The sequence below is a fragment of the Aquarana catesbeiana genome, linkage group LG02 (genome assembly GCF_042186555.1).
Source record: "Aquarana catesbeiana isolate 2022-GZ linkage group LG02, ASM4218655v1, whole genome shotgun sequence".
Classification (NCBI taxonomy): Eukaryota; Metazoa; Chordata; class Amphibia; order Anura; family Ranidae; genus Aquarana; species Aquarana catesbeiana.
The window spans coordinates 533,252,379-533,396,557 of NC_133325.1; the positions used below are offsets into that span (position 1 = coordinate 533,252,379).

Consider the following 144,179-nt stretch of genomic DNA (forward strand, 5'->3'; position numbering starts at 1 on the left):
TGCTATGTAAATTTATAAACAATATTCCATCCATAATCCCCATGTAAAAAAATAATTATATGCATATTGTTAACAGAAATGGGTTAAATAGGTTACAATGTATATTGATAAACAATATTCCACCCATAATCCATATGTAGAAAAATAATGATATGCGTATTTTTGTAAGCAATGGCATAAATAGGTTCCTATATATATTTATAAACAATATTCTAACTATAATCCCAATGTAGAAAAATAATTATATGCATATTCTTAATAGAAAATTGGTTAAATAGGTCCTATGTATATTTATAAACAATATTGAACCCATAATCCCCATGTAGAAAAATAATGATATGCATATTCTTATCAGAAATGGGCTAAATAGGTCCCTATGTATATTTATAAACAATATTTCACCCATCATCCCTACGTAGAAAAATACTTATATGCATATTCTTATCAGAAATTGGTTAAATATATTCCTATGTATGTTTAACTACAATATTCCATTCATAATCCCTATGTAAAAAAATAGTTATATGCATATTCTTATGAGAAATGGGTTTAATAGGTTACTATGTATATTTAAAAACAGTATTCCACCAATAATCCCTATGTAGAAAAATAATTATATGCATATTTGTATCAGAAATGGGTTAAATAGCGTCCTATGTATATTTATAAACAATATTCCATCCATAATCCCCATGTAGAAAAATATAATTATATGCACATTCATATCAGAAATAGGTTTAATATGTTGCTATGTAAATTTATAAACAATATTCCATCCATAATCCCCATGTAGAAAAATAATTATATGCATATTCTTATCAGAAATGGCTTAAATACGTTCCTATGTATGTTTATAAACAATATTCAACCCATAATCCCCATATACCAATATAATTATATGCACATTCATATCAGAAATAGGTTTAATATGTTGCTATGTAAATTTATAAACAATATTCCACCCATAATCCCCATGTAGAAAAATAATTTTATGCATATTCATATCAGAAATAGGTTTAATATGTTCCTATGTAAATTAATAAACACTATTTCACCCATAATCCCTAGAAAAATACTTATATACATATTCTTATCAGAAATTGGGTTAACTATGTGCCTATTTATATTTATAAACAATATTCCACCCATAATCCTCATGTAGAAAAATAATTATATTCGTATTCTTATCAGAAATGGGTTAAATATATTCCTTTGTATGTTTAACTAGAATGAATATTCCATTCATAATCCCCAGGTTTAACTAGAATGAATATTCCATTCATAATCCCTATGTAGAAGAATAATTATATGCATATTCTTATCAGAAATGGGTTAAATAGGTTCCTATGTATATTTTTTAAACAATTTCCCACTATAATCCCCATGCAGAAAAAATATTATATGCATATTCTTATCAGAAATGCTTTAATTAGGTTCCTATGTATATTTATAAACAATATTTCACCCATAATCCCTGTGTAGAAAAATACTTATATGCATATTCTTATCAGAAATTGCTTAAATAGGGTCCTATGTATGTATATAAACAATATTCCACCAATAATCCCCATGTAGAAAAAAAATTATATGCATACTCTTATCAGAAATGCTTTAATTAGGTTCCTATGTATATTTATAAACAATATTCCACCCATTACCCCATATAGAAAAAAAAATGATATGCATAATCTTATCAGAAATTGCTTAAATACGTTCCTATGTATATTTATAAACAATATTCCACCCATAATCCATATGTAGAAAAATAATTATATGCGTATTTTTATAAGAAATTGGATAAATATATTCCTATGTATGTTTAAAAATAATATTCCATCCATAATCCCCATGTAGAAAAATAATTATATGCATATTCTTATGAGAAATGGGTTAAATAGGTTACTGTGTATATTTACAAACATTATTCCACCCATAATCCCCATGTAGAGAAATAATTGTGTGCATATTCTTATCAGAAATGGGTTAATTAGGTTACTATGTATATTTATAAACAATATTCCACCCATAATCCCCATGTAGAAAAATAATGTTATGCATATTCATATCAGAAATAGGTTTAATATGTTCCTATGTAAATGTATAAACAATATTCCACCCATAATCCCCATGTAGAAAAATAATTATATGCATATTCTTATCAGAAATGGCTTAAATACGTTCCTATGTATATTTATAAACAATATTCCACCCATAATCCATATGTAGCAAAATAATTATATGTGTATTTTTATAAGAAATTGGATAAATATATTCCTATGTATGTTTAAGAAACAATATTCCATCCATAATCCCATGTAGAAAAATAATTATATGTATATTCTTGTGAGAAATGGGTTAAAAAGTTACCATGTATATTTAAAAACAGTATTCCGCCATTAATCCCTATGTAGAAAATAATTATATGCATGTTCTTACCAGAAATGGGTTAAATCAGTTCCTATGTATATTTATAAACAATATTCCACCTATAATCCCCATACTGAAAAATAATTATATGCATATACTTATCAGAAATGGGTTAAATAGGTTACTATGTATATTTATAAACAATATTCCACCCATAATCCCCATGTAGAAAAATAATGTTATGCATATTCATATCAGAAATAGGTTTAATATGTTCCTATGTAAATGTATAAACAATATTCCACCCATAATCCCCATGTAGAAATATAATTATATGCATATTCTTATCAGAAATGGCTTAAATACGTTCCTATGTATATTTATAAACAATATTCCACAAACAATCCACATGTAGAAAAATAATTATATTCATATTCTTATCAGAAATGGGTTTAATATATTCCTAATTAGGTTCCTATGTATATTTATAAACAATATTTCACCCATAATCCCTATGTAGAAAAATACTTATATGCATATTCTTATCAGAAATTGCTTAAACAGGGTCCTATGTATGTATATAAACAATATTCCACCAATAATCCCCATGTAGAAAAAAATTATATGCATATTCTTATCAAAAATGCTTTAATTAGGTTCCTATGTATATATTCATAAACAATATTCCACCCATAACCCCATATAGAAAAAAAATTATATGCATAATCTTATCAGAAATGGCTTAAATACGTTCCTATGTATATTTATAAACAATATTCCACCCACAATCCACATGTAGAAAAATAATTATATTCATATTCTTATCAGAAATGGGTTTTATATATTCCTAATTAGGTTCCTATGTATATTTATAAACAATATTTCACCCATAATCCCTATGTAGAAAAATACTTATATGCATATTCTTATCACAAATTGGTTAAATAGGGTCCTATGTATGTATATAAACAATATTCCACCAATAATCCCCATGTAGAAATAAATTATATGCATATTCTTATCAGAAATTCTTTAATTAGGTTCCTATGTATATTTATAAACAATATTCCACCCATAATCCAAATGTAGAAAAATAATTATATGTGTATTTTTATAAGAAATGAGATAAATGGCATAAATATATTCCTATGTATGTTTAACTACAATATTCCATTCATAATCCCTATGTAAAAAAATAGTTATATGCATATTCTTATGAGAAATGGGTTTAATAGGTTACTATGTATATTTAAAAACAGTATTCCACCAATAATCCATATGTAGAAAAATAATTATATGCGTATTTTTATAAGAAATTGGATAAATATATTCCTATGTATGTTTAAAAACAATATTCCATCCATAATCCCCATGTAGAAAAATAATTATATGCATATTCTTATGAGAAATGGGTTAAATAGGTTACTATGTATATTTACAAACATTATTCCACCCATAATCCCCATGTAGAGAAATAATTATGTGCATATTCTTATCAGGTTAAATCAGTTCCTATGTACATTTATAAACAATATTCCACCTATAATCCCCATACTGAATAATAATGACATGCATATACTTATCAGAAATGGGTTAAATAGGTTACTATGTATATTTATAAACAATATTCCACCCATAATCCCCATGTAGAAAAATAATGTTATGCATATTCATATCAGAAATAGGTTTAATATGTTCCTATGTAAATGTATAAACAATATTCCACCCATAATCCCCATGTAGAAAAATAATTTTATGCATAATCATATCAGAAATAGGTTTAATATGTTCCTATGTAAATTAATAAACACTATTTCACCCATAATCCCTAGAAAAATACTTATATACATATTCTTATCAGAAATTGGGTTAACTATGTGCCTATTTATATTTATAAACAATATTCCACCCATCATCCTCATGTAGAAAAATAATGATATTCGTATTCTTATCAGAAATGGGTTAAATATATTCCTTTGTATGTTTAACTAGAATGAATATTCCATTCATAATCCCTATGTTTAACTAGAATGAATATTCCATTCATAATCCCTATGTAGAAGAATAATTATATGCATATTCTTATCAGAAATGGGTTAAATAGGTTCATATGTATATTTTTTAAACAATTTCCCACTATAATCCCCATGCAGAAAAAATATTATATGCATATTCTTATCAGAAATGCTTTAATTAGGTTCCTATGTATATTTATAAACAATATTTCACCCATAATCCCTGTGTAGAAAAATACTTATATGCATATTCTTATCAGAAATTGCTTAAATAGGGTCCTATGTATGTATATAAACAATATTCCACCAATAATCCCCATGTAGAAAAAAAATATATGCATATTCTTATCAGAAAGGCTTTAATTAGGTTCCTATGTATATTTATAAACAATATTCCACCCATAACCCCATATAGAAAAAAAATTATATGCATAATCTTATCAGAAATGGCTTAAATACGTTCCTATGTATATTTATAAACAATATTCCACCCATAATCCATATGTAGAAAAATAATTATATGCGTATTTTTATAAGAAATTGGATAAATATATTCCTATGTATGTTTAAAAACAATATTCCATCCATAATCCCCATGTAGAAAAATAATTATATGCATATTTTTATGAGAAATGGGTTAAATAGGTTACTATGTATATTTACAAACATTATTCCACCCATAATCCCCATGTAGAGAAATAATTATGTGAATATTCTTATCAGGTTAAATCAGTTCCTATGTATATTTATAAACAATATTCCACCTATAATCCCCATACTGAATAATAATGACATGCATATACTTATCAGAAATGGGTTAAATAGGTTACTATGTATATTTATAAACAATATTCCACCCATAATCCCCATGTAGAAAAATAATGTTATGCATATTCTTATCAGAAATGGCTTAAATACGTTCCTATTTATATTTATAAACAATATTCAACCCATAATCCCCATATACCAATATAATTATATGCACATTCATATTAGAAATTGGTTTAATATGTTGCTATGTAAATTTATTAACAATATTCCATCCATAATCCCCATGTAAAAAAATAATTATAAGCATATTGTTAACAGAAATGGGTTAAATAGGTTACAATGTATATTGATAAACAATATTCCACCCATAATCAATATGTAGAAAAATAATGATATGCGTATTTTTGTAAGCAATGGCATAAATAGGTTCCTATATATATTTATAAACAATATTCTAACTATAATCCCCATGTAGAAAAATAATTATATGCATATTCTTAAAAAAAATTGGTTAAATAGGTCCTATGTATATTTATAAACAATATAGAACCCATAATCCCCATGTAGAAAAATAATGATATGCATATTCTTATCAGAAATGGGCTAAATAGGTCCCTATGTATATTTATAAACAATATTTCAACCATCATCCCTACGTAGAAAAATACTTATATGCATATTCTTAACAGAAATTGGTTAAATATATTCCTATGTATGTTTAACTACAATATTCCATTCATAATCCCCATGTAAAAAAATAGTTATATGCATATTCTTATGAGAAATGGGTTAAATAGGTTACTATGTATATTTAAAAACAGTATTCCACCAATAATCCCTATGTAGAAAAATAATTATATGCATATTCGTATCAGAAATGGGTTAAATAGCGTCCTATGTATATTTATAAACAATATTCCACCCATAATCCCCATGTAGAAAAATAATTTTATGCATATTCATATCAGAAATATGTTTAATATGTTCCTATGTAAATTAATAAACACTATTTCACCCATAATCCCTAGAAAAAATACTTATATACATATTGTTATCAGAAATTGGGTTAACTATGTGCCTATGTATATTTATAAACAATATTCCACCCACAATCCCCATGTAGAAAAATAATTATATTCGTATTCTTATCAGAAATGGGTTAAATATATTCCTTTGTATGTTTAACTAGAATGAATATTCCATTCATAATCCCTATGTTTAACTAGAATGAATATTCCATTCATAATCCCTACGTGGAAAAATAATTATATGCATATTCTTATCAGAAATGGGTTAAATAGGTTCCTATGTATATTTTTTAAACAATTTCCCACTATAATCCCCATGCAGAAAAAATATTATATGCATATTCTTATCAGAAATGCTTTAATTAGGTTCCTATGTATATTTATAAACAATATTTCACCCATAATCCCTGTGTAGAAAAATACTTATATGCATATTCTTATCAGAAATAGGTTTAATATGTTCCTATGTAAATGTATAAACAATACTCCATCCATAATCCCCATGTAGAAAAATAATTATATGCATATTCTTATCAGAAATGGCTTAAATACGTTCCTATGTATATTTATAAACAATATTCAACCCATAATCCCCATATACCAATATAATTATATGCACATTCATATCAGAAATAGGTTTAATATGTTGCTATGTAAATTTATAAACAATATTCCACCCATAATCCCCATGTAGAAAAATAATTTTATGCATATTCATATCAGAAATAGGTTTAATATGTTCCTATGTAAATTAATAAACACTATTTCACCCATAATCCCTAGAAAAATACTTATATACATATTCTTATCAGAAATTGGGTTAACTATGTGCCTATTTATATTTATAAACAATATTCCACCCATCATCCTCATGTAGAAAAATAATGATATTCGTATTCTTATCAGAAATGGGTTAAATATATTCCTTTGTATGTTTAACTAGAATGAATATTCCATTCATAATCCCTATGTTTAACTAGAATGAATATTCCATTCATAATCCCTATGTAGAAGAATAATTATATGCATATTCTTATCAGAAATGGGTTAAATAGGTTCCTATGTATATTTTTTAAACAATTTCCCACTATAATCCCCATGCAGAAAAAATATTATATGCATATTCTTATCAGAAATGCTTTAATTAGGTTCCTATGTATATTTATAAACAATATTTCACCCATAATCCCTGTGTAGAAAAATACTTGTATGCATATTCTTATCAGAAATTGCTTAAATAGGGTCCTATGTATGTATATAAACAATATTCCACCAATAATCCCCATGTAGAAAAAAAATTATATGCATATTCTTATCAGAAATGATTTAATTAGGTTCCTATGTATATTTATAAACAATATTCCACCCATAACCCCATATAGAAAAAAAATTATATGCATAATCTTATCAGAAATGGCTTAAATACGTTCCTATGTATATTTATAAACAATATTCCACCCATAATCCATATGTAGAAAAATAATTATATGCGTATTTTTATAAGAAATTGGATAAATATATTCCTATGTATGTTTAAAAACAATATTCCATCCATAATCCCCATGTAGAAAAATAATTATATGCATATTCTTATGAGAAATGGGTTAAATAGGTTACTATGTATATTTACAAACATTATTCCACCCATAATCCCCATGTAGAGAAATAATTATGTGCATATTCTTATCAGGTTAAATCAGTTCCTATGTATATGTATAAACAATATTCCACCTATAATCCCCATACTGAATAATAATGACATGCATATACTTATCAGAACTGGGTTAAATAGGTTACTATTTATATTTATAAACAATATTCCACCCATAATCCCCATGTAGAAAAATAATGTTATGCATATTCATATCAGAAATAGGTTTAATATGTTCCTATGTAAATGTATAAACAATATTCAACCCATAATCCCCATGTAGAAAATAATTATATGCATATTCTTATCAGAAATGGCTTAAATACGTTCCTATGGATATTTATAAACAATATTCAACCCATAATCCCCAATATATACCAATATAATTATATGCACATTCATATCAGAAATAGGTTTAATATGTTGCTATGTAAATTTATTAACAATATTCCATCCATAATCCCCATGTAAAAAAATAATTATATGCATATTGTTAACAGAAATGGGTTAAATAGGTTACAATGTATATTGATAAACAATATTCCACCCATAATCAATATGTAGAAAAATAATGATATGCGTATTTTTGTAAGCAATGGCATAAATAGGTTCCTATATATATTTATAAACAATATTCTAACTATAATCCCCATGTAGAAAAATAATTATATGCATATTCTTAAAAGAAAATTGGTTAAATAGGTCCTATGTATATTTATAAACAATATTGAACCCATAATCCCCATGTAGAAAAATAATGATATGCATATTCTTATCAGAAATGGGTTAAATAGGTCCCTATGTATATTTATAAACAATATTTCACCCATCATCCCTACGTAGAAAAATACTTATATGCATATTCTTATCAGAAATTGGTTAAATATATTCCTATGTATGTTTAACTACAATATTCCATTCATAATCCCCATGTAAAAAAATAGTTATATGCATATTCTTATGAGAAATGGGTTAAATAGGTTACTATGTATATTTAAAAACAGTATTCCACCAATAATCCCTATGTAGAAAAATAATTATATGCATATTCGTATCAGAAATGGGTTAAATAGCGTCCTATGTAAATTTATAAACAATATTCCACCCATAATCCCCATGTAGAAAAATAATTTTATTCATATTCATATCAGAAATATGTTTAATATGTTCCTATGTAAATTAATACACACTATTTCACCCATAATTCCTAGAAAAATACTTATATACATATTCTTATCAGAAATTGGGTTAACTATGTGCTTATGTATATTTATAAACAATATTCCACCCATAATCCCCATGTAGAAAAATAATTATATTCGTATTCTTATCAGAAATGGGTTAAATACATTCCTTTGTATGTTTAACTAGAATGAATATTCCATTCATAATCCCCATGTTTAACTAGAATGAATATTCCATTCATAATCCCTATGTAGAAAAATAATTATATGCATATTCTTATCAGAAATGGGTTAAATAGGTTCCTATGTATATTTTTTAAACAATTTCCCACTATAATCCCCATGCAGAAAAAATATTATATGCATATTCTTATCAGAAATGCTTTAATTAGGTTCCTATGTATATTTATAAACAATATTTCACCCATAATCCCTGTGTAGAAAAATACTTATATGCATATTCTTATCAGAAATTGCTTAAATAGGGTCCTATGTATGTATATAAACAATATTCCACCAATAATCCTCATGTAGAAAAAAAATTATATGCATATTCTTATCAGAAAGGCTTTAATTAGGTTCCTATGTATATTTATAAACAATATTCCACCCATAACCCCATATAGAAAAAAAATTATATGCATAATCTTATCAGAAATGGCTTAAGTACGTTCCTATGTATATTTATAAACAATATTCCACCCATAATACATATGTAGAAAAATAATTATATGCGTATTTTTATAAGAAATTGGATAAATATATTCCTATGTATGTTTAAAAACAATATTCCATCCATAATCCCCATGTAGAAAAATAATTATATGCATATTCTTATGAGAAATGGGTTAAATAGGTTACTATGTATATTTACAAACATTATTCCACCCATAATCCCCATGTAGAGAAATAATTGTGTGCATATTCTTATCAGAAATGGGTTAAATAGGTTACTATGTATATTTATAAACAATATTCCACCCATAATCCCCATGTAGAAAAATAATGTTATGCATATTCATATCAGAAATAGGTTTAATATGTTCCTATGTAAATGTATACACAATATTCCACCCATAATCCCCATGTAGAAAAATAATTATATGCATATTCTTATCAGAAATGGCTTAAATACGTTCCTATATATATTTATAAACAATATTCCACCCATAATCCATATGTAGCAAAATAGTTATATGTGTATTTTTATAAGAAAATGGATAAATATATTCCTATGTATGTTTAAGAAACAATATTCCATCCATAATCCCCATGTAGAAAAAGAATTATATGTATATTCTTATGAGAAATAGGTTAAAAAGTTACTATGTATATTTAAAAACAGTATTCCGCCATTAATCCCTATGTAGAAAATAATTATATGCATGTTCTTACCAGAAATGGGTTAAATCAGTTCCTATGTATATTTATAAACAATATTCCACCTATAATCCCCATACTGAAAAATAATTATATGCATATACTTATCAGAAATGGGTTAAATAGGTTACTATGTATATTTATAAACAATATTCCACCCATAATCCCCATGTAGAAAAATAATGTTATGCACATTCATATCAGAAATAGGTTTAATATGTTCCTATGTAAATGTATAAACAATATTCCACCCATAATCCCCATGTAGAAATATATAATTATATGCATATTCTTATCAGAAATGGCTTAAATACGTTCCTATGTATATTTATAAACAATATTCCACAAACAATCCACATGTAGAAAAATAATTATATTCATATTCTTATCAGAAATGGGTTTAATATATTCCTAATTAGGTTCCTATGTATATTTATAAACAATATTTCACCCATAATCCCTATGTAGAAAAATACTTATATGCATATTCTTATCACAAATTGGTTAAATAGGGTCCTATGTATGTATATAAACAATATTCCACCAATAATCCCCATGTAGAAATAAATTATATGCATATTCTTATCAGAAATTCTTTAATTAGGTTCCTATGTATATTTATAAACAATATTCCATCCATAATCCCCATGTAAAAAAATAATTATATGCACATTGTTAACAGAAATGGGTTAAATAGGTTACAATGTATATTGATAAACAATATTCCACCCATAATCCATATGTAGAAAAATAATGATATGCGTATTTTTGTAAGCAATGGCATAAATAGGTTCCTATATATATTTATAAACAATATTCTAACTATAATCCCCATGTAGAAAAATAATTATATGCATATTCTTAATAGAAAATTGGTTAAATAGGTCCTATGTATATTTATAAACAATATTGAACCCATAATCCCCATGTAGAAAAATAATGATATGCATATTCTTATCAGAAATGGGCTAAATAGGTCCCTATGTATATTTATAAACAATATTTCACCCATCATCCCTACGTAGAAAAATACTTATATGCATATTCTTATCAGAAATTGGTTAAATATATTCCTATGTATGTTTAACTACAATATTCCATTCATAATCCCCATGTAAAAAAAATAGTTATATGCATATTCTTATGAGAAATGGGTTTAATAGGTTACTATGTATATTTAAAAACAGTATTCCACCAATAATCCCTATGTAGAAAAATAATTATATGCATATTTGTATCAGAAATGGGTTAAATAGCGTCCTATGTATATTTATAAACAATATTCCACCCATAATCCCCATGTAGAAAAATAATTTTATGCATATTCATAACAGAAATATGTTTAATATGTTCCTATGTAAATTAATAAACACTATTTCACCCATAATCCCTAGAAAAATACTTATATACATATTCTTATCAGAAATTGGGTTAACTATGTGCCTATGTATATTTATAAACAATATTCCACCCATAATCCCCATGTAGAAAAATAATTATATTCGTATTCTTATCAGAAATGGGTTAAATATATTCCTTTGTATGTTTAACTAGAATGAATATTCCATTCATAATCCCTATGTTTAACTAGAATGAATATTCCATTCATAATCCCTATGTAGAAAAATAATTATATGCATATTCTTATCAGAAATGGGTTAAATAGGTTCCTATGTATATTTTTTAAACAATTTCCCACTATAATCCCCATGCAGAAAAAATATTATATGCATATTCTTATCAGAAATGCTTTAATTAGGTTCCTATGTATATTTATAAACAATATTTCACCCATAATCCCTGTGTAGAAAAATACTTATATGCATATTCTTATCAGAAATTGGTTAAATAGGGTCCTATGTATGTATATAAACAATATTCCACCAATAATCCCCATGTAGAAAAAAATTATATGCATATTCTTATCAGAAATGCTTTAATTAGGTTCCTATGTATATTTATAAACAATATTCCACCCATAACCCCATATAGAAAAAAAATTATATGCATAATCTTATCAGAAATGGCTTAAATACGTTCCTATGTATATTTATAAACAATATTCCACCCTTAATCCATATGTAGAAAAATAATTATATGCGTATTTTTATAAGAAATTGGATAAATATATTATTCCTATGTATGTTTAAAAACAATATTCCATCCATAATCCCCATGTAGAAAAATAATTATATGCATATTCTTATGAGAAATGGGTTAAATAGGTTACTATGTATATTTACAAACATTATTCCACCCATAATCCCCATGTAGAGAAATAATTATGTCCATATTCTTATCAGGTTAAATCAGTTCCTATGTATATTTATAAACAATATTCCACCTATAATCCCCATACTGAATAATAATGACATGCATATACTTATCAGAAATGGGTTAAATAGGTTACTATGTATATTTATAAACAATATTCCACCCATAATCCCCATGTAGAAAAATAATGTTATGCATATTCATATCAGAAATAGGTTTAATATGTTCCTATGTAAATGTATAAACAATATTCCACCCATAATCCCCATGTAGAAAAATAATTATATGCATATTCTTATCAGAAATGGCTTAAATACGTTCCTATGTATATTTATGAACAATATTCAACCCATAATCCCCATATACCGATATAATTATATGCACATTCATATCAGAAATAGGTTTAATATGTTGCTATGTAAATTTATAAACAATATTCCACCCATAATCCCAATGTAGAAAAATAATTTTATGCATATTCATATCAGAAATATGTTTAATATGTTCCTATGTAAATTAATAAACACTATTTCACCCATAATCCATAGAAAAATACTTATATACATATTCTTATCAGAAATTGGGTTAACTATGTGCCTATGTATATTTATAAACAATATTCCACCCATAATCCCCATGTAGAAAAATAATTATATTCGTATTCTTATCAGAAATGGGTTAAAAATATTCCTTTGTATGTTTAACTAGAATGAATATTCCATTCATAATCCCTATGTTTAACTAGAATGAATATTCCATTCATAAACCCTATGTAGAAAAAGAATTATATGCATATTCTTATCAGAAATGGGTTAAATAGGTTCCTATGTATATTTTTTAAACAATTTCCCACTATAATCCCCATGCAGAAAAAATATTATATGCATATTTTATCAGAAATGCTTTAATTAGGTTCCTATGTATATTTATAAACAATATTTCACCCATAATCCCTGTGTAGAAAAATACTTATATGCATATTCTTATCAGAAATTGCTTAAATAGGGTCCTATGTATGTATATAAACAATATTCCACCAATAATCCCCATGTAGAAAAAAAATTATATGCATATTCTTATCAGAAATGCTTTAATTAGGTTCCTATGTATGTTTATAAACAATATTCCACCCATAACCCCATATAGAAAAAAAATTATATGAATAATCTTATCAGAAATGGCTTAAATACGTTCCTATGTATATTTATAAACAATATTCCACCCATAATCCATATGTAGAAAAATAATTATATGCGTATTTTTATAAGAAATTGGATAAATATATTCCTATGTATGTTTAAAAACAATATTCCATCCATAATCCCCATGTAGAAAAATAATTATATGCATATTCTTATGAGAAATGGGTTAAATAGGTTACTATGTATATTTACAAACATTATTCCACCCATAATCCCCATGTAGAGAAATAATTATGTGCATATACTTATCAGGTTAAATCAGTTCCTATGTATATTTATGAACAATATTCCACCTATAATCCCCATACTGAATAATAATGACATGCATATACTTATCAGAAATGGGTTAAATAGGTTACTATGTATATTTATAAACAATATTCCACCCATAATCCCCATGTAGAAAAATAATGTTATGCATATTCATATCAGAAATAGGTTTAATATGTTCCTATGTAAATGTATAAACAATATTCAACCCATAATCCCCATGTAGAAAAATAATTATATGCATATTCTTATCAGAAATGGCTTAAATACGTTCCTATTTATATTTATAAACAATATTCAACCCATAATCCCCATATACCAATATAATTATATGCACATTCATATCAGAAATAGGTTTAATATGTTGCTATGTAAATTTATTAACAATATGCCATCCATAATCAAAATGTAAAAAAATAATTATAAGCATATTGTTAACAGAAATGGGTTAAATAGGTTACAATGTATATTGATAAACAATATTCCACCCATAATCAATATGTAGAAAAATAATGATATGCGTATTTTTGTAAGCAATGGCATAAATAGGTTCCTATATATATTTATAAACAATATTCTAACTATAATCCCCATGTAGAAAAATAATTATATGCATATTCTTAAAAAAAAATTGGTTAAATAGGTCCTATGTATATTTATAAACAATATAGAACCCATAATCCCCATGTAGAAAAATAATGATATGCATATTCTTATCAGAAATGGGCTAAATAGGTCCCTATGTATATTTATAAACAATATTTCACCCATCATCCCTACGTAGAAAAATACTTATATGCATATTCTTATCAGAAATTGGTTAAATATATTCCTATGTATGTTTAACTACAATATTCCATTCATAATCCCCATGTAAAAAAATAGTTATATGCATATTCTTATGAGAAATGGGTTAAATAGGTTACTATGTATATTTAAAAACAGTATTCCACCAATAATCCCTATGTAGAAAAATAATTATATGCATATTCGTATCAGAAATGGGTTAAATAGCGTCCTATGTAAATTTATAAACAATATTCCACCAATAATCCCCATGTAGAAAAATAATTTTATGCATATTCATATCAGAAATATGTTTAATATGTTCCTATGTAAATTAATACACACTATTTCACCCATAATCCCTAGAAAAATACTTATATACATATTCTTATCAGAAATTGGGTTAACTATGTGCCTATATATATTTATAAACAATATTCCACCCATAATCCCCATGTAAAAAAATAATTATATTCGTATTCTTATCAGAAATGGGTTAAATATATTCCTTTGTATGTTTAACTAGAATGAATATTCCATTCATAATCCCCATGTTTAACTAGAATGAATATTCCATTCATAATCCCTATGTAGAAAAATAATTATATGCATATTCTTATCAGAAATGGGTTAAATAGGTTCCTATGTATATTTTTTAAACAATTTCCCACTATAATCCCCATGCAGAAAAAATATTATATGCATATTCTTAACAGAAATGCTTTAATTAGGTTCCTATGTATATTTATAAACAATATTTCACCCATAATCCCTATGTAGAAAAATACTTATATGCATATTCTTATCAGAAATTGGTTAAATAGGGTCCTATGTATGTATATAAACAATATTCCACCAATAATCCCCATGTAGAAAAAAATTATATGCATATTCTTATCAGAAATGGCTTAAATAAGTTCCTATGTATATTTATAAACAATATTCCACCCATAATCCATATGTAGAAAAATAATTATATGCGTATTTTTATAAGAAATTGGATAAATATATTCCTATGCATGTTTAAAAACAATATTCCATCCATAATCCCCATGTAGAAAAATAATTATATGCATATTCTTATGAGAAATGGGTTAAATAGGTTACTATGTATATTTACAAACATTATTCCACCCATAATTCCCATGTAGAGAAATAATTATGTGCATATTCTTATCAGGTTAAATCAGTTCCTATGTATATTTATAAACAATATTCCACCTATAATCCCCATACTGAATAATAATGACATGCATATACTTATCTGAAATGGGTTAAATAGGCTACTATGTATATTTATAAACAATATTCCACCCATAATCCCCATGTAGAAAAATAATGTTATGCATATTCATATCAGAAATAGGTTTAATATGTTCCTATGTAAATGTATAAACAATATTCTGCCCATAATCCCAATGTAGAAAAATAATTATATGCATATTCTTATCAGAAATGGCTTAAATACGTTCCTATGTATATTTATAAACAATATTCCACAAACAATCCACATGTAGAAAAATAATTATATTCATATTCTTATCAGAAATGGGTTTAATATATTCCTAATTAGGTTCCTATGTATATTTATAAACAATATTTCACCCATAATCCCTATGTAGAAAAATACTTATATGCATATTCTTATCACAAATTGGTTAAATAGGGTCCTATGTATGTATATAAACAATATTCCACCAATAATCCCCATGTAGAAATAAATTATATGCATATTCTTATCAGAAATTCTTTAATTAGGTTCCTATGTATATTTATAAACAATATTCCACCCATAATCCAAATGTAGAAAAATAATTATATGTGTATTTTTATAAGAAATGGGATAAATGGGATAAATATATTCCTATCTATGTTTAACAACAATATTCCATCCATAATCCCCATGTAGAAAAATAATTATATGCATATTCTTATGAGAAATGGGTTTAATATGTTCCTAAGTAAATGTATTAAAAATATTCCACCCATAATCCCCATGTAGAAAAATAATTATATGCATATTCTTATCAGAAATGGCTTAAACGCGTTCCTATGTATATTTATAAACAATATTCAACCCATAATCCACATATAGCAATATGATTAGATGCACATTCATATCAGAAATAGGTTTAATATGTTACTATGTATATTTATAAACAATATTCCACCCATAATCCCCATGTAGAAAAATAATGTTATGCATATTCATATCAGAAATAGGTTTAATATGTTCCTAAGTAAATGTATTAAAAATATTCCACCCATAATCCCCATGTAGAAAAATAATTATATGCATATTCTTATCAGAAATGGCTTAAACGCGTTCCTATGTATATTTATAAACAATATTCAACCCATAATCCACATATAGCAATATGATTAGATGCACACTCATATCAGAAATAGGTTTAATATGTTGCTATGTAAATTTATAAACAATATTCCATCCATAATCCCCATGTAAAAAAATAATTATATGCACATTGTTAACAGAAATGGGTTAAATAGGTTACAATGTATATTGATAAACAATATTCCACCCATAATCCATATGTAGAAAAATAATGATATGCGTATTTTTGTAAGCAATGGCATAAATAGGTTCCTATATATATTTATAAACAATATTCTAACTATAATCCCCATGTAGAAAAATAATTATATGCATATTCTTAATAGAAAATTGGTTAAATAAGTCCTATGTATATTTATAAACAATATTGAACCCATAATCCCCATGTAGAAAAATAATGATATGCATATTCTTATCAGAAATGGGCTAAATAGGTCCCTATGTATATTTATAAACAATATTTCACCCATCATCTCAACGTAGAAAAATACTTATATGCATATTCTTATCAGAAATTGGTTAAATATATTCCTATGTATGTTTAACTACAATATTCCATTCATAATCCCCATGTAAAAAAATAGTTATATGCATATTCTTATGAGAAATGGGTTTAATAGGTTACTATGTATATTAAAAAAAAGTATTCCACCAATAATCCTTATGTAGAAAAATAATTATATGCATATTCGTATCAGAAATGGGTTAAATAGCGTCCTATGTAAATTTATAAACAATATTCCACCCATAAACCCCATGTAGAAAAATAATTTTATGCATATTCATATCAGAAATATGTTTAACATGTTCCTATGTAAATTAATAAACACTATTTCACCCATAATCCCTAGAAAAATACTTATATACATATTCTTATCAGAAATTGGGTTAACTATGTGCCTATGTATATTTATAAACAATATTCCACCCATAATCCCCATGTAGAAAAATAATTATATTCGTATTCTTATCAGAAATGGGTTAAATATATTCCTTTGTATGTTTAACTAGAATGAATATTCCATTCATAATCCCTATGTTTAACTAGAATGAATATTCCATTCATAATCCCTATGTAGAAAAATAATTATATGCATATTCTTATAAGAAATGGGTTAAATAGGTTCCTATGTATATTTTTTGAACAATTTCCCACTATAATCCCCATGCAGAAAAAATATTATATGCATATTCTTATCAGAAATGCTTTAATTAGGTTCCTATGTATATTTATAAACAATATTTCACCCATAATCCCTGTGTACAAAAATACTTATATGCATATTCTTATCAGAAATTGGTTAAATAGGGTCCTATGTATGTATATAAACAATATTCCACCAATAATCCCCATGTAGAAAAAAAATTATATGCATATTCTTATCAGAAATGCTTTAATTAGGTTCCTATGTATATTTATAAACAATATTCCACCCATAACCCCATATAGAAAAAAAATTATATGCATAATCTTATCAGAAATGGCTTAAATACGTTCCTATGTATATTTATAAACAATATTCCACCCATAATCCATATGTAGAAAAATAATTATATGCGTATTTTTATAAGAAAGTGGATAAATATATTCCTATGTATGTTTAAAAACAATATTCCATCCATAATCCCCATGTAGAAAAATAATTATATGCATATTCTTATGAGAAATGGGTTAAATAGGTTACTATGTATATTTACAAACATTATTCCACCCATAATCCCCATGTAGAGAAATAATTGTGTGCATATTCTTATCAGGTTAAATCAGTTCCTATGTATATGTATAAACAATATTCCACCTATAATCCCCATACTGAATAATAATGACATGCATATACTTATCAGAACTGGGTTAAATAGGTTACTATGTATATTTATAAACAATATTCCACCCATAATCCCCATGTAGAAAAATAATGTTATGCATATTCATATCAGAAATAGGTTTAATATGTTCCTATGTAAATGTATAAACAATATTCAACCCATAATCCCCATGTAGAAAATAATTATATGCATATTCTTATCAGAAATGGCTTAAATACGTTCCTATGGATATTTATAAACAATATTCAACCCATAATCCCCAAATATATATTAATATAATTATATGCACATTCATATCAGAAATAGGTTTAATATGTTGCTATGTAAATTTATTAACAATATTCCATCCATAATCCCCATGTAAAAAAATAATTATATGCATATTGTTAACAGAAATGGGTTAAATAGGTTACAATGTATATTGATAAACAATATTCCACCCATAATCAATATGTAGAAAAATAATGATATGCGTATTTTTGTAAGCAATGGCATAAATAGGTTCCTATATATATTTATAAACAATATTCTAACTATAATCCCCATGTAGAAAAATAATTATATGCATATTCTTAAAAGAAAATTGGTTAAATAGGTCCTATGTATATTTATAAACAATATAGAACCCATAATCCCCATGTAGAAAAATAATGATATGCATATTCTTATCAGAAATGGGTTAAATAGGTCCCTATGTATATTTATAAACAATATTTCACCCATCATCCCTACGTAGAAAAATACTTATATGCATATTCTTATCAGAAATTGGTTAAATATATTCCTATGTATGTTTAACTACAATATTCCATTCATAATCCCCATGTAAAAAAATAGTTATATGCATATGCTTATGAGAAATGGGTTAAATAGGTTACTATGTATATTTAAAAACAGTATTCCACCAATAATCCCTATGTAGAAAAATAATTATATGCATATTCGTATCAGAAATGGGTTAAATAGCATCCTATGTAAATTTATAAACAATATTCCACCCATAATCCCCATGTAGAAAAATAATTTTATTCATATTCATATCAGAAATATGTTTAATATGTTCCTATGTAAATTAATACACACTATTTCACCCATAATTCCTAGAAAAATACTTATATACATATTCTTATCAGAAATTGGGTTAACTATGTGCCTATGTATATTTATAAACAATATTCCACCCATAATCCCCATGTAGAAAAATAATTATATTCGTATTCTTATCAGAAATGGGTTAAATACATTCCTTTGTATGTTTAACTAGAATGAATATTCCATTCATAATCCCCATGTTTAACTAGAATGAATATTCCATTCATAATCCCTATGTAGAAAAATAATTATATGCATATTCTTATCAGAAATGGGTTAAATAGGTTCCTATGTATATTTTTTAAACAATTTCCCACTATAATCCCCATGCAGAAAAAATATTATATGCATATTCTTATCAGAAATGCTTTAATTAGGTTCCTATGTATATTTATAAACAATATTTCACCCATAATCCCTGTGTAGAAAAATACTTATATGCATATTCTTATCAGAAATTGCTTAAATAGGGTCCTATGTATGTATATAAACAATATTCCACCAATAATCCTCATGTAGAAAAAAAATTATATGCATATTCTTATCAGAAAGGCTTTAAATAGGTTCCTATGTATATTTATAAACAATATTCCACCCATAACCCCATATAGAAAAAAAATTATATGCATAATCTTATCAGAAATGGCTTAAATACGTTCCTATGTATATTTATAAACAATATTCCACCCATAATACATATGTAGAAAAATAATTATATGCGTATTTTTATAAGAAATTGGATAAATATATTCCTATGTATGTTTAAAAACAATATTCCATCCATAATCCCCATGTAGAAAAATAATTATATGCATATTCTTATGAGAAATGGGTTAAATAGGTTACTATGTATATTTACAAACATTATTCCACCCATAATCCCCATGTAGAGAAATAATTGTGTGCATATTCTTATCAGAAATGGGTTAAATAGGTTACTATGTATATTTATAAACAATATTCCACCCATAATCCCCATGTAGAAAAATAATGTTATGCATATTCATATCAGAAATAGGTTTAATATGTTCCTATGTAAATGTATACACAATATTCCACCCATAATCCCCATGTAGAAAAATAATTATATGCATATTCTTATCAGAAATGGCTTAAATACGTTCCTATATATATTTATAAACAATATTCCACCCATAATCCATATGTAGCAAAATAATTATATGTGTATTTTTATAAGAAATTGGATAAATATATTCCTATGTATGTTTAAGAAACAATATTCCATCCATAATCCCCATGTAGAAAAAGAATTATATGTATATTCTTATGAGAAATGGGTTAAAAAGTTACTATGTATATTTAAAAACAGTATTCCGCCATTAATCCCTATGTAGAAAATAATTATATGCATGTTCTTACCAGAAATGGGTTAAATCAGTTCCTATATATATTTATAAACAATATTCCACCTATAATCCCCATACTGAAAAATAATTATATGCATATACTTATCAGAAATGGGTTAAATAGGTTACTATGTATATTTATAAACAATATTCCACCCATAATCCCCATGTAGAAAAATAATGTTATGCTTCTACTGCTCCACCAGATACTAAAGAAACGCACGATGCATCTCCACACTGCAATTCTGAAGACAAAGCTGAAAACCGCGACATCTCTGCTGAAGAAACGAAGAATGACAAGGAGCCTCCTGCCCCAGAAATCCTGGAGAAATATGGTGTCAGAAATGGTTTACCCATCAAAGAAATAGGTTTAATATGTTCCTATGTAAATGTATAAACAATATTCCACCCATAATCCCCATGTAGAAATATAATTATATGCATATTCTTATCAGAAATGGCTTAAATACGTTCCTATGTATATTTTTAAACAATATTCCACCCACAATCCACATGTAGAAAAATAATTATATTCATATTCTTATCAGAAATGGTTTAAATATATTCCTTTGTATGTTTAACTAGAATGTTCCATTCATAATCCCTATGTAGAAAAATAATTATATGCATATTCTTATCAGAAATGCTTTAATTAGGTTCCTATGTATATTTATAAACAATATTCCACCCATAACCCCATATAGGAAAAAAATTATATGCTTATGAGAAATGGGTTAAATAGGTTACTATGTATATTTACAAACATTATTCCACCCATAATCCCCATGTAGAGAAATAATTATGTGCATATTCTTATCAGAAATGCTTTAATTAGGTTCCTATGTATATTTATAAACAATATTTCACCCATAATCCCTGTGTAGAAAAATACTTATATGCATATTCTTATCAGAAATTGGTTAAATAGGGTCCTATGTATGTATATAAACAATATTCCACCAATAATCCCCATGTAGAAAAAAAATTATATGCATATTCTTATCAGAAATGCTTTAATTAGGTTCCTATGTATATTTATAAACAATATTCCACCCATAACCCCATATAGAAAAAAAATTATATGCATAATCTTATCAGAAATGGCTTAAATACGTTCCTATGTATATTTATAAACAATATTCCACCCATAATCCATATGTAGAAAAATAATTATATGCGTATTTTTATAAGAAATTGGATAAATATATTCCTATGTATGTTTAAAAACAATATTCCATCCATAATCCCCATGTAGAAAAATAATTATATGCATATTCTTATGAGAAATGGGTTAAATAGGTTACTATGTATATTTACAAACATTATTCCACCCATAATCCCCATGTAGAGAACTAATTATGTGCATATTCTTATCAGAAATGGGTTAAATAGGTTACTATGTATATTTATAAACTATATTCCACCCATAATCCCCATGTAGAACAATAATGTTATGCATATTCATATCAGAAATAGGTTTAATATGTTCCTATGTAAATGTATAAACAATATTCCACCCATAATCCCCATGTAGAAAAATAATTATATGCATATTCTTATCAGAAATGGCTTAAATACGTTCCTATGTATATTTATAAACAATATTCCACCCATAATCCATATGTAGCAAAATAATTATATGTGTATTTTTATAAGAAATTGGATAAATATATTCTTATGTATGTTTAAGAAACAATATTCCATCCATAATCCCCATGTAGAAAAATGATTATATGTATATTCTTATGAGAAATGGGTTAAAAAGTTACTATGTATATTTAAAAACAGTATTCCGCCATTAATCCCTATGTAGAAAATAATTATATGCATGTTCTTACCAGAAATGGGTTAAATCAGTTCCTATGTATATTTATAAACAATATTCCACCTATAATCCCCATACTGAAAAATAATTATATGCATATACTTATCAGAAATGGGTTAAATAGGTTACTATGTATATTTATAAACAATATTCCACCCATAATCCCCATGTAGAAAAATAATGTTATGCATATTCATATCAGAAATAGGTTTAATATGTTCCTATGTAAATGTATAAACAATATTCCACCCATAATCCCCATGTAGAAATATATAATTATATGCATATTCTTATCAGAAATGGCTTAAATACGTTCCTATGTATATTTATAAACAATATTCCACAAACAATCCACATGTAGAAAAATAATTATATTCATATTCTTATCAGAAATGGGTTTAATATATTCCTAATTAGGTTCCTATGTATATTTATAAACAATATTTCACCCATAATCCCTATGTAGAAAAATACTTATATGCATATTCTTATCACAAATTGGTTAAATAGGGTCCTATGTATGTATATAAACAATATTCCACCAATAATCCCCATGTAGAAATAAATTATATGCATATTCTTATCAGAAATTCTTTAATTAGGTTCCTATGTATATTTATAAACAATATTCCATCCATAATCCCCATGTAAAAAAATAATTATATGCACATTGTTAACAGAAATGGGTTAAATAGGTTACAATGTATATTGATAAACAATATTCCACCCATAATCCATATGTAGAAAAATAATGATATGCGTATTTTTGTAAGCAATGGCATAAATAGGTTCCTATATATATTTATAAACAATATTCTAACTCTAATCCCCATGTAGAAAAATAATTATATGCATATTCTTAATAGAAAATTGGTTAAATAGGTCCTATGTATATTTATAAACAATATTGAACCCATAATCCCCATGTAGAAAAATAATGATATGCATATTCTTATCAGAAATGGGCTAAATAGGTCCCTATGTATATTTATAAACAATATTTCACCCATCATCCCTACGTAGAAAAATACTTATATGCATATTCTTATCAGAAATTGGTTAAATATATTCCTATGTATGTTTAACTACAATATTCCATTCATAATCCCCATGTTTAACTAGAATGAATATTCCATTCATAATCCCCATGTAGAAAAAAAATATATGCATATTCTTATCAGAAATGGGTTAAATAGGTTCCTATGTATATTTTTTAAACAATTTCCCACTATAATCCCCATGCAGAAAAAATATTATATGCATATTCTTATCAGAAATGCTTTAATTAGGTTCCTATGTATATTTATAAACAATATTTCACCCATAATCCCTGTGTAGAAAAATACTTATATGCATATTCTTATCAGAAATTGCTTAAATAGGGTCCTATGTATGTATATAAACAATATTCCACCAATAATCCCCATGTAGAAAAAAAATTATATGCATATTCTTATCAGAAAGGCTTTAATTAGGTTCCTATGTATATTTATAAACAATATTCCACCCATAACCCCATATAGAAAAAAAATTATATGCATAATCTTATCAGAAATGGCTTAAATACGTTCCTATGTATATTTATAAACAATATTCCACCCATAATCCATATGTAGAAAAATAATTATATGCGTATTTTTATAAGAAATTGGATAAATATATTCCTATGTATGTTTAAAAACAATATTCCATCCATAATCCCCATGTAGAAAAATAATTATATGCATATTCTTATGAGAAATGGGTTAAATAGGTTACTATGTATATTTACAAACATTATTCCACCCATAATCCCCATATACCAATATAATTATATGCACATTCATATCAGAAATAGGTTTAATATGTTGCTATGTAAATTTATAAACAATATTCCACCCATAATCCCCATGTAGAAAAATAATGTTATGCATATTCATATCAGAAATAGGTTTAATATGTTCCTATGTAAATGTATACACAATATTCCACCCATAATCCCCATGTAGAAAAATAATTATATGCATATTCTTATCAGAAATGGCTTAAATACGTTCCTATGTATATTTATAAACAATATTCCACCCATAATCCATATGTAGCAAAATAATTATATGTGTATTTTTATAAGAAATTGGATAAATATATTCCTATGTATGTTTAAGAAACAATATTCCATCCATGATCCCCATGTAGAAAAAGAATTATATGTATATTCTTATGAGAAATGGGTTAAAAAGTTACTATGTATATTTAAAAACAGTATTCCGCCATTAATCCCTATGTAGAAAATAATTATATGCATGTTCTTACCAGAAATGGGTTAAATCAGTTCCTATGTATATTTATAAACAATATTCCACCTATAATCCCCATACTGAAAAATAATTATATGCATATACTTATCAGAAATGGGTTAAATAGGTTACTATGTATATTTATAAACAATATTCCACCCATAATCCCCATGTAGAAAAATAATGTTATGCATATTCATATCAGAAATAGGTTTAATATGTTCCTATGTAAATGTATAAACAATATTCCACCCATAATCCCCATGTAGAAATATAATTATATGCATATTCTTATCAGAAATGGCTTAAATACGTTCCTATGTATATTTATAAACAATATTCCACAAACAATCCACATGTAGAAAAATAATTATATTCATATTCTTATCAGAAATGGGTTTAATATATTCCTAATTAGGTTCCTATGTATATTTATAAACAATATTTCACCCATAATCCCTATGTAGAAAAATACTTATATGCATATTCTTATCACAAATTGGTTAAATAGGGTCCTATGTATGTATATAAACAATATTCCACCAATAATCCCCATGTAGAAATAAATTATATGCATATTCTTATCAGAAATTCTTTAATTAGATTCCTATGTATATTTATAAACAATATTAAACCCATAATCCAAATGTAGAAAAATAATTATATGTGTATTTTTATAAGAAATGGGATAAATGGGATAAATATATTCCTATCTATGTTTAACAACAATATTCCACCCATAATCCATATGTAGAAAAATAATGATATGCGTATTTTTGTAAGCAATGGCATAAATAGGTTCCTATATATATTTATAAACAATATTCTAACTATAATCCCCATGTAGAAAAATAATTATATGCATATTCTTAATAGAAAATTGGTTAAATAGGTCCTATGTATATTTATAAACAATATTGAACCCATAATCCCCATGTAGAAAAATAATGATATGCATAGTCTTATCAGAAATGGGCTAAATAGGTCCCTATGTATATTTATAAACAATATTTCACCCATCATCCCTACGTAGAAAAATACTTATATGCATATTCTTATCAGAAATTGGTTAAATATATTCCTATGTATGTTTAACTACAATATTCCATTCATAATCCCCATGTAAAAAATTAGTTATATGCATATTCTTATGAGAAATGGGTTTAATAGGTTACTATGTATATTTAAAAACAGTATTCCACCAATAATCCCTATGTAGAAAAATAATTATATGCATATTTGTATCAAAAATGGGTTAAATAGCGTCCTATGTATATTTATAAACAATATTCCACCCATAATCCCCATGTAGAAAAATAATTTTATGCATATTCATAACAGAAATATGTTTAATATGTTCCTATGTAAATTAATAAACACTATTTCACCCATAATCCCTAGAAAAATACTTATATACATATTCTTATCAGAAATTGGGTTAACTATGTGCCTATGTATATTTATAAACAATATTCCACCCATAATCCCCATGTAGAAAAATAATTATATTCGTATTCTTATCAGAAATGGGTTAAATATATTCCTTTGTATGTTTAACTAGAATGAATATTCCATTCATAATCCCTATGTTTAACTAGAATGAATATTCCATTCATAATCCCTATGTAGAAAAATAATTATATGCATATTCTTATCAGAAATGGGTTAAATAGGTTCCTATGTATATTTTTTGAACAATTTCCCACTATAATCCCCATGCAGAAAAAATATTATATGCATATTCTTATTAGAAATGCTTTAATTAGGTTCCTATGTATATTTATAAACAATATTTCACCCATAATCCCTGTGTAGAAAAATACTTATATGCATATTCTTATCAGAAATTGGTTAAATAGGGTCCTATGTATGTATATAAACAATATTCCACCAATAATCCCCATGTAGAAAAAAATTATATGCATATTCTTATCAGAAATGCTTTAATTAGGTTCCTATGTATATTTATAAACAATATTCCACCCATAACCCCATATAGAAAAAAAATGATATGCATAATCTAATCAGAAATGGCTTAAATACGTTAATATGTATATTTATAAACAATATTCCACCCATAATCCATATGTAGAAAAATAATTATATGCGTATTTTTTATAAGAAATTGGATAAATATATTCCTATGTATGTTTAAAAACAATATTCCATCCATAATCCCCATGTAGAAAAATAATTATATGCATATTCTTATGAGAAATGGGTTAAATAGGTTACTATGTATATTTACAAACATTATTCCACCCATAATCCCCATGTAGAGAAATAACTATGTGCATATTCTTATCAGGTTAAATCAGTTCCTATGTATATTTATAAACAATATTCCACCTATAATCCCCATACTGAATAATAATGACATGCATATACTTATCAGAAATGGGTTAAATAGGTTACTATGTATATTTATAAACAATATTCCACCCATAATCCCCATGTAGAAAAATAATGTTATGCATATTCATATCAGAAATAGGTTTAATATGTTCCTATGTAAATGTATAAACAATACTCCATCCATAATCCCCATGTAGAAAAATAATTATATGCATATTCTTATCAGAAATGGCTTAAATACGTTCCTATGTATATTTATAAACAATATTCAACCCATAATCCCCATATACCAATATAATTATATGCACATTCATATCAGAAATAGGTTTAATATGTTGCTATGTAAATTTATAAACAATATTCCACCCATAATCCCCATGTAGAAAAATAATTTTATGCATATTCATATCAGAAATGGGTTTAATATGTTCCTATGTAAATTAATAAACACTATTTCACCCATAATCCCTAGAAAAATACTTATATACATATTCTTATCAGAAATTGGGTTAACTATGTGCCTATTTATATTTATAAACAATATTCCACCCATCATCCTCATGTAGAAAAATAATGATATTCGTATTCTTATCAGAAATGGGTTAAATATATTCCTTTGTATGTTTAACTAGAATGAATATTCCATTCATAATCCCTATGTTTAACTAGAATGAATATTCCATTCATAATCCCTATGTAGAAGAATAATTATATGCATATTCTTATCAGAAATGGGTTAAATAGGTTCCTATGTATATTTTTTAAACAATTTCCCACTATAATCCCCATGCAGAAAAAATATTATATGCATATTCTTATCAGAAATGCTTTAATTAGGTTCCTATGTATATTTATAAACAATATTTCACCCATAATCCCTGTGTAGAAAAATACTTATATGCATATTCTTATCAGAAATTGCTTAAATAGGGTCCTATGTATGTATATAAACAATATTCCACCAATAATCCCCATGTAGAAAAAAAATTATATGCATATTCTTATCAGAAAGGCTTTAATTAGGTTCCTATGTATATTTATAAACAATATTCCACCCATAACCCCATATAGAAAAAAAATTATATGCATAATCTTATCAGAAATGGCTTAAATACGTTCCTATGTATATTTATAAACAATATTCCACCCATAATCCATATGTAGAAAAATAATTATATGCGTATTTTTATAAGAAATTGGATAAATATATTCCTATGTATGTTTAAAAACAATATTCCATCCATAATCCCCATGTAGAAAAATAATTATATGCATATTCTTATGAGAAATGGGTTAAATAGGTTACTATGTATATTTACAAACATTATTCCACCCATAATCCCCATGTAGAGAAATAATTATGTGCATATTCTTATCAGGTTAAATCAGTTCCTATGTATATTTATAAACAATATTCCACCTATAATCCCCATACTGAATAATAATGACATGCATATACTTATCAGAAATGGGTTAAATAGGTTACTATGTATATTTATAAACAATATTCCACCCATAATCCCCATGTAGAAAAATAATGTTATGCATATTCTTATCAGAAATGGCTTAAATACGTTCCTATTTATATTTATAAACAATATTCAACCCATAATCCCCATATACCAATATAATTATATGCACATTCATATCAGAAATAGGTTTAATATGTTGCTATGTAAATTTATTAACAATATTCCATCCATAATCCCCATGTAAAAAAATAATTATAAGCATATTGTTAACAGAAATGGGTTAAATAGGTTACAATGTATATTGATAAACAATATTCCACCCATAATCAATATGTAGAAAAATAATGATATGCGTATTTTTGTAAGCAATGGCATAAATAGGTTCCTATATATATTTATAAACAATATTCTAACTATAATCCCCATGTAGAAAAATAATTATATACATATTCTTAAAATAAAATTGGTTAAATAGGTCCTATGTATATTTATAAACAATATAGAACCCATAATCCCCATGTAGAAAAATAATGATATGCATATTCTTATCAGAAATGGGCTAAATAGGTCCCTATGTATATTTATAAACAATATTTCAACCATCATCCCTACGTAGAAAAATACTTATATGCATATTCTTATCAGAAATTGGTTAAATATATTCCTATGTATGTTTAACTACAATATTCCATTCATAATCCCCATGTAAAAAAATAGTTATATGCATATTCTTATGAGAAATGGGTTAAATAGGTTACTATGTATATTTAAAAACAGTATTCCACCAATAATCCCTATGTAGAAAAATAATTATATGCATATTCGTATCAGAAATGGGTTAAATAGCGTCCTATGTATATTTATAAACAATATTCCACCCATAATCCCCATGTAGAAAAATAATTTTATGCATATTCACATCAGAAATATGTTTAATATGTTCCTATGTAAATTAATAAACACTATTTCACCCATAATCCCTAGAAAAAATACTTATATACATATTCTTATCAGAAATTGGGTTAACTATGTGCCTATGTATATTTATAAACAATATTCCACCCATAATCCCCATGTAGAAAAATAATTATATTCGTATTCTTATCAGAAATGGGTTAAATATATTCCTTTGTATGTTTAACTAGAATGAATATTCCATTCATAATCCCTATGTTTAACTAGAATGAATATTCTATTCATAATCCCTACGTGGAAAAATAATTATATGCATATTCTTATCAGAAATGGGTTAAATAGGTTCCTATGTATATTTTTTAAACAATTTCCCACTATAATCCCCATGCAGAAAAAATATTATATGCATATTCTTATCAGAAATGCTTTAATTAGGTTCCTATGTATATTTATAAACAATATTTCACCCATAATCCCTGTGTAGAAAAATACTTATATGCATATTCTTATCAGAAATAGGTTTAATATGTTCCTATGTAAATGTATAAACAATACTCCATCCATAATCCCCATGTAGAAAAATAATTATATGCATATTCTTATCAGAAATGGCTTAAATACGTTCCTATGTATATTTATAAACAATATTCAACCCATAATCCCCATATACCAATATAATTATATGCACATTCATATCAGAAATAGGTTTAATATGTTGCTATGTAAATTTATAAACAATATTCCACCCATAATCCCCATGTAGAAAAATAATTTTATGCATATTCATATCAGAAATAGGTTTAATATGTTCCTATGTAAATTAATAAACACTATTTCACCCATAATCCCTAGAAAAATACTTATATACATATTCTTATCAGAAATTGGGTTAACTATGTGCCTATTTATATTTATAAACAATATTCCACCCATCATCCTCATGTAGAAAAATAATGATATTCGTATTCTTATCAGAAATGGGTTAAATATATTCCTTTGTATGTTTAACTAGAATGAATATTCCATTCATAATCCCTATGTTTAACTAGAATGAATATTCCATTCATAATCCCTATGTAGAAGAATAATTATATGCATATTCTTATCAGAAATGGGTTAAATAGGTTCCTATGTATATTTTTTAAACAATTTCCCACTATAATCCCCATGCAGAAAAAATATTATATGCATATTCTTATCAGAAATGCTTTAATTAGGTTCCTATGTATATTTATAAACAATATTTCACCCATAATCCCTGTGTAGAAAAATACTTATATGCATATTCTTATCAGAAATTGCTTAAATAGGGTCCTATGTATGTATATAAACAATATTCCACCAATAATCCCCATGTAGAAAAAAAATTATATGCATATTCTTATCAGAAAGGCTTTAATTAGGTTCCTATGTATATTTATAAACAATATTCCACCCATAACCCCATATAGAAAAAAAATTATATGCATAATCTTATCAGAAATGGCTTAAATACGTTCCTATGTATATTTATAAACAATATTCCACCCATAATCCATATGTAGAAAAATAATTATATGCGTATTTTTATAAGAAATTGGATAAATATATTCCTATGTATGTTTAAAAACAATATTCCATCCATAATCCCCATGTAGAAAAATAATTATATGCATATTCTTATGAGAAATGGGTTAAATAGGTTACTATGTATATTTACAAACATTATTCCACCCATAATCCCCATGTAGAGAAATAATTATGTGCATATTCTTATCAGGTTAAATCAGTTCCTATGTATATTTATAAACAATATTCCACCTATAATCCCCATACTGAATAATAATGACATGCATATACTTATCAGAAATGGGTTAAATAGGTTACTATGTATATTTATAAACAATATTCCACCCATAATCCCCATGTAGAAAAATAATGTTATGCATATTCTTATCAGAAATGGCTTAAATACGTTCCTATTTATATTTATAAACAATATTCAACCCATAATCCCCATATACCAATATAATTATATGCACATTCATATCAGAAATAGGTTTAATATGTTGCTATGTAAATTTATTAACAATATTCCATCCATAATCCCCATGTAAAAAAATAATTATAAGCATATTGTTAACAGAAATGGGTTAAATAGGTTACAATGTATATTGATAAACAATATTCCACCCATAATCAATATGTAGAAAAATAATGATATGCGTATTTTTGTAAGCAATGGCATAAATAGGTTCCTATATATATTTATAAACAATATTCTAACTATAATCCCCATGTAGAAAAATAATTATATACATATTCTTAAAAAAAAATTGGTTAAATAGGTCCTATGTATATTTATAAACAATATAGAACCCATAATCCCCATGTAGAAAAATAATGATATGCATATTCTTATCAGAAATGGGCTAAATAGGTCCCTATGTATATTTATAAACAATATTTCAACCATCATCCCTACGTAGAAAAATACTTATATGCATATTCTTATCAGAAATTGGTTAAATATATTCCTATGTATGTTTAACTACAATATTCCATTCATAATCCCCATGTAAAAAAATAGTTATATGCATATTCTTATGAGAAATGGGTTAAATAGGTTACTATGTATATTTAAAAACAGTATTCCACCAATAATCCCTATGTAGAAAAATAATTATATGCATACTTGTATCAAAAATGGGTTAAATAGCGTCCTATGTACATTTATAAACAATATTCCACCCATAATCCCCATGTAGAAAAATAATTTTATGCATATTCATAACAGAAATATGTTTAATATGTTCCTATGTAAATTAATAAACACTATTTCACCCATAATCCCTAGAAAAAATACTTATATACATATTGTTATCAGAAATTGGGTTAACTATGTGCCTATGTATATTTATAAACAATATTCCACCCATAATCCCCATGTAGAAAAATAATTATATTCGTATTCTTATCAGAAATGGGTTAAATATATTCCTTTGTATGTTTAACTAGAATGAATATTCCATTCATAATCCCTATGTTTAACTAGAATGAATATTCCATTCATAATCCCTACGTGGAAAAATAATTATATGCATATTCTTATCAGAAATGGGTTAAATAGGTTCCTATGTATATTTTTTAAACAATTTCCCACTATAATCCCCATGCAGAAAAAATATTATATGCATATTCTTATCAGAAATGCTTTAATTAGGTTCCTATGTATATTTATAAACAATATTTCACCCATAATCCCTGTGTAGAAAAATACTTATATGCATATTCTTATCAGAAATTGCTTAAATAGGGTCCTATGTATGTATATAAACAATATTCCACCAATAATCTCCATGTAGAAAAAAAATTATATGCATATTCTTATCAGAAAGGCTTTAATTAGGTTCCTATGTATATTTATAAACAATATTCCACCCATAACCACATATAGAAAAAAAATTATATGCATAATCTTATCAGAAATGGCTTAAATACGTTCCTATGTATATTTATAAACAATATTCCACCCATAATCCATATGTAGAAAAATAATTATATGCGTATTTTTATAAGAAATTGGATAAATATATTCCTATGTATGTTTAAAAACAATATTCCATCCATAATCCCAATGTAGAAAAATAATTATATGCATATTCTTATGAGAAATGGGTTAAATAGGTTACTATGTATATTTACAAACATTATTCCACCCATAATCCCCACGTAGAGAAATAATTGTGTGCATATTCTTATCAGAAATGGGTTACATAGGTTACTATGTATATTTATAAACAATATTCCACCCATAATCCCCATGTAGAAAAATAATGTTATGCATATTCATATCAGAAATAGGTTTAATATGTTCCTATGTAAATGTATACACAATATTCCACCCATAATCCCCATGTAGAAAAATAATTATATGCATATTCTTATCAGAAATGGCTTAAATACGTTCCTATGTATATTTATAAACAATATTCCACCCATAATCCATATGTAGCAAAATAATTATATGTGTATTTTTATAAGAAATTGGATAAATATATTCCTATGTATGTTTAAGAAACAATATTCCATCCATGATCCCCATGTAGAAAATGAATTATATGTATATTCTTATGAGAAATGGGTTAAAAAGTTACTATGTATATTTAAAAACAGTATTCCGCCATTAATCCCTATGTAGAAAATAATTATATGCATGTTCTTACCAGAAATGGGTTAAATCAGTTCCTATGTATATTTATAAACAATATTCCACCTATAATCCCCATACTGAAAAATAATTATATGCATATACTTATCAGAAATGGGTTAAATAGGTTCCTATGTATATTTTTTAAACAATTTCCCACTATAATCCCCATGCAGAAAAAATATTATATGCATATTCTTATCAGAAATGCTTTAATTAGGTTCCTATGTATATTTATAAACAATATTTCACCCATAATCCCTGTGTAGGAAAATACTTATATGCATATTCTTATCAGAAATTGCTTAAATAGGGTCCTATGTATGTATATAAACAATATTCCACCAATAATCCCCATGTAGAAAAAAAATTATATGCATATTCTTATCAGAAAGGCTTTAATTAGGTTCCTATGTATATTTATAAACAATATTCCACCCATAACCCATGTAGAAAAAGAATTATATGTATATTCTTATGAGAAATGGGTTAAAAAGTTACTATGTATATTTAAAAACAGTATTCCGCCATTAATCCCTATGTAGAAAATAATTATATGCATGTTCTTACCAGAAATGGGTTAAATCAGTTCCTATGTATATTTATAAACAATATTCCACCTATAATCCCCATACTGAAAAATAATTATATGCATATACTTATCAGAAATGGGTTAAATAGGTTACTATGTATATTTATAAACAATATTCCACCCATAATCCCCATGTAGAAAAATAATGTTATGCATATTCATATCAGAAATAGGTTTAATATGTTCCTATGTAAATGTATAAACAATATTCCACCCATAATCCCCATGTAGAAATATAATCATATGCATATTCTTATCAGAAATGGCTTAAATACGTTCCTATGTATATTTATAAACAATATTCCACAAACAATCCACATGTAGAAAAATAATTATATTCATATTCTTATCAGAAATGGGTTTAATATATTCCTAATTAGGTTCCTATGTATATTTATAAACAATATTTCACCCATAATCCCTATGTAGAAAAATACTTATATGCATATTCTTATCACAAATTGGTTACATAGGGTCCTATGTATGTATATAAACAATATTCCACCAATAATCCCCATGTAGAAATAAATTATATGCATATTCTTATCAGAAATTCTTTAATTAGGTTCCTATGTATATTTATAAACAATATTAAACCCATAATCCAAATGTAGAAAAATAATTATATGTGTATTTTTATAAGAAATGGGATAAATGGGATAAATATATTCCTATCTATGTTTAACAACAATATTCCACCCATAATCCATATGTAGAAAAATAATGATATGCGTATTTTTGTAAGCAATGGCATAAATAGGTTCCTATATATATTTATAAACAATATTCTAACTATAATCCCCATGTAGAAAAATAATTATATGCATATTCTTAATAGAAAATTGGTTAAATAGGTCCTATGTATATTTATAAACAATATTGAACCCATAATCCCCATGTAGAAAAATAATGATATGCATAGTCTTATCAGAAATGGGCTAAATAGGTCCCTATGTATATTTATAAACAATATTTCACCCATCATCCCTACGTAGAAAAATACTTATATGCATATTCTTATCAGAAATTGGTTAGATATATTCCTATGTATGTTTAACTACAATATTCCATTCATAATCCCCATGTAAAAAAATAGTTATATGCATATTCTTATGAGAAATGGGTTTAATAGGTTACTATGTATATTTAAAAACAGTATTCCACCAATAATCCCTATGTAGAAAAATAATTATATGCATATTCTTATCAGAAATGGCTTAAATACGTTCCTATGTATATTTATAAACAATATTCAACCCATAATCCCCATATACCAATATAATTATATGCACATTCATATCAGAAATAGGTTTAATATGTTGCTATGTAAATTTATAAACAATATTCCACCCATAATCCCCATGTAGAAAAATAATTTTATGCATATTCATATCAGAAATAGGTTTAATATGTTCCTATGTAAATTAATAAACACTATTTCACCCATAATCCCTAGAAAAATACTTATATACATATTCTTATCAGAAATTGGGTTAACTATGTGCCTATTTATATTTATAAACAATATTCCACCCATCATCCTCATGTAGAAAAATAATGATATTCGTATTCTTATCAGAAATGGGTTAAATATATTCCTTTGTATGTTTAACTAGAATGAATATTCCATTCATAATCCCTATGTTTAACTAGAATGAATATTCCATTCATAATCCCTATGTAGAAGAATAATTATATGCATATTCTTATCAGAAATGGGTTAAATAGGTTCCTATGTATATTTTTTAAACAATTTCCCACTATAATCCCCATGCAGAAAAAATATTATATGCATATTCTTATCAGAAATGCTTTAATTAGGTTCCTATGTATATTTATAAACAATATTTCACCCATAATCCCTGTGTAGAAAAATACTTATATGCATATTCTTATCAGAAATTGCTTAAATAGGGTCCTATGTATGTATATAAACAATATTCCACCAATAATCCCCATGTAGAAAAAAAAATTATATGCATATTCTTATCAGAAAGGCTTTAATTAGGTTCCTATGTATATTTATAAACAATATTCCACCCATAACCCCATATAGAAAAAAATTATATGCATAATCTTATCAGAAATGGCTTAAATACGTTCCTATGTATATTTATAAACAATATTCCACCCATAATCCATATGTAGAAAAATAATTATATGCGTATTTTTATAAGAAATTGGATAAATATATTCCTATGTATGTTTAAAAACAATATTCTATCCATAATCCCCATGTAGAAAAATAATTATATGCATATTCTTATGAGAAATGGGTTAAATAGGTTACTATGTATATTTACAAACATTATTCCACCCATAATCCCCATGTAGAGAAATAATTATGTGCATATTCTTATCAGGTTAAATCAGTTCCTATGTATATTTATAAACAATATTCCACCTATAATCCCCATACTGAATAATAATGACATGCATATACTTATCAGAAATGGGTTAAATAGGTTACTATATATATTTATAAACAATATTCCACCCATAATCCCCATGTAGAAAAATAATGTTATGCATATTCATATCAGAAATAGGTTTAATATGTTCCTATGTAAATGTATAAACAATATTCCGCCCATAATCCCAATGTAGAAAAATAATTATATGCATATTCTTATCAGAAATGGCTTAAATACGTTCCTATGTATATTTATAAACAATATTCAACCCATAATCCCCATATACCAATATAATTATATGGACATTCATATCAGAAATAGGTTTAATATGTTGCTATGTAAATTTATTAACAATATTCCATCCATAATCCCCATGTAAAAAAATAATTATATGCATTTTGTTAACAGAAATGGGTTAAATAGGTTACAATTTATATTGATAAACAATATTCCACCCATAATCCATATGTAGAAAAATAATGATATGCGTATTTTTGTAAGCAATGGCATAAATAGGTTCCTATATATATTTATAAACAATATTCTAACTATAATCACCATGTAGAAAAATAATTATATGCATATTCTTAATAGAAAATTGGTTAAATAGGTCCTATGTATATTTATAAATAATATTGAACCCATAATCCCCATGTAGAAAAATAATGATATGCATATTCTTATCAGAAATGGGCTAAATAGGTCCCTATGTATATTTATAAACAATATTTCACCCATCATCCCTACGTAGAAAAATACTTATATGCATATTCTTATCAGAAATTGGTTAAATATATTCCTATGTATGTTTAACTACAATATTCCATTCATAATCCACATGTAAAAAAATAGTTATATGCATATTCTTATGAGAAATGGGTTAAATAGCGTCCTATGTAAATTTATAAACAATATTCCACCCATAATCCCCATGTAGAAAAATAATTTTATGCATATTCATATCAGAAATATGTTTAATATGTTCCTATGTAAATTAATACACACTATTTCACCCATAATCCCTAGAAAAAATACTTATATACATATTCTTATCAGAAATTGGGTTAACTATGTGCCTATGTATATTTATAAACAATATTCCACCCATAATCCCCATGTAGAAAAATAATTTTATGCATATTCATATCAGAAATATGTTTAATATGTTCCTATGTAAATTAATACACAATATTTCACCCATAATCCCTAGAAAAAATACTTATATACATATTCTTATCAGAAATTGGGTTAACTATGTGCCTATGTATATTTATAAAGAATATTCCACCCATAATCCCCATGTAGAAAAATAATTATATTCGTATTCTTATCAGAAATGGGTTAAATATATTCCTTTGTATGTTTAACTAGAATGAATATTCCATTCATAATCCCTATGTTTAACTAGAATGAATATTCCATTCATAATCCCTATGTAGAAAAATAATTATATGCATATTCTTATCAGAAATGGGTTAAATAGGTTCCTATGTATATTTTTTAAACAATTTCCCACTATAATCCCCATGCAGAAAAAATATTATATGCATATTCTTAACAGAAATGCTTTAATTAGGTTCCTATGTATATTTATAAACAATATTTCACCCATAATCCCTATGTAGAAAAATACTTATATGCATATTCTTATCAGAAATTGGTTAAATAGGGTCCTATGTATGTATATAAACAATATTCCACCAATAATCCCCATGTAGAAAAAAAATTATATGCATATGCGTATCAGAAATGCTTTAATTAGGTTCCTATGTATATTTATAAACAATATTCCACCCATAACTCCATATAGAAAAAAAATTATATGCATAATCTTATCAGAAATGGCTTAAATACGTTCCTATGTATATTTATAAACAATATTCCACCCATAATCCATATGTAGAAAATAATTATATGCGTATTTTTATAAGAAATTGGATAAATATATTCCTATGTATGTTTAAAAACATTATTCCACCCATAATCCCTATGTAGAGAAATAATTATGTGCATATTCTTATCAGGTTAAATCAGTTCCTATGTATATTTATAAACAATATTCCACCTATAATCCCCATACTGAATAACAATGACATGCATATACTTATCAGAAATGGGTTAAATAGGCTACTATGTATATTTATAAACAATATTCCATCCATAATCCCCATGTAGAAAAATAATGTTATGCATATTCATATCAGAAATAGGTTTAATATGTTCCTATGTAAATGTATAAACAATATTCCGCCCATAATCCCAATGTAGAAAAATAATTATATGCATATTCTTATCAGAAATGGCTTAAATACGTTCCTATGTATATTTATAAACAATATTCAACCCATAATCCCCATATACCAATATAATTATATGCACATTCATATCAGAAATAGGTTTAATATGTTGCTATGTAAATTTATTAACAATATTCCATCCATAATCCCCATGTAAAAAAATAATTATATGCATTTTGTTAACAGAAATGGGTTAAATAGGTTACAATGTATATTGATAAACAATATTCCACCCATAATCCATATGTAGAAAAATAATGATATGCATATTTTTGTAAGCAATGGCATAAATAGGTTCCTATATATATTTATAAACAATATTCTAACTATAATCCCCATGTAGAAAAATAATTATATGCATATTCTTAATAGAAAATTGGTTAAATAGGTCCTATGTATATTTATAAATAATATTGAACCCATAATCCCCATGTAGAAAAATAATGATATGCATATTCTTATCAGAAATGGGCTAAATAGGTCCCTATGTATATTTATAAACAATATTTCACCCATCATCCCTACGTAGAAAAATACTTATATGCATATTCTTATCAGAAATTGGTTAAATATATTCCTATGTATGTTTAACTACAATATTCCATTCATAATCCCCATGTAAAAAAATAGTTATATGCATATTCTTATGAGAAATGGGTTTAATAGGTTACTATGTATATTTAAAAACAGTATTCCACCAATAATCCTTATGTAGAAAAATAATTATATGCATATTCGTATCAGAAATGGGTTAAATAGCATCCTATGTAAATTTATAAACAATATTCCACCCATAAACCCCATGCAGAAAAATAATTTTATGCATATTCATATCAGAAATATGTTTAACATGTTCCTATGTAAATTAATAAACACTATTTCACCCATAATCCCTAGAAAAATACTTATATACATATTCTTATCAGAAATTGGGTTAACTATGTGCCTATGTATATTTATAAACAATATTCCACCCATAATCCCCATGTAGAAAAATAATTATATTCGTATTCTTATCAGAAATGGGTTAAATATATTCCTTTGTATGTTTAACTAGAATGAATATTCCATTCATAATCCCTATGTTTAACTAGAATGAATATTCCATTCATAATCCCTATGTAGAAGAATAATTATATGCATATTCTTATCAGAAATGGGTTAAATAGGTTCCTATGTATATTTTTTAAACAATTTCCCACTATAATCCCCATGCAGAAAAAATATTATATGCATATTCTTATCAGAAATGCTTTAATTAGGTTCCTATGTATATTTATAAACAATATTTCACCCATAATCCCTGTGTAGAAAAATAGTTATATGCATATTCTTATCAGAAATTGCTTAAATAGGGTCCTATGTATGTATATAAACAATATTCCTCCAATAATCCCCATGTAGAAAAAAAATTATATGCATACTCTTATCAGAAATGCTTTAATTAGGTTCCTATGTATATTTATAAACAATATTCCACCCATTACCCCATATAGAAAAAAAATGATATGCATAATCTTATCAGAAATAGCTTAAATACGTTCCTATGTATATTTATAAACAATATTCCACCCATAATCCATATGTAGAAAAATAATTATATGCGTATTTTTATAAGAAATTGGATAAATATATTCCTATGTATGTTTAAAAAAAATATTCCATCCATAATCCCCATGTAGAAAAATAATTATATGCATATTCTTATGAGAAATGGGTTAAATAGGTTACTGTGTATATTTACAAACATTATTCCACCCCTAATCCCCATGTAGAGAAATAATTGTGTGCATATTCTTATCAGAAATGGGTTAATTAGGTTACTATGTATATTTATAAACAATATTCCACCCATAATCCCCATGTAGAAAAATAATGTTATGCATATTCATATCAGAAATAGGTTTAATATGTTCCTATGTAAATGTATAAACAATATTCCACCCATAATCCCCATGTAGAAAAATAATTATATGCATATTCTTATCAGAAATGGCTTAAATACGTTCCTACGTATATTTATTAACAATATTCAACCCATAATCCCCATATACCAATATAATTATATGCACATTCATATCAGAAATAGGTTTAATATGTTGCTATGTAAATTTATAAACAATATTCCACCCATAATCCCCATGTAGAAAAATAATTTTATGCATATTCATATCAGAAATATGTTTAATATGTTCCTATGTAAATTAATAAACACTATTTCACCCATAATCCCTAGAAAAATACTTATATACATATTCTTATCAGAAATTGGGTTAACTATGTGCCTATGTATATTTATAAATAATATTCCACCCATAATCCCCATGTAGAAAAATAATTATATTCGTATTCTTATCAGAAATGGGTTAAAAATATTCCTTTGTATGTTTAACTAGAATGAATATTCCATTCATAATCCCTATGTTTAACTAGAATGAATATTCCATTCATAATCCCTATGTAGAAAAATAATTATATGCATATTCTTATCAGAAATGGGTTAAATAGGTTCCTATGTATATTTTTTAAACAATTTCCCACTATAATCCCCATGCAGAAAAAATATTATATGCATATTCTTATCAGAAATGCTTTAATTAGGTTCCTATGTATATTTATAACCAATATTTCACCCATAATCCCTGTGTAGAAAAATACTTATATGCATATTCTTATCAGAAATTGCTTAAATAGGGTCCTATGTATGTATATAAACAATATCCCACCAATAATCCCCATGTAGAAAAAAAATGATATGCATATTCTTATCAGAAATGCTTTAATTAGGTTCCTATGTATATTTATAAACAATATTCCACCCATAACCCCATATAGAAAAAAAATTATATGCATAATCTTATCAGAAATGGCTTAAATACGTTCCTATGTATATTTATAAACAATATTCCACCCATAATCCATATGTAGAAAAATAATTATATGCGTATTTTTATAAGAAATTGGATAAATATATTCCTATGTATGTTTAAAAACAATATTCCATCCATAATCCCCATGTAGAAAAATAATTATATGCATATTCTTATGAGAAATGGGTTAAATAGGTTACTATGTATATTTACAAACATTATTCCACCCATAATCCCCATGTAGAGAAATAATTGTGTGCATATTCTTATCAGAAATGGGTTAATTAGGTTACTATGTATATTTATAAACAATATTCCACCCATAATCCCCATGTAGAAAAATAATGTTATGCATATTCATATCAGAAATAGGTTTAATATGTTCCTATGTAAATGTATAAACAATATTCCACCCATAATCCCCATGTAGAAAAATAATTATATGCATATTCTTATCAGAAATGGCTTAAATACGTTCCTATGTATATTTATAAACAATATTCCACCCATAATCCATATGTAGCAAAATAATTATATGTGTATTTTTATAAGAAATTGGATAAATATATTCCTATGTATGTTTAAGAAACAATATTCCATCCATAATCCCCATGTAGAAAAATAATTATATGTATATTCTTATGAGTACAGGGGGTCCCCGGGTTACAAACAAGATAGGGACTTTAGGTTTGTTCTTAAGTTGAATCTGTTTGTAAGTCGGAACAGGTAAATTTTTTAGGTGTAGCTCCAGCCAAAAAATCTATTTTTAAGTTTTTTAGATAGCCTAGGGAAGGGTTATCACCCCTATAACATGTGTTTTGCTGTCTGTGCCCCTGTTCAGAAGATTTCACATCACTTTCTGTCCCAATGACAGTTGGATTTTAAAAATTTGGGGTTATTAGGGAAACAAGGATTGGTGATAAAGCATCAGTGGAGACACCTTTTTGCCATATTAACTCTTACAGGAGTGAATTTCCCTTCCTAGGGGTAGATTTCCTCTCACTTCCTGTTGCCTCCCTCCGTTTGTAAGTAGGAGTTGTTTGTAAGTCGGATGTTTGTAAGTAGGGGACCCCCTGTAATGGGTTAAAAAGTTACTATGTATATTTAAAAACAGTATTCCGCCATTAATCCCTATGTAGAAAATAATTATATGCATATTCTTACCAGAAATGGGTTAAATCAGTTCCTATGTATATTTATAAACAATATTCCACCTATAATCCCCATACTGAAAAATAATTATATGCATATACTTATCAGAAATAGGTTTAATATGTTCCTATGTAAATGTATAAACAATATTCCACCCATAATCCCCATGTAGAAATATAATTATATGCATATTCTTATCAGAAATGGCTTAAATACGTTCCTATGTATATTTATAAACAATATTCCACAAACAATCCACATGTAGAAAAATAATTATATTCATATTCTTATCAGAAATGGGTTTAATATATTCCTAATTAGGTTCCTATGTATATTTATAAACAATATTTCACCCATAATCCCTATGTAGAAAAATACTTATATGCATATTCTTATCACAAATTGGTTAAATAGGGTCCTATGTATGTATATAAACAATATTCCACCAATAATCCCCATGTAGAAATAAATTATATGCATATTCTTATCAGAAATTCTTTAATTAGGTTCCTATGTATATTTATAAACAATATTCCACCCATAATCCAAATGTAGAAAAATAATTATATGTGTATTTTTATAAGAAATGGGATAAATGGGATAAATATATTCCTATGTATGTTTAACAACAATATTCCATCCATAATCCCCATGTAGAAAAATAATTATATGCATATTCTTATGAGAAATGGGTTAAATAGGTTACTATGTATATTTATAAACAATATTCCACCCATAATCCCCATGTAGAAAAATAATGTTATGCATATTCATATCAGAAATAGGTTTAATATGTTCCTATGTAAATGTATCAAAAATATTCCACCCATAATCCCCATGTAGAAAAATAATTATATGCATATTCTTATCAGAAATGGCTTAAACGCGTTACTATGTATATTCATAAACAATATTCAACCCATAATCCACATATAGCAATATGATTAGATGCACATTCATATCAGAAATAGGTTTAAAATGTTGCTATGTAAATTTATAAACAATATTCCATCCATAATCCCCATGTAAAAAAATAATTATATGCATATTGTTAACAGAAATGGGTTAAATAGGTTACAATGTATATTGATAAACAATATTCCACCCATAATCCATATGTAGAAAAATAATGATATGCGTATTTTTGTAAGCAATGGCATAAATAGGTTCCTATATATATTTATAAACAATATTCTAACTATAATCCCAATGTAGAAAAATAATTATATGCATATTCTTAATAGAAAATTGGTTAAATAGGTCCTATGTATATTTATAAACAATATTGAACCCATAATCCCCATGTAGAAAAATAATGATATGCATATTCTTATCAGAAATGGGCTAAATAGGTCCCTATGTATATTTATAAACAATATTTCACCCATCATCCCTACGTAGAAAAATACTTATATGCATATTCTTATCAGAAATTGGTTAAATATATTCCTATGTATGTTTAACTACAATATTCCATTCATAATCCCTATGTAAAAAAATAGTTATATGCATATTCTTATGAGAAATGGGTTTAATAGGTTACTATGTATATTTAAAAACAGTATTCCACCAATAATCCCTATGTAGAAAAATAATTATATGCATATTTGTATCAGAAATGGGTTAAATAGCGTCCTATGTATATTTATAAACAATATTCCATCCATAATCCCCATGTAGAAAAATATAATTATATGCACATTCATATCAGAAATAGGTTTAATATGTTGCTATGTAAATTTATAAACAATATTCCATCCATAATCCCCATGTAGAAAAATAATTATATGCATATTCTTATCAGAAATGGCTTAAATACGTTCCTATGTATGTTTATAAACAATATTCAACCCATAATCCCCATATACCAATATAATTATATGCACATTCATATCAGAAATAGGTTTAATATGTTGCTATGTAAATTTATAAACAATATTCCACCCATAATCCCCATGTAGAAAAATAATTTTATGCATATTCATATCAGAAATAGGTTTAATATGTTCCTATGTAAATTAATAAACACTATTTCACCCATAATCCCTAGAAAAATACTTATATACATATTCTTATCAGAAATTGGGTTAACTATGTGCCTATTTATATTTATAAACAATATTCCACCCATAATCCTCATGTAGAAAAATAATTATATTCGTATTCTTATCAGAAATGGGTTAAATATATTCCTTTGTATGTTTAACTAGAATGAATATTCCATTCATAATCCCTAGGTTTAACTAGAATGAATATTCCATTCATAATCCCTATGTAGAAGAATAATTATATGCATATTCTTATCAGAAATGGGTTAAATAGGTTCCTATGTATATTTTTTAAACAATTTCCCACTATAATCCCCATGCAGAAAAAATATTATATGCATATTCTTATCAGAAATGCTTTAATTAGGTTCCTATGTATATTTATAAACAATATTTCACCCATAATCCCTGTGTAGAAAAATACTTATATGCATATTCTTATCAGAAATTGCTTAAATAGGGTCCTATGTATGTATATAAACAATATTCCACCAATAATCCCCATGTAGAAAAAAAATTATATGCATACTCTTATCAGAAATGCTTTAATTAGGTTCCTATGTATATTTATAAACAATATTCCACCCATTACCCCATATAGAAAAAAAAATGATATGCATAATCTTATCAGAAATGGCTTAAATACGTTCCTATGTATATTTATAAACAATATTCCACCCATAATCCATATGTAGAAAAATAATTATATGCGTATTTTTATAAGAAATTGGATAAATATATTCCTATGTATGTTTAAAAATAATATTCCATCCATAATCCCCATGTAGAAAAATAATTATATGCATATTCTTATGAGAAATGGGTTAAATAGGTTACTGTGTATATTTACAAACATTATTCCACCCATAATCCCCATGTAGAGAAATAATTGTGTGCATATTCTTATCAGAAATGGGTTAATTAGGTTACTATGTATATTTATAAACAATATTCCACCCATAATCCCCATGTAGAAAAATAATGTTATGCATATTCATATCAGAAATAGGTTTAATATGTTCCTATGTAAATGTATAAACAATATTCCACCCATAATCCCCATGTAGAAAAATAATTATATGCATATTCTTATCAGAAATGGCTTAAATACGTTCCTATGTATATTTATAAACAATATTCCACCCATAATCCATATGTAGCAAAATAATTATATGTGTATTTTTATAAGAAATTGGATAAATATATTCCTATGTATGTTTAAGAAACAATATTCCATCCATAATCCCATGTAGAAAAATAATTATATGTATATTCTTGTGAGAAATGGGTTAAAAAGTTACCATGTATATTTAAAAACAGTATTCCGCCATTAATCCCTATGTAGAAAATAATTATATGCATGTTCTTACCAGAAATGGGTTAAATCAGTTCCTATGTATATTTATAAACAATATTCCACCTATAATCCCCATACTGAAAAATAATTATATGCATATACTTATCAGAAATGGGTTAAATAGGTTACTATGTATATTTATAAACAATATTCCACCCATAATCCCCATGTAGAAAAATAATGTTATGCATATTCATATCAGAAATAGGTTTAATATGTTCCTATGTAAATGTATAAACAATATTCCACCCATAATCCCCATGTAGAAATATAATTATATGCATATTCTTATCAGAAATGGCTTAAATACGTTCCTATGTATATTTATAAACAATATTCCACAAACAATCCACATGTAGAAAAATAATTATATTCATATTCTTATCAGAAATGGGTTTAATATATTCCTAATTAGGTTCCTATGTATATTTATAAACAATATTTCACCCATAATCCCTATGTAGAAAAATACTTATATGCATATTCTTATCAGAAATTGCTTAAACAGGGTCCTATGTATGTATATAAACAATATTCCACCAATAATCCCCATGTAGAAAAAAATTATATGCATATTCTTATCAAAAATGCTTTAATTAGGTTCCTATGTATATATTCATAAACAATATTCCACCCATAACCCCATATAGAAAAAAAATTATATGCATAATCTTATCAGAAATGGCTTAAATACGTTCCTATGTATATTTATAAACAATATTCCACCCACAATCCACATGTAGAAAAATAATTATATTCATATTCTTATCAGAAATGGGTTTTATATATTCCTAATTAGGTTCCTATGTATATTTATAAACAATATTTCACCCATAATCCCTATGTAGAAAAATACTTATATGCATATTCTTATCACAAATTGGTTAAATAGGGTCCTATGTATGTATATAAACAATATTCCACCAATAATCCCCATGTAGAAATAAATTATATGCATATTCTTATCAGAAATTCTTTAATTAGGTTCCTATGTATATTTATAAACAATATTCCACCCATAATCCAAATGTAGAAAAATAATTATATGTGTATTTTTATAAGAAATGAGATAAATGGCATAAATATATTCCTATGTATGTTTAACTACAATATTCCATTCATAATCCCTATGTAAAAAAATAGTTATATGCATATTCTTATGAGAAATGGGTTTAATAGGTTACTATGTATATTTAAAAACAGTATTCCACCAATAATCCATATGTAGAAAAATAATTATATGCGTATTTTTATAAGAAATTGGATAAATATATTCCTATGTATGTTTAAAAACAATATTCCATCCATAATCCCCATGTAGAAAAATAATTATATGCATATTCTTATGAGAAATGGGTTAAATAGGTTACTATGTATATTTACAAACATTATTCCACCCATAATCCCCATGTAGAGAAATAATTATGTGCATATTCTTATCAGGTTAAATCAGTTCCTATGTACATTTATAAACAATATTCCACCTATAATCCCCATACTGAATAATAATGACATGCATATACTTATCAGAAATGGGTTAAATAGGTTACTATGTATATTTATAAACAATATTCCACCCATAATCCCCATGTAGAAAAATAATGTTATGCATATTCATATCAGAAATAGGTTTAATATGTTCCTATGTAAATGTATAAACAATATTCCACCCATAATCCCCATGTAGAAAAATAATTTTATGCATAATCATATCAGAAATAGGTTTAATATGTTCCTATGTAAATTAATAAACACTATTTCACCCATAATCCCTAGAAAAATACTTATATACATATTCTTATCAGAAATTGGGTTAACTATGTGCCTATTTATATTTATAAACAATATTCCACCCATCATCCTCATGTAGAAAAATAATGATATTCATATTCTTATCAGAAATGGGTTAAATATATTCCTTTGTATGTTTAACTAGAATGAATATTCCATTCATAATCCCTATGTTTAACTAGAATGAATATTCCATTCATAATCCCTATGTAGAAGAATAATTATATGCATATTCTTATCAGAAATGGGTTAAATAGGTTCATATGTATATTTTTTAAACAATTTCCCACTATAATCCCCATGCAGAAAAAATATTATATGCATATTCTTATCAGAAATGCTTTAATTAGGTTCCTATGTATATTTATAAACAATATTTCACCCATAATCCCTGTGTAGAAAAATACTTATATGCATATTCTTATCAGAAATTGCTTAAATAGGGTCCTATGTATGTATATAAACAATATTCCACCAATAATCCCCATGTAGAAAAAAAATATATGCATATTCTTATCAGAAAGGCTTTAATTAGGTTCCTATGTATATTTATAAACAATATTCCACCCATAACCCCATATAGAAAAAAAATTATATGCATAATCTTATCAGAAATGGCTTAAATACGTTCCTATGTATATTTATAAACAATATTCCACCCATAATCCATATGTAGAAAAATAATTATATGCGTATTTTTATAAGAAATTGGATAAATATATTCCTATGTATGTTTAAAAACAATATTCCATCCATAATCCCCATGTAGAAAAATAATTATATGCATATTTTTATGAGAAATGGGTTAAATAGGTTACTATGTATATTTACAAACATTATTCCACCCATAATCCCCATGTAGAGAAATAATTATGTGAATATTCTTATCAGGTTAAATCAGTTCCTATGTATATTTATAAACAATATTCCACCTATAATCCCCATACTGAATAATAATGACATGCATATACTTATCAGAAATGGGTTAAATAGGTTACTATGTATATTTATAAACAATATTCCACCCATAATCCCCATGTAGAAAAATAATGTTATGCATATTCTTATCAGAAATGGCTTAAATACGTTCCTATTTATATTTATAAACAATATTCAACCCATAATCCCCATATACCAATATAATTATATGCACATTCATATTAGAAATTGGTTTAATATGTTGCTATGTAAATTTATTAACAATATTCCATCCATAATCCCCATGTAAAAAAATAATTATAAGCATATTGTTAACAGAAATGGGTTAAATAGGTTACAATGTATATTGATAAACAATATTCCACCCATAATCAATATGTAGAAAAATAATGATATGCGTATTTTTGTAAGCAATGGCATAAATAGGTTCCTATATATATTTATAAACAATATTCTAACTATAATCCCCATGTAGAAAAATAATTATATGCATATTCTTAAAAAAAATTGGTTAAATAGGTCCTATGTATATTTATAAACAATATAGAACCCATAATCCCCATGTAGAAAAATAATGATATGCATATTCTTATCAGAAATGGGCTAAATAGGTCCCTATGTATATTTATAAACAATATTTCAACCATCATCCCTACGTAGAAAAATACTTATATGCATATTCTTAACAGAAATTGGTTAAATATATTCCTATGTATGTTTAACTACAATATTCCATTCATAATCCCCATGTAAAAAAATAGTTATATGCATATTCTTATGAGAAATGGGTTAAATAGGTTACTATGTATATTTAAAAACAGTATTCCACCAATAATCCCTATGTAGAAAAATAATTATATGCATATTCGTATCAGAAATGGGTTAAATAGCGTCCTATGTATATTTATAAACAATATTCCACCCATAATCCCCATGTAGAAAAATAATTTTATGCATATTCATATCAGAAATATGTTTAATATGTTCCTATGTAAATTAATAAACACTATTTCACCCATAATCCCTAGAAAAAATACTTATATACATATTGTTATCAGAAATTGGGTTAACTATGTGCCTATGTATATTTATAAACAATATTCCACCCACAATCCCCATGTAGAAAAATAATTATATTCGTATTCTTATCAGAAATGGGTTAAATATATTCCTTTGTATGTTTAACTAGAATGAATATTCCATTCATAATCCCTATGTTTAACTAGAATGAATATTCCATTCATAATCCCTACGTGGAAAAATAATTATATGCATATTCTTATCAGAAATGGGTTAAATAGGTTCCTATGTATATTTTTTAAACAATTTCCCACTATAATCCCCATGCAGAAAAAATATTATATGCATATTCTTATCAGAAATGCTTTAATTAGGTTCCTATGTATATTTATAAACAATATTTCACCCATAATCCCTGTGTAGAAAAATACTTATATGCATATTCTTATCAGAAATAGGTTTAATATGTTCCTATGTAAATGTATAAACAATACTCCATCCATAATCCCCATGTAGAAAAATAATTATATGCATATTCTTATCAGAAATGGCTTAAATACGTTCCTATGTATATTTATAAACAATATTCAACCCATAATCCCCATATACCAATATAATTATATGCACATTCATATCAGAAATAGGTTTAATATGTTGCTATGTAAATTTATAAACAATATTCCACCCATAATCCCCATGTAGAAAAATAATTTTATGCATATTCATATCAGAAATAGGTTTAATATGTTCCTATGTAAATTAATAAACACTATTTCACCCATAATCCCTAGAAAAATACTTATATACATATTCTTATCAGAAATTGGGTTAACTATGTGCCTATTTATATTTATAAACAATATTCCACCCATCATCCTCATGTAGAAAAATAATGATATTCGTATTCTTATCAGAAATGGGTTAAATATATTCCTTTGTATGTTTAACTAGAATGAATATTCCATTCATAATCCCTATGTTTAACTAGAATGAATATTCCATTCATAATCCCTATGTAGAAGAATAATTATATGCATATTCTTATCAGAAATGGGTTAAATAGGTTCCTATGTATATTTTTTAAACAATTTCCCACTATAATCCCCATGCAGAAAAAATATTATATGCATATTCTTATCAGAAATGCTTTAATTAGGTTCCTATGTATATTTATAAACAATATTTCACCCATAATCCCTGTGTAGAAAAATACTTGTATGCATATTCTTATCAGAAATTGCTTAAATAGGGTCCTATGTATGTATATAAACAATATTCCACCAATAATCCCCATGTAGAAAAAAAATTATATGCATATTCTTATCAGAAATGATTTAATTAGGTTCCTATGTATATTTATAAACAATATTCCACCCATAACCCCATATAGAAAAAAAATTATATGCATAATCTTATCAGAAATGGCTTAAATACGTTCCTATGTATATTTATAAACAATATTCCACCCATAATCCATATGTAGAAAAATAATTATATGCGTATTTTTATAAGAAATTGGATAAATATATTCCTATGTATGTTTAAAAACAATATTCCATCCATAATCCCCATGTAGAAAAATAATTATATGCATATTCTTATGAGAAATGGGTTAAATAGGTTACTATGTATATTTACAAACATTATTCCACCCATAATCCCCATGTAGAGAAATAATTATGTGCATATTCTTATCAGGTTAAATCAGTTCCTATGTATATGTATAAACAATATTCCACCTATAATCCCCATACTGAATAATAATGACATGCATATACTTATCAGAACTGGGTTAAATAGGTTACTATTTATATTTATAAACAATATTCCACCCATAATCCCCATGTAGAAAAATAATGTTATGCATATTCATATCAGAAATAGGTTTAATATGTTCCTATGTAAATGTATAAACAATATTCAACCCATAATCCCCATGTAGAAAATAATTATATGCATATTCTTATCAGAAATGGCTTAAATACGTTCCTATGGATATTTATAAACAATATTCAACCCATAATCCCCAATATATACCAATATAATTATATGCACATTCATATCAGAAATAGGTTTAATATGTTGCTATGTAAATTTATTAACAATATTCCATCCATAATCCCCATGTAAAAAAATAATTATATGCATATTGTTAACAGAAATGGGTTAAATAGGTTACAATGTATATTGATAAACAATATTCCACCCATAATCAATATGTAGAAAAATAATGATATGCGTATTTTTGTAAGCAATGGCATAAATAGGTTCCTATATATATTTATAAACAATATTCTAACTATAATCCCCATGTAGAAAAATAATTATATGCATATTCTTAAAAGAAAATTGGTTAAATAGGTCCTATGTATATTTATAAACAATATTGAACCCATAATCCCCATGTAGAAAAATAATGATATGCATATTCTTATCAGAAATGGGTTAAATAGGTCCCTATGTATATTTATAAACAATATTTCACCCATCATCCCTACGTAGAAAAATACTTATATGCATATTCTTATCAGAAATTGGTTAAATATATTCCTATGTATGTTTAACTACAATATTCCATTCATAATCCCCATGTAAAAAAATAGTTATATGCATATTCTTATGAGAAATGGGTTAAATAGGTTACTATGTATATTTAAAAACAGTATTCCACCAATAATCCCTATGTAGAAAAATAATTATATGCATATTCGTATCAGAAATGGGTTAAATAGCGTCCTATGTAAATTTATAAACAATATTCCACCCATAATCCCCATGTAGAAAAATAATTTTATTCATATTCATATCAGAAATATGTTTAATATGTTCCTATGTAAATTAATACACACTATTTCACCCATAATTCCTAGAAAAATACTTATATACATATTCTTATCAGAAATTGGGTTAACTATGTGCTTATGTATATTTATAAACAATATTCCACCCATAATCCCCATGTAGAAAAATAATTATATTCGTATTCTTATCAGAAATGGGTTAAATACATTCCTTTGTATGTTTAACTAGAATGAATATTCCATTCATAATCCCCATGTTTAACTAGAATGAATATTCCATTCATAATCCCTATGTAGAAAAATAATTATATGCATATTCTTATCAGAAATGGGTTAAATAGGTTCCTATGTATATTTTTTAAACAATTTCCCACTATAATCCCCATGCAGAAAAAATATTATATGCATATTCTTATCAGAAATGCTTTAATTAGGTTCCTATGTATATTTATAAACAATATTTCACCCATAATCCCTGTGTAGAAAAATACTTATATGCATATTCTTATCAGAAATTGCTTAAATAGGGTCCTATGTATGTATATAAACAATATTCCACCAATAATCCTCATGTAGAAAAAAAATTATATGCATATTCTTATCAGAAAGGCTTTAATTAGGTTCCTATGTATATTTATAAACAATATTCCACCCATAACCCCATATAGAAAAAAAATTATAAGCATAATCTTATCAGAAATGGCTTAAGTACGTTCCTATGTATATTTATAAACAATATTCCACCCATAATACATATGTAGAAAAATAATTATATGCGTATTTTTATAAGAAATTGGATAAATATATTCCTATGTATGTTTAAAAACAATATTCCATCCATAATCCCCATGTAGAAAAATAATTATATGCATATTCTTATGAGAAATGGGTTAAATAGGTTACTATGTATATTTACAAACATTATTCCACCCATAATCCCCATGTAGAGAAATAATTGTGTGCATATTCTTATCAGAAATGGGTTAAATAGGTTACTATGTATATTTATAAACAATATTCCACCCATAATCCCCATGTAGAAAAATAATGTTATGCATATTCATATCAGAAATAGGTTTAATATGTTCCTATGTAAATGTATACACAATATTCCACCCATAATCCCCATGTAGAAAAATAATTATATGCATATTCTTATCAGAAATGGCTTAAATACGTTCCTATATATATTTATAAACAATATTCCACCCATAATCCATATGTAGCAAAATAATTATATGTGTATTTTTATAAGAAAATGGATAAATATATTCCTATGTATGTTTAAGAAACAATATTCCATCCATAATCCCCATGTAGAAAAAGAATTATATGTATATTCTTATGAGAAATAGGTTAAAAAGTTACTATGTATATTTAAAAACAGTATTCCGCCATTAATCCCTATGTAGAAAATAATTATATGCATGTTCTTACCAGAAATGGGTTAAATCAGTTCCTATGTATATTTATAAACAATATTCCACCTATAATCCCCATACTGAAAAATAATTATATGCATATACTTATCAGAAATGGGTTAAATAGGTTACTATGTATATTTATAAACAATATTCCACCCATAATCCCCATGTAGAAAAATAATGTTATGCACATTCATATCAGAAATAGGTTTAATATGTTCCTATGTAAATGTATAAACAATATTCCACCCATAATCCCCATGTAGAAATATATAATTATATGCATATTCTTATCAGAAATGGCTTAAATACGTTCCTATGTATATTTATAAACAATATTCCACAAACAATCCACATGTAGAAAAATAATTATATTCATATTCTTATCAGAAATGGGTTTAATATATTCCTAATTAGGTTCCTATGTATATTTATAAACAATATTTCACCCATAATCCCTATGTAGAAAAATACTTATATGCATATTCTTATCACAAATTGGTTAAATAGGGTCCTATGTATGTATATAAACAATATTCCACCAATAATCCCCATGTAGAAATAAATTATATGCATATTCTTATCAGAAATTCTTTAATTAGGTTCCTATGTATATTTATAAACAATATTCCATCCATAATCCCCATGTAAAAAAATAATTATATGCACATTGTTAACAGAAATGGGTTAAATAGGTTACAATGTATATTGATAAACAATATTCCACCCATAATCCATATGTAGAAAAATAATGATATGCGTATTTTTGTAAGCAATGGCATAAATAGGTTCCTATATATATTTATAAACAATATTCTAACTATAATCCCCATGTAGAAAAATAATTATATGCATATTCTTAATAGAAAATTGGTTAAATAGGTCCTATGTATATTTATAAACAATATTGAACCCATAATCCCCATGTAGAAAAATAATGATATGCATATTCTTATCAGAAATGGGCTAAATAGGTCCCTATGTATATTTATAAACAATATTTCACCCATCATCCCTACGTAGAAAAATACTTATATGCATATTCTTATCAGAAATTGGTTAAATATATTCCTATGTATGTTTAACTACAATATTCCATTCATAATCCCCATGTAAAAAAAATAGTTATATGCATATTCTTATGAGAAATGGGTTTAATAGGTTACTATGTATATTTAAAAACAGTATTCCACCAATAATCCCTATGTAGAAAAATAATTATATGCATATTTGTATCAGAAATGGGTTAAATAGCGTCCTATGTATATTTATAAACAATATTCCACCCATAATCCCCATGTAGAAAAATAATTTTATGCATATTCATAACAGAAATATGTTTAATATGTTCCTATGTAAATTAATAAACACTATTTCACCCATAATCCCTAGAAAAATACTTATATACATATTCTTATCAGAAATTGGGTTAACTATGTGCCTATGTATATTTATAAACAATATTCCACCCATAATCCCCATGTAGAAAAATAATTATATTCGTATTCTTATCAGAAATGGGTTAAATATATTCCTTTGTATGTTTAACTAGAATGAATATTCCATTCATAATCCCTATGTTTAACTAGAATGAATATTCCATTCATAATCCCTATGTAGAAAAATAATTATATGCATATTCTTATCAGAAATGGGTTAAATAGGTTCCTATGTATATTTTTTAAACAATTTCCCACTATAATCCCCATGCAGAAAAAATATTATATGCATATTCTTATCAGAAATGCTTTAATTAGGTTCCTATGTATATTTATAAACAATATTTCACCCATAATCCCTGTGTAGAAAAATACTTATATGCATATTCTTATCAGAAATTGGTTAAATAGGGTCCTATGTATGTATATAAACAATATTCCACCAATAATCCCCATGTAGAAAAAAATTATATGCATATTCTTATCAGAAATGCTTTAATTAGGTTCCTATGTATATTTATAAACAATATTCCACCCATAACCCCATATAGAAAAAAAATTATATGCATAATCTTATCAGAAATGGCTTAAATACGTTCCTATGTATATTTATAAAACAATATTCCACCCTTAATCCATATGTAGAAAAATAATTATATGCGTATTTTTATAAGAAATTGGATAAATATATTATTCCTATGTATGTTTAAAAACAATATTCCATCCATAATCCCCATGTAGAAAAATAATTATATGCATATTCTTATGAGAAATGGGTTAAATAGGTTACTATGTATATTTACAAACATTATTCCACCCATAATCCCCATGTAGAGAAATAATTATGTCCATATTCTTATCAGGTTAAATCAGTTCCTATGTATATTTATAAACAATATTCCACCTATAATCCCCATACTGAATAATAATGACATGCATATACTTATCAGAAATGGGTTAAATAGGTTACTATGTATATTTATAAACAATATTCCACCCATAATCCCCATGTAGAAAAATAATGTTATGCATATTCATATCAGAAATAGGTTTAATATGTTCCTATGTAAATGTATAAACAATATTCCACCCATAATCCCCATGTAGAAAAATAATTATATGCATATTCTTATCAGAAATGGCTTAAATACGTTCCTATGTATATTTATGAACAATATTCAACCCATAATCCCCATATACCGATATAATTATATGCACATTCATATCAGAAATAGGTTTAATATGTTGCTATGTAAATTTATAAACAATATTCCACCCATAATCCCAATGTAGAAAAATAATTTTATGCATATTCATATCAGAAATATGTTTAATATGTTCCTATGTAAATTAATAAACACTATTTCACCCATAATCCATAGAAAAATACTTATATACATATTCTTATCAGAAATTGGGTTAACTATGTGCCTATGTATATTTATAAACAATATTCCACCCATAATCCCCATGTAGAAAAATAATTATATTCGTATTCTTATCAGAAATGGGTTAAAAATATTCCTTTGTATGTTTAACTAGAATGAATATTCCATTCATAATCCCTATGTTTAACTAGAATGAATATTCCATTCATAATCCCTATGTAGAAAAAGAATTATATGCATATTCTTATCAGAAATGGGTTAAATAGGTTCCTATGTATATTTTTTAAACAATTTCCCACTATAATCCCCATGCAGAAAAAATATTATATGCATATTTTATCAGAAATGCTTTAATTAGGTTCCTATGTATATTTATAAACAATATTTCACCCATAATCCCTGTGTAGAAAAATACTTATATGCATATTCTTATCAGAAATTGCTTAAATAGGGTCCTATGTATGTATATAAACAATATTCCACCAATAATCCCCATGTAGAAAAAAAATTATATGCATATTCTTATCAGAAATGCTTTAATTAGGTTCCTATGTATGTTTATAAACAATATTCCACCCATAACCCCATATAGAAAAAAAATTATATGAATAATCTTATCAGAAATGGCTTAAATACGTTCCTATGTATATTTATAAACAATATTCCACCCATAATCCATATGTAGAAAAATAATTATATGCGTATTTTTATAAGAAATTGGATAAATATATTCCTATGTATGTTTAAAAACAATATTCCATCCATAATCCCCATGTAGAAAAATAATTATATGCATATTCTTATGAGAAATGGGTTAAATAGGTTACTATGTATATTTACAAACATTATTCCACCCATAATCCCCATGTAGAGAAATAATTATGTGCATATACTTATCAGGTTAAATCAGTTCCTATGTATATTTATGAACAATATTCCACCTATAATCCCCATACTGAATAATAATGACATGCATATACTTATCAGAAATGGGTTAAATAGGTTACTATGTATATTTATAAACAATATTCCACCCATAATCCCCATGTAGAAAAATAATGTTATGCATATTCATATCAGAAATAGGTTTAATATGTTCCTATGTAAATGTATAAACAATATTCAACCCATAATCCCCATGTAGAAAAATAATTATATGCATATTCTTATCAGAAATGGCTTAAATACGTTCCTATTTATATTTATAAACAATATTCAACCCATAATCCCCATATACCAATATAATTATATGCACATTCATATCAGAAATAGGTTTAATATGTTGCTATGTAAATTTATTAACAATATGCCATCCATAATCAAAATGTAAAAAAATAATTATAAGCATATTGTTAACAGAAATGGGTTAAATAGGTTACAATGTATATTGATAAACAATATTCCACCCATAATCAATATGTAGAAAAATAATGATATGCGTATTTTTGTAAGCAATGGCATAAATAGGTTCCTATATATATTTATAAACAATATTCTAACTATAATCCCCATGTAGAAAAATAATTATATGCATATTCTTAAAAAAAAATTGGTTAAATAGGTCCTATGTATATTTATAAACAATATAGAACCCATAATCCCCATGTAGAAAAATAATGATATGCATATTCTTATCAGAAATGGGCTAAATAGGTCCCTATGTATATTTATAAACAATATTTCACCCATCATCCCTACGTAGAAAAATACTTATATGCATATTCTTATCAGAAATTGGTTAAATATATTCCTATGTATGTTTAACTACAATATTCCATTCATAATCCCCATGTAAAAAAATAGTTATATGCATATTCTTATGAGAAATGGGTTAAATAGGTTACTATGTATATTTAAAAACAGTATTCCACCAATAATCCCTATGTAGAAAAATAATTATATGCATATTCGTATCAGAAATGGGTTAAATAGCGTCCTATGTAAATTTATAAACAATATTCCACCAATAATCCCCATGTAGAAAAATAATTTTATGCATATTCATATCAGAAATATGTTTAATATGTTCCTATGTAAATTAATACACACTATTTCACCCATAATCCCTAGAAAAATACTTATATACATATTCTTATCAGAAATTGGGTTAACTATGTGCCTATATATATTTATAAACAATATTCCACCCATAATCCCCATGTAAAAAAATAATTATATTCGTATTCTTATCAGAAATGGGTTAAATATATTCCTTTGTATGTTTAACTAGAATGAATATTAAATTCATAATCCCCATGTTTAACTAGAATGAATATTCCATTCATAATCCCTATGTAGAAAAATAATTATATGCATATTCTTATCAGAAATGGGTTAAATAGGTTCCTATGTATATTTTTTAAACAATTTCCCACTATAATCCCCATGCAGAAAAAATATTATATGCATATTCTTAACAGAAATGCTTTAATTAGGTTCCTATGTATATTTATAAACAATATTTCACCCATAATCCCTATGTAGAAAAATACTTATATGCATATTCTTATCAGAAATTGGTTAAATAGGGTCCTATGTATGTATATAAACAATATTCCACCAATAATCCCCATGTAGAAAAAAATTATATGCATATTCTTATCAGAAATGGCTTAAATAAGTTCCTATGTATATTTATAAACAATATTCCACCCATAATCCATATGTAGAAAAATAATTATATGCGTATTTTTATAAGAAATTGGATAAATATATTCCTATGCATGTTTAAAAACAATATTCCATCCATAATCCCCATGTAGAAAAATAATTATATGCATATTCTTATGAGAAATGGGTTAAATAGGTTACTATGTATATTTACAAACATTATTCCACCCATAATCCCCATGTAGAGAAATAATTATGTGCATATTCTTATCAGGTTAAATCAGTTCCTATGTATATTTATAAACAATATTCCACCTATAATCCCCATACTGAATAATAATGACATGCATATACTTATCTGAAATGGGTTAAATAGGCTACTATGTATATTTATAAACAATATTCCACCCATAATCCCCATGTAGAAAAATAATGTTATGCATATTCATATCAGAAATAGGTTTAATATGTTCCTATGTAAATGTATAAACAATATTCTGCCCATAATCCCAATGTAGAAAAATAATTATATGCATATTCTTATCAGAAATGGCTTAAATACGTTCCTATGTATATTTATAAACAATATTCCACAAACAATCCACATGTAGAAAAATAATTATATTCATATTCTTATCAGAAATGGGTTTAATATATTCCTAATTAGGTTCCTATGTATATTTATAAACAATATTTCACCCATAATCCCTATGTAGAAAAATACTTATATGCATATTCTTATCACAAATTGGTTAAATAGGGTCCTATGTATGTATATAAACAATATTCCACCAATAATCCCCATGTAGAAATAAATTATATGCATATTCTTATCAGAAATTCTTTAATTAGGTTCCTATGTATATTTATAAACAATATTCCACCCATAATCCAAATGTAGAAAAATAATTATATGTGTATTTTTATAAGAAATGGGATAAATGGGATAAATATATTCCTATCTATGTTTAACAACAATATTCCATCCATAATCCCCATGTAGAAAAATAATTATATGCATATTCTTATGAGAAATGGGTTTAATATGTTCCTAAGTAAATGTATTAAAAATATTCCACCCATAATCCCCATGTAGAAAAATAATTATATGCATATTCTTATCAGAAATGGCTTAAACGCGTTCCTATGTATATTTATAAACAATATTCAACCCATAATCCACATATAGCAATATGATTAGATGCACATTCATATCAGAAATAGGTTTAATATGTTACTATGTATATTTATAAACAATATTCCACCCATAATCCCCATGTAGAAAAATAATGTTATGCATATTCATATCAGAAATAGGTTTAATATGTTCCTAAGTAAATGTATTAAAAATATTCCACCCATAATCCCCATGTAGAAAAATAATTATATGCATATTCTTATCAGAAATGGCTTAAACGCGTTCCTATGTATATTTATAAACAATATTCAACCCATAATCCACATATAGCAATATGATTAGATGCACACTCATATCAGAAATAGGTTTAATATGTTGCTATGTAAATTTATAAACAATATTCCATCCATAATCCCCATGTAAAAAAATAATTATATGCACATTGTTAACAGAAATGGGTTAAATAGGTTACAATGTATATTGATAAACAATATTCCACCCATAATCCATATGTAGAAAAATAATGATATGCGTATTTTTGTAAGCAATGGCATAAATAGGTTCCTATATATATTTATAAACAATATTCTAACTATAATCCCCATGTAGAAAAATAATTATATGCATATTCTTAATAGAAAATTGGTTAAATAAGTCCTATGTATATTTATAAACAATATTGAACCCATAATCCCCATGTAGAAAAATAATGATATGCATATTCTTATCAGAAATGGGCTAAATAGGTCCCTATGTATATTTATAAACAATATTTCACCCATCATCTCAACGTAGAAAAATACTTATATGCATATTCTTATCAGAAATTGGTTAAATATATTCCTATGTATGTTTAACTACAATATTCCATTCATAATCCCCATGTAAAAAAATAGTTATATGCATATTCTTATGAGAAATGGGTTTAATAGGTTACTATGTATATTTAAAAACAGTATTCCACCAATAATCCTTATGTAGAAAAATAATTATATGCATATTCATATCAGAAATGGGTTAAATAGCGTCCTATGTAAATTTATAAACAATATTCCACCCATAAACCCCATGTAGAAAAATAATTTTATGCATATTCATATCAGAAATATGTTTAACATGTTCCTATGTAAATTAATAAACACTATTTCACCCATAATCCCTAGAAAAATACTTATATACATATTCTTATCAGAAATTGGGTTAACTATGTGCCTATGTATATTTATAAACAATATTCCACCCATAATCCCCATGTAGAAAAATAATTATATTCGTATTCTTATCAGAAATGGGTTAAATATATTCCTTTGTATGTTTAACTAGAATGAATATTCCATTCATAATCCCTATGTTTAACTAGAATGAATATTCCATTCATAATCCCTATGTAGAAAAATAATTATATGCATATTCTTATAAGAAATGGGTTAAATAGGTTCCTATGTATATTTTTTGAACAATTTCCCACTATAATCCCCATGCAGAAAAAATATTATATGCATATTCTTATCAGAAATGCTTTAATTAGGTTCCTATGTATATTTATAAACAATATTTCACCCATAATCCCTGTGTACAAAAATACTTATATGCATATTCTTATCAGAAATTGGTTAAATAGGGTCCTATGTATGTATATAAACAATATTCCACCAATAATCCCCATGTAGAAAAAAAATTATATGCATATTCTTATCAGAAATGCTTTAATTAGGTTCCTATGTATATTTATAAACAATATTCCACCCATAACCCCATATAGAAAAAAAATTATATGCATAATCTTATCAGAAATGGCTTAAATACGTTCCTATGTATATTTATAAACAATATTCCACCCATAATCCATATGTAGAAAAATAATTATATGCGTATTTTTATAAGAAAGTGGATAAATATATTCCTATGTATGTTTAAAAACAATATTCCATCCATAATCCCCATGTAGAAAAATAATTATATGCATATTCTTATGAGAAATGGGTTAAATAGGTTACTATGTATATTTACAAACATTATTCCACCCATAATCCCCATGTAGAGAAATAATTGTGTGCATATTCTTATCAGGTTAAATCAGTTCCTATGTATATGTATAAACAATATTCCACCTATAATCCCCATACTGAATAATAATGACATGCATATACTTATCAGAACTGGGTTAAATAGGTTACTATGTATATTTATAAACAATATTCCACCCATAATCCCCATGTAGAAAAATAATGTTATGCATATTCATATCAGAAATAGGTTTAATATGTTCCTATGTAAATGTATAAACAATATTCAACCCATAATCCCCATGTAGAAAATAATTATATGCATATTCTTATCAGAAATGGCTTAAATACGTTCCTATGGATATTTATAAACAATATTCAACCCATAATCCCCAAATATATATTAATATAATTATATGCACATTCATATCAGAAATAGGTTTAATATGTTGCTATGTAAATTTATTAACAATATTCCATCCATAATCCCCATGTAAAAAAATAATTATATGCATATTGTTAACAGAAATGGGTTAAATAGGTTACAATGTATATTGATAAACAATATTCCACCCATAATCAATATGTAGAAAAATAATGATATGCGTATTTTTGTAAGCAATGGCATAAATAGGTTCCTATATATATTTATAAACAATATTCTAACTATAATCCCCATGTAGAAAAATAATTATATGCATATTCTTAAAAGAAAATTGGTTAAATAGGTCCTATGTATATTTATAAACAATATTGAACCCATAATCCCCATGTAGAAAAATAATGATATGCATATTCTTATCAGAAATGGGTTAAATAGGTCCCTATGTATATTTATAAACAATATTTCACCCATCATCCCTACGTAGAAAAATACTTATATGCATATTCTTATCAGAAATTGGTTAAATATATTCCTATGTATGTTTAACTACAATATTCCATTCATAATCCCCATGTAAAAAAATAGTTATATGCATATGCTTATGAGAAATGGGTTAAATAGGTTACTATGTATATTTAAAAACAGTATTCCACCAATAATCCCTATGTAGAAAAATAATTATATGCATATTCATATCAGAAATGGGTTAAATAGCGTCCTATGTAAATTTATAAACAATATTCCACCCATAATCCCCATGTAGAAAAATAATTTTATTCATATTCATATCAGAAATATGTTTAATATGTTCCTATGTAAATTAATACACACTATTTCACCCATAATTCCTAGAAAAATACTTATATACATATTCTTATCAGAAATTGGGTTAACTATGTGCCTATGTATATTTATAAACAATATTCCACCCATAATCCCCATGTAGAAAAATAATTATATTCGTATTCTTATCAGAAATGGGTTAAATACATTCCTTTGTATGTTTAACTAGAATGAATATTCCATTCATAATCCCCATGTTTAACTAGAATGAATATTCCATTCATAATCCCTATGTAGAAAAATAATTATATGCATATTCTTATCAGAAATGGGTTAAATAGGTTCCTATGTATATTTTTTAAACAATTTCCCACTATAATCCCCATGCAGAAAAAATATTATATGCATATTCTTATCAGAAATGCTTTAATTAGGTTCCTATGTATATTTATAAACAATATTTCACCCATAATCCCTGTGTAGAAAAATACTTATATGCATATTCTTATCAGAAATTGCTTAAATAGGGTCCTATGTATGTATATAAACAATATTCCACCAATAATCCTCATGTAGAAAAAAAATTATATGCATATTCTTATCAGAAAGGCTTTAATTAGGTTCCTATGTATATTTATAAACAATATTCCACCCATAACCCCATATAGAAAAAAAATTATATGCATAATCTTATCAGAAATGGCTTAAATACGTTCCTATGTATATTTATAAACAATATTCCACCCATAATACATATGTAGAAAAATAATTATATGCGTATTTTTATAAGAAATTGGATAAATATATTCCTATGTATGTTTAAAAACAATATTCCATCCATAATCCCCATGTAGAAAAATAATTATATGCATATTCTTATGAGAAATGGGTTAAATAGGTTACTATGTATATTTACAAACATTATTCCACCCATAATCCCCATGTAGAGAAATAATTGTGTGCATATTCTTATCAGAAATGGGTTAAATAGGTTACTATGTATATTTATAAACAATATTCCACCCATAATCCCCATGTAGAAAAATAATGTTATGCATATTCATATCAGAAATAGGTTTAATATGTTCCTATGTAAATGTATACACAATATTCCACCCATAATCCCCATGTAGAAAAATAATTATATGCATATTCTTATCAGAAATGGCTTAAATACGTTCCTATATATATTTATAAACAATATTCCACCCATAATCCATATGTAGCAAAATAATTATATGTGTATTTTTATAAGAAATTGGATAAATATATTCCTATGTATGTTTAAGAAACAATATTCCATCCATAATCCCCATGTAGAAAAAGAATTATGTGTATATTCTTATGAGAAATGGGTTAAAAAGTTACTATGTATATTTAAAAACAGTATTCCGCCATTAATCCCTATGTAGAAAATAATTATATGCATGTTCTTACCAGAAATGGGTTAAATCAGTTCCTATATATATTTATAAACAATATTCCACCTATAATCCCCATACTGAAAAATAATTATATGCATATACTTATCAGAAATGGGTTAAATAGGTTACTATGTATATTTATAAACAATATTCCACCCATAATCCCCATGTAGAAAAATAATGTTATGCTTCTACTGCTCCACCAGATACTAAAGAAACGCACGATGCATCTCCACACTGCAATTCTGAAGACAAAGCTGAAAACCGCGACATCTCTGCTGAAGAAACGAAGAATGACAAGGAGCCTCCTGCCCCAGAAATCCTGCAGAAATATGGTGTCAGAAATGGTTTACCCATCAAAGAAATAGGTTTAATATGTTCCTATGTAAATGTATAAACAATATTCCACCCATAATCCCCATGTAGAAATATAATTATATGCATATTCTTATCAGAAATGGCTTAAATACGTTCCTATGTATATTTTTAAACAATATTCCACCCACAATCCACATGTAGAAAAATAATTATATTCATATTCTTATCAGAAATGGTTTAAATATATTCCTTTGTATGTTTAACTAGAATGTTCCATTCATAATCCCTATGTAGAAAAATAATTATATGCATATTCTTATCAGAAATGCTTTAATTAGGTTCCTATGTATATTTATAAACAATATTCCACCCATAACCCCATATAGGAAAAAAATTATATGCTCATGAGAAATGGGTTAAATAGGTTACTATGTATATTTACAAACATTATTCCACCCATAATCCCCATGTAGAGAAATAATTATGTGCATATTCTTATCAGAAATGCTTTAATTAGGTTCCTATGTATATTTATAAACAATATTTCACCCATAATCCCTGTGTAGAAAAATACTTATATGCATATTCTTATCAGAAATTGGTTAAATAGGGTCCTATGTATGTATATAAACAATATTCCACCAATAATCCCCATGTAGAAAAAAAATTATATGCATATTCTTATCAGAAATGCTTTAATTAGGTTCCTATGTATATTTATAAACAATATTCCACCCATAACCCCATATAGAAAAAAAATTATATGCATAATCTTATCAGAAATGGCTTAAATACGTTCCTATGTATATTTATAAACAATATTCCACCCATAATCCATATGTAGAAAAATAATTATATGCGTATTTTTATAAGAAATTGGATAAATATATTCCTATGTATGTTTAAAAACAATATTCCATCCATAATCCCCATGTAGAAAAATAATTATATGCATATTCTTATGAGAAATGGGTTAAATAGGTTACTATGTATATTTACAAACATTATTCCACCCATAATCCCCATGTAGAGAACTAATTATGTGCATATTCTTATCAGAAATGGGTTAAATAGGTTACTATGTATATTTATAAACTATATTCCACCCATAATCCCCATGTAGAACAATAATGTTATGCATATTCATATCAGAAATAGGTTTAATATGTTCCTATGTAAATGTATAAACAATATTCCACCCATAATCCCCATGTAGAAAAATAATTATATGCATATTCTTATCAGAAATGGCTTAAATACGTTCCTATGTATATTTATAAACAATATTCCACCCATAATCCATATGTAGCAAAATAATTATATGTGTATTTTTATAAGAAATTGGATAAATATATTCTTATGTATGTTTAAGAAACAATATTCCATCCATAATCCCCATGTAGAAAAATGATTATATGTATATTCTTATGAGAAATGGGTTAAAAAGTTACTATGTATATTTAAAAACAGTATTCCGCCATTAATCCCTATGTAGAAAATAATTATATGCATGTTCTTACCAGAAATGGGTTAAATCAGTTCCTATGTATATTTATAAACAATATTCCACCTATAATCCCCATACTGAAAAATAATTATATGCATATACTTATTAGAAATGGGTTAAATAGGTTACTATGTATATTTATAAACAATATTCCACCCATAATCCCCATGTAGAAAAATAATGTTATGCATATTCATATCAGAAATAGGTTTAATATGTTCCTATGTAAATGTATAAACAATATTCCACCCATAATCCCCATGTAGAAATATATAATTATATGCATATTCTTATCAGAAATGGCTTAAATACGTTCCTATGTATATTTATAAACAATATTCCACAAACAATCCACATGTAGAAAAATAATTATATTCATATTCTTATCAGAAATGGGTTTAATATATTCCTAATTAGGTTCCTATGTATATTTATAAACAATATTTCACCCATAATCCCTATGTAGAAAAATACTTATATGCATATTCTTATCACAAATTGGTTAAATAGGGTCCTATGTATGTATATAAACAATATTCCACCAATAATCCCCATGTAGAAATAAATTATATGCATATTCTTATCAGAAATTCTTTAATTAGGTTCCTATGTATATTTATAAACAATATTCCATCCATAATCCCCATGTAAAAAAATAATTATATGCACATTGTTAACAGAAATGGGTTAAATAGGTTACAATGTATATTGATAAACAATATTCCACCCATAATCCATATGTAGAAAAATAATGATATGCGTATTTTTGTAAGCAATGGCATAAATAGGTTCCTATATATATTTATAAACAATATTCTAACTATAATCCCCATGTAGAAAAATAATTATATGCATATTCTTAATAGAAAATTGGTTAAATAGGTCCTATGTATATTTATAAACAATATTGAACCCATAATCCCCATGTAGAAAAATAATGATATGCATATTCTTATCAGAAATGGGCTAAATAGGTCCCTATGTATATTTATAAACAATATTTCACCCATCATCCCTACGTAGAAAAATACTTATATGCATATTCTTATCAGAAATTGGTTAAATATATTCCTATGTATGTTTAACTACAATATTCCATTCATAATCCCCATGTAAAAAAAATAGTTATATGCATATTCTTATGAGAAATGGGTTTAATAGGTTACTATGTATATTTAAAAACAGTATTCCACCAATAATCCCTATGTAGAAAAATAAATATATGCATATTTGTATCAGAAATGGGTTAAATAGCGTCCTATGTATATTTATAAACAATATTCCACTCATAATCCCCATGTAGAAAAATAATTTTATGCATATTCATAACAGAAATATGTTTAATATGTTCCTATGTAAATTAATAAACACTATTTCACCCATAATCCCTAGAAAAATACTTATATACATATTCTTATCAGAAATTGGGTTAACTATGTGCCTATGTATATTTATAAACAATATTCCACCCATAATCCCCATGTAGAAAAATAATTATATTCGTATTCTTATCAGAAATGGGTTAAATATATTCCTTTGTATGTTTAACTAGAATGAATATTCCATTCATAATCCCTATGTTTAACTAGAATGAATATTCCATTCATAATCCCTATGTAGAAAAATAATTATATGCAGATTCTTATCAGAAATGGGTTAAATAGGTTCCTATGTATATTTTTTAAACAATTTCCCACTATAATCCCCATGCAGAAAAAATATTATATGCATATTCTTATCAGAAATGCTTTAATTAGGTTCCTATGTATATTTATAAACAATATTTCACCCATAATCCCTGTGTAGAAAAATACTTATATGCATATTCTTATCAGAAATTGGTTAAATAGGGTCCTATGTATGTATATAAACAATATTCCACCAATAATCCCCATGTAGAAAAATAATTATATGCATATTCTTATCAGAAATGCTTTAATTAGGTTCCTATGTATATTTATAAACAATATTCCACCCATAACCCCATATAGAAAAAAAATTATATGCATAATCTTATCAGAAATGGCTTAAATACGTTCCTATGTATATTTATAAACAATATTCCACCCTTAATCCATATGTAGAAAAATAATTATATGCATATTTTTATAAGAAATTGGATAAATATATTATTCCTATGTATGTTTAAAAACAATATTCCATCCATAATCCCCATGTAGAAAAATAATTATATGGATATTCTTATGAGAAATGGGTTAAATAGGTTACTATGTATATTTACAAACATTATTCCACCCATAATCCCCATGTAGAGAAATAATTATGTGCATATTCTTATCAGGTTAAATCAGTTCCTATGTATATTCATAAACAATATTCCACCTATAATCCCCATACTGAATAATAATGACATGCATATACTTATCAGAAATGGGTTAAATAGGTTACTATGTATATTTATAAACAATATTCCACCCATAATCCCCATGTAGAAAAATAATGTTATGCATATTCATATCAGAAATAGGTTTAATATGTTCCTATGTAAATGTATAAACAATATTCCACCCATAATCCCCATGTAGAAAAATAATTATATGCATATTCTTATCAGAAATGGCTTAAATACGTTCCTATGTATATTTATAAACAATATTCAACCCATAATCCCCATATACCGATATAATTATATGCACATTCATATCAGAAATAGGTTTAATATGTTGCTATGTAAATTTATAAACAATATTCCACCCATAATCCCAATGTAGAAAAATAATTTTATGCATATTCATATCAGAAATATGTTTAATATGTTCCTATGTAAATTAATAAACACTATTTCACCCATAATCCATAGAAAAATACTTATATACATATTCTTATCAGAAATTGGGTTAACTATGTGCCTATGTATATTTATAAACAATATTCCACCCATAATCCCCATGTAGAAAAATAATTATATTCGTATTCTTATCAGAAATGGGTTAAAAATATTCCTTTGTATGTTTAACTAGAATGAATATTCCATTCATAATCCCTATGTTTAACTAGAATGAATATTCCATTCATAATCCCTATGTAGAAAAATAATTATATGCATATTCTTATCAGAAATGGGTTAAATAGGTTCCTATGTATATTTTTTAAACAATTTCCCACTATAATCCCCATGCAGAAAAAATATTATATGCATATTTTATCAGAAATGCTTTAATTAGGTTCCTATGTATATTTATAAACAATATTTCACCCATAATCCCTGTGTAGAAAAATACTTATATGCATATTCTTATCAGAAATTGCTTAAATAGGGTCCTATGTATGTATATAAACAATATTCCACCAATAATCCCCATGTAGAAAAAAAATTATATGCATATTCTTATCAGAAATGCTTTAATTAGGTTCCTATGTATGTTTATAAACAATATTCCACCCATAACCCCATATAGAAAAAAAATTATATGCATAATCTTATCAGAAATGGCTTAAATACGTTCCTATGTATATTTATAAACAATATTCCACCCATAATCCATATGTAGAAAAATAATTATATGCGTATTTTTATAAGAAATTGGATAAATATATTCCTATGTATGTTTAAAAACAATATTCCATCCATAATCCCCATGTAGAAAAATAATTATATGCATATTCTTATGAGAAATGGGTTAAATAGGTTACTATGTATATTTACAAACATTATTCCACCCATAATCCCCATGTAGAGAAATAATTATGTGCATATACTTATCAGGTTAAATCAGTTCCTATGTATATTTATGAACAATATTCCACCTATAATCCCCATACTGAATAATAATGACATGCATATACTTATCAGAAATGGGTTAAATAGGTTACTATGTATATTTATAAACAATATTCCACCCATAATCCCCATGTAGAAAAATAATGTTATGCATATTCATATCAGAAATAGGTTTAATATGTTCCTATGTAAATGTATAAACAATATTCAACCCATATTATTATTATAGGATTATTATAGGATTATTCCCCATGTAGAAAAATAATTATATGCATATTCTTATCAGAAATGGCTTAAATACGTTCCTATTTATATTTATAAACAATATTCAACCCATAATCCCCATATACCAATATAATTATATGCACATTCATATCAGAAATAGGTTTAATATGTTGCTATGTAAATTTATTAACAATATGCCATCCATAATCCCCATATAAAAAAATAATTATAAGCATATTGTTAACAGAAATGGGTTAAATAGGTTACAATGTATATTGATAAACAATATTCCACCCATAATCAATATGTAGAAAAATAATGATATGCGTATTTTTGTAAGCAATGGCATAAATAGGTTCCTATATATATTTATAAACAATATTCTAACTATAATCCCCATGTAGAAAAATAATTATATGCATATTCTTAAAAAAAAATTGGTTAAATAGGTCCTATGTATATTTATAAACAATATAGAACCCATAATCCCCATGTAGAAAAATAATGATATGCATATTCTTATCAGAAATGGGCTAAATAGGTCCCTATGTATATTTATAAACAATATTTCACCCATCATCCCTACGTAGAAAAATACTTATATGCATATTCTTATCAGAAATTGGTTAAATATATTCCTATGTATGTTTAACTACAATATTCCATTCATAATCCCCATGTAGAAAAATAATTATATGCATATTCTTATGAGAAATGGGTTAAATAGGTTACTATGTATATTTATAAACAATATTCCACCCATAATCCCCATGTAGAAAAATAATGTTATGCATATTCATATCAGAAATAGGTTTAATATGTTCCTATGTAAATTTATAAACAATATTCCATCCATAATCCCCATGTAAAAAAATAATTATATGCATATTGTTAACAGAAATGGGTTAAATAGGTTACAATGTATATTGATAAACAATATTCCACCCATAATCCACATGTAGAAAAATAATGATATGCGTATTTTTGTAAGCAATGGCATAAATAGGTTCCTATATATATTTATAAACAATATTCTAACTATAATCCCCATGTAGAAAAATAATTATATGCATATTCTTAATAGAAAATTGGTTAAATAGGTCCTATGTATATTTATAAACAATATTGAACCCATAATCCCCATGTAGAAAAATAATGATATGCATATTCTTATCAGAAATGGGCTAAATAGGTCCCTATGTATATTTATAAACAATATTTCACCCATCATCCCTATGTAGAAAAATACTTATATGCATATTCTTATCAGAAATTGGTTAAATATATTCCTATGTATGTTTAACTACAATATTCCATTCATAATCCCCATGTAAAAAAATAGTTATATGCATATTCTTATGAGAAATGGGTTTAATAGGTTACTATGTATATTTAAAAACAGTATTCCACCAATAATCCCTATGTAGAAAAATAATTATATGCATATTTGTATCAGAAATGGGTTAAATAGCGTCCTATGTATATTTATAAACAATATTCCACCCATAATCCCCATGTAGAAAAATAATTTTATGCATATTCATAACAGAAATATGTTTAATATGTTCCTATGTAAATTAATAAACACTATTCCACCCATAATCCCTAGAAAAATACTTATATACATATTCTTATCAGAAATTGGGTTAACTATGTGCCTATGTATATTTATAAACAATATTCCACCCATAATCCCCATGTAGAAAAATAATTATATTCGTATTCTTATCAGAAATGGTTAAATATATTCCTTTGTATGTTTAACTAGAATTAATATTCCATTCATAATCCCTATGTTTAACTAGAATGAATATTCCATTCATAATCCCTATGTAGAAAAATAATTATATGCATATTCTTATCAGAAATGGGTTAAATAGGATCCTATGTATATTTTTTAAACAATTTCCCACTATAATCCCCATGCAGAAAAAATATTATATGCATATTCTTATCAGAAATGCTTTAATTAGGTTCCTATGTATATTTATAAACAATATTTCACCCATAATCCCTGTGTAGAAAAATACTTATATGCATATTCTTATCAGAAATTGATTAAATAGGGTCCTATGTATGTATATAAACAATATTCCACCAATAATCCCCATGTAGAAAAAAAATTATATGCATATTCTTATCAGAAATGCTTTAATTAGGTTCCTATGTATATTTATAAACAATATTCCACCCATAACCCCATATAGAAAAAAAATTATATGCATAATCTTATCAGAAATGGCTTAAATACGTTCCTATGTATATTTATAAACAATATTCCACCCATAATCCATATGTAGAAAAATAATTATATGCGTATTTTTATAAGAAATTGGATAAATATATTCCTATGTATGTTTAAAAACAATATTCCATCCATAATCCCCATGTAGAAAAATAATTATATGCATATTCTTATGAGAAATGGGTTAAATAGGTTACTATGTATATTTACAAACATTATTCCACCCATAATCCCCATGTAGAGAAATAATTATGTCCATATTCTTATCAGGTTAAATCAGTTCCTATGTATATTTATAAACAATATTCCACCTATAATCCCCATACTGAATAATAATGACATGCATATACTTATCAGAAATGGGTTAAATAGGTTACTATGTATATTTATAAACAATATTCCACCCATAATCCCCATGTAGAAAAATAATGTTATGCATATTCATATCAGAAATAGGTTTAATATGTTCCTATGTAAATGTATAAACAATATTCCACCCATAATCCCCATGTAGAAAAATAATTATATGCATATTCTTATCAGAAATGGCTTAAATACGTTCCTATGTATATTTATGAACAATATTCAACCCATAATCCCCATATACCGATTTAATTATATGCACATTCATATCAGAAATAGGTTTAATATGTTGCTATGTAAATTTATAAACAATATTCCACCCATAATCCCAATGTAGAAAAATAATTTTATGCATATTCATATCAGAAATATGTTTAATATGTTCCTATGTAAATTAATAAACACTATTTCACCCATAATCCATAGAAAAATACTTATATACATATTCTTATCAGAAATTGGGTTAACTATGTGCCTATGTATATTTATAAACAATATTCCACCCATAATCCCCATGTAGAAAAATAATTATATTCGTATTCTTATCAGAAATGGGTTAAAAATATTCCTTTGTATGTTTAACTAGAATGAATATTCCATTCATAATCCCTATGTTTAACTAGAATGAATATTCCATTCATAATCCCTATGTAGAAAAATAATTATATGCATATTCTTATCAGAAATGGGTTAAATAGGTTCCTATGTATATTTTTTAAACAATTTCCCACTATAATCCCCATGCAGAAAAAATATTATATGCATATTTTATCAGAAATGCTTTAATTAGGTTCCTATGTATATTTATAAACAATATTTCACCCATAATCCCTGTGTAGAAAAATACTTATATGCATATTCTTATCAGAAATTGCTTAAATAGGGTCCTATGGGGGCGTGGCTTAGCTATGGCCGAGTGAAGACGTGCTTTGGAGGAGCTCCCTGTCCAACTCGGCCTGCACGGATCACAAAACGCCTTTTTTCTCCAGCAACCACGGCATGAGCAACCCCAAACGATACAGAACGAGATCGTCGTCCCGGGGAACCCACCACCGGACCACACAGACGGGCATCCCACATTTTTTCAGAGGTCAGGCGGACCGATCTCCCGGCACCGTAGCTGCCGCGCCACGTGGGCCCAAAACTCCTCCGCGCTGCGCGGAAACTCCGATGGCTTCCTCCACACAGAACCCAACGCCCTTACTCCTTACGGGCACGCCAGCCTTACTCTGCACAGAGATGGAGAGACACCCGAGCAGCCAACTCATCCTGGAAGACGACCTCCGCAGCATGCTCAGGGCTCTCCCCACAAGAGCAGACCTGGAGGCCCTACCCACGAGAGCGGACTTCGAAACTATGATCCTGAGGATTGAGGAGGCACACAGGAAAGACATCCAAGAAGTAAGGGATGACTTACAAAATGTGGAAACCCGAGTCACCTCGGGCGAATCTAAGATTGCTGCCCTGGAGGTGAGGATGCAGGCGATGGAGCGCTCACAGCAGACGCACACCCTGGAAGCACAAGACATGCAGCTCCACCTGGAGGAATTGGAGGACCGTAGCCGCCGTAACAACCTGCGGCTACGGGGGATACCAGAGGCCACGGGACCGGAGGACCTGGCGGCGACGGCGATCTTCCAGAGCTTACTGGACCAACCGCCACCACACCTGGAGATCGACAGGATCCACCGCACCCTAGGCCCAAAATCCTCTGACCCAGCCAGACCGCGGGACGTTCTTTGTCGCATTCACCGCTTTGCACAGAAGGAGACTCTGCTCAGAAAAGCATGGGACCAGGGAGAGATAGATTTCGACGGGGCCCGCATCCAAATTTTGCCTGACCTGTCGAGGGCTACGTTACAGCGCCGCACCATGCTGAAGCCCATCTTGGAACTAGCAAGGAGACATGGCTGCACGTACAGATGGGGCTACCCGCTCGCAGTGACTTTCCGTAATGATCGGGCCCAGTACACACTACGCACCCCGGCAGACCTACCGTCCCTTTTCGACTTCATGGGGGCAGATCCGATCCAGATCCCGAATTGGCTATCGAGAATCCCACGCCCGACCGGCCGCTCGGGCCCGAACATGAGCAGAATCAACCCGTCTACCCGCTCACAGAGGTCCCGAGGAAGATCCCGCATCAGATCAGATAACGGTGCACGTGAGTCTTGAGTCTACTGTAAGTAACCGTGGACATTGTGTTTACCACACACCTACTCCCTTTGTCAGTTATAGTTGGGCATTCTACACCCACTTGCTCGGTGGTCCCCGAAACAGTTGGCATTCCTACCTGATCCAGGCGGTTTGTAAGCCGCCGGATGTCCCTTGCACCCCTGCGTGTGGTCGGGCTGAGCCTGCTCCCCTGCCCCTTGTGGCATGATATGCCCCGTTTACGTGACTGCCAGGGTTATTCTTGAACCACCTAACCCCCCCCGGTTGGACACAGCAAGGGACAAAATAGGCCCGGGAGATGTCTATGGGGAGACTGGAAAGTTTCTGGGGCCTACCTGGCGGGCCCCCCCCCCCCGCCCTGGATTTTCATCTGAACTGACGATATGCATGGGGGTTATGTTTGTCCTACACCCCCCACCCCCCGCCTCTCATCCACCCTGTTGTTGAAATAAGCAGTGAAAAAAGGACATATTGATTACTCCTGACCAGCAGGGGGGGTTGCGGATGGCCGCAATGGGAACGTTATCACACTGCAGGATCTATTGGCAACAAACAAGTTCGGTGGTTTTACGGAGATGCATGCCAGCCTTGGGAGACATGGGGGTTGCTGGCTTTCCTCTCGGGGGGAGGGGGGGGGGGGACTTGGTACGGGGGTGCTTGTTGGGGAGTATGGCAATGCTTCTAAATAGCAGGGCACATATGATATGTAAGTAGATGTTAACCCGTACAAATTGTGTCGTAAATTGTGTCGTAAATTAGATGGAGAGATGAAGGCTGTGCGGGGCACTGACTGCAGTGGTGATGCAGTAAATAACATGTTTTCTGCTCCTGAAACCGGCAGCACAACGCGCAGTCTTTGCATCGCTGGAATATTACCGACAGCCATCACCTGTAAAAACAACATTTGTAAGGGGTATGCTGAAGATCATCAGAGAGGCTCTACCACCACTATTACATTCATGCAGGGTGTGTTTGCTGGTTAAGCGGGTTCATAACCCAAATAGTTGAGTAGAAATGGAAGTTTCACACGGTTGATTATAGACTGCTAGTTTACCGTTAGCATTTGATGATTACAGTGTGGCTCATGTCACACAGTAAGTATGCTCACACATAACTTCACAGTTTTAGTTTTTAGATATGCTCCGAGAGTTAAAGTTTTGTTTACCTGGAGTACCAATTATATCATAGATCCGGGGGCTTGGGGAGGACACAGCCCTCCTTCCGAGGCCTTGGCTTGACACTTCCCCACTTAGGAAAACGACTACACCCAGTTAATTCTGGTGTGCGTGGAAGAATAACTTCAGTTTATAGTAACTACCCACTCTTTGTTTTGGGTTTCCGGGAGGACCTTCCTTCTCGGCGCCTGTTGCAAACAAAGTGGGCCTTTGCCTCTTTCTAAACTTTTCCCCCCTTTCTAATTAACCTCCTTTCCTCCCCCCCGCCTTCCCCCCCCCCCTCCATCCCCCCCCATACCTGTTATTGGTTCTCGCGGACATGGGGGTACTCAATGTGGTCACCCTTAATGCAAAGGGACTGAACGTCCCGGAAAAACGGAGAATGCTTCTAAATGAAATGAGACACATGAAAGCCGACATAGTTCTCATACAAGAGACACACTTCAGGGAAGACAAGTTCCCAATTCTAAAAAATAGGTACTACCCGACTGCATATCACTCCACCCACATAGCCGCTAAATCCAGGGGGGTATCTATCCAGATTTCCGCATCTATACCGTGGACATTGGTGGACAAAAAGTCAGACCAGGCAGGCAGGTTCCTTTTTATAAAAGGCCTGATAGGTAGCACCAAAGTAACCATCGCTAATTTTCACGCCCCAAATGAACACCAAGACACATTCATGAAACGACATCTCAAAACACTACAGAATTTCTCTGAGGGCCAATTGATTGTAGGAGGTGATCTTAACATCCCCTTAATCCCGGCAGAAGATACCTCGACAGGCTCTTCCTCCGTCACACGTGGAACCCTCAGAGAAATGTCCCTAGCCCTCCATACGGCACAGCTAATAGACACCTGGCGCCTCTCTCACCCTGGGGAACGAGACTACACTTTCTTCTCCCGTCCACACCAGGTGTATTCTCGTATTGACTTTCTCCTAGTCCCACACAACCAACTCCGGGCTGTCAAAAACACAGCCATCGGTTCCATTACATGGTCCGATCATGCCCCAGTGTCCATGCAATACGACCTCACAGACTATTTCAAGGGTCAAAGGAAACCCTGGAGATTAAATGAAAGTCTTTTACAAGACCCAGCCATAATAGCAGACATCACAAAAGAGATTTCACACTACTTTCACACTAACACCTTAGAAGAGAGTGACTTTGGCCTAACATGGGAAGCACATAAAGCAGTGATCCGCGGAGTGCTTATTAAGCACGGGTCAAGAGTGAAAAAACAAAAGTCAGCGCAATTAGCATCACTGTTTGACAAACTCCATAAACTAGAATCTGCCCATAAAACAACGCCGACCAGACCCCTGGGAAGCGAACTTGATATGATACGCATGCAAATAACAGACCTACTCCAATTCAAAGCTAAGGCAGCTCTACAGATATCCCGGAAAAAGATATACGAATCGGGCAACAAGTGTGGCAGACTTCTAGCCCAGTCCCTTAAAGCACAAAACACGGCATCATACATCCCACACATTAACTCTCCTACGGGACGAAGAGCTGCCTTGCCCCAACAAATCACGCATGAATTTAGATCATACTACGAAAACCTATATAACTTAAACATGACTCAACCTTCTCCAGAGAAAATAGCAGAATACCTTGCGAACTCCAAAATGCCATCCCTATCGACTGAGACGAGAGACATACTGGACGAACCTATTACGCTGACAGACATACAAATGGCGATAAAAAATACTAAGCAAGGGAAAGCTCCCGGACCTGACAGACTCACACTCCAATATTACAAGACACTACTCCCATCATTAGGACAATACCTAGTTAAACTATTTAATGACCTAGGCAAAGGGAAACTACTACACAATGACACACTACAGGCCCAAATAACTGTAATCCACAAAGAAGATAAAGACCCGACTCAATGTGGTAGTTACCGTCCTATATCCCTACTAAACACAGATCTGAAGCTTTTCACGAAAATCCTGGCCACTAGACTACAACAACACATAACCAGCTTAATACACCTAGACCAGGTGGGATTCGTCCCTACCAGAGAAGCGAGGGACAACACTACTAAGGTCCTGAACCTGCTTTATCACGCCACTAAGACAGCCACACCGATGGTCTTGCTCAGTACAGATGCTGAAAAAGCATTTGACCGGGTAAATTGGTCGTTTATGCTCTCCACATTGAAATACATTGGCCTGGGCGAATCCATGTTAAACTGGATTTCAGCAATATACGCAGCACCGACGGCTAGAGTAAGGGTGAACGGAGTAACGTCCGATGTTTTCCAGATTTCGAATGGCACAAGACAGGGCTGCCCACTTTCCCCCCTTCTTTTTGCATTATCATTGGAACCATTCCTCTGCCACATAAGACTAAACCCGGACATTACCGGCCTTATCTTAGACGATACTCAATACAAAATTTCAGCATACGCTGATGATTTGATGTTTTCATTAACAAACCCAATGATATCCCTTCCAAACTTGCTAAAAGAATTCTCCGAATACGGATCCCTAGCCTACCTAAAAATTAATTGGGCCAAATCAGAAGCTATGAGCGTAGGTATCCCTGATTCAATGCTCAAGCCCATTAAAGCCAGTTTTAAACTGAAGTGGACAGACAAAGCCCTAAAATATCTGGGCACGTATATCCCCCAAACAATGGCAAAGCTGTATGAAGTGAACTTTCCCCCACTAATTACAAAAATTAAAACTCTGCTGAATACTTGGCAATCGGGCCTTCACTCCTGGTTGGGACGTGGTAACATCCTGAAAATGTCTATTTTGCCCAAAATATTATACCTAATGCAGGCCATTCCGATACGTATTCCCCCCGGTTTTTTCAAGCAAATTCAAATAATATTTACTGAATTCATATGGGCTAAGAAAAAACCCCGACTGCCTCACAAATTACTTGTCCTCCCCAAATCGCACGGGGGGTTAGCGATACCCGACATACGCCTCTACCACCAAGCAATACACCTGGGCAGACTCATAGACTGGCGTAGACACAGAGAGACTAAATTATGGACCCATCTTGAGCAATCCCACACCAGTATCCCGTTAGGAGGTACACCATGGTGCTACTCTAGTCTACCTAGAGAACTCAAACAACATCCTCTGATAGGCAACACAGCCAGAATCTGCGCTAAATTAATCTCTAAACCACACATCTCATCTCGAAACTCACCCCTAGTCCCAATTATAGGACATCCCCTATTCACCCCTGGATTACAAGATAGAGTCTTTCGGTTATTAGGGGAAACTGGAATACATTCGGCCCTACATTTCAGCTCAGGCGGGGTTTGGAAAACATACACGGAACTATCAAGCCCGCAAGGGTTATTTCGCCTGGATTTTATGCGTGCCCTTCAACTCGGACACTTCCTCCACTCCATTACACCCCCCGCAGACGAAGATCAAGGACTCACAACCCTAGAAGAAATCTGCTCTAACACAGGTACTCTACCACATACAACATCACTAATGTACAGCCTCCTGATCACACCCCCCTCAGACTACATACCCCCGGGTCTGACCATGTGGGAAGAAGAATTGGGTTGTAGCTTCAACCTCACACAGAGACAACGCATTCTTCGCTTCACACACAAGTCTTCCATCTGCGCTAAAATCCAAGAAACAAACTACAAGGTTCTTTCTAGGTGGTACAGAACCCCGACACTCTTACATAAAATATTCCCTACCACATCAGAAGAGTGCTGGAGATGTCTGAGAGACAAGGGAACCCTGTTACACATATTCTGGTCATGCCCTAAGCTCTCACGGTTCTGGAAGGTCGTACATGAGACGATACAACTGTTTACAGACAGGATAATCCCAAAAGATCCGGCGCTCTTTCTACTACACGCCACTGACATACCAGACAAAGTATACAAACGATCAGTCATACGACATCTGTTAGATGCAGCCAGAGCTTGCATACCTCTTTGCTGGAAACTCACCACACCACCGACTATTGACATGTGGCTTGGCAAGGTAGAAGACATAAGGCAAATGGAGGACCTGATCCATACAGCACAACATAGGGAAGAAGCATTCTCTAAGACATGGCAATTATGGACGATGTTTGTGTACTCGGCGGCGGGTCAATCTTTGAGAGACGTAGACGCGACCCGGTGAGTGCACGGACACGTAAGCAGTGTCACCAGCATCCTGAGAACGGAGCCGTGATTATTCGAGCTATGGATAATATGTGGGCCCACATGCTCGCGGGAACCTTACCCTGTCCCTTCCCCCCCTGCCCCCCCCTACCTCCCTAACTTTCCCCCGTTCTCTCCACCCCCCCCTCCCCCTACACTCTCCTTCACTTCTTTCTCTCTTCCTTCTCCTCTCTGTCACTCTACCCTCAATCTCTTTTAATTTCTATTCCTAATTAATATAGAAAATAGAGGACCGGCGCAATGGGAACCAGCAGTGTAAGTTGTCTCACGTACACTTCGACCCTATGGTTCAACTCACTATAGTCATATAAGAACTGATATATGGTCTTAGATTGACAAGCTGGATATTGTCCTGGTGAATAAGAATTTTGTAAGAATTTATACCATGATACTATACTATGTATATGTTCAGACGAATGTATATTTATGTATCTGTGGGCCCATGTGGGCCGTGTTCTTGTCCTAAATAAACAATTTAAAAAAAAAAAAAATAGGGTCCTATGTATGTATATAAACAATATTCCACCAATAATCCCCATGTAGAAAAAAAATTATATGCATATTCTTATCAGAAATGCTTTAATTAGGTTCCTATGTATGTTTATAAACAATATTCCACCCATAACCCCATATAGAAAAAAAATTATATGCATAATCTTATCAGAAATGGCTTAAATACGTTCCTATGTATATTTATAAACAATATTCCACCCATAATCCATATGTAGAAAAATAATTATATGCGTATTTTTATAAGAAATTGGATAAATATATTCCTATGTATGTTTAAAAACAATATTCCATCCATAATCCCCATGTAGAAAAATAATTATATGCATATTCTTATGAGAAATGGGTTAAATAGGTTACTATGTATATTTACAAACATTATTCCACCCATAATCCCCATGTAGAGAAATAATTATGTGCATATACTTATCAGATTAAATCAGTTCCTATGTATATTTATGAACAATATTCCACCTATAATCCCCATACTGAATAATAATGACATGCATATACTTATCAGAAATGGGTTAAATAGGTTACTATGTATATTTATAAACAATATTCCACCCATAATCCCCATGTAGAAAAATAATGTTATGCATATTCATATCAGAAATAGGTTTAATATGTTCCTATGTAAATGTATAAACAATATTCAACCCATATTATTATTATAGGATTATTATAGGATTATTCCCCATGTAGAAAAATAATTATATGCATATTCTTATCAGAAATGGCTTAAATACGTTCCTATTTATATTTATAAACAATATTCAACCCATAATCCCCATATACCAATATAATTATATGCACATTCATATCAGAAATAGGTTTAATATGTTGCTATGTAAATTTATTAACAATATGCCATCCATAATCCCCATATAAAAAAATAATTATAAGCATATTGTTAACAGAAATGGGTTAAATAGGTTACAATGTATATTGATAAACAATATTCCACCCATAATCAATATGTAGAAAAATAATGATATGCGTATTTTTGTAAGCAATGGCATAAATAGGTTCCTATATATATTTATAAACAATATTCTAACTATAATCCCCATGTAGAAAAATAATTATATGCATATTCTTAAAAAAAAATTGGTTAAATAGGTCCTATGTATATTTATAAACAATATAGAACCCATAATCCCCATGTAGAAAAATAATGATATGCATATTCTTATCAGAAATGGGCTAAATAGGTCCCTATGTATATTTATAAACAATATTTCACCCTTCATCCCTACGTAGAAAAATACTTATATGCATATTCTTATCAGAAATTGGTTAAATATATTCCTATGTATGTTTAACTACAATATTCCATTCATAATCCCCATGTAAAAAAATAGTTATATGCATATTCTTATGAGAAATGGGTTAAATAGGTTACTATGTATATTTAAAAACAGTATTCCACCAATAATCCCTATGTAGAAAAATAATTATATGCATATTCGTATCAGAAATGGGTTAAATAGCGTCCTATGTAAATTTATAAACAATATTCCACCCATAATCCCCATGTAGAAAAATAATTTTATGCATATTCATATCAGAAATATGTTTAATATGTTCCTATGTAAATTAATACACACTATTTCACCCATAATCCCTAGAAAAATACTTATATACATATTCTTATCAGAAATTGGGTTAACTATGTGCCTATATATATTTATAAACAATATTCCACCCATAATCCCCATGTAAAAAAATAATTATATTCGTATTCTTATCAGAAATGGGTTAAATATATTGCTTTGTATGTTTAACTAGAATGAATATTCCATTCATAATCCCCATGTTTAACTAGAATGAATATTCCATTCATAATCCCTATGTAGAAAAATAATTATATGCATATTCTTATCAGAAATGGGTTAAATAGGTTCCTATGTATATTTTTTAAACAATTTCCCACTATAATCCCCATGCAGAAAAAATATTATATGCATATTCTTAACAGAAATGCTTTAATTAGGTTCCTATGTATATTTATAAACAATATTTCACCCATAATCCCTATGTAGAAAAATACTTATATGCATATTCTTATCAGAAATTGGTTAAATAGGGTCCTATGTATGTATATAAACAATATTCCACCAATAATCCCCATGTAGAAAAAAATTATATGCATATTCTTATCAGAAATGGCTTAAATAAGTTCCTATGTATATTTATAAACAATATTCCACCCATAATCCATATGTAGAAAAATAATTATATGCGTATTTTTATAAGAAATTGGATAAATATATTCCTATGTATGTTTAAAAACAATATTCCATCCATAATCCCCATGTAGAAAAATAATTATATGCATATTCTTATGAGAAATGGGTTAAATAGGTTACTATGTATATTTACAAACATTATTCCACCCATAATCCCCATGTAGAGAAATAATTGTGTGCATATTCTTATCAGAAATGGGTTAATTAGGTTACTATGTATATTTATAAACAATATTCCACCCATAATCCCCATGTAGAAAAATAATGTTATGCATATTCATATCAGAAATAGGTTTAATATGTTCCTATGTAAATGTATAAACAATATTCCACCCATAATCCCCATGTAGAAAAATAATTATATGCATATTCTTATCAGAAATGGCTTAAATACGTTCCTATGTATATTTATAAACAATATTCCACCCATAATCCATATGTAGCAAAATAATTATATGTGTATTTTTATAAGAAATTGGATAAATATATTCCTATGTATGTTTAAGAAACAATATTCCATCCATAATCCCCATGTAGAAAAATAATTATATGTATATTCTTATGAGAAATGGGTTAAAAAGTTACTATGTATATTTAAAAACAGTATTCCGCCATTAATCCCTATGTAGAAAATAATTATATGCATGTTCTTACCAGAAATGGGTTAAATCAGTTCCTATGTATATTTATAAACAATATTCCACCTATAATCCCCATACTGAAAAATAATTATATGCATATACTTATCAGAAATGGGTTAAATAGGTTACTATGTATATTTATAAACAATATTCCACCCATAATCCCCATGTAGAAAAATAATGTTATGCATATTCATATCAGAAATAGGTTTAATATGTTCCTATGTAAATGTATAAACAATATTCCACCCATAATCCCCATGTAGAAATATAATTATATGCATATTCTTATCAGAAATGGCTTAAATACGTTCCTATGTATATTTATAAACAATATTCCACAAACAATCCACATGTAGAAAAATAATTATATTCATATTCTTATCAGAAATGGGTTTAATATATTCCTAATTAGGTTCCTATGTATATTTATAAACAATATTTCACCCATAATCCCTATGTAGAAAAATACTTATATGCATATTCTTATCACAAATTGGTTAAATAGGGTCCTATGTATGTATATAAACAATATTCCACCAATAATCCCCATGTAGAAATAAATTATATGCATATTCTTATCAGAAATTCTTTAATTAGGTTCCTAAGTATATTTATAAACAATATGCCACCCATAATCCAAATGTAGAAAAATAATTATATGTGTATTTTTATAAGAAATGGGATAAATGGGATAAATATATTCCTATGTATGTTTAACAACAAAATTCCATCCATAATCCCCATGTAGAAAAATAATTATATGCATATTCTTATGAGAAATGGGTTAAATAGGTTACTATGTATATTTATAAACAATATTCCACCCATAATCCCCATGTAGAAAAATAATGTTATGCATATTCATATCAGAAATAGGTTTAATATGTTCCTATGTAAATTTATAAACAATATTCCATCCATAATCCCCATGTAAAAAAATAATTATATGCATATTGTTAACAGAAATGGGTTAAATAGGTTACAATGTATATTGATAAACAATATTCCACCCATAATCCATATGTAGAAAAATAATGATATGCGTATTTTTGTAAGCAATGGCATAAATAGGTTCCTATATATATTTATAAACAATATTCTAACTATAATCCCCATGTAGAAAAATAATTATATGCATATTCTTAATAGAAAATTGGTTAAATAGGTCCTATGTATATTTATAAACAATATTGAACCCATAATCCCCATGTAGAAAAATAATGATATGCATATTCTTATCAGAAATGGGCTAAATAGGTCCCTATGTATATTTATAAACAATATTTCACCCATCATCCCTATGTAGAAAAATACTTATATGCATATTCTTATCAGAAATTGGTTAAATATATTCCTATGTATGTTTAACTACAATATTCCATTCATAATCCCCATGTAAAAAAATAGTTATATGCATATTCTTATGAGAAATGGGTTTAATAGGTTACTATGTATATTTAAAAACAGTATTCCACCAATAATCCCTATGTAGAAAAATAATTATATGCATATTTGTATCAGAAATGGGTTAAATAGCGTCCTATGTATATTTATAAACAATATTCCACCCATAATCCCCATGTAGAAAAATAATTTTATGCATATTCATAACAGAAATATGTTTAATATGTTCCTATGTAAATTAATAAACACTATTCCACCCATAATCCCTAGAAAAATACTTATATACATATTCTTATCAGAAATTGGGTTAACTATGTGCCTATGTATATTTATAAACAATATTCCACCCATAATCCCCATGTAGAAAAATAATTATATTCGTATTCTTATCAGAAATGGGTTAAATATATTCCTTTGTATGTTTAACTAGAATGAATATTCCATTCATAATCCCTATGTTTAACTAGAATGAATATTCCATTCATAATCCCTATGTAGAAAAATAATTATATGCATATTCTTATCAGAAATGGGTTAAATAGGATCCTATGTATATTTTTTAAACAATTTCCCACTATAATCCCCATGCAGAAAAAATATTATATGCATATTCTTATCAGAAATGCTTTAATTAGGTTCCTATGTATATTTATAAACAATATTTCACCCATAATCCCTGTGTAGAAAAATACTTATATGCATATTCTTATCAGAAATTGATTAAATAGGGTCCTATGTATGTATATAAACAATATTCCACCAATAATCCCCATGTAGAAAAAAAATTATATGCATATTCTTATCAGAAATGCTTTAATTAGGTTCCTATGTATATTTATAAACAATATTCCACCCATAACCCCATATAGAAAAAAAATTATATGCATAATCTTATCAGAAATGGCTTAAATACGTTCCTATGTATATTTATAAACAATATTCCACCCATAATCCATATGTAGAAAAATAATTATATGCGTATTTTTATAAGAAATTGGATAAATATATTCCTATGTATGTTTAAAAACAATATTCCATCCATAATCCCCATGTAGAAAAATAATTATATGCATATTCTTATGAGAAATGGGTTAAATAGGTTACTATGTATATTTACAAACATTATTCCACCCATAATTCCCATGTAGAGAACTAATTATGTGCATATTCTTATCAGAAATGGGTTAAATAGGATACTATGTATATTTATAAACTATATTCCACCCATAATCCCCATGTAGAACAATAATGTTATGCATATTCATATCAGAAATAGGTTTAATATGTTCCTATGTAAATGTATAAACAATATTCCACCCATAATCCCCATGTAGAAAAATAATTATATGCATATTCTTATCAGAAATGGCTTAAATACGTTCCTATGTATATTTATAAACAATATTCCACCCATAATCCATATGTAGCAAAATAATTATATGTGTATTTTTATAATAAATTGGATAAATATATTCTTATGTATGTTTAAGAAACAATATTCCATCCATAATCCCCATGTAGAAAAATAATTATATGTATATTCTTATGAGAAATGGCTTAAAAAGTTACTATGTATATTTAAAAACAGTATTCCGCCATTAATCCCTATGTAGAAAATAATTATATGCATGTTCTTACCAGAAATGGGTTAAATCAGTTCCTATGTATATTTATAAACAATATTCCACCTATAATCCCCATACTGAAAAATAATTATATGCATATACTTATCAGAAATGGGTTAAATAGGTTACTATGTATATTTATAAACAATATTCCACCCATAATCCCCATGTAGAAAAATAATGTTATGCATATTCATATCAGAAATAGGTTTAATATGTTCCTATGTAAATGTATAAACAATATTCAACCCATAATCCCCATGTAGAAATATAATTATATGCATATTCTTATCAGAAATGGCTTAAATACGTTCCTATGTATATTTATAAACAATATTCCACAAACAATCCACATGTAGAAAAATAATTATATTCATATTCTTATCAGAAATGGGTTTAATATATTCCTAATTAGGTTCCTATGTATATTTATAAACAATATTTCACCCATAATCCCTATGTAGAAAAATACTTATATGCATATTCTTATCACAAATTGGTTAAATAGGGTCCTATGTATGTATATAAACAATATTCCACCAATAATCCCCATGTAGAAATAAATTATATGCATATTCTTATCAGAAATTCTTTAATTAGGTTCCTATGTATATTTATAAACAATATTCCACCCATTATCCAAATGTAGAAAAATAATTATATGTGTATTTTTATAAGAAATGGGATAAATGGGATAAATATATTCCTATGTATGTTTAACAACAATATTCCATCCATAATCCCCATGTAGAAAAATAATTATATGCATATTCTTATGAGAAATGGGTTAAATGGGTTACTATGTATATTTATAAACAATATTCCACCCATAATCCCCATGTAGAAAAATAATGTTATGCATATTCATATCAGAAATAGGTTTAATATGTTTCTAAGTAAATGTATTAAAAATATTCCACCCATAATCCCCATGTAGAAAAATAATTATATGCATATTCTTATCAGAAATGGCTTAAACGCGTTCCTATGTATATTTATAAACAATATTCAACCCATAATCCACATATAGCAATATGATTAGATGCACATTCATATCAGAAATAGGTTTAATATGTTGCTATGTAAATTTATAAACAATATTCCATCCATAATCCCCATGTAAAAAAATAATTATATGCACATTGTTAACAGAAATGGGTTAAAAAGGTTACAATGTATATTGATAAACAATATTCCACCCATAATCCATATGTAGAAAAATAATGATATGCGTATTTTTGTAAGCAATGGCATAAATAGGTTCCTATATATATTTATAAACAATTTTCTAACTATAATCCCCATGTAGAAAAATAATTATATGCATATTCTTAATAGAAAATTGGTTAAATAGGTCCTATGTATATTTATAAACAATATTGAACCCATAATCCCCATGTAGAAAAATAATGATATGCATATTCTTCTCAGAAATGGGCTAAATAGGTCCCTATGTATATTTATAAACAATATTTCACATATAATATAATTATATGCATCCCTACGTAGAAAAATACTTATATGTATATTCTTATCAGAAATTGGTTAAATATATTCCTATGTATGTTTAACTACAATATTCCATTCATAATCCCCATGTAAAAAAAATAGTTATATGCATATTCTTATGAGAAATGGGTTTAATAGGTTACTATGTATATTTAAAAACAGTATTCCACCAATAATCCCTATGTAGAAAAATAATTATATGCATATTTGTATCAGAAATGGGTTAAATAGCGTCCTATGTATATTTATAAACAATATTCCACCCATAATCCCCATGTAGAAAAATAATTTTATGCATATTCATAACAGAAATATGTTTAACATGTTCCTATGTAAATTAATAAACACTATTTCACCCATAATCCCTAGAAAAATACTTATATACATATTCTTATCAGAAATTGGGTTAACTATGTGCCTATGTATATTTATAAACAATATTCCACCCATAATCCCCATGTAGAAAAATGATTATATTCGTATTCTTATCAGAAATGGGTTAAATATATTCCTTTGTATGTTTAACTAGAATGAATATTCCATTCATAATCCCTATGTTTAACTAGAATGAATATTCCATTCATAATCCCTATGTAGAAAAATAATTATATGCATATTCTTATCAGAAATGGGTTAAATAGGTTCCTATGTATATTTTTTAAACAATTTCCCACTATAATCCCCATGCAGAAAAAATATTATATGCATATTCTTATCAGAAATGCTTTAATTAGGTTCCTATGTATATTTATAAACAATATTTCACCCATAATCCCTGTGTAGAAAAATACTTATATGCATATTCTTATCAGAAATTGGTTAAATAGGGTCCTATGTATGTATATAAACAATATTCCACCAATAATCCCCATGTAGAAAAAAAATTATATGCATATTCTTATCAGAAATGCTTTAATTAGGTTCCTATGTATATTTATAAACAATATTCCACCCATAACCCCATATAGAAAAAAAATTATATGCATAATCTTATCAGAAATGGCTTAAATACGTTCCTATGTATATTTATAAACAATATTCCACCCTTAATCCATATGTAGAAAAATAATTATATGCGTATTTTTATAAGAAATTGGATAAATATATTATTCCCATGTATGTTTAAAAACAATATTCCATCCATAATCCCCATGTAGAAAAATAATTATATGCATATTCTTATGAGAAATGGGTTAAATAGGTTACTATGTATATTTACAAACATTATTCCACCCATAATCCCCATGTAGAGAAATAATTATGTGCATATTCTTATCAGGTTAAATCAGTTCCTATGTATATTTATAAACAATATTCCACCTATAATCCCCATACTGAATAATAATGACATGCATATACTTATCAGAAATGGGTTAAATAGGTTACTATGTATATTTATAAACAATATTCCACCCATAATCCCCATGTAGAAAAATAATGTTATGCATATTCATATCAGAAATAGGTTTAATATGTTCCTATGTAAATGTATAAACAATATTCCACCCATAATCCCCATGTAGAAAAATAATTATATGCATATTCTTATCAGAAATGGCTTAAATACGTTCCTATGTATATTTATGAACAATATTCAACCCATAATCCCCATATACCGATATAATTATATGCACATTCATATCAGAAATAGGTTTAATATTTTGCTATGTAAATTTATAAACAATATTCCACCCATAATCCCAATGTAGAAAAATAATTTTATGCATATTCATATCAGAAATATGTTTAATATGTTCCTATGTAAATTAATAAACACTATTTCACCCATAATCCATAGAAAAATACTTATATACATATTCTTATCAGAAATTGGGTTAACTATGTGCCTATGTATATTTATAAACAATATTCCACCCATAATCCCCATGTAGAAAAATAATTATATTCGTATTCTTATCAGAAATGGGTTAAAAATATTCCTTTGTATGTTTAACTAGAATGAATATTCCATTCATAATCCCTATGTTTAACTAGAATGAATATTCCATTCATAATCCCTATGTAGAAAAATAATTATATGCATATTCTTATCAGAAATGGGTTAAATAGGTTCCTATGTATATTTTTTAAACAATTTCCCACTATAATCCCCATGCAGAAAAAATATTATATGCATATTTTATCAGAAATGCTTTAATTAGGTTCCTATGTATATTTATAAACAATATTTCACCCATAATCCCTGTGTAGAAAAATACTTATATGCATATTCTTATCAGAAATTGCTTAAATAGGGTCCTATGTATGTATATAAACAATATTCCACCCATAACCCCATATAGAAAAAAAATTATATGCATAATCTTATCAGAAATGGCTTAAATACGTTCCTATGTATATTTATAAACAATATTCCACCCATAATCCATATGTAGAAAAATAATTATATGCGTATTTTTATAAGAAATTGGATAAATATATTCCTATGTATGTTTAAAAACAATATTCCATCCATAATCCCCATGTAGAAAAATAATTGTATGCATATTCTTATGAGAAATGGGTTAAATAGGTTACTATGTATATTTACAAACATTATTCCACCCATAATCCCCATGTAGAGAAATAATTATGTGCATATTCTTATCAGGTTAAATCAGTTCCTATGTATATTTATGAACAATATTCCACCTATAATCCCCATACTGAATAATAATGACATGCATATACTTATCAGAAATGGGTTAAATAGGTTACTATGTATATTTATAAACAATATTCCACCCATAATCCCCATGTAGAAAAATAATGTTATGCATATTCATATCAGAAATAGGTTTAATATGTTCCTATGTAAATGTATAAACAATATTCAACCCATAATCCCCATGTAGAAAAATAATTATATCCATATTCTTATCAGAAATGGCTTAAATACGTTCCTATGTATATTTATAAACATTAGTCAACCCATAATCCCCATATACCAATATAATTATATGCACATTCATATCAGAAATAGGTTTAATATGTTGCTATGTAAATTTATTAACAATATGCCATCCATAATCCCCATGTAAAAAAATAATTATAAGCATATTGTTAACAGAAATGGGTTAAATAGGTTACAATGTATATTGATAAACAATATTCCACCCATAATCAATATGTAGAAAAATAATGATATGCGTATTTTTGTAAGCAATGGCATAAATAGGTTCCTATATATATTTATAAACAATATTCTAACTATAATCCCCATGTAGAAAAATAATTATATGCATATTCTTGAAAAAAAATTGGTTAAATAGGTCCTATGTATATTTATAAACAATATAGAACCCATAATCCCCATGTAGAAAAATAATGATATGCATATTCTTATCAGAAATGGGCTAAATAGGTCCCTATGTATATTTATAAACAACATTTCACCCATCATCACTACGTAGAAAAATACTTATATGCATATTCTTATCAGAAATTGGTTAAATATATTCCTATGTATGTTTAACTACAATATTCCATTCATAATCCCCATGTAAAAAAATAGTTATATGCATATTCTTATGAGAAATGGGTTAAATAGGTTACTATGTATATTTAAAAACAGTATTCCACCAATAATCCCTATGTAGAAAAATAATTATATGCATATTCGTATCAGAAATGGGTTAAATAGTGTCCTATGTAAATTTATAAACAATATTCCACCCATAATCCCCATGTAGAAAAATAATTTTATGCATATTCATATCAGAAATATGTTTAATATGTTCCTATGTAAATTAATACACACTATTTCACCCATAATCCCTAGAAAAATACTTATATACATATTCTTATCAGAAATTGGGTTAACTATGTGCCTATATATATTTATAAACAATATTCTACCCATAATCCCCATGTAAAAAAATAATTATATTCGTATTCTTATCAGAAATGGGTTAAATATATTCCTTTGTATGTTTAACTAGAATGAATATTCCATTCATAATCCCCATGTTTAACTAGAATGAATATTCCATTCATAATCCCTATGTAGAAAAATAATTATATGCATATTCTTATCAGAAATGGGTTAAATAGGTTCCTATGTATATTTTTTAAACAATTTCCCACTATAATCCCCATGCAGAAAAAATATTATATGCATATTCTTAACAGAAATGCTTTAATTAGGTTCCTATGTATATTTATAAACAATATTTCACCCATAATCCCTATGTAGAAAAATACTTATATGCATATTCTTATCAGAAATTGGTTAAATAGGGTCCTATGTATGTATATAAACAATATTCCACCAATAATCCCCATGTAGAAAAAAATTATATGCATATTCTTATCAGAAATGGCTTAAATAAGTTCCTATGTATATTTATAAACAATATTCCACCCATAATCCATATGTAGAAAAATAATTATATGCATATTTTTATAAGAAATTGGATAAATATATTCCTATGTATGTTTAAAAACAATATTCCATCCATAATCCCCATGTAGAAAAATAATTATATGCATATTCTTATGAGAAATGGGTTAAATAGGTTACTATGTATATTTACAAACATTATTCCACCCATAATCCCCATGTAGAGAAATAATTATGTGCATATTCTTATCAGGTTAAATCAGTTTCTATGTATATTTATAAACAATATTCCACCTATAATCCCCATACTGAATAATAATGACATGCATATACTTATCAGAAATGGGTTAAATAGGTTACTATGTATATTTAAAAACAATATTCCACCCATAATCCCCATGTAGAAAAATAATGTTATGCATATTCATATCAGAAATAGGTTTAATATGTTCCTATGTAAATGTATAAACAATATTCCACCCATAATCCCCATGTAGAAAAATAATTATATGCATATTCTTATCAGAAATGGCTTAAATACGTTCCTATGTATATTTATAAACAATATTCAAACCATAATCCCCATATACCAATATAATTATATGCACATTCATATCAGAAATAGGTTTAATATGTTGCTATGTAAATTTATTAACAATATTTCATCCATACTCCCCATGTAAAAAATTAATTATATGCATTTTGTTAACTGAAATGGGTTAAATAGGTTACAATGTATATTGATAAACAATATTCCACCCATAATCCATATGTAGAAAAATAATGATATGCGTATTTTTGTAAGCAATGGCATAAATAGGTTCCTATATATATTTATAAACAATATTCTAACTATAATCCCCATGTAGAAAAATAATTTTATGCATATTCATATCAGAAATATGTTTAATATGTTCCTATGTAAATTAATAAACACTATTTCACCCATAATCCCTAGAAAAAATACTTATATACATATTCTTATCAGAAATTGGGTGAACTATGTGCCTATGTATATTTATAAACAATATTCCACCCATAATCCCCATGTAGAAAAATAATTATATTCGTATTCTTATCAGAAATGGGTTAAATATATTCCTTTGTATGTTTAACTAGAATGAATATTCCATTCATAATCCCTATGTTTAACTAGAATGAATATTCCATTCATAATCCCTATGTAGAAAAATAATTATATGCATATTCTTATCAGAAATGGGTTAAATAGGTTCCTATGTATATTTTTTAAACAATTTCCCACTATAATCCCCATGAAGAAAAAATATTATATGCATATTCTTATCAGAAATGCTTTAATTAGGTTCCTATGTATATTTATAAACAATATTCCACCCATAACCGCATATAGAAAAAAAATTATATGCATAATCTTATCAGAAATGGCTTAAATACGTTCCTATGTATATTTATAAACAATATTCCACCCATAATCCATATGTAGAAAAATAATTATATGCGTATTTTTATAAGAAATTGGATAAATATATTCCTATGTATGTTTAAAAACAATATTCCATCCATAATCCCCATGTAGAAAAATAATTATATGCATATTCTTATGAGAAATGGGTTAAATAGGTTACTAGGTATATTTACAAACATTATTCCACCCATAATCCCCATGTAGAGAAATAATTGTGTGCATATTCTTATCAGAAATGGGTTAAATAGGTTACTATGTATATTTATAAACAATATTCCACCCATAATCCCCATGTAGAAAAATAATGTTATGCATATTCATATCAGAAATAGGTTTAATATGTTCCTATGTAAATGTAAAAACAATATTCCACCCATAATCCCCATGTAGAAAAATAATTATATGCATATTCTTATCAGAAATGGCTTAAATATGTTCCTATGTATATTTATAAACAATATTCCACCCATAATCCATATGTAGCAAAATAATTATATGTGTATTTTTTTAAGAAATTGGATAAATATATTCCTATGTATGTTTAAGAAACAATATTCCATCCATAATCCCCATGTAGAAAAAGAATTATATGTATATTCTTATGAGAAATGGGTTAAAAAGTTACTATGTATATTTAAAAACAGTATTCCGCCATTAATCCCTATGTAGAAAATAATTATATGCATGTTCTTACCAGAAATGGGTTAAATCAGTTCCTATGTATATTTATAAACAATATTCCACCTATAATCCCCATACTGAAAAATAATTATATGCATATACTTATCAGAAATGGGTTAAATAGGTTACTATGTATATTTATAAACAATATTCCACCCATAATCCCCATGTAGAAAAATAATGTTATGCATATTCATATCAGAAATAGGTTTAATATGTTCCTATGTAAATGTATAAACAATATTCCACCCATAATCCCCATGTAGAAATATAATTATATGCATATTCTTATCAGAAATGGCTTAAATACGTTCCTCTGTATATTTATAAACAATATTCCACCCACAATCCACATGTAGAAAAATAATTATATTCATATTCTTATCAGAAATGGGTTTAATATATTCCTAATTAGGTTCCTATGTATATTTATAAACAATATTTCACCCATAATCCCTATGTAGAAAAATATTTATATGCATATTCTTATCACAAATTGGTTAAATAGGGTCCTATGTATGTATATAAACAATATTCCACCAATAATCCCCATGTAGAAAAAAATTATATGCATATTCTTATCAGAAATTCTTTAATTAGGTTCCTATGTATATTTATAAACAATATTCCACCCATAATCCATATGTAGAAAAATAATTATATGTGTATTTTTATAAGAAATGGGATAAATGGGATAAATATATTCCTATGTATGTTTAACAACAATATTCCATCCATAATCCCCATGTAGAAAAATAATTATATGCATATTCTTATGAGAAATGGGTTAAATAAGTTACTATGTATATTTGTAAACAATATTCCACCAATAATCCTCCTGTAGAAAAATAATGTTATGCATATTCATATCAGAAATAGGTTTAATATATTCCTATGTAAATGTATCAAAAATATTCCACCCATAATCCCCATGTAGAAAAATAATTATATGCATATTCTTATCAGAAATGGCTTAAACGCGTTCCTATGTATATTTATAAACAATATTCAACCCATAATCCAAATATAGCAATATGATTAGATGCACATTCATATCAGAAATAGGTTTAATATGTTCCTATGTAAATTTATAAACAATATTCCATCCATAATCCCCATGTAAAAAAATAATTATATGCATATTGTTAACAGAAATGGGTTAAATAGGTTACAATGTATATTGATAAACAATATTCCACCCATAATCCATATGTAGAAAAATAATATTATGCGTATTTTTGTAAGCAATGGCATAAATAGGTTCCTATATATATTTATAAACAATATTCTAACTATAATCCCCATGCAGAAAAATAATTATATGCATATTCTTAATAGAAAATTGGTTAAATAGGTCCTATGTATATTTATAAACAATATTGAACCCATAATCCCCATGTAGAAAAATAATGATATGCATATTCTTATCAGAAATAGGCTAAATAGGTCCCTATGTATATTTATAAACAATATTTCACCCATCATCCCTACGTGGAAAAATACTTATACTAACTACAATATTCCATTCATAATCCCCATGTAAAAAAATAGTTATATGCATATTCTTATGAGAAATGGGTTTAATAGGTTACTATGTATATTTAAAAACAGTATTCCACCAATAATCCCTATGTAGAAAAATAATTATATGCATATTCATAACAGAAATATGTTTAATATGTTCCTATGTAAATTAATACACACTATTTCAGCCATAATCCCTAGAAAAAATACTTATATACATATTCTTATCAGAAATTGGTTTAACTATGTGCCTATGTATATTTATAAACAATATTCCACCCATAATCCCCATGTAGAAAAATAATTATATTCGTATTCTTATCAGAAATGGGTTAAATATATTCCTTTGTATGTTTAACTAGAATGAATATTCCATTCATAATCCCTATGTTTAACTAGAATGAATATTCCATTCATAATCCCTATGTAGAAAAATAATTATATGCATATTCTTATCAGAAATGGGTTAAATACTCTGGGAAAACTGTCTCATCACCTTCCGAGATGGGACAGGTGTTCCGGGACTTTTATCAATCCCTATATAATATACCTGCAGCGAGCTCCACTGATCCTCCCCTCACTACAGCGGAAACACAAGCCTTATACATCGAGCAAACTGCATTACCCACTCTAGATGGCGAGACGATAGAGGACCTTGAGGCCCCGATTTCGGAAGACGAGGTTGCCCGCGCCATTACTTCTACCCCATCTGGTAAAAGCCCGGGTCCTGATGGCTTTACTCCGAAATTCTATAAACAATTTGCTACCCTTCTTACTCCCTTCTTGACAAAAGTATTTAACTCCATCTCTGAACGATCAGTGTTCCCACCACAAACCTTAGAGGCACATATTACCCTCATCCCCAAACCAGACAAAGACCTGAATGTTTGCGCTAATTACCGACCTATTTCGCTAATAGGAGTAGATCTAAAGGTGTACGCAAAAATTTTAGCTAATAGGTTGCAACCATTGTTACCCCGTTTAATACACCTAGATCAGGTTGGCTTTGTGAGTGGAAGGGAGGCGGCGCGTGACAACACCCTAAAAACACTCCTCATTGCTGATTATGCTCGGGCCCACAATATCCCATTGTGCCTTCTCACAGTCGATGCGGAAAAAGCCTTCGACCGTGTCGACTGGCAATTTCTCCGCTTATCATTACAACAACTAGGTCTAGGCCAAAACATGATCTCCAGAATAATGTCCCTCTACACATCTCCTTCCGCTAGGATTAGACTAAACGGCTCCCTATCCCCTAAGTTTACTATACACAACGGAACGCGGCAGGGGTGCCCCTTGTCCCCCATTCTTTATGTAATTGTCATGGAACACCTAGCCATTGCCCTTAGAAACAATCCGGCCATACATGGCGTTAGAGTAGGCCCACTACACACTAAAATTGCCCTATTTGCTGATGATCTACTCATATTTGTAACCCAACCACAAATTTCTCTACCCTCCATTATGCAGGAGTTTCAGAGGTATGGAGAGGTTAGTAATTTTAAAGTTAATCTAAATAAGTCAGAAATCCTCAACATTTCACTCCCAACAGCGGTTCTACAACAGCTTACGACTTCCTTCCCTTTTAAGACAAGCTCCACATCTATCCACTATCTAGGAATCCATATTCCAACAGTCTCATCCCAACTATTCTCCAGCAACTTCACCCCTTTACTTACCAGAACTCAAGCGGATCTGACCACATATGCCTCTAAACAGCTCTCCTGGCTGGGTAGGGTGAATGTCTTGAAGATGGATGTTCTCCCTCGATTCTTATACCTTTTCCAGACCATTCCTATCTATATCCCCACCTCGTTCTTCAAAAGGCTCCGTCAGATCTTCTCTAAATTTATATGGCAGGGACGTCGCCCCAGGATAAAACATGACACAATGATTCTCCCGAAAGTCAGGGGGGGTGCGGGGGTCCCAGATGCCTCTATATACCATAAGGCAGCGGTACTCGTGCGTATAGTGGATTGGTTCCACCACTCTTCCTCCAAACTTTGGGTTCAACTAGAGAAATATCCTAATGAGGCTGATCTTTGCGCCCTGCCATGGACCCCTATGGCTGGGCGTGGGGACGGCTTATTCTCCACTGCTCTTACTCGCCAAACTCTCCAGATTTGGGACCGCATGATCTCAGCGAGTAAATTGTCTAAAATCCAGGGCCCAATGACCCCTCTCTTCGGGACTCCGGCTTTCCCCCCAGCAGCGAACAAGTTAAGATTTGGACCCTGGAGTAGGGATAGCCATAGACGTTTAGCACAGGTCTTACGCGCTGACCCATCCTTGAGAACGGACATACCCTCTCGGACGGAATTAGGGACCTCAACAATGTGGTTACAAAGGGGTCAAATAACGTCATACATACGCACTTTCTCATCCATCTCAGAGATACTGGCCGACCCATCAGACTTTGACGAACTGCTTTTACAACCAGACCCACCAATACATGTAGTATCACTGTTGTATTCCCTACTACTGAACGAATATGCCCCTGACCTTCCAACATATACACAGAAATGGGAAGCGGAGCTGCAACACTCCATCTCCCCCACTGATTGGCAAAAAAGCTTTATCCTAACGCATAGGATTTCCCTGGCAACCAAGAACCAAGAAAAAGGGTTTAAATTATTAACGAGGTGGTACAGATGCCCAGTAGATATTAAAAAGTTTAACCCCTCTTTGACAGACGTGTGTTGGAGATGCCTGTCCTCTAGCGGGACAATGCTTCACATCTGGTGGGCTTGCCCTCCAATCTGGAAACTATGGCAAAAGGTCTTTGATCTTTACAGCAGGCTGATGGCGACATCAATCAAACCCACACCAGAGATAGCCCTATTATCTATACTCCCAGGCCCCCTCAAGTCGATTAAAAAAGATGTACTGCGCCACTTACTGGCAGCAGTTAGGACAGTGATCCCCCGACATTGGAAAACGACAGATGTGCCTTCCTTGGGAGAATGGGTGGTTGAAGTGGACCAGATGCCTGTTGGCGGAGGAAGTGGGAAAGGAGGAGCAGTTTACCGCCACCTGGACCTCATGGTCCATGTTTCGCTATTCTGATGAGTTTTCCCTTTGGGTCAGAGATACCCCACCCTTACCCGCCGATTAGCCATGCTGGAGTGCCTGGTGCCTCAGGTACCATCCCACACTTCTACTCACGTTCTTATTTCTGACTTTTTCTGTCTCCTCTTTGTTAAGTACTGAACCGACCACTCACATATATAGTTAAAGATCATATCTTTGGACTAGCTAAATGACTTGATTATCTATAATAGGTGAATAAAAGACTTCTACAGCAGTCTAATTCGTTGAGAGGGAACCCTCAGATAACACCAACCCGCGAAACTACAAGGTTCATTATATGTTGGCCCCCACCCGTATATTATTCCTCTCTTAGAATAAAGATTTCAATATACAATATGATATACCAGTAGTTCACCGAAAGCTGTATGTTAAAATGATCACTCCTGTTTATACATGGGTAAAGTACACCTCACTATTCTATGTATACTATATGTGTTGCCAAACTGTAAAGAATGGTATTTTTCTGTTATATTCTTTGTGTTCTTACTTTTGAAAATAAACTAAGATTGAAAACAGAAATGGGTTAAATAGGTTCCTATGTATATTTTTTAAACAATTTCCCACTATAATCCCCATGCAGAAAAAATATTATATGCATATTCTTAACAGAAATGCTTTAATTAGGTTCCTATGTATATTTATAAACAATATTTCACCCATAATCCCTATGTAGAAAAATACTTATATGCATATTCTTATCAGAAATTGGTTAAATAGGGTCCTATGTATGTATATAAACAATATTCCACCAATAATCCCCATGTAAAAAAAAAATTATATGCATATTCGTATCAGAAATGCTTTAATTAGGTTCCTATGTATATTTATAAACAATATTCCACCCATAACTCCATATAGAAAAAAAATTATATGCATAATCTTATCAGAAATGGCTTAAATACGTTCCTATGTATATTTATAAACAATATTTCACCCATAATCCATATGTAGAAAATAATTATATGCGTATTTTTATAAGAAATTGGATAAATATATTCCTATGTATGTTTAAAAACAATATTCCATCCATAATCCCCATGTAGAAAAATAATTATATGCATATTCTTATGAGAAATGGGTTAAATAGGTTACTATGTATATTTACAAACATTATTCCACCCATAATCCCCATGTAGAGAAATAATTATGTGCATATTCTTATCAGGTTAAATCAGTTCCTATGTATATTTATAAACAATATTCCACCTATAATCCCCATACTGAATAATAATGACATGCATATACTTATCAGAAATGGGTTAAATAGGTTACTATATATATTTATAAACAATATTCCACCCATAATCCCCATGTAGAAAAATAATGTTATGCATATTCATATCAGAAATAGGTTTAATATGTTCCTATGTAAATGTATAAACAATATTCCTCCCATAATCCCAATGTAGAAAAATAATTATATGCATATTCTTATCAGAAATGGCTTAAATACGTTCCTATGTATATTTATAAACAATATTCAACCCATAATCCCCATATACCAATATAATTATATGCACATTCATATCAGAAATAGGTTTAATATGTTGCTATGTAAATTTATTAACAATATTCCATCCATAATCCCCATGTAAAAAAATAATTATATGCATTTTGTTAACAGAAATGGGTTAAATAGGTTACAATTTATATTGATAAACAATATTCCACCCATAATCCATATGTAGAAAAATAATGATATGCGTATTTTTGTAAGCAATGGCATAAATAGGTTCCTATATATATTTATAAACAATATTCTAACTATAATCCCCATGTAGAAAAATAATTATATGCATATTCTTAATAGAAAATTGGTTAAATAGGTCCTATGTATATTTATAAATAATATTGAACCCATAATCCCCATGTAGAAAAATAATGATATGCATATTCTTATCAGAAATAGGCTAAATAGGTCCCTATGTATATTTATAAACAATATTTCACCCATCATCCCTACGTGGAAAAATACTTATACTAACTACAATATTCCATTCATAATCCCCATGTAAAAAAATAGTTATATGCATATTCTTATGAGAAATGGGTTTAATAGGTTACTATGTATATTTAAAAACAGTATTCCACCAATAATCCCTATGTAGAAAAATAATTATATGCATATTCATAACAGAAATATGTTTAATATGTTCCTATGTAAATTAATACACACTATTTCAGCCATAATCCCTAGAAAAAATACTTATATACATATTCTTATCAGAAATTGGGTTAACTATGTGCCTATGTATATTTATAAACAATATTCCACCCATAATCCCCATGTAGAAAAATAATTATATTCGTATTCTTATCAGACATGGGTTAAATATATTCCTTTGTATGTTTAACTAGAATGAATATTCCATTCATAATCCCTATGTTTAACTAGAATGAATATTCCATTCATAATCCCTATGTAGAAAAATAATTATATGCATATTCTTATCAGAAATGGGTTAAATAGGTTCCTATGTATATTTTTTAAACAATTTCCCACTATAATCCCCATGCAGAAAAAATATTATATGCATATTCTTATCAGAAATGCTTTAATTAGGTTCCTATGTATATTTATAAACAATATTTCACCCATAATCCCTGTGTAGAAAAATACTTATATGCATATTCTTATCAGAAATTGGTTAAATAGGGTCCTATGTATGTATATAAACAATATTCCACCAATAATCCCCATGTAGAAAAAAAATTATATGCATATTCTTATCAGAAGTGCTTTAATTAGGTTCCTATGTATATTTATAAACAATATTCCACCCATAACCCCATATAGAAAAAAAAATGATATGCATAATCTAATCAGAAATGGCTTAAATACGTTCCTAAGTATATTTATAAACAATATTCCACCCATAATCCCGTTGAAAGGTGCCCGGGGTACCCGACAGTCGGCCTTGGGGGGAGCGTCCCTTTTTCGGAAGGGCCCCCCCTTGCTGCTATTGGCTGAAGGCTTAGTCCCCGGGCAACGGGAAGCGATCGCCCTCTTGAAGGCGACCTTATCTTTGGGCGGTTGGCGGAACTGTGGGGGTTTCCCCTTGTGGGAGCCCCCGCAGGAAAAGCGATCTAGTCTGAAGGTGATCTTCTTTCTACAATGGCGACCCGAGGAATCCGGGACTCGCTGCGTTTTCTGGTGCGGCCAGGATGTACGGACGTGACGCTGAGGACTGTCGTGGTGGATCTTCTGACGGGCATTCTAGGCCTAGGGGTAAGGGACATATTATGCTTGCAAGATTTCCCGAATCAACATTTATATGACGTAACATTTTATTCTACTGAGGTCTGCTGGGAGGTATACGAAAAATTCAAGTTGGTGGCGGAAACTGAAGTTGGGAGGAAATTCGGAGTGCAACCCCTTTTCATGCAAGAAGAGAAGGTAATTACGGTACATCTGTATAACCCTTTTGCAGATATCAATTTAGTCAGAGCTTTCCTGGGAAATTATTGTGACAAGCTGAGAGGTGGAGAGAAGGTCTTCAACAATTTCCAGATTTGGTCCGGAAAATATCGTTTTTTTGGGACCTTCAAATCAGACATTAGCTGTGTGGGAGGAGTTAAAAGGCCTCCCGCAGTATTTACAGTTGGAGGAGAAAGGGGTTTCCTTTTCTACCCAGGACAACCAAGGTATTGCCGGAAGTGCATGAGGTATGGGCATGTAAGCAATGAGTGTGACCAAGAATTGAAGTGTCGTTTCTGTGGGAAAGGAGGCCATGTCGCGCGCGAGTGTAAGGAGAGCAGAGTATGTGACATCTGTAAAAGATCTGGGCATGTGGCAAAAGATTGTGAACTATACCGAACCGCGAGAAAGGAGTGGCTGTCTACTGTGTTACCTGAGGGGAAGGAGAAAAGGGAAAACAGGCAGCAGAGGCCGCGAAGTGGTGCAAAGGAGAGTACTGGGAGTTCTGCTGGTGTGGCGGACCCTCCTGGTGAATCTCCGGAGCATACGGCCAGTGAAGCTGCGCCCGAGGGACAGACAGGTGATGTGGCAGGAGCAGGAAGCACGACCGCTGCCACTGTGAATGAAGTGGTGGGGGGCAGTGCGGGCTCGGATGCCGCGGATGTTTTGCCGGGTGAAGAGAATGGTAATGGAGGTCTGAAGCCCTCCGATGGAAGACAGGAAGAAGGAAGGCAGAATGAGGAGATGATCCAGGAAAATGTGGTGGAGACAGGTCGGACATCATCTTTGTTTGGGAGCCTGTCAGACAGTGAATCTGAGGAAGGAGATATGGACACTGTTAGTGACATTGAATGTGGTCAGAGGATGGAGGATGCTTTCACGCCACCGGAGGACTCGGACACTTCCGCTATTAAAAGGCCTAGGGGGAGTGTGCCTGGGTCTGGGGGGGTGGAAGGTGGATTAATATCCGAAGATGGGGACTCTGAGGAGGAGTCCGCCAGCTCTCCAGTTACTTGGAGGAGAAAGAAGAGTTTGTCTGATGTAGGTGGTGCAGAAGGCAAGATGGACTTTTAAGTTTTTCGTTATGGCTATGTTTTTTCTATTTTTGATGGCTCTATCAATAGGGTCCATAAATGTGAGAAGTGTTGTGGCTAAGGATAGGAGAGTGGTGGTGTTCGATGAGATCAGCAAATACAATATAGACCTTGTGTGTTTGCAAGAATGTGGAGAAGTGTGTGGGCCTTCAGTTGATTGGTCCTGGGGTCCTTCGGTATGGTCACCTGCTTGTGTGTCCAGGAGTGAGGGGGTTGGTATGGTTGTGAAAAATCCCAATGTGAGTATTATGTCACATGAAATTATTATTCCAGGACGACTACAGATAGTGACTGTGGAATTTTTAGGACAACAGGTGAGGGTGATAAATTGTTATGCCCCTGCAGAGAAAAGAGAAAGGATTAAGTTTTTAAGAACAGTTAAAATATACTTACCTGGGAGAATTCCAACTGTCCTGGTGGGAGACTTCAACTGCATAAGGAGAAGTGGGGACCGGCAGGGAGCCTGTAGTGACGGTGGGATGGACGCTTCATCCAGGGTCCTGAATGAAATGATAGAAGACTTTAAGATGTATGATATAACAGAGGAGGTGGGAAAGGGCAATGTCATTTATACTTACCATTCCGATAAGGGTACCGTGAGGTCACGGATTGATTTTATTTTCGTGTCCCGGTTCCTTAAGAGTGAAGCATATCATGTTTTTCCAATGTTGTTTTCTGACCATTCTTTAATTTGTGGTTCTTTTAAGTTGGAGGGGGGGGTGGAATTTGGACATGGTCTGTGGAAATTGAATTGTTCACTCTTGGAAGATGAAGGGGTGGCTGGACGTTTTGTTGTTTTTTTTAAAACTCTGGAAGACAAAAAACAGGGTTTTGATGATTTATTAGAATGGTGGGATTGGGTTAAAAAGCAGGTGGCTTGTTTCTTTAAAAAAGTTGGGGCAGAGAAAGCTAAGGAGAAAAGGGAGACTGGGAAGAGGTTGTTAGAGAGAGTGCACTTTCTCTATCGATGTAAAAGGTTGGGGCTGGAGGTGGAGGAAGAGTTAAAGGAGGTGCAGGAGGAGAGGAGGAAGATGATAAAAGAGAAAGGGAAAGGAATTGTTTTCAGAGCCAAGGTGCAGAACATGGAGGAAAATGAGAAATGCTCTAGGTTTTTCTTTAAAAAAGCCTTTGGCCCTAAGAAAATAATGGAGAAGATGCTGGATGGCCAAGAAGAGGTAGAAGGGAGGAGGATGAGAGATGGTGTGAGAAGGTTCTATCAAGATCTGTATGGAGGAGAGGAAGAAGCCACTCTGGAGGAGGTAAAAGAGTACTGTGAGGTGTTGCAAGGAGGACTGGAAAAGGAAGAAGAGGCCTTTTTGACGGATCCGGTGGGGGAGGCGGAAATTGAGAGAGTGCTCAAAAGGATGGCAAAAAACAAGACCCCAGGAGGAGATGGCATGCCAGTGGAGTTTTATCTCAAGCTTTGGCCTTGTTTAAAAACACATCTTGCGGAAGTACTAGGATACTGCATGACGTCTGGGAGGTTGGCTGCCTCCATGAAGGAGGGGGTCATTGTCCTATTATATAAAAAGGGAGAAGAGAAGGACATCAAGAACTGGAGGCCAATAACCCTTTTGAACTTGGACTATAAGATCTTGGCCAAGATTTTGGCAGATAGAATGAAGGAGGTAATTGGGAAGGTGATTGGGGACTGGCAGGTGTGCGCAGTCCCGGGAAGGAGAATTGCGGACAATCTAGTTCTGCTAAGAGATTTGAGCTATTACGCGCAGTGCAACAATTTATCTCTGGCGGTGGCAGGTTTTGACCTAGAAAAGGCATATGATAGGGTGTCACACCAGTTCATGTTTCACGTGCTTCAAAAGCTAGGATTCTCCAGTGGTTTTATTAGTATGGTGAGGAGTCTTTATGCAGGAGTTTGTAGCAGAATTCTAATAAACGGAATCCTGTCAGAGCCTTTTGAGGTCAAATCTGGGGTAAGGCAGGGTTGCCCCCTGTCCCCAGTCCTGTTCATATGTGTTATGGAGCCTCTCCTTCGGCAGGTGCAACAAGACAAGGCCTTTGAGGGGTTCTTTGTTCCTGGTGGGAACGGAGATAAGGTAAAATCCCTGTGCTATATGGATGATGTAACATTCCTGTGCAAGTCCCGAAGAGATCTCACAAGGGCAGAACTACAACTACAGTTGTTCGGAAGTGTTGCAGGGATGCGAGTTAATTGGGGCAAAAGTGCTGTTTGTACTTTAAGTGGGCTGGATGATATCCCTTCTGGCAGGATTAAGAAGGTCGACAAAATAGAAGTGCTGGGTATAAGCTTTGAAAGAAATTTACAGAGTCAGGAGAATGCCGTGAAATGTGTCAATAAGCTGTCAAAAAAACTTGACTTTTGGAAGCTACGTCGGTTGTCATTGACAGGCAAAACCCTTATTACGAAAGCAGTTTGCTTACCTTTATTGCTTTATTTTGGTATTATTTTTCCGTTCAATAAGAGATGGATACAGAAAATCGAAAGGCTTTTGTGTGTTTTTTTCTGGGGAGCGAAAATGGAGCGGGTGGCGAGAGCTACTATTGTTAAAGAAGTAAAGCTAGGAGGTTATAACTTTCCCAAGGTAGAGACTTTTATGGGGATGCACTCTTGGCTGCTGCATTTTAAAACCTTTTCTGGTGGAGGGAAAACTAAATGTTTTATGAAGTATCTGATGGGATGGTATGTGGTGCGGTGGGGTTGGGGGAAACGGGACCTTACCAAGCCCGTGGCTCTTGTACCTCCCCCCTATTACACAAAATTGAAGATATGGTATGACAAAAACCTTTTGGGTAATTTGGGTGCTGGTGCGGTAGTAAAAAATATCTTGGTGAAGTGGCTGAAGAAGGATGAGTTGATTTCCAATATTGCTGACCTTAGACCGAGACAAGTGGAGGAATGTTGGAGGAACTTAGAGACGGAGGGTGTGACTAATAAGCAAAAAGAAATTGTTTGGATGGGGTTCCATGAATGTCTGTTGACAATGTTCTTTTTAAAACTAAGAGATTTGGTGAGGAATGAGACATGTGTAAGGGAAGGGTGTGGTGGAATTGAAAGGGTGAGGCATGTCTTTTTGGAATGTTTTTTTGTTAAAAAAGTGTGGAGGAGGTTGGCGGGTTTTGTGGAAAATGTGTTGGGGATGAAGAAAGTCACACAAGAATTATGTCTATATGGTTTGGTGGATGGTGGGGCTGATGTGAGGAGGAAGGGGTGGATTTTGTCAGCGATTGTGAAAGAGGTGATTTGGGAGGCAAGGTGTGGATATAAGAAAGGAAGTTTTGTTCTGACTGAAGAAGAATGTAAAGACTGGGTGTTGAGTAAGGTGTATTGTGTATTACTATATGATAGGAAGGTGATGGGGGTGGAGGAGGCAAATTGTTTTTGGAATTTTGGGAGGTGGAGGTTAAGATAGGGTGGTGGAGGGAATGTGTTTCTGTTGTGTATTGTGTTTTAATGGTGTTTTTTTGATACTATGTTTTATGAAAATACTTACCTGAATGATGAAAGGAACGCTGCTTGATCTTTTGAGAGTTGCTTGAAGAAGTTCTGAGTATGCGATTCATTCTGAAGGAAAAGAAAAAAAAAAAAAAAAAAAGGTTTAATATGTTCCTATGTAAATGTATACACAATATTCCACCCATAATCCCCATGTAGAAAAATAATTATATGCATATTCTTATCAGAAATGGCTTAAATACGTTCCTATGTATATTTATAAACGATATTCCACCCATAATCCATATGTAGCAAAATAATTATATGTGTATTTTTATAAGAAATTGGATAAATATATTCCTATGTATGTTTAAGAAACAATATTCCATCCATGATCCCCATGTAGAAAAAGAATTATATGTATATTCTTATGAGAAATGGGTTAAAAAGTTACTATGTATATTTAAAAACAGTATTCCGCCATTAATCTCTATGTAGAAAATAATTATATGCATGTTCTTACCAGAAATGGGTTAAATCAGTTCCTATGTATATTTATAAACAATATTCCACCTATAATCCCCATACTGAAAAATAATTATATGCATATACTTATCAGAAATGGGTTAAATAGGTTCCTATGTATATTTTTTAAACAATTTCCCACTATAATCCCCATGCAGAAAAAATATTATATGCATATTCTTATCAGAAATGCTTTAATTAGGTTCCTATGTATATTTATAAACAATATTTCACCCATAATCCCTGTGTAGAAAAATACTTATATGCATATTCTTATCAGAAATGGCTTAAATAGGGTCCTATGTATGTATATAAACAATATTCCACCAATAATCCCCATGTAGAAAAAAAATTATATGCATATTCTTATCAGAAAGGCTTTAATTAGGTTCCTATGTATATTTATAAACAATATTCCACCCATAACCCCATATAGAAAAAAAATTATATGCATAATCTTATCAGAAATGGCTTAAATACGTTCCTATGTATATTTATAAACAATATTCCACCCATAATCCATATGTGGAAAAATAATTATATGCGTATTTTTATAAGAAATTGGATAAATATATTCCTATGTATGTTTAAAAACAATATTCCATCCATAATCCCCATGTAGAAAAATAATTATATGCATATTCTTATGAGAAATGGGTTAAATAGGTTACTATGTATATTTACAAACATTATTCCACCCATAATCCCCATGTAGAGAAATAATTGTGTGCATATACTTATCAGAAATGGGTTAATTAGGTTACTATGTATATTTATAAACAATATTCCACCCATAATCCCCATGAAGAAAAATAATGTTATGCATATTCATATCAGAAATAGGTTTAATATGTTCCTATGTAAATGTATAAACAATATTCCACCCATAATCCCCATGTAGAAAAATAATTATATGCATATTCTTATCAGAAATGGCTTAAATACGTTCCTATGTATATTTATAAACAATATTCCACCCATAATCCATATGTAGCAAAATAATTATATGTGTATTTTTATAAGAAATTGGATAAATATATTCCTATGTATGTTTAAGAAACAATATTCCATCCATAATCCCCATGTAGAAAAATAATTATATGTATATTCTTATGAGAAATGGGTTAAAAAGTTACTATGTATATTTAAAAACAGTATTCCGCCATAAATCCCTATGTAGAAAATAATTATATGCATGTTCTTACCAGAAATGGGTTAAATCAGTTCCTATGTATATTTATAAACAATATTCCACCTATAATCCCCATACTGAAAAATAATTATATGCATATACTTATCAGAAATGGGTTAAATAGGTTACTATGTATATTTATAAACAATATTCCACCCATAATCCCCATGTAGAAAAATAATGTTATGCATATTCATATCAGAAATAGGTTTAATATGTTCCTATGTAAATGTATAAACAATATTCCACCCATAATCCCCATGTAGAAATATAATTATATGCATATTCTTATCAGAAATGGCTTAAATACGTTCCTATGTATATTTATAAACAATATTCCACAAACAATCCACGTGTAGAAAAATAATTATATTCATATTCTTATCAGAAATGGGTTTAATATATTCCTAATTAGGTTCCTATGTATATTTATAAACAATATTTCACCCATAATCCCTATGTAGAAAAATACTTATATGCATATTCTTATCACAAATTGGTTAAATACGGTCCTATGTATGTATATAAACAATATTCCACCAATAATCCCCATGTAGAAATAAATTATATGCATATTCTTATCAGAAATTCTTTAATTAGGTTCCTATGTATATTTATAAACAATATTCCACCCATAATCCAAATGTAGAAAAATAATTATATGTGTATTTTTATAAGAAATGGGATAAATGGGATAAATATATTCCTATGTATGTTTAACAACAATATTCCATCCATAATCCCCATGTAGAAAAATAATTATATGCATATTCTTATGAGAAATGGGTTAAATAGGTTACTATGTATATTTATAAACAATATTCCACCCATAATCCCCATGTAGAAAAATAATGTTATGCATATTCATATCAGAAATAGGTTTAATATGTTCCTATGTAAATGTATCAAAAATATTCCACCCATAATCCCCATGTAGAAAAATAATTATATGCATATTCTTATCAGAAATGGCTTAAACGCGTTCCTATGTATATTTATAAACAATATTCAACCCATAATCCACATATAGCAATATGATTAGATGCACATTGATATCAGAAATAGGTTTAATATGTTGCTATGTAAATTTATAAACAATATTCCATCCATATTCCCCATGTAAAAAAATAATTATATGCATATTGTTAACAGAAATGGGTTAAATAGGTTACAATGTATATTGATAAACAATATTCCACCCATAATCCATATGTAGAAAAATAATGATATGCGTATTTTTGTAAGCAATGGCATAAATAGGTTCCTATATATATTTATAAACAATATTCTAACTCTAATCCCCATGTAGAAAAATAATTATATGCATATTCTTAATAGAAAATTGGTTAAATAGGTCCTATGTATATTTATAAACAATATTGAACCCATAATCCCCATGTAGAAAAATAATTATATGCATATTCTTATGAGAAATGGGTTAAATAGGTTACTATGTATATTTACAAACATTATTCCACCCATAATCCCCATGTAGAGAAATAATTATGTGCATATTCTTATCAGGTTAAATCAGTTCCTATGTATATTTATAAACAATATTCCACCTATAATCCCGATTCTGAATAATAATGACATGCATATACTTATCAGAAATGGGTTAAATAGGTTACTATGTATATTTATAAACAATATTCCACCCATAATCCCCATGTAGAAAAATAATGTTATGCATATTCATATCAGAAATAGGTTTAATATGTTCCTATGTAAATGTATAAACAATATTCCGCCCATAATCCCCATGTAGAAAAATAATTATATGCATATTCTTATCAGAAATGGGTTAAATAGGTTCCTATGTATATTTTTTAAACAATTTCCCACTATAATCCCCATGCAGAAAAAATATTATATGCATATTCTTATCAGAAATGCTTTAATTAGGTTCCTATGTATATTTATAAACAATATTCCACCCATAACCCCATATAGAAAAAAAATTATATGCATAATCTTATCAGAAATGGCTTAAATACTTTCCTATGTATATTTATAAACAATATTCCACCCATAATCCATATGTAGAAAAATAATTATATGCGTATTTTTATAAGAAATTGGATAAATATATTCCTATGTATGTTTAAAAACAATATTCCATCCATAATCCCCATGTAGAAAAATAATTATATGCATATTCTTATGAGAAATGGGTTAAATAGGTTACTATGTATATTTACAAACATTATTCCACCCATAATCCACATGTAGAGAAATAATTGTGTGCATATACTTATCAGAAATGGGTTAATTAGGTTACTATGTATATTTATAAACAATATTCCACCCATAATCCCCATGAAGAAAAATAATGTTATGCATATTCATATCAGAAATAGGTTTAATATGTTCCTATGTAAATGTATAAACAATATTCCACCCATAATCCCCATGTAGAAAAATAATTATATGCATATTCTTATCAGAAATGGCTTAAATACGTTCCTATGTATATTTATAAACAATATTCCACCCATAATCCATATGTAGCAAAATAATTATATGTGTATTTTTATAAGAAATTGGATAAATATATTCCTATGTATGTTTAAGAAACAATATTCCATCCATAATCCCCATGTAGAAAAATAATTATATGTATATTCTTATGAGAAATGGGTTAAAAAGTTACTATGTATATTTAAAAACAGTATTCCGCCATAAATCCCTATGTAGAAAATAATTATATGCATGTTCTTACCAGAAATGGGTTAAATCAGTTCCTATGTATATTTATAAACAATATTCCACCTATAATCCCCATACTGAAAAATAATTATATGCATATACTTATCAGAAATGGGTTAAATAGGTTACTATGTATATTTATAAACAATATTCCACCCATAATCCCCATGTAGAAAAATAATGTTATGCATATTCATATCAGAAATAGGTTTAATATGTTCCTATGTAAATGTATAAACAATATTCCACCCATAATCCCCATGTAGAAATATAATTATATGCATGTTCTTATCAGAAATGGCTTAAATACGTTCCTATGTATATTTATAAACAATATTCCACAAACAATCCACGTGTAGAAAAATAATTATATTCATATTCTTATCAGAAATGGGTTTAATATATTCCTAATTAGGTTCCTATGTATATTTATAAACAATATTTCACCCATAATCCCAATGTAGAAAAATACTTATATGCATATTCTTATCACAAATTGGTTAAATAGGGTCCTATGTATGTATATAAACAATATTCCACCAATAATCCCCATGTAGAAATAAATTATATGCATATTCTTATCAGAAATTCTTTAATTAGGTTCCTATGTATATTTATAAACAATATTCCACCCATAATCCAAATGTAGAAAAATAATTATATGTGTATTTTTATAAGAAATGGGATAAATGGGATAAATATATTCCTATGTATGTTTAACAACAATATTCCATCCATAATCCCCGTGTAGAAAAATAATTATATGCATATTCTTATGAGAAATGGGTTAAATAGGTTACTATGTATATTTATAAACAATATTCCACCCATAATCCCCATGTAGAAAAATAATGTTATGCATATTCATATCAGAAATAGGTTTAATATGTTCCTATGTAAATGTATCAAAAATATTCCACCCATAATCCCCATGTAGAAAAATAATTATATGCATATTCTTATCAGAAATGGCTTAAACGCGTTCCTATGTATATTTATAAACAATATTCAACCCATAATCCACATATAGCAATATGATTAGATGCACATTGATATCAGAAATAGGTTTAATATGTTGCTATGTAGAAAAATAATGATATGCGTATTTTTGTAAGCAATGGCATAAATAGGTTCCTATATATATTTATAAACAATATTCTAACTCTAATCCCCATGTAGAAAAATAATTATATGCATATTCTTAATAGAAAATTGGTTAAATAGGTCCTATGTATATTTATAAACAATATTGAACCCATAATCCCCATGTAGAAAAATAATTATATGCATATTCTTATGAGAAATGGGTTAAATAGGTTACTATGTATATTTACAAACATTATTCCACCCATAATCCCCATGTAGAGAAATAATTATGTGCATATTCTTATCAGGTTAAATCAGTTATTATGTATATTTATAAACAATATTCCACCTATAATCCCGATTCTGAATAATAATGACATGCATATACTTATCAGAAATGGGTTAAATAGGTTACTATGTATATTTATAAACAATATTCCACCCATAATCCCCATGTAGAAAAATAATGTTATGCATATTCATATCAGAAATAGGTTTAATATGTTCCTATGTAAATGTATAAACAATATTCCGCCCATAATCCCCATGTAGAAAAACAATTATATGCATATTTTTATCAGAAATGGCTTAAATACGTTCCCATGTATATTTATAAACAATATTCAACCCATAATCCCCATATACCAATATAATTATATGCACATTCATATTAGAAATAGGTTTAATATGTTGCTATGTAAATTTATTAACAATATTCCATCCATAATCCCCATGTAAAAAAATAATTATATGCATATTGTTAACAGAAATTGGTTAAATAGGTTACAATGTATATTGATAAACAATATTCCACCCATAATCAATATGTAGAAAAATAATGATATGCGTATTTTTGTAAGCAATGGGTTCCTATATATATTTATAAACAATATTCTAACTCTAATCCCCATGTAGAAAAATAATTATATGCATATTCTTAATAGAAAATTGGTTAAATAGGTCCTATGTATATTTATAAACAATATTGAACCCATAATCCCCATGTAGAAAAATAATGATATGCATATTCTTATCAGAAATGGGCTAAATAGGTCCCTGTGTATATTTATAAACAATATTTCACCCATCATCCCTACGTAGAAAAATACTTATATGCATATTCTTATCAGAAATTGGTTAAATATATTCCAATGTATGTTTAACTACAATATTCCATTCATAATCCCCATGTAAAAAAATAGTTATATGCATATTCTTATGAGAAATGGGTTAAATAGGTTACTATGTATATTTAAAAACAGTATTCCACCAATAATCCCTATGTAGAAAAATAATTATATGCATATTCGTATCAGAAATGGGTTAAATAGCGTCCTATGTAAATTTATAAACAATATTCCACCCATAATCCCCATGTAGAAAAATAATTTTATGCATATTCATATCAGAAATATGTTTAATATGTTCCTATGTAAATTAATGCACACTATTTCACCCATAATCCCTAGAAAAATACTTATATACATATTCTTATCAGAAATTGGGTTAACTATGTGCCTATGTATATTTATAAACAATATTCCACCCATAATCCCCATGTAGAAAAATAATTATATTCGTATTCTTATCAGAAATGGGTTAAATATATTCTTTTGTATGTTTAACTAGAATGAATATTCCATTTATAATCCCCATGTTTAACTAGAATGAATATTCCATTCATAATCCCTATGTAGAAAAATAATTATATGCATATTCTTATCAGAAATGGGTTAAATAGGTTCCTATGTATATTTTTTAAACAATTTCCCACTATAATCCCCATGCAGAAAAAATATTATATGCATATTCTTAACAGAAATGCTTTAATTAGGTTCCTATGTATATTTATAAACAATATTTCACCCATAATCCCTATGTAGAAAAATACTTATATGCATATTCTTATCAGAAATTGGTTAAATAGGGTCCTATGTATGTATATAAACAATATTCCACCAATAATCCCCATGTAGAAATAAAATTATATGCATATTCGTATCAGAAATGCTTTAATTAGGTTCCTATGTATATTTATAAACAATATTCCACCCTTAACTCCATATAGAAAAAAAATTATATGCATAATCTTATCAGAAATGGCTTAAATACGTTCCTATGTATATTTATAAACAATATTTCACCCATAATCCATATGTAGAAAATAATTATATGCGTATTTTTATAAGAAATTGGATAAATATATTCCTATGTATGTTTAAAAACAATATTCCATCCATAATCCCCATGTAGAAAAATAATTATATGCATATTCTTATGAGAAATGGGTTAAATAGGTTACTATGTATATTTACAAACATTATTCCACCCATAATCCCCATGTAGAGAAATAATTATATGCATATTCTTATCAGGTTAAATCAGTTCCTATGTATATTTATAAACAATATTCCACCTATAATCCCCATACTGAATAATAATGACATGCATATACTTATCAGAAATGGATTAAATAGGTTACTATATATATTTATAAATAATATTCCACCCATAATCCCCATGTAGAAAAATAATGTTATGCATATTCATATCAGAAATAGGTTTAATATGTTCCTATGTAAATGTATAAACAATATTCCGCCCATAATCCCAATGTAGAAAAATAATTATATGCATATTCTTATCAGAAATGGCTTAAATACGTTCCTATGTATATTTATAAACAATATTCAACCCATAATCCCCATATACCAATATAATTATATGCACATTCATATCAGAAATAGGTTTAATATGTTGCTATGTAAATTTATTAACAATATTCCATCCATAATCCCCATGTAAAAAAATAATTACATGCATTTTGTTAACAGAAATGGGTTAAATAGGTTACACTTTATATTGATAAACAATATTACACCCATAATCCATATGTAGAAAAATAATGATATGCGTATTTTTGTAAGCAATGGCATAAATAGGTTCCTATATATATTTATAAACAATATTCTAACTATAATCCCCATGTAGAAAAATAATTATATGCATATTCTTAATAGAAAATTGGTTAAATAGGTCCTATGTATATTTATAAATAATATTGAACCCATAATCCCCATGTAGAAAAATAATGATATGCATATTCTTATCAGAAATGGGCTAAATAGGTCCCTATGTATATTTATAAACAATATTTCACCCATCATCCCTACGTAGAAAAATACTTATATGCATATTCTTATCAGAAATTGGTTAAATATATTCCTATGTATGTTTAACTACAATATTCCATTCATAATCCCCATGTAAAAAAATAGTTATATGCATATTCTTATGAGAAATGGGTTAAATAGGTTACTATGTATATTTAAAAACAGTATTCCACCAATAATCCCTATGTAGAAAAATAATTATATGCATATTCGTATCAGAAATGGGTTAAATAGCGTCCTATGTAAATTTATAAACAATATTCCACCCATAATCCCCATGTAGAAAAATAATTTTATGCATATTCATATCAGAAATATGTTTAATATCTTCCTCTGTAAATTAATACACACTATTTCAGCCATAATCCCTAGAAAAAATACTTATATACATATTCTTATCAGAAATTGGGTTAACTATGTGCCTATGTATATTTATAAACAATATTCCACCCATAATCCCCATGTAGAAAAATAATTATATTCGTATTCTTATCAGAAATGGGTTAAATATATTCCTTTGTATGTTTAACTAGAATGAATATTCCATTCATAATCCCTATGTTTAACTAGAATGAATATTCCATTCATAATCCCTATGTAGAAAAATAATTATATGCAGATTCTTATCAGAAATGGGTTAAATAGGTTCCTATGTATATTTTTTAAACAATTTCCCACTATAATCCCCATGAAGAAAAAATATTATATGCATATTCTTATCAGAAATGCTTTAATTAGGTTCCTAGGTATATTTATAAACAATATTTCACCCATAATCCCTGTGTAGAAAAATACTTATATGCATATTCTTATCAGAAATTGCTTAAATAGGGTCCTATGTATGTATATAAACAATATTCCACCAATAATCCCCATGTAGAAAAAAAATATATGCATATTCTTATCAGAAAGGCTTTAATTAGGTTCCTATGTATATTTATAAACAATATTCCACCCATAACCCCATATAGAAAAAAAATTATATGCATAATCTTATCAGAAATGGCTTAAATACGTTCCTATGTATATTTATAAACAATATTCCACCCATAATCCATATGTAGAAAAATAATTATATGCGTATTTTTATAAGAAATTGGATAAATATATTCCTATGTATGTTTAAAAACAATATTCCATCCATAATCCCCATGTAGAAAAATAATTATATGCATATTCTTATGAGAAATGGGTTAAATAGGTTACTATGTATATTTACAAACATTATTCCACCCATAATCCCCATGTAGAGAAATAATTGTGTGCATATTCTTATCAGAAATGGGTTAAATAGGTTACTATATATATTTATAAACAATATTCCACCCATAATCCCCATGTAGAAAAATAATGTTATGCATATTCATATCAGAAATAGGTTTAATATGTTCCTATGTAAATGTATAAACAATATTCCACCCATAATCCCCATGTAGAAAAATAATTATATGCATATTCTTATCAGAAATGGCTTAAATACGTTCCTATGTATATTTATAAACAATATTCCACCCATAATCCATATGTAGCAAAATAATTATATGTGTATTTTTTTAAGAAATTGGATAAATATATTCCTATGTATGTTTAAGAAACAATATTCCATCCATAATCCCCATGTAGAAAAAGAATTATATGTATATTCTTATGAGAAATGGGTTAAAAAGTTACTATGTATATTTAAAAACAGTATTCCGCCATTAATCCCTATGTAGAAAATAATTATATGCATGTTCTTACCAGAAATGGGTTAAATCAGTTCCTATGTATATTTATAAACAATATTCCACCTATAATCCCCATACTGAAAAATAATTATATGCATATACTTATCAGAAATGGGTTAAATAGGTTACTATGTATATTTATAAACAATATTCCACCCATAATCCCCATGTAGAAAAATAATGTTATGCATATTCATATCAGAAATAGGTTTAATATGTTCCTATGTAAATGTATAAACAATATTCCACCCATAATCCCCATGTAGAAAAATAATTATATGCATATTCTTATCAGAAATGGCTTAAATACGTTCCTATGTATATTTATAAACAATATTCCACCCATAATCCATATGTAGCAAAATAATTATATGTGTATTTTTATAAGAAATTGGATAAATATATTCTTATGTATGTTTAAGAAACAATATTCCATCCATAATCCCCATGTAGAAAAATAATTATATGTATATTCTTATGAGAAATGGGTTAAAAAGTTACTATGTATATTTAAAAACAGTATTCCGCCATTAATCCCTATGTAGAAAATAATTATATGCATGTTCTTACCAGAAATGGGTTAAATCAGTTCCTATGTATATTTATAAACAATATTCCACCTATAATCCCCATACTGAAAAATAATTATATGCATATACTTATCAGAAATGGGTTAAATAGGTTACTATGTATATTTATAAACAATATTCCACCCATAATCCCCATGTAGAAAAATAATGTTATGCTTCTACTGCTCCACCAGATACTAAAGAAACGCACGATGCATCTCCACACTGCAATTCTGAAGACAAAGCTGAAAACCGCGACATCTCTGCTGAAGAAACGAAGAATGACAAGGAGCCTCCTGCCCCAGAAATCCTGGAGAAATATGGTGTCAGAAATGGTTTACCCATCAAAGAAATAGGTTTAATATGTTCCTATGTAAATGTATAAACAATATTCCACCCATAATCCCCATGTAGAAATATAATTATATGCATATTCTTATCAGAAATGGCTTAAATACGTTCCTATGTATATTTTTAAACAATATTCCACCCACAATCCACATGTAGAAAAATAATTATATTCATATTCTTATCAGAAATGGTTTAAATATATTCCTTTGTATGTTTAACTAGAATGTTCCATTCATAATCCCTATGTAGAAAAATAATTATATGCATATTCTTATCAGAAATGCTTTAATTAGGTTCCTATGTATATTTATAAACAATATTCCACCCATAACCCCATATAGGAAAAAAATTATATGCATAATCTTATCAGAAATGGCTTAAATACGTTCCTATGTATATTTATAAACAATATTCCACCCATAATCCGTATGTAGAAAAATAATTATATGCGTATTTTTAAAAGAAATTGGATAAATATATTCCTATGTATGTTTAAAAACAATATTCCATCCATAATCCCCATGTAGAAAAATAATTATATGCATATTCTTATGAGAAATGGGTTAAATAGGTTACTATGTATATTTACAAACATTATTCCACCCATAATCCCCATGTAGAGAAATAATTATGTGCATATTCTTATCAGGTTAAATCAGTTCCTATGTATATTTATAAACAATATTCCACCTATAATCCCCATACTGAATAATAATGACATGCATATACATATCAGAAATGGGTTAAATAGGTTACTATGTATATTTATAAACAATATTCCACCCATAATCCCCATGTAGAAAAATAATGTTATGCATATTCATATCAGAAATAGGTTTAATATGTTCCTATGTAAATGAATAAACAATATTCCACCCATAATCCCAATGTAGAAAAATAATTATATGCATATTCTTATCAGAAATGGCTTAAATACGTTCCTATGTATATTTATAAACAATATTCAACCCATAATCCCTATATACCAATATAATTATATGCACATTCATATCAGAAATAGGTTTAATATGTTGCTATGTAAATTTATTAACAATATTCCATCCATAATCCCCATGTAAAAAAATAATTATATGCATTTTGTTAACAGAAATGGGTTAAATAGGTTACAATGTATATTGATAAACAATATTCCACCCATAATCCATATGTAGAAAAATAATGATATGCGTATTTTTGTAAGCAATGGCATAAATAGGTTCCTATATATATTTATAAACAATATTCTAACTATAATCCCCATGTAGAAAAATAATTATATGCATATTCTTAATAGAAAATTGGTTAAATAGGTCCTATGTATATTTATAAATAATATTGAACCCATAATCCCCATGTAGAAAAATAATGATATGCATATTCTTATCAGAAATGGGCTAAATAGGTCCCTATGTATATTTATAAACAATATTTCACCCATCATCCCTACGTAGAAAAATACTTATATGCATATTCTTATCAGAAATTGGTTAAATATATTCCTATGTATGTTTAACTACAATATTCCATTCATAATCCCCATGTAAAAAAATAGTTATATGCATATTCTTATGAGAAATGGGTTAAATAGGTTACTATGTATATTTAAAAACAGTATTCCACCAATAATCCCTATGTAGAAAAATAATTATATGCATATTCGTATCAGAAATGGGTTAAATAGCGTCCTATGTAAATTTATAAACAATATTCCACCCATAATCCCCATGTAGAAAAATAATTTTATGCATATTCATATCAGAAATATGTTTAATATGTTCCTATGTAAATTAATACACACTATTTCAGCCATAATCCCTAGAAAAAATACTTATATACATATTCTTATCAGAAATTGGGTTAACTATGTGCCTATGTATATTTATAAACAATATTCCACCCATAATCCCCATGTAGAAAAATAATTATATTCGTATTCTTATCAGAAATGGGTTAAATATATTCCTTTGTATGTTTAACTAGAATGAATATTCCATTCATAATCCCTATGTTTAACTAGAATGAATATTCCATTCATAATCCCTATGTAGAAAAATAATTATATGCATATTCTTATCAGAAATGGGTTAAATAGGTTCCTATGTATATTTTTTAAACAATTTCCCACTATAATCCCCATGCAGAAAAAATATTATATGCATATTCTTAACAGAAATTCTTTAATTAGGTTCCTATGTATATTTATAAACAATATTTCACCCATAATCCCTATGTAGAAAAATACTTATATGCATATTCTTATCAGAAATTGGTTAAATAGGGTCCTATGTATGTATATAAACAATATTCCACCAATAATCCCCATGTAGAAAAAAAATTATATGCATATTCGTATCAGAAATGCTTTAATTAGGTTCCTATGTATATTTATAAACAATATTCCACCCATAACTCCATATAGAAAAAAAATTATATGCATAATCTTATCAGAAATGGCTTAAATACGTTCCTATGTATATTTATAAACAATATTTCACCCATAATCCATATGTAGAAAATAATTATATGCGTATTTTTATAAGAAATTGGATAAATATATTCCTATGTATGTTTAAAAACAATATTCCATCCATAATCCCCATGTAGAAAAATAATTATATGCATATTCTTATGAGAAATGGGTTAAATAGGTTACTATGTATATTTACAAACATTATTCCACCCATAATCCCCATGTAGAGAAATAATTATGTGCATATTCTTATCAGGTTAAATCAGTTCCTATGTATATTTATAAACAATATTCCACCTATAATCCCCATACTGAATAATAATGATATGCATATACTTATCAGAAATGGGTTAAATAGGTTACTATATATATTTATAAACAATATTCCACCCATAATCCCAATGTAGAAAAATAATGTTATGCATATTCATATCAGAAATAGGTTTAATATGTTCCTATGTAAATGTATAAACAATATTCCGCCCATAATCCCAATGTAGAAAAATAATTATATGCATATTCTTATCAGAAATGGCTTAAATACGTTCCTATGTATATTTATAAACAATATTCAACCCATAATCCCCATATACCAATATAATTATATGCACATTCATATCAGAAATAGGTTTAATATGTTGCTATGTAAATTTATTAACAATATTCCATCCATAATCCCCATGTAAAAAAATAATTATATGCATTTTGTTAACAGAAATGGGTTAAATAGGTTACAATGTATATTGATAAACAATATTCCACCCATAATCCATATGTAGAAAAATAATGATATGCGTATTTTTGTAAGCAATGGCATAAATAGGTTCCTATATATATTTATAAACAATATTCTAACTATAATCCCCATGTAGAAAAATAATTATATGCATATTCTTAATAGAAAATTGGTTAAATAGGTCCTATGTATATTTATAAATAATATTGAACCCATAATCCCCATGTAGAAAAATAATGATATGCATATTCTTATCAGAAATGGGCTAAATAGGTCCCTATGTATATTTATAAACAATATTTCACCCATCATCCCTACGTAGAAAAATATTTATATGCATATTCTTATCAGAAATTGGTTAAATATATTCCTATGTATGTTTAACTACAATATTCCATTCATAATCCCCATGTAAAAAAATAGTTATATGCATATTCTTATGAGAAATGGGTTTAATAGGTTACTATGTATATTTAAAAACAGTATTCCACCAATAATCCTTATGTAGAAAAATAATTATATGCATATTCGTATCAGAAATGGGTTAAATAGCGTCCTATGTAAATTTATAAACAATATTCCACCCATAAACCCCATGTAGAAAAATAATTTTATGCATATTCATATCAGAAATATGTTTAACATGTTCCTATGTAAATTAATAAACACTATTTCACCCATAATCCCTAGAAAAATACTTATATACATATTCTTATCAGAAATTGGGTTAACTATGTGCCTATGTATATTTATAAACAATATTCCACCCATAATCCCCATGTAGAAAAATAATTATATTCGTATTCTTATCAGAAATGGGTTAAATATATTCCTTTGTATGTTTAACTAGAATGAATATTCCATTCATAATCCCTATGTTTAACTAGAATGAATATTCCATTCATAATCCCTATGTAGAAAAATAATTATATGCATATTCTTATAAGAAATGGGTTAAATAGGTTCCTATGTATATTTTTTGAACAATTTCCCACTATAATCCCCATGCAGAAAAAATATTATATGCATATTCTTATCAGAAATGCTTTAATTAGGTTCCTATGTATATTTATAAACAATATTTCACCCATAATCCCTGTGTAGAAAAATACTTATATGCATATTCTTATCAGAAATTGGTTAAATAGGGTCCTATGTATGTATATAAACAATATTCCACCAATAATCCCCATGTAGAAAAAAAATTATATGCATATTCTTATCAGAAATGCTTTAATTAGGTTCCTATGTATATTTATAAACAATATTCCACCCATAACCCCATATAGAAAAAAAATTATATGCATAATCTTATCAGAAATGGCTTAAATACGTTCCTATGTATATTTATAAACAATATTCCACCCTTAATCCATATGTAGAAAAATAATTATATGCGTATTTTTATAAGAAATTGGATAAATATATTCCTATGTATGTTTAAAAACAATATTCCATCCATAATCCCCATGTAGAAAAATAATTATATGCATATTCTTATGAGAAATGGGTTAAATAGGTTACTATGTATATTTACAAACATTATTCCACCCATAATCCCCATGTAGAGAACTAATTATGTGCATATTCTTATCAGAAATGGGTTAAATAGGTTACTATGTATATTTATAAACTATATTCCACCCATAATCCCCATGTAGAACAATAATGTTATGCATATTCATATCAGAAATAGGTTTAATATGTTCCTATGTAAATGTATAAACAATATTCCACCCATAATCCCCATGTAGAAAAATAATGATATGCATATTCTTATCAGAAATGGCTTAAATACGTTCCTATGTATATTTATAAACAATATTCCACCCATAATCCATATGTAGCAAAATAATTATATGTGTATTTTTATAAGAAATTGGATAAATATATTCTTATGTATGTTTAAGAAACAATATTCCATCCATAATCCCCATGTAGAAAAATAATTATATGTATATTCTTATGAGAAATGGGTTAAAAAGTTACTATGTATATTTAAAAACAGTATTCCGCCGTTAATCCCTATGTAGAAAATAATTATATGCATGTTCTTACCAGAAATGGGTTAAATCAGTTCCTATGTATATTTATAAACAATATTCCACCTATAATCCCCATACTGAAAAATAATTATATGCATATACTTATCAGAAATGGGTTAAATAGGTTACTATGTATATTTATAAACAATATTCCACCCATAATCCCCATGTAGAAAAATAATGTTATGCATATTCATATCAGAAATAGGTTTAATATGTTCCTATGTAAATGTATAAACAATATTCCACCCATAATCCCCATGTAGAAATATAATTATATGCATATTCTTATCAGAAATGGCTTAAATACGTTCCTATGTATATTTATAAACAATATTCCACAAACAATCCACATGTAGAAAAATAATTATATTCATATTCTTATCAAAAATGGGTTTAATATATTCCTAATTAGGTTCCTATGTATATTTATAAAGAATATTTCACCCATAATCCCTATGTAGAAAAATTCTTATATGCATATTCTTATCACAAATTGGTTAAATAGGGTCCTATGTATGTATATAAACAATATTCCACCAATAATCCCCATGTAGAAATAAATTATATGCATATTCTTATCAGAAATTCTTTAATTAGGTTCCTATGTATATTTATAAACAATATTCCACCCATAATCCAAATGTAGAAAAATAATTATATGTGTATTTTTATAAGAAATGGGATAAATGGGATAAATATATTCCTATGTATGTTTAACAACAATATTCCATCCATAATCCCCATGTAGAAAAATAATTATATGCATATTCTTATGAGAAATGGGTTAAATGGGTTACTATGTATATTTAAAAACAATATTCCACCAATAATCCCCATGTAGAAAAATAATGTTATGCATATTCATATCAGAAATAGGTTTAATATGTTCCTAAGTAAATGTATTAAAAATATTCCACCCATAATCCCCATGTAGAAAAATAATTATATGCATATTCTTATCAGAAATGGCTTAAACGCGTTCCTATGTATATTTATAAACAATATTCAACCCATAATCCACATATAGCAATATGATTAGATGCACATTCATATCAGAAATAGGTTTAATATGTTGCTATGTAAATTTATAAACAATATTCCATCCATAATCCCCATGTAAAAAAATAATTATATGCACATTGTTAACAGAAATGGGTTAAATAGGTTACAATGTATATTGATAAACAATATTCCACCCATAATCCATATGTAGAAAAATAATGATATGCGTATTTTTGTAAGCAATGGCATAAATAGGTTCCTATATATATTTATAAACAATATTCTAACTATAATCCCCATGTAGAAAAATAATTATATGCATATTCTTAATAGAAAATTGGTTAAATAGGTCCTATGTATATTTATAAACAATATTGAACCCATAATCCCCATGTAGAAAAATAATGATATGCATATTCTTATCAGAAATGGGCTAAATAGGTCCCTATGTATATTTATAAACAATATTTCACCCATCATCCCTACGTAGAAAAATACTTATATGCATATTCTTATCAGAAATTGGTTAAATATATTCCTATGTATGTTTAACTACAATATTCCATTCATAATCCCCATGTAAAAAAAATAGTTATATGCATATTCTTATGAGAAATGGGTTTAATAGGTTACTATGTATATTTAAAAACAGTATTCCACCAATAATCCCTATGTAGAAAAATAATTATATGCATATTTGTATCAGAAATAGGTTAAATAGCGTCCTATGTATATTTATAAACAATATTCCACCCATAATCCCTATGTAGAAAAATAATTTTATGCATATTCATAACAGAAATATGTTCAATATGTTCCTATGTAAATTAATAAACACTATTTCACCCATAATCCCTAGAAAAATACTTATATACATATTCTTATCAGAAATTGGGTTAACTATGTGCCTATGTATATTTATAAACAATATTCCACCCATAATCCCCATGTAGAAAAATAATTATATTCGTATTCTTATCAGAAATGGGTTAAATATATTCCTTTGTATGTTTAACTAGAATGAATATTCCATTCATAATCCCTATGTTTAACTAGAATGAATATTCCATTCATAATCCCTATGTAGAAAAATAATTATATGCATATTCTTATCAGAAATTGGTTCAATAGGTTCCTATGTATATTTTTTAAACAATTTCCCACTATAATCCCCATGCAGAAAAAATATTATATGCATATTCTTATCAGAAATGCTTTAATTAGGTTCCTATGTATATTTATAAACAATATTTCACCCATAATCCCTGTGTAGAAAAATACTTATATGCATATTCTTATCAGAAATTGGTTAAATAGGGTCCTATGTATGTATATAAACAATATTCCACCAATAATCCCCATGTAGAAAAAAATTATATGCATATTCTTATCAGAAATGCTTTAATTAGGTTCCTATGTATATTTATAAACAATATTCCACCCATAACCCCATATAGAAAAAAAATTATATGCATAATCTTATCAGAAATGGCTTAAATACGTTCCTATGTATATTTATAAACAATATTCCACCCTTAATCCATATGTAGAAAAATAATTATATGCGTATTTTTATAAGAAATTGGATAAATATATTATTCCTATGTATGTTTAAAAACAATATTCCATCCATAATCCCCATGTAGAAAAATAATTATATGCATATTCTTATGAGAAATGGGTTAAATAGGTTACTATGTATATTTACAAATATTATTCCACCCATAATCCCCATGTAGAGAAATAATTATGTCCATATTCTTATCAGGTTAAATCAGTTCCTATGTATATTTATAAACAATATTCCACCTATAATCCCCATACTGAATAATAATGACATGCATATACTTATCAGAAATGGGTTAAATAGGTTACTATGTATATTTATAAACAATATTCCACCCATAATCCCCATGTAGAAAAATAATGTTATGCATATTCATATCAGAAATAGGTTTAATATGTTCCTATGTAAATGTATAAACAATATTCCACCCATAATCCCCATGTAGAAAAATAATTATATGCATATTCTTATCAGAAATGGCTTAAATACGTTCCTATGTATATTTATGAACAATATTCAACCCATAATCCCCATATACCGATATAATTATATGCACATTCATATCAGAAATAGGTTTAATATGTTGCTATGTAAATTTATAAACAATATTCCACCCATAATCCCAATGTAGAAAAATAATTTTATGCATATTCATATCAGAAATATGTTTAATATGTTCCTATGTAAATTAATAAACACTATTTCACCCATAATCCATAGAAAAATACTTATATACATATTCTTATCAGAAATTGGGTTAACTATGTGCCTATGTATATTTATAAACAATATTCCACCCATAATCCCCATGTAGAAAAATAATTATATTCGTATTCTTATCAGAAATGGGTTAAAAATATTCCTTTGTATGTTTAACTAGAATGAATATTCCATTCATAATCCCTATGTTTAACTAGAATGAATATTCCATTCATAATCCCTATGTAGAAAAATAATTATATGCATATTCTTATCAGAAATAGGTTAAATAGGTTCCTATGTATATTTTTTTAAACAATTTCCCACTATAATCCCCATGCAGAAAAAATATTATATGCATATTTTATCAGAAATGCTTTAATTAGGTTCCTATGTATATTTATAAACAATATTTCACCCATAATCCCTGTGTAGAAAAATACTTATATGCATATTCTTATCAGAAATTGCTTAAATAGGGTCCTATGTATGTATATAAACAATATTCCACCAATAATCCCCATGTAGAAAAAAAATTATATGCATATTCTTATCAGAAATGCTTTAATTAGGTTCCTATGTATGTTTATAAACAATATTCCACCCATAACCCCATATAGAAAAAAAATTATATGCATAATCTTATCAGAAATGGCTTAAATACGTTCCTATGTATATTTATAAACAATATTCCACCCATAATCCATATGTAGAAAAATAATTATATGCGTATTTTTATAAGAAATTGGATAAATATATTCCTATGTATGTTTAAAAACAATATTCCATCCATAATCCCCATGTAGAAAAATAATTATATGCATATTCTTATGAGAAATGGGTTAAATAGGTTACTATGTATATTTACAAACATTATTCCACCCATAATCCCCATGTAGAGAAATATTTATGTGCATATACTTATCAGGTTAAATCAGTTCCTATGTATATTTATGAACAATATTCCACCTATAATCCCCATACTGAATAATAATGACATGCATATACTTATCAGAAATGGGTTAAATAGGTTACTATGTATATTTATAAACAATATTCCACCCATAATCCCCATGTAGAAAAATAATGTTATGCATATTCATATCAGAAATAGGTTTAATATGTTGCTATGTAAATTTATAAACAATATTCCATCCATAATCCCCATGTAAAAAAATAATTATATGCACATTGTTAACAGAAATGGGTTAAATAGGTTACAATGTATATTGATAAACAATATTCCACCCATAATCCATATGTAGAAAAATAATGATATGCGTATTTTTGTAAGCAATGGCATAAATAGGTTCCTATATATATTTATAAACAATATTCTAACTATAATCCCCATGTAGAAAAATAATTATATGCATATTCTTAATAGAAAATTGGTTAAATAGGTCCTATGTATATTTATAAACAATATTGAACCCATAATCCCCATGTAGAAAAATAATGATATGCATATTCTTATCAGAAATGGGCTAAATAGGTCCCTATGTATATTTATAAACAATATTTCACCCATCATCCCTACGTAGAAAAATACTTATATGCATATTCTTATCAGAAATTGGTTAAATATATTCCTATGTATGTTTAACTACAATATTCCATTCATAATCCCCATGTAAAAAAAATAGTTATATGCATATTCTTATGAGAAATGGGTTTAATAGGTTACTATGTATATTTAAAAACAGTATTCCACCAATAATCCCTATGTAGAAAAATAATTATATGCATATTTGTATCAGATATAGGTTAAATAGCGTCCTATGTATATTTATAAACAATATTCCACCCATAATCCCTATGTAGAAAAATAATTTTATGCATATTCATAACAGAAATATGTTCAATATGTTCCTATGTAAATTAATAAACACTATTTCACCCATAATCCCTAGAAAAATACTTATATACATATTCTTATCAGAAATTGGGTTAACTATGTGCCTATGTATATTTATAAACAATATTCCACCCATAATCCCCATGTAGAAAAATAATTATATTCGTATTCTTATCAGAAATGGGTTAAATATATTCCTTTGTATGTTTAACTAGAATGAATATTCCATTCATAATCCCTATGTTTAACTAGAATGAATATTCCATTCATAATCCCTATGTAGAAAAATAATTATATGCATATTCTTATCAGAAATTGGTTCAATAGGTTCCTATGTATATTTTTTAAACAATTTCCCACTATAATCCCCATGCAGAAAAAATATTATATGCATATTCTTATCAGAAATGCTTTAATTAGGTTCCTATGTATATTTATAAACAATATTTCACCCATAATCCCTGTGTAGAAAAATACTTATATGCATATTCTTATCAGAAATTGGTTAAATAGGGTCCTATGTATGTATATAAACAATATTCCACCAATAATCCCCATGTAGAAAAAAAATTATATGCATATTCTTATCAGAAATGCTTTAATTAGGTTCCTATGTATATTTATAAACAATATTCCACCCATAACCCCATATAGAAAAAAAATTATATGCATAATCTTATCAGAAATGGCTTAAATACGTTCCTATGTATATTTATAAACAATATTCCACCCTTAATCCATATGTAGAAAAATAATTATATGCGTATTTTTATAAGAAATTGGATAAATATATTCCTATGTATGTTTAAAAACAATATTCCATCCATAATCCCCATGTAGAAAAATAATTATATGCATATTCTTATGAGAAATGGGTTAAATAGGTTACTATGTATATTTACAAACATTATTCCACCCATAATCCCCATGTAGAGAACTAATTATGTGCATATTCTTATCAGAAATGGGTTAAATAGGTTACTATGTATATTTATAAACTATATTCCACCCATAATCCCCATGTAGAACAATAATGTTATGCATATTCATATCAGAAATAGGTTTAATATGTTCCTATGTAAATGTATAAACAATATTCCACCCATAATCCCCATGTAGAAAAATAATGATATGCATATTCTTATCAGAAATGGCTTAAATACGTTCCTATGTATATTTATAAACAATATTCCACCCATAATCCATATGTAGCAAAATAATTATATGTGTATTTTTATAAGAAATTGGATAAATATATTCTTATGTATGTTTAAGAAACAATATTCCATCCATAATCCCCATGTAGAAAAATAATTATATGTATATTCTTATGAGAAATGGGTTAAAAAGTTACTATGTATATTTAAAAACAGTATTCCGCCGTTAATCCCTATGTAGAAAATAATTATATGCATGTTCTTACCAGAAATGGGTTAAATCAGTTCCTATGTATATTTATAAACAATATTCCACCTATAATCCCCATACTGAAAAATAATTATATGCATATACTTATCAGAAATGGGTTAAATAGGTTACTATGTATATTTATAAACAATATTCCACCCATAATCCCCATGTAGAAAAATAATGTTATGCATATTCATATCAGAAATAGGTTTAATATGTTCCTATGTAAATGTATAAACAATATTCCACCCATAATCCCCATGTAGAAATATAATTATATGCATATTCTTATCAGAAATGGCTTAAATACGTTCCTATGTATATTTATAAACAATATTCCACAAACAATCCACATGTAGAAAAATAATTATATTCATATTCTTATCAAAAATGGGTTTAATATATTCCTAATTAGGTTCCTATGTATATTTATAAAGAATATTTCACCCATAATCCCTATGTAGAAAAATTCTTATATGCATATTCTTATCACAAATTGGTTAAATAGGGTCCTATGTATGTATATAAACAATATTCCACCAATAATCCCCATGTAGAAATAAATTATATGCATATTCTTATCAGAAATTCTTTAATTAGGTTCCTATGTATATTTATAAACAATATTCCACCCATAATCCAAATGTAGAAAAATAATTATATGTGTATTTTTATAAGAAATGGGATAAATGGGATAAATATATTCCTATGTATGTTTAACAACAATATTCCATCCATAATCCCCATGTAGAAAAATAATTATATGCATATTCTTATGAGAAATGGGTTAAATGGGTTACTATGTATATTTAAAAACAATATTCCACCAATAATCCCCATGTAGAAAAATAATGTTATGCATATTCATATCAGAAATAGGTTTAATATGTTCCTAAGTAAATGTATTAAAAATATTCCACCCATAATCCCCATGTAGAAAAATAATTATATGCATATTCTTATCAGAAATGGCTTAAACGCGTTCCTATGTATATTTATAAACAATATTCAACCCATAATCCACATATAGCAATATGATTAGATGCACATTCATATCAGAAATAGGTTTAATATGTTGCTATGTAAATTTATAAACAATATTCCATCCATAATCCCCATGTAAAAAAATAATTATATGCACATTGTTAACAGAAATGGGTTAAATAGGTTACAATGTATATTGATAAACAATATTCCACCCATAATCCATATGTAGAAAAATAATGATATGCGTATTTTTGTAAGCAATGGCATAAATAGGTTCCTATATATATTTATAAACAATATTCTAACTATAATCCCCATGTAGAAAAATAATTATATGCATATTCTTAATAGAAAATTGGTTAAATAGGTCCTATGTATATTTATAAACAATATTGAACCCATAATCCCCATGTAGAAAAATAATGATATGCATATTCTTATCAGAAATGGGCTAAATAGGTCCCTATGTATATTTATAAACAATATTTCACCCATCATCCCTACGTAGAAAAATACTTATATGCATATTCTTATCAGAAATTGGTTAAATATATTCCTATGTATGTTTAACTACAATATTCCATTCATAATCCCCATGTAAAAAAAATAGTTATATGCATATTCTTATGAGAAATGGGTTTAATAGGTTACTATGTATATTTAAAAACAGTATTCCACCAATAATCCCTATGTAGAAAAATAATTATATGCATATTTGTATCAGAAATAGGTTAAATAGCGTCCTATGTATATTTATAAACAATATTCCACCCATAATCCCTATGTAGAAAAATAATTTTATGCATATTCATAACAGAAATATGTTCAATATGTTCCTATGTAAATTAATAAACACTATTTCACCCATAATCCCTAGAAAAATACTTATATACATATTCTTATCAGAAATTGGGTTAACTATGTGCCTATGTATATTTATAAACAATATTCCACCCATAATCCCCATGTAGAAAAATAATTATATTCGTATTCTTATCAGAAATGGGTTAAATATATTCCTTTGTATGTTTAACTAGAATGAATATTCCATTCATAATCCCTATGTTTAACTAGAATGAATATTCCATTCATAATCCCTATGTAGAAAAATAATTATATGCATATTCTTATCAGAAATTGGTTCAATAGGTTCCTATGTATATTTTTTAAACAATTTCCCACTATAATCCCCATGCAGAAAAAATATTATATGCATATTCTTATCAGAAATGCTTTAATTAGGTTCCTATGTATATTTATAAACAATATTTCACCCATAATCCCTGTGTAGAAAAATACTTATATGCATATTCTTATCAGAAATTGGTTAAATAGGGTCCTATGTATGTATATAAACAATATTCCACCAATAATCCCCATGTAGAAAAAAATTATATGCATATTCTTATCAGAAATGCTTTAATTAGGTTCCTATGTATATTTATAAACAATATTCCACCCATAACCCCATATAGAAAAAAAATTATATGCATAATCTTATCAGAAATGGCTTAAATACGTTCCTATGTATATTTATAAACAATATTCCACCCTTAATCCATATGTAGAAAAATAATTATATGCGTATTTTTATAAGAAATTGGATAAATATATTATTCCTATGTATGTTTAAAAACAATATTCCATCCATAATCCCCATGTAGAAAAATAATTATATGCATATTCTTATGAGAAATGGGTTAAATAGGTTACTATGTATATTTACAAATATTATTCCACCCATAATCCCCATGTAGAGAAATAATTATGTCCATATTCTTATCAGGTTAAATCAGTTCCTATGTATATTTATAAACAATATTCCACCTATAATCCCCATACTGAATAATAATGACATGCATATACTTATCAGAAATGGGTTAAATAGGTTACTATGTATATTTATAAACAATATTCCACCCATAATCCCCATGTAGAAAAATAATGTTATGCATATTCATATCAGAAATAGGTTTAATATGTTCCTATGTAAATGTATAAACAATATTCCACCCATAATCCCCATGTAGAAAAATAATTATATGCATATTCTTATCAGAAATGGCTTAAATACGTTCCTATGTATATTTATGAACAATATTCAACCCATAATCCCCATATACCGATATAATTATATGCACATTCATATCAGAAATAGGTTTAATATGTTGCTATGTAAATTTATAAACAATATTCCACCCATAATCCCAATGTAGAAAAATAATTTTATGCATATTCATATCAGAAATATGTTTAATATGTTCCTATGTAAATTAATAAACACTATTTCACCCATAATCCATAGAAAAATACTTATATACATATTCTTATCAGAAATTGGGTTAACTATGTGCCTATGTATATTTATAAACAATATTCCACCCATAATCCCCATGTAGAAAAATAATTATATTCGTATTCTTATCAGAAATGGGTTAAAAATATTCCTTTGTATGTTTAACTAGAATGAATATTCCATTCATAATCCCTATGTTTAACTAGAATGAATATTCCATTCATAATCCCTATGTAGAAAAATAATTATATGCATATTCTTATCAGAAATAGGTTAAATAGGTTCCTATGTATATTTTTTTAAACAATTTCCCACTATAATCCCCATGCAGAAAAAATATTATATGCATATTTTATCAGAAATGCTTTAATTAGGTTCCTATGTATATTTATAAACAATATTTCACCCATAATCCCTGTGTAGAAAAATACTTATATGCATATTCTTATCAGAAATTGCTTAAATAGGGTCCTATGTATGTATATAAACAATATTCCACCAATAATCCCCATGTAGAAAAAAAATTATATGCATATTCTTATCAGAAATGCTTTAATTAGGTTCCTATGTATGTTTATAAACAATATTCCACCCATAACCCCATATAGAAAAAAAATTATATGCATAATCTTATCAGAAATGGCTTAAATACGTTCCTATGTATATTTATAAACAATATTCCACCCATAATCCATATGTAGAAAAATAATTATATGCGTATTTTTATAAGAAATTGGATAAATATATTCCTATGTATGTTTAAAAACAATATTCCATCCATAATCCCCATGTAGAAAAATAATTATATGCATATTCTTATGAGAAATGGGTTAAATAGGTTACTATGTATATTTACAAACATTATTCCACCCATAATCCCCATGTAGAGAAATATTTATGTGCATATACTTATCAGGTTAAATCAGTTCCTATGTATATTTATGAACAATATTCCACCTATAATCCCCATACTGAATAATAATGACATGCATATACTTATCAGAAATGGGTTAAATAGGTTACTATGTATATTTATAAACAATATTCCACCCATAATCCCCATGTAGAAAAATAATGTTATGCATATTCATATCAGAAATAGGTTTAATATGTTGCTATGTAAATTTATAAACAATATTCCATCCATAATCCCCATGTAAAAAAATAATTATATGCACATTGTTAACAGAAATGGGTTAAATAGGTTACAATGTATATTGATAAACAATATTCCACCCATAATCCATATGTAGAAAAATAATGATATGCGTATTTTTGTAAGCAATGGCATAAATAGGTTCCTATATATATTTATAAACAATATTCTAACTATAATCCCCATGTAGAAAAATAATTATATGCATATTCTTAATAGAAAATTGGTTAAATAGGTCCTATGTATATTTATAAACAATATTGAACCCATAATCCCCATGTAGAAAAATAATGATATGCATATTCTTATCAGAAATGGGCTAAATAGGTCCCTATGTATATTTATAAACAATATTTCACCCATCATCCCTACGTAGAAAAATACTTATATGCATATTCTTATCAGAAATTGGTTAAATATATTCCTATGTATGTTTAACTACAATATTCCATTCATAATCCCCATGTAAAAAAAATAGTTATATGCATATTCTTATGAGAAATGGGTTTAATAGGTTACTATGTATATTTAAAAACAGTATTCCACCAATAATCCCTATGTAGAAAAATAATTATATGCATATTTGTATCAGATATAGGTTAAATAGCGTCCTATGTATATTTATAAACAATATTCCACCCATAATCCCTATGTAGAAAAATAATTTTATGCATATTCATAACAGAAATATGTTCAATATGTTCCTATGTAAATTAATAAACACTATTTCACCCATAATCCCTAGAAAAATACTTATATACATATTCTTATCAGAAATTGGGTTAACTATGTGCCTATGTATATTTATAAACAATATTCCACCCATAATCCCCATGTAGAAAAATAATTATATTCGTATTCTTATCAGAAATGGGTTAAATATATTCCTTTGTATGTTTAACTAGAATGAATATTCCATTCATAATCCCTATGTTTAACTAGAATGAATATTCCATTCATAATCCCTATGTAGAAAAATAATTATATGCATATTCTTATCAGAAATTGGTTCAATAGGTTCCTATGTATATTTTTTAAACAATTTCCCACTATAATCCCCATGCAGAAAAAATATTATATGCATATTCTTATCAGAAATGCTTTAATTAGGTTCCTATGTATATTTATAAACAATATTTCACCCATAATCCCTGTGTAGAAAAATACTTATATGCATATTCTTATCAGAAATTGGTTAAATAGGGTCCTATGTATGTATATAAACAATATTCCACCAATAATCCCCATGTAGAAAAAAATTATATGCATATTCTTATCAGAAATGCTTTAATTAGGTTCCTATGTATATTTATAAACAATATTCCACCCATAACCCCATATAGAAAAAAAATTATATGCATAATCTTATCAGAAATGGCTTAAATACGTTCCTATGTATATTTATAAACAATATTCCACCCTTAATCCATATGTAGAAAAATAATTATATGCGTATTTTTATAAGAAATTGGATAAATATATTATTCCTATGTATGTTTAAAAACAATATTCCATCCATAATCCCCATGTAGAAAAATAATTATATGCATATTCTTATGAGAAATGGGTTAAATAGGTTACTATGTATATTTACAAATATTATTCCACCCATAATCCCCATGTAGAGAAATAATTATGTCCATATTCTTATCAGGTTAAATCAGTTCCTATGTATATTTATAAACAATATTCCACCTATAATCCCCATACTGAATAATAATGACATGCATATACTTATCAGAAATGGGTTAAATAGGTTACTATGTATATTTATAAACAATATTCCACCCATAATCCCCATGTAGAAAAATAATGTTATGCATATTCATATCAGAAATAGGTTTAATATGTTCCTATGTAAATGTATAAACAATATTCCACCCATAATCCCCATGTAGAAAAATAATTATATGCATATTCTTATCAGAAATGGCTTAAATACGTTCCTATGTATATTTATGAACAATATTCAACCCATAATCCCCATATACCGATATAATTATATGCACATTCATATCAGAAATAGGTTTAATATGTTGCTATGTAAATTTATAAACAATATTCCACCCATAATCCCAATGTAGAAAAATAATTTTATGCATATTCATATCAGAAATATGTTTAATATGTTCCTATGTAAATTAATAAACACTATTTCACCCATAATCCATAGAAAAATACTTATATACATATTCTTATCAGAAATTGGGTTAACTATGTGCCTATGTATATTTATAAACAATATTCCACCCATAATCCCCATGTAGAAAAATAATTATATTCGTATTCTTATCAGAAATGGGTTAAAAATATTCCTTTGTATGTTTAACTAGAATGAATATTCCATTCATAATCCCTATGTTTAACTAGAATGAATATTCCATTCATAATCCCTATGTAGAAAAATAATTATATGCATATTCTTATCAGAAATAGGTTAAATAGGTTCCTATGTATATTTTTTTAAACAATTTCCCACTATAATCCCCATGCAGAAAAAATATTATATGCATATTTTATCAGAAATGCTTTAATTAGGTTCCTATGTATATTTATAAACAATATTTCACCCATAATCCCTGTGTAGAAAAATACTTATATGCATATTCTTATCAGAAATTGCTTAAATAGGGTCCTATGTATGTATATAAACAATATTCCACCAATAATCCCCATGTAGAAAAAAAATTATATGCATATTCTTATCAGAAATGCTTTAATTAGGTTCCTATGTATGTTTATAAACAATATTCCACCCATAACCCCATATAGAAAAAAAATTATATGCATAATCTTATCAGAAATGGCTTAAATATGTTCCTATGTATATTTATAAACAATATTCCACCCATAATCCATATGTAGAAAAATAATTATATGCGTATTTTTATAAGAAATTGGATAAATATATTCCTATGTATGTTTAAAAACAATATTCCATCCATAATCCCCATGTAGAAAAATAATTATATGCATATTCTTATGAGAAATGGGTTAAATAGGTTACTATGTATATTTACAAACATTATTCCACCCATAATCCCCATGTAGAGAAATATTTATGTGCATATACTTATCAGGTTAAATCAGTTCCTATGTATATTTATGAACAATATTCCACCTATAATCCCCATACTGAATAATAATGACATGCATATACTTATCAGAAATGGGTTAAATAGGTTACTATGTATATTTATAAACAATATTCCACCCATAATCCCCATGTAGAAAAATAATGTTATGCATATTCATATCAGAAATGGCTTAAATACGTTCCTATTTATATTTATAAACAATATTCAACCCATAATCCCCATATACCAATATAATTATATGCACATTCATATCAGAAATAGGTTTAATATGTTGCTATGTAAATTTATTAACAATATGCCATCCATAATCCCCATGTAAAAAAATAATTATAAGCATATTGTTAACAGAAATGGGTTAAATAGGTTACAATGTATATTGATAAACAATATTCCACCCATAATCAATATGTAGAAAAATAATGATATGCGTATTTTTGTAAGCAATGGCATAAATAGGTTCCTATATATATTTATAAACAATATTCTAACTATAATCCCCATGTAGAAAAATAATTATATGCATATTCTTAAAAAAAAATTGGTTAAATAGGTCCTATGTATATTTATAAACAATATAGAACCCATAATCCCCATGTAGAAAAATAATGATATGCATATTCTTATCAGAAATGGGCTAAATAGGTCCCTATGTATATTTATAAACAATATTTCACCCATCATCCCTACGTAGAAAAATACTTATATGCATATTCTTATCAGAAATTGGTTAAATATATTCCTATGTATGTTTAACTACAATATTCCATTCATAATCCCCATGTAAAAAAATAGTTATATGCATATTCTTATGAGAAATGGGTTAAATAGGTTACTATGTATATTTAAAAACAGTATTCCACCAATAATCCCTATGTAGAAAAATAATTATATGCATATTCATATCAGAAATGGGTTAAATAGCGTACCATGTAAATTTATAAACAATATTCCACCCATAATCCCCATGTAGAAAAATAATTTTATGCATATTCATATCAGAAATATGTTTAATATGTTCCTATGTAAATTAATACACACTATTTCACCCATAATCCCTAGAAAAATACTTATATACATATTCTTATCAGAAATTGGGTTAACTATGTGCCTATATATATTTATAAACAATATTCCACCCATAATCCCCATGTAAAAAAATAATTATATTCGTATTCTTATCAGAAATGGGTTAAATATATTCCTTTGTATGTTTAACTAGAATGAATATTCCATTCATAATCCCCATGTTTAACTAGAATGAATATTCCATTCCTAATCCCTATGTAGAAAAATAATTATATGCATATTCTTATCAGAAATGGGTTAAATAGGTTCCTATGTATATTTTTTAAACAATTTCCCACTATAATCCCCATGCAGAAAAAATATTATATGCATATTCTTAACAGAAATGCTTTAATTAGGTTCCTATGTATATTTATAAACAATATTTCACCCATAATCCCTATGTAGAAAAATACTTATATGCATATTCTTATAAGAAATTGGTTAAATAGGGTCCTATGTATGTATATAAACCACCAATAATCCCCATGTAGAAAAAAATTATATGCATATTCTTATCAGATATCAGATATATCAGATATTAACTTAAATAAGTTCCTATGTATATTTATAAACAATATTCCAACCATAATCCATATGTAGCAAAATAATTATATGTATATTTTTATAAGAAATTGGATAAATATATTCCTATGTATGTTTAAGAAACAATATTCCATCCATAATCCCCATGTAGAAAAATAATTATATGTATATTCTCATGAGAAATGGGTTAAAAAGTTACTATGTATATTTAAAAACAGTATTCCGCCATTAATCCCTATGTAGAAAATAATTATATGCATGTTCTTACCAGAAATGGGTTAAATCAGTTCCTATTTATATTTATAAACAATATTCCACCTATAATCCCCATACTGAAAAATAATTATATGCATATACTTATCAGAAATGGGTTAAATAGGTTACTATGTATATTTATAAACAATATTCCACCCATAATCCCCATGTAGAAAAAAAATGTTATGCATATTCATATCAGAAATAGGTTTAATATGTTCCTATGTAAATGTATAAACAATATTCCACCCATATCAATCTCTTTGTATATATCTACTCTAATGCAACTATCCGTAAAACACTAACAGGCTACTGCCTATTAATTTGGTTAAGGAAACCGATTTAAATTGTCAATGTGTTGTCTCACTGCCATATTTGATATGTTTATAGAAAATGCATCCTAATGTATACCTAATACTCTTAACATGTGCATATTCTATAAGAAATGGTTTACATAGGTTACTATGTATATCTATAAACAGTATTCCATACATAAACCCCATGTAGAAATATAATTGTATGCATATTCATATTAAAAATACGTTTAATATGTTCCTATGTATATTTATAAACAATATTCCACACATAACACCGTATAGAAAAGTAAGTATATGCATATTCTTATCAGAAATGTATGTATATTTATAAAATATATTCCATCCACAATCTACATGTAGAAAAATAATTTTATGCATATTCATATCAGAAATGCGATTACTATATTCCTATGTATGTTTAACTACAATATACCATCCTAATGGCAATGTAAAAAATTAATTTAATGCATATTCTTACCAGAAATGGGTATCCCTTTGGAGGAATAGTAGACCCAACATTTTTGTCAGTTGAAAGAATAGTGACCCATCATTGGTGTAAGTGGAAGAAATAGTACCATATTATTGGTGTTAGTGGGAGAAATAGTCACCCATGATTTGTGTCAGTGTCCCATCATTGGTGTCACTGTGAGAAATCGTACTGCATTATTGGTGTCACAATGGGAAGAATAGTGAGTCATCAATGGGAGGAATAGTCTCCTATCATTGGTTCGGTGGGAGGAATAGTAACCCATGATTGGTTTTAGTGGGAGAAATCGTGACCCACGTGTCAGTGGAAAAAATAAGGATCATTGTGGGATGAGTTCGAAGGCGGTAGCCTTGTTCGTTTCAGTGGGAAGGATACTGAGCCATCGTTGGTGTATTAATGGGAGAAATAGTGAGCCATCATTATGTCAGTAGGACGAATACGGTTTGAGTAGCGGAAAAAGCCCTTAATATTTTCCTATTGTGAGTTTACCAACGAGACGTTAAGATGAGACGTTGAGTGTCACACGGTATACATTAGGATTTGTTAGATGCATTTTCTTAAAACATATGGATCACACTGGCTGAGAGCTAGTTAGTGAAAAAGTAAGTTAGTGGGAAAGTAAAATAATAAGCCTATACTGATATACTAACGAACACTGCTGTGCTTATGTAAAAATTATTCAACTATTTTGAATCCTAGTCAAACCGTCTGACAGATGTGAACTCCACAGTATCTGACATCTAAAATAATCCGTTATATTCTGTTTTTTTATTACTCTTTTATTGGCAATGATCACTTAATTATTTATTAGATTTAGAGTAAAGCAAAAAATTCTGAGCCTCTGTGTGGAAGGAACAGTTGGAGGAATAATGATGAGTGAATGAATAGTATGAGCTTGGTGTCAGATAAAGTAACACAATAGGGCTTTAGAAAACCAGTGCGCATTTTTATATTTTCGAGAGATAGTTGCAATTGCAATTAAGTTAGAATGTTGGTAATAACAATCAGATCAGATTGTTTGATAATTTATGCATCAACTTTTTCAGACAACTGCTTGAAGACTGGGAAATTGCTTAAATTTGGAAAGATAGAACCTGTCACCTAAAAGTGAATTTGTATTACATGATCCGTATCCACTGGTCCACAGCAAAATATCAGTGAGACGTTTTACATGGTTGAGGAAAACATCTGGTATATATATTAAAGACCTGAAAATAGTGAGTTGGTTGCGGGACATGTTAAGAGTATTAGGTATACATTAGGATGCATTTTCTATAAACATATCAAATATGGCAGTGAGACAACACATTGACAATTTAAATCGGTTTCCTTAACCAAATTAATAGGCAGTAGCCTGTTAGTGTTTTACGGATAGTTGTATTAGAGTAGATATATACAAAGAGATTGATATTTGTAAAGCTAAAACACAAAATATTAATCAATTGTAATCAAAGCCGTGAGTCGGTTTATAGAGATCGTTACAATCTGTATTTCA

General features: G+C 28.2%; 1 long non-coding RNA gene across 1 annotated transcript; it reads right to left on the reverse strand.

Annotated features, from left to right (window-relative positions):
• Positions 1-106,163: 106,163 nt before the first annotated feature.
• LOC141130003 (uncharacterized) lies at positions 106,164-109,498 on the reverse strand. The gene is made up of 3 exons (XR_012241942.1): positions 109,414-109,498; positions 106,519-106,749; positions 106,164-106,440 (listed from the first exon to the last, which is right to left on the reverse strand). It is a non-coding gene; the product is annotated as an uncharacterized lncRNA (long non-coding RNA).
• Between the last annotated feature and the right edge of the window lie 34,681 nt (positions 109,499-144,179).